The sequence below is a fragment of the Vipera ursinii genome, assembly GCF_947247035.1.
Source record: "Vipera ursinii genome assembly, chromosome: 9".
Lineage (NCBI taxonomy): Eukaryota > Metazoa > Chordata > Lepidosauria > Squamata > Viperidae > Vipera > Vipera ursinii.
In genome coordinates, this window is record NC_139523.1 from 2149192 (window position 1) to 2290957 (window position 141766).

At 49.4% G+C, this 141766-nt stretch overlaps 3 protein-coding genes across 15 annotated transcripts; 1 reads left to right on the top strand and 2 right to left on the bottom strand.

Moving 5' to 3' along the window:
- Nucleotides 1-763: 763 nt before the first annotated feature.
- Nucleotides 764-21649, bottom strand: S100PBP (S100P binding protein). 2 transcript variants are annotated; one of them, XM_083369291.1, is made up of 6 exons: nt 18443-18549; nt 17404-18263; nt 15618-15712; nt 5478-5587; nt 2459-2540; nt 764-1131 (listed from the first exon to the last, which is right to left on the bottom strand). In XM_083369291.1, exons 1-6 carry the CDS (start codon nt 18504-18506, stop codon nt 999-1001), a joined length of 1344 nt encoding a protein of 447 aa, XP_083225417.1. In that variant the 5' UTR covers nt 18507-18549; the 3' UTR covers nt 764-998. The 2 variants fall into 2 exon arrangements, with proteins under 2 accessions (XP_083225417.1, XP_083225416.1); XM_083369290.1 differs by lacking the exons at nt 15618-15712; nt 18443-18549 and adding an exon at nt 21625-21649 and having other exon boundaries at nt 18179-18263.
- A 28-nt stretch (nt 21650-21677) lies between these two features.
- YARS1 (tyrosyl-tRNA synthetase 1) lies at nt 21678-46149 on the top strand. Of its 6 annotated transcripts, none has more exons than XM_083369278.1 (15): nt 21691-21802; nt 22021-22122; nt 23289-23352; nt 23971-24117; nt 26691-26866; nt 33065-33194; nt 33684-33764; nt 34315-34407; nt 35560-35695; nt 36612-36697; nt 38899-39034; nt 41006-41103; nt 41211-41404; nt 41501-41642; nt 43535-46148. In XM_083369278.1, exons 4-15 carry the CDS (start codon nt 24079-24081, stop codon nt 43643-43645), a joined length of 1422 nt encoding a protein of 473 aa, XP_083225404.1. In that variant the 5' UTR covers nt 21691-21802; nt 22021-22122; nt 23289-23352; nt 23971-24078; the 3' UTR covers nt 43646-46148. The 6 variants fall into 6 exon arrangements, with proteins under 6 accessions (XP_083225402.1, XP_083225403.1, XP_083225404.1 ...); XM_083369281.1 differs by having other exon boundaries at nt 21692-21802; nt 23971-24112; XM_083369276.1 differs by lacking the exon at nt 23289-23352 and having other exon boundaries at nt 21678-21802.
- Nucleotides 46150-47174: 1025 nt separating this feature from the next.
- On the bottom strand, nt 47175-116981 carry NHSL3 (NHS like 3). 7 transcript variants are annotated; one of them, XM_083369264.1, is made up of 8 exons: nt 116161-116981; nt 68407-68568; nt 65090-65145; nt 59289-59406; nt 56762-56878; nt 51839-54856; nt 51308-51496; nt 47175-49675 (listed from the first exon to the last, which is right to left on the bottom strand). In XM_083369264.1, exons 1-8 carry the CDS (start codon nt 116378-116380, stop codon nt 49653-49655), a joined length of 3903 nt encoding a protein of 1300 aa, XP_083225390.1. In that variant the 5' UTR covers nt 116381-116981; the 3' UTR covers nt 47175-49652. The 7 variants fall into 7 exon arrangements, with proteins under 7 accessions (XP_083225390.1, XP_083225391.1, XP_083225392.1 ...); XM_083369265.1 differs by having other exon boundaries at nt 59289-59403; nt 116161-116979; XM_083369266.1 differs by lacking the exon at nt 116161-116981 and adding an exon at nt 100452-100637.
- Nucleotides 116982-141766: the final 24785 nt, after the last annotated feature.

The window sequence follows — 141766 nt, forward strand, 5'->3', positions numbered from 1 at the left end:
GCTGGACCTTTTGAAAGATGGAAGCAAGAAGATAAATGCTTACTCTTATGTCACAAGATGCTGCCATTTTTGCTGTTTCTTTCTAGAACCAGAGCATTTCGCAAAGAGTTGCTTTTTTGAAGCCTCTGTGCTTATTTTTTTCTCAACTATATTAAACTGAAGAACAGATAAGTGGGACTTCTGTTATTTCTATCCTTCACTAATGCTTCCTGTAAGAGCACAAGGGTTTAAGAAAGGGCGGGGTTTGACTTCAGTTGCACAGATGGCTGGAGGACAGAAAAACAAGAAATGCCTGTTTTCTTAGGCATTCACGCCCTAAATATATACTGGCTTTTAATTAATTACTTTAATTCAGGGCATTTTCGCATCACTTGCAATAGCTGCCTTTTGTTATTAGAGGGATGATGACCTAAGAAAAAGCTTCTACATTTTAAGCAGTCCACTAAAGCCTATGATGCCGGATGATCCCCTACATATGAGCATTTCAAGAAGGGGTGAATAATTTTCCAATTAATCCAATGCTACTTCCTTCATTTACTTGTAGCCTCAACCGTAGCAGTTGAATGTGTGAATGGACTCCATTAAAAAGTTCTGTATCTGAAGGAACATGAGATGTTTGATATCATCGTTCTTCATTGTCGAAGTGTAACAAAGTCAGAGCGCCTAGAATTTCCATCAAATTTTAAAAACGGAGAAGGTAAACAATTAATCTGGGCATAGTCAAGCAGTAAGCATAGAAGGGGAAAAAGGATAATAGGTCCCAGAATTTTAAAATAAACATTTATAACATATTCAAGGTGCAATATCAAACAGAATAGTAAAAATACAACATTTGTAAAATATTCAGCCGTGAAAAATGTTTAAGACAAAAAAATGAACAAGTATTTGTAATAAAAACAAATACATTAAACTGGCCTTCATGTTAGTAGTAACACACACAAATCGAACTGCTGGTACCTAAACGTGTAAAGAACAACTCTGAATAAAAAAAGGGTCCCCTAGCTCAGGGTCGGGCTGCGCTCAAAGCGATCAGGAACGCCATCAAAGCGGCCGAAGTTGCGCCTGCTGTGCTCCACCCACTGGCTGAGACTGAATCTCTGAGTTTTGCTGTGACTCCGTTTGCTGTAGTTCCTAGGGAGGGAGGGCATTTTACCAAAAAAAAAAAGGAAGAAAGAAAGAAAAAACGTCAGCAGCAACCCCAACCGTGAAGTCTCCTTCCTCTCCCTTTTCCTTGGGGCAGCTTTCCAGACACAAATCCCGGGAGCCCCGCCCCCACTTTTCAGCCTGGGACACCAGAAACAGAGCAAGCAAAGCACAGGCCGGACCCCTTTCCTAGCCTGCCTTCCCTTCACTTTTAGGCCTTCTCTTCCTTGACTTTATCCAGTCCCCTTTCAAAAACTGCAGCCTCCGTGCCCACAGCCATTGTCAAACCAACAGAGGAACATTCCTCAAGAAAATGGCATTATTTTTTATTAGAAAAGTGTCAGATTAACTTTTAACAAAATCAACACGGCCACGTTGATCAGAATTCAAAGCACTATCAGAAAACCAAAGCTAGGATTTGGGGGAAAGGGGAGCTTTTAATTCCTTTGCATTTTGAATCTTTCATGAGTGACGGAACTGGTGCTCGACTTATGACCGGTCACTTAGTGACTGTACAAAGTTACAACAGATCCTCCCCAAAAGGCATTTACAACCTGGGCACTTGGCAATAAGCCCATGTTTTAGGGCCGTCTGCATGTGGCTGCAATTTACAAAGTTTGGGCTGAAAATCAGTCTTTGCTTCTGATTTTCGGCAAAAACACCACAAAGCAAACAATGAATTCGCTTAATGATTGCCACATTTACTTAACAATCACCGCAAAAAGGTCGTAAAATCAGGTCAGTCGTGTGGGCAACCTGCTTTACAACTGTCATGCCTTACAACCGTAATGGGCAGGCAAGTCAGATTCCTTGCTTCCTTCCGTTTCTAAAGATGTTTAGCTAGCATGTCAAGGAAATGTTCCACTCCACCAGATTTTTTTCAGATAAAAAGACAATGCTTAGAGTGAAATAGATGCTTCAAGACATTATCTTTTTAAAATAATGACTTTTATAATGATCTTTTACATTATAAAAATACTCTTTTCTTTTCAGTTGTACAATTTTATCCCAAATTTCTCTTTTATTCAATTATTGTTCACCTCAGGGAAATAAATGCTCAAAAAATGCTCGAAATTTGTATCTTTAATTCATATGCATCCATAAATCTCACTGTTGTTCAACTACAGTGTGATCTTTATCACCCAAATATCAGTACATGTAAGTAAGGATATTTTGCCAGCCTGATAGATAGTAAATTCTAGTTCCTCAAAGTTGAAATAATTATACCTATTTTTACATGCTACAAGATCAGCAAAGCTGCTTCCCAGGAAAAACTTGCCACTGAGCTCTGCCTGTCCTCTCAGAGGTACCGTACCTTACGGTCAAGTCTGTTGGGTGGTCATAACCGGATTCCGACGCGACTGTATTAACCAGGGTGTGCAACTCATGGACTGGGTCTGAAATTCAGTAGAGCAGAAGATGAATCAAGACATGACAGTTAGGAGGGAGATTTTGCTACTAACACTTTGGAATCTATTTTTCGCTAACCAAAGAAAGGAAGAGACAACCCTTACTTTAAGTTGAATAATAGCATACACTAAAAGAAGAGTCAGCGGTTTGGGGGATTGCATTTGCTCAGGACCAAGAAAATTCAAAGTGCTGCTTGATTAAAAATATGATAAAGGAGAGATTCTTAAAATCATTTTTTTCCAGTTTGTCCTCCAACCTGCAGTCCAACTCTATTTAAGCTTAACCAGTCCAACATTTTCTAAGTTACCATTCTTCACCAACTAGTTAGACCAAAACAATTAGCCTAACAGGATACTTTACGAAAAGGTCAAATCCTCTAGTCGTAGACAGAAAAAGAATCTCAAATCAACATCTCAGACAACTGTAGAGCTATGTTGGCGCAGTGGTGGATGGAATGCAGCAGTGCAGGCTAACTCGCTGCTCACTGCCAGGAGTTCAGTCCCGACTGGCTCAAGGTTGACTCAGCCTTCCATCCTGCCGAGGTCGGTAAAATGAGGACTCAGATTGTTGGGGGAAATTGCTGACTCTGTAAACTGCTTAGAGAGGGCTATAAAGTGCTATGAAGTGGTACATACTGTAAGTCTAAGTGCTATTGTTAGCGCTATTGCTAATAGGCTGTAGCAGCTGTTTTTGAAAAACCTTTACTAATCAGTAGTAAGAGGGAAATGAGGAAGCAATCCATTTTTCTGTTCACTAGAATAAGTACTGACTATGTTGGCTGGGAACTACAGGACCTGTAGCTCAACACCAATATATCTGGACAACACAGCCTGTGTTGTCTTAATTCTCTGCTCAATTATTCATTCTGCTCTGTAAGAAAATGGAAGCCTAACCTGCAGGTCTTACAGCATTCCTTTCCTTTCAATCATATTTAAACTTAGCAATAAAATTGTTATTCAGAAAGAGGAGGGGGGGTGAGAAACAGAAAAAGGTGGATTTTATTGAGAACTTTAAAAAAATGCGCTGGAAATTTTACCTATCATTAAGAAGCTACCGTTAGCATCACCTGGGCAGGCTAATGGCTGGGATAGATCCCTATTTGTCATCAAGCTTTAGTCAGTTAAGTTGCTCCTGTTCCGGGCTGCCTTATAATGGATTTGCTAAATGCCACTGCTAGCCAGCGTTTATTTGTACTACATCACTTCATCAGGTTATGCTAAGCTTGCACACAGCGAAGCTGGGTTGCTATCTGACCCCCTCCTCTCCTGTTCCGCTTGATTGGGATGCTGGCTTATCTAAGTGAAACAGGAACAAAAACCCATGAGATGTTTGTTCTGCCAGGTTTTTAAGGATAGTTTGATACAACAGACTGAAGCAGAAACTAGCCAACTATGTTTTGTCCAAGTATATATATTAATCCAGCTGATGTAATAACACTTGATTCTCTCTTTCAAAATGAAACTAAGTGTTGAAAAGAGAACCTAACAGTATAAACAGATGTAAATAAATGTTCACTTGTGTGAAAGTTCTCAGTAGGAAAAATGGAAAGCTAAAGTGTAATTAAACAAAGTCCAAATCATGCAGAAAACAGCGACAAAAATATCACGAGGCTGATACCTCCCCCCCTTAAAGATACACCTGGCATTGTGGACAAGTCACTCTTGCTCGCCCAATGGAAGAGCACTCCTCCCACTCACCCTGATGGAAATGGCCCCTGTCCTGCTGGCCTTTGTCAGGTCTTGGAACGATTCTGTTTAATATGGAAGAGTCAGAGCACTATAATGCTTCCATGTCATAGTTGCTCATAGTAGTATCAATAGCGTTTAGACTTATATCCTGCTTCACAGTGCTTTACAGTCTAGTAAAGCCTAAACGGCGTTTTCTTTCACTTACACTAGTTTTCTCAATATATACATGGTAAATATTCCAGAAGTGATCCATCTGTTGGTACTACATGTGTGAAAAATTGCAAACTAGTATTAAAAATACTATATTATCTTCCTGAAAGGACCACAACCATGAACTCAGCTCCTTCTGTTAAAAACTCCAGGGGAAAACCAAATTGCAATCCCAAATAGCCTGACAAATGAGTCACACCCTTTATTCCGCCCCCGTCTTTAAGCCGCTATCCCAACCTGGCCTATATTGTAACAAAAATGTTGGTGCAGGACAGACCATATGTTCAACCAAAGAGGGGCAACAACTGGCCCCACAAAGCCCCCCTGCAGGCCCATAGCTAGAATTTTATGGTAGGGAGGCCAAACTTCCAATGCTTATTCAACCTTATGACCCTGGATAAACTCCGTGCCTGTTCCACAAATTTAGTACACCATTTTGAGATTGAAGTAATAATTATAAAATTATAAAAGTAAAACTATAAAAGTAAAATAAATGATTACACTAGGTTTGTAAACTATGGTGTACCATAATTGCAAACAATCATGTGGAAGTTTTGTGTGCTGTCAGCCTGAAGTAAGCTTTACCTATAGATTTTGTAATGAAGCTCCTCTTTGGATGACAAGGCAATCATGGCCAACTTTGTCCAACACGGTTAACCAATCAACTAAAGACTAAATGAGTGTGTTCTCATACAACATGCTGAAACTTGGTTAGAATAAAGCTTGGTGTATTGCATGAATCCAGCCTGTTGCTCAGTTTACATTTCAATGTATGTTGCAAGTTAATTCATTTATAAAGTTCTTTCTAGAACTCTATTAGACAAAAATTGCCACAAAAACCTCCATGTCCCCTGACCTGCATCTCTAGCCTGCATAAAATGGAAGCAAGGAAGGAAGTCTTTTCTGGAACAAATCCCATTCCTCCCAGCGGAAAGGGTAGCCGAGAACCCTGGAATGTCCCAGCCTCCACTTTGGCCTTAGTGATGTTCCTGCCACCCACAACTCCCCTTTTACCTTCACACTTACCGATGAGCGAGGGGACAGAGCTAGCGTGGCTAAGTACAGCATTGACGTATCTCGCTTTTCTTGACTCAAGATCTGCTTCTTGAATTAATATCCGTTTAGGCTTTACGAGACTAGAAGAGGAGGGGACAAAATAACAACTTGCAAATTGTACCACAAATGATCTTCTAGGAAAGATCGAATTACTAGCAAAGTTTTGAAAACTAAAGCAAGACATAATTGCACAAGGTTGTTCCTGCTACTTTCAGATAACCAAAAGTAAAAAGGGTTTACTTTCAAATTTTTAAAATACGTATTTATAAATGAATTGCCTCACAAGACACTGCATTAAACATCTTTCTAAATAAGACAATGGGGTGAATGTCTAATCCATTTTCAGTCAAGAATTCAATTTTAACATTTGTTCCCAGTGTAACTTGTCAACAAACTATAAAATGGGGAAAGGAAAAATACCAGTATATCACCTGCTCAATGAAAAAAGGAAAATGTCAATAGGTAATAAAGAAAAGCTGCAGCAATGCTTTGTTCAGGCTTCTCCAACAACAATTCTGTGTTCCACCATGAAATTGTGAAGCATCAGGATTAAAGCTTAGGCTTGGCAGAAACATGGCCAGGGAAATGTATCTTTACTTGAATTTAAAACTCCAGGATCATATGAACGGCATTCCCAGATATTGACTGAAATAGTTTTTTAAAAAATGCTGCCAAATTCCAAAAGGACACAGGATGTTGTACAAAAAAATGAAAATGAAGTAACAGTAATAAAAAATAAAAAATATTTGAAACGGTCTAAGTACACCATATTTTTTACAAAATAATAAGTCCCTTTCTCTGTTGACTGTTTTTAAGAATTCTGAAATTCAGTGGTGACACAGCCATCCAAGCTTCTACTGGAGCTTGTTCCATAGGATAAAGTGGCGCCATGATAAAGACATATGCTGACTGTAAACCACTTAGAGGGCTGTAAGTGCTCTTGCTATATCCGGCTTTCCCGTGAAACTTATATACCTACCAAATCTATGTGCATTAAAACAGAGGTCTCCAACCTGTGGGCCACGGCCCGGTAGTGGGCCGTGGACTGCTGGCCACTAGGCTATGGGATAGGCTGGCCAGTGTGCGGACGTGTGCGCGCCACCCCACTTGTGCTAGCACCACACAAAAACGGGCTGCCATACGAAAATGGGACACCCCCACACTGTGGGTTGCACAAACGGGACGCCGCACTGCATGAAAATGGGCCGCCACGCCTCAGGGCATGAAAATGGGATGCTGCCGCGCCCCAGTGCATGAAAATGGGCCAACACCGTGCCTCGGGGCGCAGAAACAGGGCACTGTGCACAAGAACGGGGCAGGGCTAGTATCACACAAGTGCTAACCCCGCCTCGTTTGCATCATGTGCATGCTTGTGGCCCTGCACATAAAATGCTTCCCCCTCTCTTTCCCTCCGGTCCGCCAACCAAGAAAAGGTTGGTGACCTCTGCATTAGATGGAAAGGCATAGATGGTGCAATAGATATTGGATGCCAAGCCAGTCAGATGTTGGTAACCATTACAGGTGGTCCTCAACTAATGGCCGGTCATGTTAAGTTATGATGGTTTTGAAAGGCTGCTCTGCACTCTGTGAAGCAATTCTAGATGCTGTAAAATACTGTGCAAGTCGTTTCCACCCCCACCCACCCCCCAATCACAAAATCAAGATCTCGATGCTTGGCAACCTGTTCGTAGTTAAGATCGGTTGCCAAGGACCCTGAGGTCATATGATCACAATCTTCTGTGCCAGCTTCCCCAAAAAGTCAATGGGGGGAACCAACAGGGAAGGTGGCAGGCTACTGCCGGCTGCCAAAAGATTTCCTTTCCACCTCATGCGTGGGAGGGGGGCGGGCAGGAATACGTGAAGCTGCCAAAACAAGGCTGGAATCTTTGGGATCAGAGCTTTCTCTCTCCAGCCCAGCCCAGGAGTTCCCTTCCGGGCATGGAGGGGAACCTCCTGCCTTTCTTTGGCAGGCACCTCGTTTCAGCTCCATCCACTTAACAACCAGTATGTTTACTTAAGAACCGTAACTGGGAGAACCAGGTTTGTAGTCATTGAGAAAAGTGGTCTCGTGGGTGTCTTCCTTAACAACTGCTTTGCTAAACAACTGTGATTCCAGTCCCAATTGTGGTTATAAGTTGAGGACTTCCTATATTTGTCTCGCCAAATGCTTTGTTAATTACTAGAAGTCAACATGGATTTTCAAGAACAAATCTTGTCAAACTATTCTTAATTCATCTTTTGAATGGATAATTGCCTTGTTTGTAGAATGCTGAATTTATCCTGACTTCAGCAAGATATAAATGATAAAAGTACATCATGAGATTCCAATTATTCAGTTAATTAAAAATAGATAACATGGCATGCCATTTCATTCACCATCATCATTTTAGCCATTCTCTATCCACTGCAGGACGAAGGCCTCTTCTGCATGTTTCCAACCAAGACAATCCTGAGCTTTCTTTTGCCAGTTGGGCCCCGCAATACTTGCTGACGTTGTCAATCCATCTTGTTTTAGGTCTCTTTTGCGGACACTTTTTATCAAGTGGGATCCATTCTATGTCTTCCTTGCCCCACCTGCCCTTCCTGGTTCTTCTTGCTATGTGAGCAGCCCATTTCCATTTCAATTCTTTTTCTCCCTTGGTGGCATCTTATACTTTCGTTTGTTTTCTAATCCATGTGTGTCTATCTTGTTTTGTGATGCCGAGCATTCCTCTTTCCATGGCTCTTTGCGCCACTCGTAGCTTTTGTATCAATTGTGAGGTTAGTGTCCATGTTTCACCGGCGTATGTTGGAGCAGGTAGCACACACTGATCGAAAACTTTTGTCTTCAGGCATAGGAGGAGGTTGGTCTTGAAAATTACGCTTAGCTAGCCAAATGCCTGCCAACCACATTTAATGCACCGTTCAATTTCCTTTACTGTATCACCTTCCGTTGAGATCCGTTGGCCAAGGTATATGTACTGGTCTACTATGTCTAATTCGTCTGCAAATATTTTTTTCTTTGGCAAATTTATTAAACATAACTTGGCTCTTTTTCAAGTTTATTTTTAAGCGAAATGGTTCTCCTGCTTTGTGTAGCTCTTGTATGTGTCTTTGTAGGTTTTCTGTGTCTTGTGAGAAGAGAACAACATCATCTGCAAATCTTAAGTGATCACCTGCAATAGGCACCATTGATTTTTATTCCATATTTTGTTCAGTCTAGTTTGTGAAATAGTTCTTCAAGGCAGGCTGAGAAAAGGATAGGTGATATTGTATCGCCTTATTGTACACCTCATTTCCTGGCAATGCTATAGATATAGCCGATTCAAGGATGTTTTTGACTATTTGTTCATTTAGGTACATAACGTTCATCTCTTCCAAATCTTGCAAAAGAACAAAGCAATTTGATAGATTAATCTCAAAATCACTCTTTTCCTCTAACAGCCTATCATGTTTGTTTTTCGTGACGTCTTTATCATTTTCATGCACTCTTTTCAACATCTATCTTCACTTTAGCTTGTACCATTCTGTGGTCACTTCCAACATTAAAGCGATTGATGATAGTACAATTGCAGAATATGGTTTTATTACTTGACATGACGTAGTCAATTTTGCTTATGTAGCCAGATGGACTCTTCCATGTGCATTTTCTGCTAGCTTTTTTTCTTGTAAAATGAGTTTATAAGGTTCCTGTCCTTCAGCAAAATCTAGTCTGTCGCCTCTATTACCTAGTCCACCATATGGGCCAGGCGCTTTTTCTCTATGTATTGTTCTTCCTATTCTTGCATTAAAGTCAACAATTAGTATTTTGTATCAGCATTTTAATCCTGAAAGTGGGGCACATCATTATTAAACTCTTTTGACTTCAACATCATTATAACGTATGGTTCATGTGCAAGCCTGGATGATTTGAAGCTCATATTGTTTGTTCAATTGAATGATGCATTGTCTGATATACTTTCAAATTTTACTACTGAGTCTTTCAGCTTTGGGTTAATGAGAAAACCAACTTCACCATGTCGTCCATCATTGGTATCTCTAGTGCCTTTTTGTGTTTCACATTATCCAATGATATCCCAATGGATATTGCTGAGTTCAATCAGCAGTTCTTCTAATCGAACATTTGTTTTCGTTGTTCAAATTTGACTGCTCCTATGTCTAAAGTCCAAAGGCAGCCTGATTTAATCCGGTGATTCTTAGCACCCTCTGCCTTCAGGCACGTCTTCCCTTCTGCCATGGATAGTGCCTCCGGGGAATGATGTTGTACTGGCATGTGGAAGAAATAAGGCCATAATCTACCACATTGGTCCAATGCATGACATTTGGATACATAGCTGGCTTAAAAAACTGCACTAGTCTCATTTTTGGAGCACCAAAATAAGTATTTCAACTCTTCTATCCTTTTTCATCAAATCTGCAGATGACAAAATTTGGTGAGACAATTAAAACTAAGCTGGAAATAAAATTTAAAACTATTTTGATGGTTGGAAAAATTGGCTGAAAGTAACATTATGACCAGGGAGAAGGACAAAGTCCTTCACTTAGGAAACAAAAATCATTATCTGTCCAATGGTGACAAAGGTGTAGAATCCACTTGGATGATACCAACATGGTCCTGGCCAGGTTCACATGGTTGTTTCTTGAGGCTTGAAACTGTCAAGACCACATAGCTAGCAAATTCAAGAAATTAAGAACCGTGCAGATTTCAGAAATGCTTATTTAATTCTAGTCAGGTAATTCACACAATTGTAAAAATTGTACATGCTCCTAAGCAGATTTATAGAAAGCCATTTAGGGCAGCATCTCTTTGAAACATCTCCTTCTGACAACTCCCACCTCGGAGATGTTATCTCTTTTCACAGCCAGTGAACTCCTGCTATGTGCAATTCCCAGAAACTTAAGCTGAGCTTGTTTTCTCAAAGACCTTCTGCTGAGTGGATTGTCTAAGTGGACCTTAGGTTGATCTTAGATGGCCTGGAAGAGCTGTTTTCACATTGAAATGGATGACCTGGATAATGATGCCATGTCTGAACCGATTGTTCCTGTGCCAACTTGAAAAGCTCCTATGGATAGTGGAGATAGGAAGATAGAGCTGCCTGGAATTGCTTTCCACCACTAATGTTAATGTTTCCATCATAAAGTATTAAAAGCCCAATGAATCACTGCTCTCTAATCTCGGTTTTCCTTTGGCACAATGAAAAAGAGAAGGAAAAAGTCACACCTTTTCTGGGTCTACACATCTCATCACGTCCTTGTACTGTAAATGCTTCAGTGTTTCTCTTCACCCTGAAATTCTCTTGGAGGTGGGAGACAACAGAATTATTATTACTATTATTATTGTTTTGCTGTAAGTTCTAACTCATTCTAATAAAATTCTGGTGCATATTCTCCCTGGGAATTCTTTCTAATCTCCATTTCAGGCAGGCCAGAATTTCTCCAGGTACATGTTCACCTGGGAGATGAGGGGATCCTGCTGAGCACGGTTCCCACTGAATCTCTGCTGGATGGGGACACCGACTGCCAGGACACTAAGCGCAGCAGACACTTTCTTGTCCATTTCCTATCCAAAAGCTGCCTAAGATCCTGCCCAGGGTGTGCCCAAATGGGGAAAACCCTTTATTCCAAAATAGGAGCCAAGCACTTGTGTTACAAAAATTCTGCTGAACCACAGTCAGCCATGTTTCATCAGAAATAGGACCTGAAACACTTTGATTGTCCTGGATTTCAGAGAAAACAATGTTCAGACAGGGCAAGGGTCTTTTCATTCCACAGTCACCAACGCCACATATCTCAGCAGCTTGCCTAGCAGTCTCTCCACCCCTGCCTTCCCTCACCTCAGTCACAGCCAATATCACAGCAAGGCCCAATTGCCAGCATCTTTCCCAGCACCTTCCCCCCCTCCCTGCTTTACTTTGCCATCACCATCCATCTCCTTAGCTCTTCTCCTGGTCTTCACATGCCCCATTCCAGATCGGTCCAAAATATCCGGAGCTGTGGGCAAGGACTTTTCTTATCTGATCACTTCTCTGAATAGCTTCTTCCCCAAGACCGACTTTCGCTTGGCATCCATCTGCAATGCCTGAAGCCTGGGCTGCATCATGCCACCAATGGGCTGCCCTTTGTTCACTGGGATTTGTGAGTGCTTCTCCATTCAGAATGGATTCTGAAAGTTAGGATTGCCACCACCGCATCAATGTTAGATGTTGTTGTTGTTAGCTGTGAAGTCGTGCCCGACCCATCACGACCCTATGGACAACATTCCTCCAAGCCTTCCTGTCCTCTACCATCTTCTGGAGTCCATTTAAGCTCACACCTACTGCTTCAGTGACTCCATCCAGCCACCTCATTCTCGTCCCCTTCTTCTATTGCCCTCAATCTTTCCCAGCATTAGGCTCTTCTCCAGTGAGTCCTTCCTTCTCATTATGTGGCTAAAGTATTTGAGTTTTAGCTTCAGGATCTGGCCTTCTAAAGAGCAGTCAGGGTTGATCTCCTCTAGGACTGACCGGTTTGATCGCCTTGCAGTCCAAGGGATTCGCAGGAGTCTTCTCCATCACCACAGTTCAAAGGCCTCAATTCTTTGACGCTCAGCCTTTTTTATGGTCCAACTTTCACTGCCATACATTGTAACTGGGAAGACCATAGCCTTGACTATACGCACTTTTGTTGACAGAGTGATGTCTCTGCTTTTTAGTGTGCTGTCTAGATTTGCCATGGCTTTCGTCCTGAGGAGCAAGCATCTTTTAATTTCTTGGCTACAGTCCCTATCTGCAGTGATCTTGGAGCCCAGGAAAATAAAATCTGTCACTACTTCCATTTCTTCCCCATTTGCCAGGAATTGTTAATTGTTAATGTTAAGTTTCAACCCAAGTTTTGCACTCTCCTTCTTCACCCGCAACAAGAGGCTCTTTAGTTCCTCTTCACTTTCTGCCATTAGAGTGGTATCATCTGCATATCTTGGGTTGTTGATATTTCTTCCGGCAATTTTAATTCCAACTTTTGATTCATCTAGCCCTGCCTTTCTCATGATGTGCTCTGCATATAAGTTAAAATAGGCAGGGTGACAGTATACAGCCTTGCCGGACTCCTTTCCCAATTTTGAACCAATCAGTGGTTCCATGTCCAGTTCTCACTGTTGCTTCTTGGCCCACATATAGGTTTTTCAAGAGACAAATAAGATGGTCTGGTACTCCCATCTCTTTAAGAACTTGCCACAGTTTGTTATGATCCACACAATCAAAGGCTTTAGTCAATGAAGCAGAAGTAGATGTTTTTCTGGAACTCTCTAGCTTTCTCCATGATCCAGCATATGTTAGCAATTTATTTATTTATTTATTTATTTATTTATTGATGGGATTTATATCCCGCCCTATCTACCGAAGGACTCAGGGCGGCTAACAACAAAACATATAATAAGTACAGAAATCAAGATAAAAATAAAATTGAAATCATCTGTGCAATAAATTAAAATTAAAGATTAAAAAATAAATTAAAAATTCTAAATATAATTAATTAAAATGCCTGTCAGTCCAGGTCAGCCTGGTGGAACAGGAGTGTTTTGAGGCCGCGGCGAAAGGATTGGAGGTTTTGGGCCATCCGAAGCTCAGGGGGGAGCTGATTCCATAGGGCTGGCGCTCCCACAGAGAAGGCCCTCCCCCTGGGGGTCGCCAGCCGACATTGCCTAGCTGACGGTACCCTGAGGAGGCCTTCTCTGTGTGAGCGTACTGGATGGGAATTTGTTCCCGGCATCAGATGGTCCTGCAAGTATCCCTAGTGATCTCCAGTTCCTCTGCCTCTTCGAAATCCTGCCTGTGCTTCTGGTAGTTCTCGATCCACATACTGCTGGAGTCTAGCTTGTAGGATTTTAAGCATAACTTTACTAGCATGAGAAATGAGTGCAATGGTGCGATAGTTTGAACATTCTATGGTACTGCCTTTCTTTGGAATTGGAATGTAAACTGATCTTTTCCAATCCTGTGGCCACTGTTGAGTTTTCCAAATTTGCTGGCAAATTGAGTGTAGCACTTTTACTGCATCGTCTTTTAAGATTTTGAATAGCTCAGCTGGAATACTGTCACCTCCACTAGCTTTGTTGTTGCTCAGTTTTTCTAAGGCCCACTTCACTTCACATTCTAGGATGTCTGGCTCGAGGTCAGTGACCACCTCACTGTGATTATCAGGGACGTTAAGCTCATTCTTGTATAGTTCTTCTGTGTAATTTTGCCACCTCTTCTTAATCTCTTCTGCCTCTGTTAGGTCCCTGCCATTTTGGTCCTTTATCATGCCCATTTTTGCATTAAACGTTCCCTTCATCTTTTCAATTTTCTTGAAAAGATCTCTGGTCCTCCCTATTCTATTGTTTTCTTCTATTTCTTTGCACTGTTCATTTAAGAAGGCATTCTTATCTCTTCTAGCTATTCTCTGTAATTCTGCATTCAATTGGGCGTATCTTTCTTTTTCTCCCTTGCTTTTCGCTTCCCTCCTTTCCTCAGCTATTTGCAAAGCTTCCTCAGACAACCATTTTGCTTTCTTGCATTTCTTTTTCTTTGGGATGGTTTTGGTTGCTACCTGCTGTACAATGTTGCAAACCTCTGTCCATAGTTCTTCAGGCACTCTGTCTATCAGATCTAATTCCTTAAATCTATTTGTCACCTCTACTGTATATTCAACAGGGATATGATTTAATTCATACCTGAGTGGCCTACTGCTTTTCCCTACTTTCTTCAGTTTAAGCCTAAACTTTGCAAGAAGCTCATGGTCTGAGCCACAGTCAGCTCCTGGTCTTGTTTTTACAGACTGTATAGAGCTTCTCCATCTTTGGCTGCAGAGCATATAGTCAATCTGATTTCTGTGTTGACCGTCTGGTGATGTCCATGTGTAGAGCCGTCTCTTGGGTTGTTGGAAAAGAGTGTTTGCTATGACCATCGTATTCTCTTGACAAAATTCTACCAGCCTGTGCCCTGCTTCATTTTGTACTCCAAGGCCAAACTTGCCTGTTATTCCGGTTATCTTTTGGCTTCCTACTTTAGCATTCCAATCCCCCATGATGATAAAGACATCATTTTTTGGTGTTAGTTCTATAAGGTGTTGTAGGGCTTCATAGAACCGCCCAATTTCATCCTCTTCAGCACCGGTGGTTGGGGCATAGACTTGGACTACTGTGATATTGAATGGTTTGCCTTGGATTCGAACTGAGATCATTCTGTCATTTTGAGCATTGTATCCCAGTATTGCTTTTCCTACTCTTTTATTGACTATGAAGGCTACTCCATTTCTTCTGAGGGATTCTTGCCCGCAGTAGTATACCTGATGGTCATCTGAATTAAATTCACCCATTCCTGTCCATTTTAGTTCGCTGATACCTAAGATGTCGATATTCAGTCTTGTCATCTCTTGTTTGACCACGTCCAGCTTTCCTTGATTCATGGATCTTACATTCCAGGTTCCTATGGAGAAAAAATCTTTACAGCATTGGACTTTCCTTTCACCACCAGACACATCCACAGCTGAGCGTCCTTTCGGCTTTGGCCCAGTCGCTTCATTCTTTCTGGCGCTACTAGTACTAGTCCTCTGCTCTTCCCCAGTAGCATATTGGACGCCTTCCGACCTGAGGGGCTCATCTTCCAGCGTCATATCGTTTTGCCTTTTGGTACTCTCCATAGGGTTTTCATGGCAAAGATACTGGAGTGGGTTGCCATTTCCTTGTCCAGTGGATCACGTTTTGTCAGAACTATGACCTTTCCGTCTTGGGTGGCCCTGCACGGCATAGCTCATAGCTTCATTGAATTACGCAAGCCCCTTCGCCACAACAAGGCAGTAATCCATGAAGGGGCAATGTTAGATACAGCTAGTTATTCAACCCCCGACCATATTGATAAGGAAATCCAGCATTTGGGTTCCGACATCCATAGTGAGCAATGTGCAGGGGGGAAAAAACCCTACTGTCCATTGAGATTCTTCAAATGTCTACTGAATTGTTATGGCCCAGATCAACATGTTTTATCTTTTTATTTTTTAAAAAAAGGTCAATATTGAACAGGTTCCGATATATACTGTGCAGATAGAAAATGACATTATGCAATTAATCTTCTCCTTGGACTGGAGCCCTTGAAGAATGGCTGTTGTGGTTTGTACCTTGATTTCACAGAGAAAATGGAATCTTCCACGCTGCTCAGGGGTTGACAAACTGAAAGATGTAGCCTCCTCTTTGGTTTTTTGCCACTTTCTGCCTGTGAGTAGGCAGAGATAGGGAGGAACAAAATCTGTTAGATGGACTTCTGAAAGAAGTTACTAACTCCTTATGAACAAACTAGGTTGTCCTCTTTCATCACTCTGATCATGTATGGCTTCACTTTGGAACAAACATAATGCCGGAGGGAGTAAAAGGGCTGGCACGTTTGCATCCTGTGTACCTAATGAGGGTCCCACCAAACCTATCCCGTTTCTCAACTGCCCATTGGGCATCATTAGACCAGTTTGTATCTTCTTTATATGTATCTTGAGACTGCCAAAAATATCAAAATACTTTCACATCCAACGTCCTCAGACTCTCCTGTCACCATCCCATTGGGAGCAAAAGCAGATATGGTGGGCTTGCCCCCATTGACACCTTGGGAGGCCAATGCTTCCAGATGAGTCCTCCAACTTCCATCCTGGAGCTGCTGATGACTATTGGCTGCTTTGGTGTTGTGCATTACCTTACCAACCGCTGGGACAAGTGACCTTCTCCTCCTCCTCCAATGTTGTACCACTTTGGCATCATGGAATGGAATTAAAATAAAATTAAATTAAAAAAAATAAATTTGCCCCACAACCAGCCTGAGCCAATTTGTCTCTCTTTTCCCTCATCATCACCATATCTCAATGCATGTATAAATATTCTTTCAGTCTGTTGAACAGTTGCCAGTTGATATTGCCCAATGCCTAGCTCGTCAAGGTCCAGGCAGGGGAGATTAGCATTGTATATTCTAGAAGACAATATGTAAGAGTAAAGAGAGGGGCTTCTCAGAGGACACAGGAAGACACACTAAGCCAGGTATGTTCGACCCCTGGCCCACGAGGCCCTGGACAGCTAGTAATATGCCTCCACAAGATTGTAAACTTTTGTCATCATTATGAGATTAATATACATTAACTATATATTTTATACACAGCTCAAGAGAATTACTCTTCACTCAATGCGGCTCAGGCAAGCCAAAAGGTGCAGATCCAGGTTCTAAGCCCTGCTTTCTAGCTAGAAGAGATGGAGCTACCTCCTTCTATTCACTTCCATTTCTGGTGACAGAGAACAGCCTGGTCTCTGATCTAAGCAGATATCTACAGCAGCATCAATGGCCAACAAGGCATGCTTTCATACCACCCACAATTTGTAAAAAATAACAATCAGCGCTATGAGTAGCTACTACTGCCTAGCATCTGACATATGAAAGTTATCTTGAATAGCTTAGATAGATATTGGTTTTGAGTACAAGCTTTTAGGCCTCTGCAGGATGAAGACTCAACTGTTAAACAATCTTGTGTCATATTTCAAACAGGAAAAATTCTTATATCCATGGAAAAGAAAAACTGGGATTTTGGGGAGTAGGAGAGGGGAGAGGAAAATAAGGAAAATGAAATTTAAAAAAAAACCAAAACATGTTAACTGCTTCCAAATCATCAACCTGGACATGGAATCTTTCTTCCATGGTTAAAATTTTAGTGCCCACTACCATCTAGTGGAAGGCAAAGGGATAGAAGACAGCCCCATCTTATGTCTCACACACAAGGCCCCCAAATGCATTTCCAGATTCTGAAGTGTAATCAACTCAATCCATAACTTGTACAAAGCAGGGAAAAACAAATTATGCCAAACTCTGTGGGATTTGAGAAAGCACGCCTAACAGCACATCACTGGAAGAAGGGGAAGGGGGAGGTATTCTAACCTATTTGGTTTTTTAACATCAGGAACTTCCACACAATCGTTTCTTTGGCCATTGACATGAGTGGGCACTGCATGCAAGTCAACAGTATCTAATTCTTTTTCAGGCAGTGGGTTGCTTGTGTTCTTGCCTCTGAGCTGCTTGTGACTTAAGGAAGTCTGTCTCTCTGAGGACTGTCCACCCACCGCACCAAATGATTCATGTTCAGCCACTAGTTGGCTTCCTAATGGCAAAACACTTGTCACTGTCTTTATTGCTTCATTATCTACTTTTCCAGACAGACCTCTCTCCAGATTCAAAGAAGCTATTAGGTCTGAACCAGCTTCTGGAATCCTAAGACCACTGTAATTTGCACCAAACTCTGCTTGATTTTGAGAGCTCTTATTCAAATATTTCTCCAAATCATTCGGGAAAACAGCCCCCTCACTTGAGCTGGCTGAAGAAGCGGTCTGAGGAAGAGGTTTTGTGCTTTCAACCTCATCCAGAGCCCTCAGAGGCTGTGCAGATGCAGGATAAGCTAAAAGGCTACCACTCTTCACATCCTCACAGCTATTTACTTCAACTGCTACAAAACATGGGGGGTTTTCCAGATCCTCTGCTATCAGCTCATCCTCAGCTTCACGAGAGAGTCCGGTGGGAGAATCTGGCATTTCCTCATCAGAACGAGCCAGGATGGTGTCATCCAAGTCATTATCCAAGCATCCACTGCTGCTCAGGAAAGAGCCTGGAGAAGCTGCTCTTCCACTGCTGAGGGAATGTGCCTGAGAGGATGAGCACCTGCAGGTCATACAGCATTGTCTCTTCATGTCTGCTGCGCCCCCTTCTTCACACTCCTCTTCTAAATGCCTCTTGCTCCCAGAACCTAAAGCATTAGAGAAAGCAACTTTAAGATACTACAGAAGCAGACAATGCGACTTGGCCCAATGCTGCTTTTCTGACCACTATATTTTAAGAATCCCACCTCCACTCTCCAGGTTAAAGACTAAGGAAGGATAACCTTGTAACTGAAGCCCTGTTTCAATCAAAGTGGTCTCCAATTACCTGCAACCTCATTTTTGAGAAAGTTCAAGCGTGGCTTTCCTCCTCCTCTTCTGAGATTGCACATACTTAGAAGGAGGCTTCATCATGCAAACTAAGTCAAGCCACCTGCTTGTTGCGTGACTAGAGTAACAAGCTAACATCCCTGAGCTGCAGACTTCCCAGAGTTCATTTTAATAGGTAGCCTGAACAAATTTGCTACAGGGACTGGAGATGATTTCCTTCGGGCTTCAATTGCAGGTCAGATTCTGCTAATGAAAGTCTATATATGAAAAATCTGGTTAAGAAAACTGTACAGTCATGTCCAGGCAGTCACTAGGAGTCGAGACTAATTCAAAGGTATAAATAAAGCTTAAAAATTAGAATTGTATATTTAAGTCTTTTTCAGAGGAAATATTTTTAAATGATTTATTGGTATTAGTAACAATGTAATGCCATATGGATATTTTAAAGGCTGTATTGGTACAGTATGCTAACCATGTCTAATCTTAGTTTTGCAAATAACCAAGTTACATGAACCCAGATATTATGGCTACATTATGGCTTAATGCAGTGTGAATCCAGGATTAAAGTAACCATGTTTAGTATGTTGATGTAAAGACAGTCATTATAAATGGTTACAAAGTTGGACTTAATCTTTATATTATCTGTGATATATTCAATTACAGGTAGTCCTCATGAACGCAACTGAGCCCAAAATGTCTGTTGTAAGCAACATTAGGTGAATTTTGCCCCATTTTACGATCTCTCTTGCCACAGTTGTTAAGTGAATCACTTCAGTTGTTAAATTAACATGCTTCTCTCCAGGGAAGTGCTTTTAATAATGGGGTATGAGTGTGCACAGTGCACGTACAAGATCTGGAAATTCAACAAGATTGGGCTGCTCTTCCCAAGAATGTTTATTTGAACAGTCAAACTCCCTTTTAAAAGCAGCAAGATATTTATATCAAATAACCATCCCCCAAATCCGAAGGGCACTAACCTTAGCAATGCACTTCCCACAGCAGTTTTGGAGGGCCAATACAAAAAAAAACCCTGTATGAGCCGAGACTGTGTCCCTGTGGACAAGGCGCCATTGAAACTATAGCTTATATCCTGCTATACTGCATCTTTTATTAGGACTCACAGATTCAATTTATAACACTTCACCTAATAAAATATCTGGGAACTACTGCTATTGGATCAGTACAAAGTAGTTTCTTTGAATGTGACCAAATTTTGCTATGTTGTATGTAAAATTGGGCAAACTTTAGTTGCCCACAGATAATCCACCACCAACTCCAATACATTATTCTGTCTGACTTTTATTTTTGTCTTTTAGTATTTTTAATGCTTTTGTTTGTGGTACTGGTCTGTGACCATAATAAAGATTGTTGTTGTAGCACAGTTGTTTAATGAATCTAGCTTCCCCATTGATTTTGCTTGTCAGAAGGTTGTAAAAGGTGATCACATGACCCTATGACACTGCAACCGTCGTAAGTCAGTTGCCCTACATCTGAATTTTGATCAGGTGACCATGGGGATACTGCAACAATAGTAAGTGTGAAAAATGTCATTAAGTCCCTTTTTACAGAGCTGTTGTAACTTCAGACGGCCACTAAATGAACTATTGTAAGTCAAGGACTAACCATAATGCGATCCATATAATAGGAAAAGTATTCTCAGCAACAAAGTCCTAATTTTCCCAGCCAAAGGGAAGATACAGCATTTCTATTTCACAGTGACTTATTTACACCAAAAATTTTCAAAACCAACATTCAGTAAAACAAACAAGTGCTTATGCCAGTTAAGTTATGCTTCTAACACTACACTTTCAGTGTCTATTTGGAAAGTCAGGATATTGTGAATTGTCATTGGGAAGTTAGCTAATGAAATGGCACCCACAGTGGACTAGTTAATGAAAACATCTCTGCATGCCAAAAAGCAGGTGACCCTGACCCCCCCCCCCTTTATAGCTTCCCAGGATGCTGCCTACACCTTGGACATTTGCTTCTAGTCTACTTTCAAAAATACTGCCGCCATCTTCTAGGAGCATCCAGGGGATATGCCAAAGATATTAGAAACTAGAAATTTTGAATGAATTCCTATTTAATCTTTAGAGACCAATACCAGGGCTTTTTTTCTCATAGAACGCTCAGAACGGAGTTCCGGCACCTTTTTTGGATGGAACCTTGTAGGGTAGGCAAGGCGGGTTGTATGACATGTGTGAGTTCCGGCACCTTTTTCTTTTACAAAAAAAGCATTGCCAATATCTGTATATTGCTTTCTGTCCATTCAGCAGTGGGCTATTTTACGTTTTACTGATCTTTTTAGTTAGTATGTTTATGACTTTCCTAATTATGGCAGAACAAATGCTAGACATAAACTTTTAAAAGTAAAGGCATCTATTAAAAAAACTAAGTGAGGTGAATTTATACTGAGAGTGAAGATAGTTCCACTTTAAGGAAAACTTGATCTCTTTGGTCACGGGAGATCCAGACCAATGGCCTCCACATCTCTTGAAGAACCTAAAGCTCTGGGGGGGGGGGGAAATCTGGAAAAATGCATTTTGTTTGATATTTAAAAGGCAGGCACAGTAATGTTCGAATAAACGGATTTATTCTGAGTTTGTTCATATAAATCCCTATTTAAATGTTTTTACCCACAGATGGGTAGACTACAGAACCGATTTAAAAGGGCAGCAAGAAGCCTCCTTGTTCCAGCCCTTGGCTCTTTTACGACTGGTGGACTTCAACTCCCAGAATTCCTGAGCCAGCATGGCTCAGCTTGGAAGCCTCTCCCTTTCCCCTCAGCGTGGATGGCTGAGGAATTCGGGGAGTTGAAGTCCACGAGTCCAGCCCGTTTCTCCTCCAGCCTCCTCCCTTCTCTGGGGTCGGTTGGGCCCCAAATCGGAAAAATCCCCCGCCCCCCCTTTCTCTTCCGGACTCCCGTCTCCTGAAGCGCCCCCCCCGCCGTCCGCGATGCCCTCCTCCGGCCGCAGCCCCATCCCAGGACCCCCCCCAGGCCGGGCCCTCCCCCTCCCGCAAGGGGGCCGCAGGAAAGTCGCCCCCACCGAGCTAAGCCCCCTCAGCGAGCCCCCACGAAGCCCCCCCGGCCGAGAGCCCGGCTACCCCGCCGCCCGCCCTTGGTGAGAGGCGCTCGAGGCCCGGCCGCGCCCCGCCGCCTCTGCCCCCCCCCGCACTCACCCGCCGCCATCTTCGCGGGAAAGGCGCCGGCCCCGCCTCCCGCCCGCCCCGCCCTCCGATCGGCCTTTCGGGGGTGGTGGAAGCGCGCGCAGGCCGGGGAGCGGAGCGCCGAGCGGCGGCTGACGCAACGCGCGGGGAGCGCCGGCCGGGAGGCAGCTCGGGCACCGGCGCGCCAGAGGTTGGCTTCCCTCCGCCCCCGCGGCCGGCCTCTGCCCTGCCCGAGGGAGCCCCGCTGGCCGGAGGGAGGGAGGGAGGGAGGGGGCCTGCGGGAGCCTCGGCGGGCCTGGCCTGCCTGCCGCCTTCCTGGTCTCCCCGCTCGGTCCTCAGGGCTGGGGCGGCGGAGGGGGGCTCCCCCCGTCCTTCCCGGCGGTAACGGGCTTTTCGTCGGGCTTGCAGACTCGGGAGGCGGCGGAGCGAGCCAGCAGCTGGCGGGGCGTCGCCATGGGGGAGGAGCTGAGCGCCCAGGAGAGGCTTCACCTGATCACCCGGAACTTGCAGGTGCTCGGCTGGGCGGGGGGGACGGGAAGAAATTAGCCCTTAAACTGGACAGGCCCTAAGTTCAAGTTATTACTCGAAGAACTGGTTGTAAGTCGCATTTTTCAGTGCTTGTAACCGCAATTGAGACCAGATTTTCTGCTGTTAAGCAGAACGGTTGATAAATGAGATCCAATTTTATGACTTTGGGGGCATGAGTGTTAAGCAACTCCCTGCAGTTGTTAAGTGACCCGTGCAGTCTTTAAATGAATCCGGCTTTCCCAGTTGACTTTGCTTGCTGGATGCCGGCTGGGAAGGTCAGAAACGGCCATCGCATGACCCCAGGGTACTGCAACATGCTGGGTGCCGAGCAACTAAATTTTGATCAGTTGTAAGTGTGAAGACTGATTGTAAGTCACATTTTTCAGTGCTGCTGTAACTTTGGTCACTAAATAAATGGTTGTAAGTCGAGGACTACTTGTACAAATCAGTATTTTAACAGTTGGAGTGGGGAGAGGGAAGCCTTTTTGTTGGTGACGATGTTGGGCATTTGGGCAGTTGAAAAGCCAGGTCGGGCAATCTTCAGTTCATCCCGAGTCACTACTCTGTGGTGGTCAGCTACTCCTCTGACAGCAGCTTCCCAGGCGTTCAGATCCCGTGGGGGACCTCCATCCTGTGCAAGGGCTCCATAACGGAGGCATCGAGGCATTCCTCAGCAAAGGTGGTGTAAAGAGCAGTTTGAAATTGATCAAGAAGCCATCTGTGTAAGGAAGGACATCCAGAGAAAACTTGGCTCTCTTTTAGAGCCTCTTGTCTCTCTCCGCCATGGAGAGCAATGGATGTGATGGTGGAGTGTTTGGTGAAGATGCCACAGCAGCGGAAGGTTCAGTGGGCTGACCAGAGCAGCTTTGGCTGGAGATCCGGGGGGGGGGGATGCTTGGCAAGTGGCATTTATTTATGACGAACAAAGTCAATGGGGAAGCTAGATTCACTTAACAATCGTATTACCAACTGAACAACTGCAGTGATTTACTTAATCACATTGGCAAGAAAGTTCATAAAATGGGGCATAACTGTCTAGCTTAGCAATGGACATTTTGGGCTCCGTTGTGCTCGTAAGTCAAAGGCTACTTGTAAAGGCACATGAGAGAGCTTAGGACTCCTTTCCTTTTTCCTTCCCCTTCCCGGAGTTTTGAGAAAGCTTGGAGCATTGGCAAGACTCAAGCTTTTGAATTACACGAGATTCATTTTCGGGTAAGTTATCAGAAAGGCTATATTATTCAGCCAGCGCTGTAAAGATTTTAAGAGAGACCCTCTCAGTCGTGCTAGAAATCTGCGTTGTGATAAAAAAAAGACGAGTGCAGAACAAAGCATGCCGCAGAAATGCCATGGGCAGTCTCCCCTGATTTTGCCGCTTGTCTGCCGCAGGACCAATTTAGATAATGGCGGTGATGAGGTCTCATTTCTTGCTCTCTGCAGGGACCAGGGAATGTGGTGGAATCTGGCTGAAGGGGGGAGGTGGAGTTGGAATCCCTGAAGGGGAGGAAACGATGGAGACCTGACCTCCTTCCTGAATCCTGAAGTGCTTATCAGCTTGTTCTCAAGAGAACGCAGTTAGTCTTGCACGTTTCTTGTAAATAGGCCAGTAGCAATAAAGAAAGTTCTCTGGTCAGCTCAAGGTATCTTTCTGATCCCTTGTGCAAGAGCCATGCTTGGATCCCTTGACTTTTCAGGCAACATTAGTTATTTCTTGTGCAAGTCTGGTCTTTTGTGGTTGCTGGCCTTGGGAACAGTTCTGCTGCAATCAAGGCATTTAATCTTGAATTTTGGCAAATTCCAGCAGATATACTAAACAATCCTATGTGTTTGCAGGAGGTTCTTGGAGAGGATAAATTGAAAGCCATCCTGAAAGAACGGGAGCTGAAGATTTACTGGGGGACAGCCACGACGGGCAAGCCTCACATCGCCTACTTCGTGCCCATGTCCAAGATTGCAGACTTCCTCAAGGCTGGCTGTGAGGTTGAGCCAACTCTGCCTTTGCTTTGGATCCTTAGGGGGGAGTCATACTGCTGTCTCCATATGGGTCTGGAGGGCCTGTGGAATATTGGAGACCTCTGGAGAGGGAGACAGGCAAAACTGGCTGGGGAATTCTGGGAGTTGAAGTCCACCCGCTTAAAAGCTGCCATGGTGGAGAAACACTGCCCTAGTGTGTCTCCTTGGACCTCCCCCCCCCATATGTGACTCTGGATCACTAGATAAACTACACCAAGCTGTATCTCTAGGGTGGGAAGGGAAGAAGGGGCAGAAAAATACTTTGTACCTTGATAAAGGAATGTCTCTTGACTTCTGTTGACCTACTGGGCCCAATCATCTTATTTCAATCAGTAATCAGAATAGAGCTGGCAGGGACCTTGGAGCTCTTTTAGTCCAGCCCCCTGCTCATGCAGGAGTTCCTATATCATTTCAAATGAGTGGCTGTCCAGTCTCTTCTTAAAAACCTCAAGCGATGAAGCACCCACGTCTGAAGGCAAGCTGTTCTACTGGTTAATTGTCCTCACTGTTAGGAAGTTTCTCCTTAATTCCAAGTTGCTTCTCTTCTTGATTGGTTTCCATCCATTGTTTCTTATCTTGCCTTCTGTGCTTTGGAAAATAAGTTGACCCCCTCCTCTTCTTTGTGGCAACCTCTCAAATACTGGAATACTGCTATCATGTCACCCCTAGTCCTTCTTTTCTCTAGACTGGACATTCTCAAATCCTGCAGCCATTCTTCATATGTTTTAGTCTCCAGACCTTTAATCATCTTCGTTGCTCTTTGCACTTTTTCCAAAGTCTCAACTTTTTTGTAATGTGACCAAAACTGGATGCAGTATTCCAGGTATGGCCTTACTAAGGTTTATAAAGCTGTACTAATACTTCACGTGATTTTGATTCTATGCCTCTTTTTATACAACCAAGGATTGTATTAGCTTTTTTGGCTGCTGCCACACACTGCTGGCTCAACTTTAAGTGATCATCTAGGACTCTATCCCTCTCACAGTTACTGTTTTTGAGCCAGGTTTCGTCTAATCTGTACTTGTACCTTTGGTTTTTCCTGCCCAGGTATAAAACCTTGCATTTCTCCACATTAAATATTTTGTTAGATAGGGCCCATTGTTCAAAGTTTGTCAAGATCTTTTTGGATCCTGAGCTTGTCTTCTGAGGCGTTGGCTATTCCTTCCAGTTTAGTATCATCTGCAAATTTGATGAGTTCCCCTTCTATTCCCTCATCTAAGTCATTGATGAAGATATTGAAGAGTCCTGGGCCTAAGACGGAGCCTTGTGGCACCCCACTGCTTACTTCTCTCCATGTGGATGTAGTGCCATTGAGGATTACTCATTGAGTACGGTTTGCCAGCCAGCTACTGATTCATCTGGTGGAGATGTTGTCTATTCCACCTTTTTCTAGCTTACCAAGATTGTGGTCTACTTTGTCAAATGCCTTACTGAAGTCTAAGTATACTATGTCCACAGCATTTCGCTGGTCTACTAATTTAGTCACCCTATCAAAGAATGAAATAAGGTTGGTTTGGCATTATCTATTTTTAACAAACCCATACTGACTTTTAGTTATAATGTTATTTGTTTCTAGATATTCACAGATCTGTTTTTGATTGTTTTTTCCAGTGTCTTCCCAGGTATTGATGTTAAACTAATTGATCTGTAGTTTCCTGGGTCTTTCCCCCCCCCCTTTTTTTTTGAAGATGGGAACCATATCAGCTCTTTTCCAATCCTCTGGTACTTCCCCAGTGCTCCAGGATTTTTTAAAGATATGTTACAATGGTTGTGAGATAACATCTGCCAGCTCCTTCAGAACTCTGGGATGTAATCTGTCGGGTCCCACTGACCGGATGGATTCCTTCAACCAGACTATTTAAACTGTGACCTGAAACACACAGCTCCATGGGACTCCTAAATTCTTTGGAATTAACTCCGAAATCACCTGTTCTTGGGATTTTTATTCATTAAGTAGAATTTGCTGCAGTTGGTAATGATAGGGATCATTGGGCAGCTGCATAGAATAAATGGAATTGTGCTTTTTTTTAGGTTTCAGAAAAGATCGAGCCTTTAAGCGCTCGTAGCCCAGTTGTGGTTGGTGGGAGTGGCACTCAGCAGGGGGAGGCTGGCAGACTCTGCAGGGCCTTCAGGGTAAACAGTGCTTGACTCTGAATCCCCTCAGTTTCCTCTCTGGGGACTTGGAGGAAAGAACAGGTTTGGCCTTCCCTCAAGGCAGGTAGTGGGGATCAGCTGAAAACCTATTTGTGGCTCCAGAACTGCCCAGAGTGGGGGGGATCTAAGTTTGCAGTCTTCGGCTACTTTGGGGGTGGTTTAAGAAGTGAACAGGATGCCTTGGAGTTACATGGCTCTCTTCAAATCCTCTCCTCCCCCAGTCAGGTTGCCTTTTTGTTCTGGTTTTGGCTTTAAGGGTAGGGGGGGATTTTATGACTTCCCAGACTCGCCCTCAGACCTGGGCAAGGGAAGAGAGATCACCGCCTCTTGCCTCACCCAAAGGACAGCAGCCCATATGACAAACCCCCCCCGCCCCTGTCTCTCAGGTGACCATCCTGTTCGCTGACCTGCATGCCTACCTAGACAACATGAAGGCTCCGTGGGAACTTCTGGAATTGCGTACCCAGTATTACGAGGGGGTCATTAAGGCGATGCTAGAGAGCATTGGGGTGCCTCTGGAGAAGCTCCGATTCGTCCGAGGGACCGACTTCCAGCTCAGCAAGTAAGTTGGGCAGGCCGAAGCTGCCCTCTTCCTGCCAGGGGAAGTCCTGGGAAAGATAGAATCTGATGCCAAAGGCAGATTTTTTTAAATTATTTTTTTTTTAATATATTTGTAGCCTCATGACTCCCAACGACTCTAGGCCCGTGGTGGCGAACTTATGGCACACACAGAGTGGCACGCAGAGCCCTCTCTGTGGCCATGCGCACCATCGTCCAGTCCTAGGCCTTCAGCTGGGTTTTATAAAACCTTTCCGCTTTAGGTCTCCACCACCATGTGCCAAAAAAAGGTTCAATCAATTTCATCTTGCGGGAAGGGGGAAAAAAAGATCTCACAAAGTTGGAATTGATTGATCGAACTTTTTAGTCCCAGCCAGTCTGCCTTTACCACCGCAGCCACGCCCACCCAATTGGCAACGCCCATGCAGTGGGCCACACCCACCCAATGGGCCATGCCCACCCGGCACCCTACAATACATAAGTTGGTTTTGGGTTGCAATTTGGGCACTCGGTCTCTAAAAGGTTTGCCATCACTGTTCTAGGCTGTTTATAAGAAAAATCAGTAAAAAATAAAAGGTGGATGAAAGAGGCCAAGCAATACAGATAGATGGCATGGATTGGGGAAAGGCTTTGCTCTCCCTCGCCAAGGGGCCTGGGGGATGGATGGGGGAAACTCATTCCAGAAGGCAGGGCAGCAGCTATATAAAGTTAATTAAATAATATTGGACCTGTTGAGTCTCCTGAATAGTCTTCAAGGGCAGCCCTATATACTTCACATTGCAGTAGTCAAACTGAGGTAACTAGGACATGAGTGACTGAAGGAATTACCGTATATACTTGAGTATAAGCCGAATTTTTCAGCCCACTTTTTGGGCTGAAAAATTCCACTTCGGCTTATACTCCAGTCAACAAAAAAAACTTACCGAGGACTTGTGCGCGGCCGAGGCTTTGGTGCTTCCGGGATCGCCCGCACCTCTCCCAAGCCACCGCCGTCCGAGACCTGCCGAAGTTTGGGGAGGTTTGGGGAGGTGCGCGCGCACCTCCCCAAACTCCGCGCCTTGCCTGCCTGCTTCTTTCCGCAGCGGAAAGAAGCAGGCAGGCAGGGCGCGGAGGAACGGAGACTTGCCGACGTTTGGGGAGGTTTGGGCGCCTCCCCAAACCTCGGCAGGTCTCCGTTCCTCCGCGCAGACCTGCCGACCTTTGGGGAGGTTTGGGCGCCTCCCCAAACGTCCCCAAACCTCGGCAGGTCTCCGTTCCTGTTTGGGGAGGTTTGGGCGCCTCCCCAAACCTCCCCAAACCTCGGCAGGTCTCCGTTCCTCCGCGCAGACCTGCCGACCTTTGGGGAGGTTTGGGCGCCTCCCCAAACGTCCCCAAAACTCGGCAGGTCTCCGTTCCTGTTTGGGGAGGTTTGGGCGCCTCCCCAAACCTCCCCAAACCTCGGCAGGTCTCCGTTCCTCCGCGCAGACCTGCCGACCTTTGGGGAGGTTTGGGCGCCTCCCCAAACGTCCCCAAACCTCGGCAGGTCTCCGTTCCTCCGCGCAGACCTGCCGACCTTTGGGGAGGTTTGGGCGCCTCCCCAAACGTCCCCAAACCTCGGCAGGTCTCCGTTCCTGTTTGGGGAGGTTTGGGCGCCTCCCCAAACCTCCCCAAACCTCGGCAGGTCTCCGTTCCTCCGCGCAGACCTGCCGACCTTTGGGGAGGTTTGGGCGCCTCCCCAAACGTCCCCAAACCTCGGCAGGTCTCCGTTCCTGTTTGGGGAGGTTTGGGCGCCTCCCCAAACCTCCCCAAACCTCGGCAGGTCTCCGTTCCTCCGCGCAGACCTGCCGACCTTTGGGGAGGTTTGGGCGCCTCCCCAAACCTCCCCAGGTCTCCGTTCCTGTTTGGGGAGGTTTGGGCGCCTCCCCAAACCTCCCCAAACCTCGGCAGGTCTCCGTTCCTGTTTGGGGAGGTTTGGGCGCCTCCCCAAACCTCCACAAACCTCGGCAGGTCTCCGTTCCTCCGCGCAGACCTGCCGACCTTTGGGGAGGTTTGGGCGCCTCCCCAAACCTCCCCAAACCTCGGCAGGTCTCCGTTCCTGTTTGGGGAGGTTTGGGCGCCTCCCCAAACCTCCCCAAACCTCCCCAAACCTCGGCAGGTCTCCGTTCCTCCGCGCAGACCTGCCGAGGTTTGGGGAGGTTTGGGGAGGCGCCCAAAGCTCCCCAAACAGGAACGGAGACCTGCCGAGGTTTGGGGACGTTTGGGGAGGCGCCCAAACCTCCCCAAACCTCGGCAGGTCTGCGCGGAGGAACGGAGACCTGCCGAGGTTTGGGGAGGTTTGGGGAGGCGCCCAAACCTCCCCAAACAGGAACGGAGACCTGCCGAGGTTTGTGGACGTTTGGGGAGGCGCCCAAACCTCCCCAAAGGTCGGCAGGTCTGCGCGGAGGAACGGAGACCTGCCGAGGTTTGGGGAGGTTTGGGGAGGCGCCCAAACCTCCCCAAACAGGAACGGAGACCTGCCGAGGTTTGGGGACGTTTGGGGAGGCGCCCAAACCTCCCCAAAGGTCGGCAGGTCTGCGCGGAGGAACGGAGACCTGCCGAGGTTTGGGGACGTTTGGGGAGGTGCCCAAACCTCCCCAAACAGGAACGGAGACCTGCCGAGGTTTGGGGACGTTTGGGGAGGCGCCCAAACCTCCCCAAAGGTCGGCAGGTCTGCGCGGAGGAACGGAGACCTGCCGAGGTTTGGGGACGTTTGGGGAGGCGCCCAAACCTCCCCAAACAGGAACGGAGACCTGCCGAGGTTTGGGGACGTTTGGGGAGGCGCCCAAACCTCCCCAAAGGTCGGCAGGTCTGCGCGGAGGAACGGAGACCTGCCGAGGTTTGGGGACGTTTGGGGAGGCGCCCAAACCTCCCCAAACAGGAACGGAGACCTGCCGAGGTTTGGGGACGTTTGGGGAGGCGCCCAAACCTCCCCAAAGGTCGGCAGGTCTGCGCGGAGGAACGGAGACCTGCCGAGGTTTGGGGAGGTTTGGGGAGGCGCCCAAACCTCCCCAAACAGGAACGGAGACCTGCCGAGGTTTGGGGACGTTTGGGGAGGCGCCCAAACCTCCCCAAAGGTCGGCAGGTCTGCGCGGAGGAACGGAGACCTGCCGAGGTTTGGGGAGATTTGGGGAGGCGCCCAAACCTCCCCAAACAGGAACGGAGACCTGCCGAGGTTTGGGGACGTTTGGGGAGGCGCCCAAACCTCCCCAAACAGGAACGGAGACCTGCCGAGGTTTCGGGACGTTTGGGGAGGCGCCCAAACCTCCCCAAAGGTCGGCAGGTCTGCGCGGAGGAACGGAGACCTGCCGAGGTTTGGGGACGTTTGGGGAGGCGCCCAAACCTCCCCAAACAGGAACGGAGACCTGCCGAGGTTTGGGGACGTTTGGGGAGGCGCCCAAACCTCCCCAAAGGTCGGCAGGTCTGCGCGGAGGAACGGAGACCTGCCGAGGTTTGGGGACGTTTGGGGAGGCGCCCAAACCTCCCCAAACAGGAACGGAGACCTGCCGAGGTTTGGGGACGTTTGGGGAGGCGCCCAAACCTCCCCAAAGGTCGGCAGGTCTGCGCGGAGGAACGGAGACCTGCCGAGGTTTGGGGAGGTTTGGGGAGGCGCCCAAAGCTCCCCAAACAGGAACGGAGACCTGCCGAGGTTTGGGGACGTTTGGGGAGGCGCCCAAACCTCCCCAAAGGTCGGCAGGTCTGCGCGGAGGAACGGAGACCTGCCGAGGTTTGGGGACGTTTGGGGAGGCGCCCAAACCTCCCCAAACGTCGGCAGGTCTGCGCGGAGGAACGGAGACCTGCCGAGGTTTGGGGAGGTTTGGGGAGGCGCCCAAACCTCCCCAAACAGGAACGGAGACCTGCCGAGGTTTGGGGAGGTTTGGGGAGGCGCCCAAACCTCCCCAAACAGGAACGGAGACCTGGGGAGGTTTGGGGAGGCGCCCAAACCTTCCCAAACGTCGGCAGGTCTGCGCGGAGGAACGGAGACCTGCCGAGGTTTGGGGAGGCGCCCAAACATCCCCAAAGGTCGGCAGGAGGAATGGAGACCTGCCGAGGTTTGGGGAGGTTTGGGGAGGCGCCCAAACCTCCCCAAAGGTCGGCAGGAGGAACGGAGACCTGCCGAGGTTTGGGGAGGTTTGGGGAGGCGCCCAAACCTCCCCAAAGGTCGGCAGGTCTGCGCGGAGGAACGGAGACCTGCAGAGGTTTGGGGAGGTTTGGGGAGGCGCCCAAACCTCCCCAAAGGTCGGCAGGAGGAACGGAGACCTGCCGAGGTTTGGGGAGGTTTGGGGAGGCGCCCAAACCTCCCCAAAGGTCGGCAGGTCTGCGCGGAGGAACGGAGACCTGCCGAGGTTTGGGGAGGCGCCCAAACCTCCCCAAAGGTCGGCAGGAGGAACGGAGACCTGCCGAGGTTTGGGGAGGCGCCCAAACCTCCCCAAAGGTCGGCAGGAGGAACGGAGACCTGCCGACGAGCCGCGGCCACACAGGGTATTCCTGTGTATTCAGGCTTGCAAAATGGCGGATCGAGCCTCTGCTGGCGGCAGAGGCTTGCAGAACGGCGGATCGGCTTATACTCGAGTCAATAACTTTTTCCAGTTTTTGGGGGTGAAATTGGGGGTCTCGGCTTATACTCGAGTCGGCTTATACTCAAGTATATACGGTATAGAGGGTTAAGAGATATAAAGGTGGGATATAAGTAAATATACATAATGGTTAATGGAAATCTTTCCTACTTCCAAGGAGGATTGCTGTTGCTCTAGATCAGGGGTCCCAACCTGTGAGCCATGGCCCACTACCGGGCCAAGGCCTGCTGGCCACCAGGCTGTGGGACAGGTTGGCCAGTGTGCACGCAGACACCTCCACTCGTGCTAGCTCCACCACCAATACGCAAAAGGGGCGCCGTGTGGTGAAAATGGCTCCATGTGGTGAAAACGGCGGCGCTAGCACCCGCACGGCAAAACCGGGGCGATGCTAGCATGTGTCATGCAGACACTAGCACCACCCCATTTGCATTGTGCGTGCTGGCGGCCCTGTTTGTGTGCACACGCGCACGTAAAATGCTTCCCTTTCCCTCCAGTCTGCCAACCGAGAAAGGTTGGGGATCTCTGTTCTAAATGACTAAAGTTCATTGCTAATTTAATTCACTTAGACAAGTATTTGAGTTTCCAATAATGTAAGTTCTCAACTGAAACAACAAAAATGTTTCAAATTTATGCCTAAACTTTTGTTAATGGTTTTGTTCATATTGTATAACCTGTTTGATCTTGGATTTTATAATTTTATATAAACCAACATTTGGCTAGTATGAATTATTTGCCTAGTAAAAATTAATCTTTGTAAAGTGTTGCTACATATTTCCATCCATGTGGACTTATATAAGAAATTCAATAACTTTCTAAAAGTATGTCATTCTTATCAGGATAAAATAACATAGCATATAATTTAGTTATATTTGTCAATATATGAAATTCATAATTGAGATATTGTCTATTTGGTTTCCTAAGAAAGCATTCCTTGAACTACAAACAGGTCAATTATGTGATGGCCTGTTTTTACATTGATGTTAAATGTCCTGATTTTTTTTCCGACATTCTGCTAATTCTTCAAGAGGAAGAGTGAACAAATAGGTGCACATGAGCATCCTTGTTGGTGCCTTTCCTTGTTTGAAGAATTACATTTAGATATCCTCGGCTTACAGCCATTCATTTAGCAACCACTTGAAGTTACAACAACATTGAAAAAGTGACTTGCAGCGGTCCTTGCACTTAGAGGCCATGGCAGCAGCATCCCCCGGGCCAGGCAATGAAGACTCAGCCACTGGGCAGCCGGCAGGTGTTTTGGGTGGGTGCAGCGTCCCAGGGCCACGCGGTCGCCATTTGCAACCTTCCCAGATGGCTTCCGACAAGCAAGTCAGTGGGGGAAGCCAGGTTCACTTAATGACCATTTGATTCACTTATCATCTGCAGTGATTCTTTAAACAGCCGTGGCCAAAAAGGTGGTAAAATTACTCGCTTAACAGCCACCTTGCTTAACAATGGAAGTTGAGGCCTCCCTTTCTGCCAATGAATGTAAGGATCAGCTGCCCATTTGATGAAGGCCTGTGTACCCTAAACTAACCTCCGCAGTCCCGTGATCGTTTGTATCTTTGGCAAAGGAAGGATGTTTTATCATGGCTTACGTTCCGTCTGCCTAGGGAATACACCCTGGATGTCTATCGACTGTCCTCTGTTGTCACCCAGCACGATGCCAAGAAAGCTGGCGCAGAAGTGGTGAAACAAGTGGAGCACCCCCTCCTCAGTGGTCTTCTCTACCCTGGGCTGCAGGTAGAGTAACATTCAAGGACCCACCACAGGTCCTGGAAGATAGAAAGGGACATCCATACGTTTAGCCAACTGTTTACCTTTAAAAAAACACAATCTGAGTTCGTAGTATGTGTGCAGGGCCCAGCACTTGTAGAGCAATAAGAGTAGCACAAACACCCTGGTTTTAAGTCTGTTGGAAGTGATTCAGCCTTGGACTTCCCCAGTCTCGGTGTTTGAGGAGCAACGCACCTTTCTGAGGTGTATGTGTGAATTCATTTCCAAGTTGAGCTTCATTTGCAAATGTTCTGTAGACTAACAGTAGGCTGCATAAAAACTAGAACGTCAATTGTGGTTGAACAAAGGAAATGGCCAGCCTACTTGTTTCTTCGTGACCAGCTTCTGGAGCTCGTTGCCTCTCAGCTGTGGCCCTTGCACATGATATTTCGTGAACACAAAATGGGGGGCACTCTCTCAAAGTTCCTAAGGAGTCCTTTTTTCTTGCTCTTGCAGGCACTGGATGAAGAGTACCTGAAAGTTGACGCACAGTTTGGAGGAGTAGATCAGAGAAAAATTTTCACCTTTGCAGAAAAGGTGAGAGCAGAGGCTGCCCCTTCTCCAATTCGCTAGCCAAAATCCTCTTGCCTTTGCTTATAACCTGGTGTCCCATGGCTAGTGCAAGACATTTTCCAGGAGTTCTTGCCTGCCAGCAAGGGGTGAGCACAATTTGATGGGATCTTCTCCCCGCCCGGAGAGGAACTGATCGTGGCCCACGAGGGGTCCCAGTCAGTCCAGAAGGGGCATTCTTTGGGCAGTTTCTCTCCAGGTGCGGTGAAAGCCCCGGCTGAAGGGGAGGGGGTCTCTACGGAGAGGAGAGGGACAATCCAGCTTCATCTGTTCAGGGGAAGAAACCTCTGAGGCCAGGCCCTTTTAGGTCTATGTCGTTCCAAAGGGAAGGCAGACAGTCTTGTAATATTGTTGTGATCAACAATAAAAGAGCTACTGGGGCCAATCCACAAGCAGTTCTGGTTGCTTGGCCTGTGACACCACTTCAGCCCCCTTCTTGGAGGAGTGGCCTGTGTCCCTTCATCCACCTCTCAGTGTGTCTGTGTGACGTTGGTGTGTGTTTCTTGCTCTGCTGTAGTACCTCCCGTCCCTGGGCTACACAAAACGCATCCATCTGATGAACCCCATGGTGCCTGGACTGACCGGCAGCAAGATGAGCTCCTCGGAAGAGGTGGGTCCCCAACAGCCCAGGCCTGCCGGGGAGGGAGCTGTCCTGGGCTGGCCCTTTGGGTGGTTTTCAGAGGCGCTCCGAGAACGGGTAATTAATTGAACTGAGTATGAAGGAAGGGGATTCATAAATCAGATAAAATTAGATGAGTATATTGAAGAAACAAAATGAGGGGGGCAAGTAGAATACTTGAAAAAATGAAGAAAGAGCCTTGGTGGAGCAGTGGGCTAATGCCTCCTTAAGTAACACCAGCTGCCTGCAATTAGTGCAGGTTCGAGTCCCACCAGGCTCCAGGTTGACTCAGCCTTCCATCCTTCCCAGGTAGGTAAAATGAGGACCCAGATTGTTGGGGGCAATAAGCTGACTTTGTAAAAATGCCGCTTGGGGGGTGTGTGAAAGCCCTAATAAGCAGGCATATACATAGAATGAAGGTTATTGCTAAGCACATTGTGCTTTAGATTGTAAGCCGCCCTGAGTCTTCGGGGAAGGGCGGGATATAAATGGGATAAAAAAAAGGAAGAAACCGATATCCCAAACTACGTTTCCTCAAAAGAGTGAGATGATTTTGCTAACCTCAAATGAACACCCTCGAAGCAAAATTAGCCTGTTGACATGAATGCATTTGATGAATCCTTATGTAGCGGTGGAGTCCACCTGGTTCAGTGGCTGCTTTTTAAATCCATTGTATCTGATGGTGCCCAAAATGTGGCAGGAACACTACCCTGCTCAGTGGCAGGAATAGGCCTGCAGGTATTTCAGACGGCTCTCGCCCAGGAGACTCCCCAGCCGTCACCCCACAAGCGGATCCTGCAGCACAGCCTTGCAGGGAGAGGCTGGGTACTCCAGCTGGTGAGCCCCACGCTCGGTGAAAATGCAACCAGAGAGAAAAGGTTGGGGAGTGATATTCAAGGATTCAGTCAATATCAAGGGGCAGACAATCTACTTGTGATATTAACTCTAATCCAGGGTTTCTCAACTGTAGCAACTTTAAAGTGAGTGGGCCCAGAATTCCCCAGGCAGCATGCATTCATGGGGACTGTGGCCAAGGTTGGGAAACAATGCTGTAATTGATTAATATAAAACTATATATTGAAATCCTGTTATACTTCCTCTTTATTTAAAACACTTCAAGTTGTGTCTCTCTCCCTTTTCTAGGAGTCTAAGATTGACCTTTTGGATCGAAAAGAGGATGTGAAAAAGAAGCTCAAGAAGGCTTTTTGCGAGCCGGGAAATGTGGAGAGCAACGGGGTCTTGTCCTTCGTCAAGCACGTGCTCTTCCCCCTCAGATCAGGTGAGGCTCAGCTGGGGCCTTGGCCAGGAGCACGGGGAGCACGGAGGCTGCTTTCCTCCTACCCAACTCTCAGTCTCTCTACCAGCCAGAAAAGAAGTCCTAAGCAGCGGGAAATCCCGAAGGATGCGCCTGGCAGCATTGCGGGATCCTGAAGCGGGGGGAGGGGAGGAGCATCTCTCTACAGCGGCAAAAGAAGGGATCTCTGAGGGGGAGGCACCATCTGCCACGTCGCTAATTCAGTCGAAATCTACCTCCTCGTAATTCTTTCTGCGGGAATTACAGAAGTGAAGGACCAGTAGGGGAGAATGTTTGCTGTTCGGGGCTAATCTGTGGGGTCCTTGGTGCTGTCTGAGCTTGGTGGTTTTCTTGCAGAATTCACGACTGAACTAGGTAACGTCACCAGTGCTGCTGATGTTACCTAGTTTGGGTAATGAAATGTCTGCAGGAAAACAAACTCGGGGAGCACCGAGGACTCCACAGAAAAGTGAGGCTTCTTGCTCCTCTACCTGATGGTGCTTCAGGAAGTGCTGTTACGTGCTAATTGTAGCTCCTCTGTCCAGGCCGAACAGGCTCTTCTCCCACATCAATATCGTTTTCCATTCCACTGTCTGTCTTGGTTCCTTTTGTAATTTATCTACCATCTTCAGCCTGGATTGGTCCCAGTCCTCCAGGTGAAGTTTGCCCCGGTTCCCGGGGCTCTGAAATGAACTTTGCATCCTTTGGATCTGGGTGAAGATTCTGTTTGGCCTGAAGTCAGGTGAGGCACAGTCAGGTGGACGTTAAGTGACATCGTTATAGGTCGTTGTGATGCCCAGCATCATCCTACCAAAAAGAATATTTGAGGATGCTGGTATTAAATGTGGGCTTATGTATGTGACTGACCTCTTCTTTAACAGACATCTTCACTTTCTTGTAGAGTTTGTGATCCTTAGAGATGAGAAGTGGGGAGGAAATAAAACTTACACGAGCTACGGGGATCTTGAGAAGGACTTTGCTGAGCAGGTAATAAGTGGGACGGCTCCAGGGTCAGAAAGGCTGGGGCTGCTTGCTTTGATTTTGCAAACTCTGGTTTCCTCCCCTGTATTCAGGCAGAAAATTTGTGGCAATTTCCTAGCTGTACTTTACTTTCAGATGTTTGGAGAAAAACTTTCTGTCATTCTGCATACTTAGTAGAGCTGGTCCCAGAGTCGCATCCTTTATATGTTAAAAATAGACACAAGTCAGATTAATGCAAAGGCAGATGTTTTCTTATAGCTTTCATCAGATTGATGTAGAACAACAAAGAGCCAGTTTGCATATAATAAATTGAAATGGTTTAGAATTCTACCTTATTGGAAACAAGCAGGTAAATTGTACATATTGCTCAATATCTCTCACTAAATATTTCAGGATGAATGGGATTTATTCAGCTGTAAACCACCCTGGTTTGTTCAAAATGGGAAGCAAATTGACTAGACAAAATTGCTAAGCACAGGGCAAGTCCCCTTCATTTTCCAGTTCCTATTATAAAACGTGGGAGAAAGATTGAAACTCTGGAATCTTGTTTTTGGACACACAAAAACAGTTCAGTGGAGGGGGTGTTCACTGATGAAGGATATCTGTTAAATTAGAGTTGGGGGTCTTGCAGATTTATGTACTTCGTGTGATAACATCACCACGTACTGTAAATGACATTATGCAAACAATTTGCAGCAAAAAAAATTGGACTGCTGCACACAAAGTCCATCGCATCCAGTTTTTAAAAGTTCTCTGTCAATATTACTAAGTTGTAACAGAGGTAATTCTTGCTTAATAACTGGTACTTAGCAACTGTTCAGAGTTTCAGCGGATCTCCCCAGAGCTCTTTGCAACCGAATTTCAAAGTTCAGATGCCCGCCCCAAAATCACATGATTGCATTTTAGGTTTTCGGTAACCAGCTTGCATTTATGACCATTTGTAGTGTCCCGTGGTCATAAGACTGTGGTTTTTGGTGGGTTTTGCCAGTTTTCAATGTTTCCTGCAAAAATGCCCATTGTGGAAAACAGGTTGGTTTAACCACAGCTGTGTTGCTTAACGATCACCACAAAAACAACTTGTAAAATTCCAGCTTCAATTATGGTCATACGTTAAGAACTATCTGTGAAACTATTAACTAACCATGAGGAGTCCTTAACCTTCCGCAGTGAGCTACTTGCTGAGTGCAAGGGAGTTGAGTATCCGAAAAACAGGCAAGGAGTGTTCCCAGCCTAGCTTATTCAGTCCCAGCAAGCCAGAATTCCAAAGGATTTTTACTGTTTTTGTTATTAACTCAGACAGATACTTTTCTGTGGAACAAATATTCTACTTTTTAAAAAGTTCTCTGTTACTATCCTTAAGCTGACAGCCCCGGCTCAAGACCTGAGCACCGTGTGATGGGGTGAGCTCCTGCCACCCTAGCAGTCCAAAAGCATGCAAGTGCAAGCAGAGCATTCCATGCGCCTGGTCATGCTGGCCACATGACCACGGAAGGGTCTTCCAACAATGATGGCTCCTTTAGCTAAGAAACAGATGAACAGCACCCCCTAAAGTCGGAAGTGACTGAACTGGGGAAACTTTATATCATTACCGCAACAGACTGAGACTGAACCCTGGCAAGACACAGTGGTGGGGAGTGCTTGGAGCCTCGGGCCGCCGCCCCCCCATCCCCCTCTCCCCTGTGGAGGCAACCCCCTCCCCCCTTCCTTCTGCAAGAGCCTGAAGAGCCAGCTCTGCTAGGTGGCCTGGGCTCCAAATTGGGGGGGGGGGAGTTCCACGCTGGAGGGGGCTGCTGGGTTGATGGCAGGCTCCTCTCTCCTCTCCCCCCCCCCGGCTCTCTCCTCTCCACCCGTCCATCTTGATATGTTCTCATTGTGTTCCTTTGTCACTGTTTATTTTAAAATTCTATTTTGCTTCTCTTTACATGCTTTTTATTTTTCTTCCTTTTTATTACTGTAAGCCACCTAAGGCAAGATAGGAGCAAATATATTTAACAAATAAATAAATTCTAGCCTTGGGGGGGGGCTTGAATGTGAAGATACCAGTTTCTCTTTTGTTCAGTTCGTCTTGTCAGATGAATTCTTACTTCGTTGTCTGCCGTGTTCAGAAGGGAGGCAGCCCTACTGAGGATACGCAGGGCAGCACACAGTTGCGCAGAGAGACGGTGTGTAAGAATGACTAATGGCTTCTGCTTTGATCTTGTGATCAGGTTGTCCATCCGGGAGACTTGAAAAATTCCATAGAGGTGGCCTTGAACAAACTCCTGGATCCCATCAGAGAGAAGTTCAGCAGCTCACAAATGAAGAAACTCGCTAGCTGTGCATATCCTGAGTCCTCCACAGCAAGTAAGGTCCCCAAGAATTGGGGCCGGGGGGCTCCATCTGGACTAGCCTGCCACATGTCTAGTGAGCGAGATGCAAGCTAAGGTTGGGGCTTAGAGCCCCCACCTCTCACATTTCTCTGTTTTTCTTTGCGTTCTCCACTTCTGCTTTGTGCCATTCCCCCTTTCCCCCCCCCCTCCCAGCCTGCATGGAACAGCTCATCTGCAGTGCAGAGTCCTTAGTGAGAAAAGGCATAGGAATCGGGCAGCAATAATAAGATGTATTCCATGGCTTCATTTGAAACCAGAACATCAAAAGCAAGAATAAAAGCATACCAACCATACCAAGGAAAAGCAACTGAGAATTATAGATAAAAATAATTTCCATTTATCCTTAATCTTAGGTCTTTTTATGTTCTTTATTGTGTTCATTTTTCAGACAAAGGTGTCTTTCCCTGATCCAAAGAAAGATGTGCTTACAGTTTTGCAGTAATAAGCCTAGTGGCAACAGGAATTGAGTCCATTTATATATTGTATCGGTGTTGGGGATAATGTACATTATAATGTACCAACAGGATTCGTTGTAGAAAATTGTTCAGTGGGTTTCCCCCTTTTTCCCCAAAGCTTTCGATCAAAAGAACATTTCTACCAAAGATTGTAAGATGTGCCAATTTTCTTGCAAGCCTTGTACCTCAAGCCAGCAGGGCTACACATTAAAATAGCATGCTCTAAAAGAGCAAAAATCATATTTTTAAACCTAGCTTTACTTTTTAGGCATTCTATAAACCCAAGCTTTGTAGGAGAGATTAGGAAGTTTGCTAGAACTGTGAAAAGTTGTCATTTAGAAAATTTCATTTCAATCATTATTTTGCACCAAATCTTTAAATTCTTGAATCAACTAGGAAGAGTTGAATTAGAATTTTTGAATGGTACTTGAGCACACAGCACCGCCCTGTGAAGTTCACCCAGAGTACTCAAATCTTAGCACAGCCTGAATTTAGTTCTCAAGGACGGAGAACCCTTCCCTAGAGTGATGCAGGTCTCCAAAGACAGTGTAGGTGAATCTCTGGGCTTTTTTGCTCCCATTCCCTGGAGGAAGATGCCTCCCAGTCTCAAGATCCATATTCTTCCTCTTTCAGTAGCTCAGCAGGAACCAGGATCTGATTCTTTGAAACAGGATTTCGGAACTGAAAGAAGAAAAAATGAATACAGCTTTTCCTCCTAAGGAGATTCAGCTTCTGAGGTTGCTTTGAATTCCATGTTTAATTCTGATCTTGAGCCTTTGAACTCTGGTGCTGGAGAAGACTCCTGCGAGTCCCTTGGACTGCAAGGCTATCAAACCGGTCGGTCCTAGAGGAGATCAACCCTGACTGCTGTTTAGAAGGCCAGATCCTGAAGCTAAAACTCAAATACTTTGGCCACCTAATGAGAAGGAAGGACTCCCTGGAGAAGAGCATAATGCTGGGAAAGATTGAGGGCGAGAGAAGAAGGGGACGACAGAGAATGAGGTGGCTGGATGGAGTCACTGAAGCAGTAGGCGTAAGCTTAAATGGACTCCAGAAGATGGTAGAGGACAGGAAGGCCTGGAGGAACGTTGTCCATGGGGTCGTGATGGGTCGGACACGACTTTGCATCTAACAACAACAATTTGTTCAGTATTTTTCCTCCTCCTCCCTTATCTTCTACACAGTACGGAAGCAGTGTGTGTGTGTGTGTGTGTGTGTGTGTGTGTGTGTGTGTGTGTGTGTGTGTGTAAAAGTTCGTGTTCCTTGTCTGTGCCATGCTCAATCTCCATTTTTCCTTTTCACTTTCTCCCTTCCTTTCTGGCTGATCACACATCAGGATGTTTGAAGTCCTGAGCAACTTATGCTTCCTCCAGCCCTCAATTTATGGAGGCCAGGCTGGTTTGGCTCAACACACCAAAGTCTGCTGTTGCTTCTTGAAATTCCAGCTCCCTTAAAAAAAAACCTTTATTTTCTCTGCTGTTTATTTGCAGAATCTGCCGTGAAAGGCTCCACAAAGAACTCTGACTCCGAGGAAGTCATCCCGTCCCGAGTGGATCTCCGGGTTGGCAGAGTGCTCAGTGTTGAGAAGGTGAGGTGCTTTTGGTGCCACCCTTTGTGGGTGCTGTTAAAAGTTAGGCCTGTCACACTGGAGGCTCTTTCTGCTGGTCCCTGATGTTCCCGTCCTGATGCCTACAGCATCCTGATGCCAATACGCTGTACGTGGAGAAGATTGACCTGGGGGAGGCCAAACCTCGTACGGTAGTCAGTGGTCTGGTGGAGTTTGTGCCCAAGGAAGAGCTCCAGGACAGGCTGGTGGTGCTGGTCTGCAATATGAAGCCCCAGAAGATGCGGGGAGTGGAGTCCCAGGCCATGCTGCTCTGCGCTTTCAGGTTGGCAAAGGAAGTGGGGCAGGGGCTCGGGCTGGACCCAACTTGCACATTGCGCTCATGTTCTCCCATGGACGCCTTCTTTCTCCATCGCCTCAGTTCTGGAGATCCCTGCCAAGTGGAGCCCTTGGACCCCCCAGCAGGCTCCTCTCCTGGAGAACGAGTCTTTGTGGAAGGCTTTGAGAATGGCCAACCGGATGATGAGCTGAAGCCCAAGAAGAAAGTATTTGAGAAGCTGCAGGTAAGTGGAGAAGCTCCGTCTCGGTGCAGGTTTGCACAGAAGTGGCATCCAACTTGGGGGAGTTGGCAACCCAAACAACTCCCCTTGCCCAGGTGTGCGTGGTCATCCTAAGGGTGGCCGGAGCAGCCTTCGCAGAAGGAGCGATTGGAAGAGCTCGGGCTGTTGCGGGAGGAGGCTGCCTGTGGCAAACCGGCGCTGACACACATCCCACGGAAGAGCAGTCTGCCAAACCCTTCAAATCATCTCAGCCTTTTATGGGGTCCGTTAATTCTTTGCTCTCTCCAGAGAGGAAGAAGGAAGTGTAAGAGATGGAGGCACTTAATGGCATTATTTCTAGTTCTGGAAAAAGAACAGTAAGCTTGGAAGTCTTGATCCATTTTTGATGGATGTTCAATGACACATACAAAATAATTAGGTTAATTATTGGACATAACAACAATAGTAACTGTGAGAGGGATCTAGGAGTCCTAGTGGACAATCACATATAAGCCAGTGGTGCTGCAGCTGCCAACAACGCAACACTAGGATGCATCAACAGAGGGATAGAATCAAGATCAAGGGCTTGTAAGACCACCGTTGGAATAATGCAGCCAGTTTTGGTCGTCACATATTGAGAAGAGCAGCAGAGATGATCAGGGGGCTGGAGGCTAAACTGTACAATAAACGGTTAAGGGAACTAGGTGTGTCTGGTCCAAGGAAGGAGATGGGGAGACGTGGTAACCGTCTTCCAGTTCTTGAGGACAGTCACAGAGCAGAGGGGCTCGGCTTGCTCTCCAAGGCATCTAAAGGCAGGACCAGAAGCAATGGGTGGAAGCTGGTCAGAGGGAGATGGAGCCTGGAACCCAGGAGAAATCTCCTGAGAACAGCTCGCCTCCTGGAGCTCTGGGCGCTCCATGGTCAGAGATGGGACTGTTCGTCTGTCTGGGATAGAAAAGGTGCCCTGCCTTGGGCAGGGGGTTGGACTGGAAGACCTCCAAGGTCTCTTCCAGTCCCACTGTTCTGTGATCCTGTATATGTGCACACCACGCTAGCCATCGTGTGCTTCGCTGATTCTTTACTTAGGGAAATTTGTAAAAGTGAAACTATTCGTTAGGAATCACAATAGCTGCATCCATCACACCAACTTAGAGAGCCTCTCTGGAGTCCTTCTAGCAACTGCCATCAACCCACAGGAAGGTGACCTTCAGGAAGTTAGGCTGCTCCACTGCCAAGGCAACAAGGGCAAAACCATTTAAACACATTTGGAAGAAGGTCAGACAGACCCTAAACAAAGTTACTTTGAGTGTCTTTCTCGCAGCTGCCTCAGTCTCTGGACTGCCGTCGCCCCTCCTTAAACGGCTCTTTCCTGCCTTCCCCAAGACCGCCTAGAATTCTTTGGCCCGTTTGCCCCCAGGTTGGCTAAGACAGGCCAACTCGCCCCCATCGATAGGCTTTGAGGTCCGAGGGAGACTTTGAACTTAACCCTCCCATCCTAACCAAATCCACAACAGTACACCACTCACGTTGCAAGTTGGCCCTTTTGTGAGGACAGGCTGGCCGGCCCTGTGGTGCTGTTGCCCGGTCCTCTTCAGGCTGCTCCCTCCCCAGCACAGCAGCTGGTGGCTACAAAAGCTGGGCAGAGGCAGCCAGCTGTGGTGTTGTGTGTTCCTCTGAAAATAAGCAGCTGAAAACGGGGGAAGAAAGAGGCAGGAGGGCCCAGCAGGCGGTGTAGCAGCAGTGGGAAGGAGTGGAGAGCAGCGAGGACTAGCCTGTGGGTGTGTTGCCTAGGGACCTGTGTTGTTGTGTTGGCTCTTTTATTTCGGAGCCCCTGGCAGCCTGGGCTTTTTGAGCAAATGTGCTTAGGGACCGTCTCTGACGTTGAGCCTGGCACCGCCTTTTTTTTTTCTCCCCAGGCTGACCTCCAGATTTCGGAGAACTTTGTGGCCCAGTGGAAGGGGAAGAACCTCATGACTGCTCTGGGGAACCTGACGTGCAAATCTCTGAAAGGGGGCAGCATCCGCTAGAGCCCCAGCCTGCCCCCCTCCTGCGCCCACCACCCCGTGTCCTGCCCATCTCTCCTCCTCTGCGCTTCCATCAGTGTCCTTCCTGCAGCTGCACTTGACCCAGGACATCATGAAGCGGCTGGTGAGGAAGGAACGCCGCTTCCAGCAGTGACGGGGCCCTGGGTTTCCTTCCCTCCCCACGTGACTGAGGTCTGTCTGTGTGTTGCGGGAGAAAGAGGCGGTTGCTTCCTTTCACTGGCTGGCGAAGGTGACAAAAGCTGCTTCTAGGAGAATGAGATTCCCCCCCCCCCTTCAGACTAATCTTCCCTCTGTGGGGCGTTGCTTCCTGCCAACTGCCACAGCAGCCATGCCTCCAGCTGATGGGGCGCTCTCGCCTCTTGTCCTGAGTTCGGATCCGGGCTGGAGGAGAAGAGCTCCCTCGGAGGAGCAGACCCGTCAGGCCTGTCGTGAAACATTGTCATGTTTGTCTCAAAATGCAACGCTCCCTTTTCAGATGAACTGATCGTGCATCGGCTTATTCTGTAAACCAGGTTGCCAAACCTGGTCACCCCTGCTATAAATGATGCATCGTATTCCAGAGATAAAAACTTGATTCGGTTTCTGGGCAAAAGACGTAAAAGGATTTTGTCTAGAATGCTTGCACAAACCATATTAAGGAAATAATTTTGTTAGGCCATGCAAGATAAACTCCAGAAATTAGCTGCAGGCGATTTACAGAAACAGGCAGACCAAAGGCCTGAACGTTTGGGACCCGGCACCTTACAAAGCACCAGGGGGATTTAAGGCATTTGAATATGCAGGAGGTCCCAACTTACGACCCTAGAAGAGCCTGCCCATTTGTAAACTCGGGTGGTTGTAAAGCAGGTTATCTCCCAGTTGCCTTTTTTGCAACAAAGTTGTTTCAAGGACAGGAAGGCCTGGAGGAAAGTCCATGGGGTCGCGATGGGTCAGACAACTACAACAATTGTGGGGCACAACAAACGGCTAGTTGCCAAGTATCTGAAATGCGGTCCCATGACCACGGGGGAGGCCTCTTGGAATTTGGGTTATAATTACCTTGGGGGAGGTGGTTTCTGCTGTAACTTTGAATGGCCACTAAGCAGCTGGTCATAAGCCAAGGACTACCTGTGGCTTGGTATGTGCTTCCCTTTTGTGGAAAGCAATGCAAAGCTCGGAAAGGCAATAAGGTGGGGAAGTTTGAAACCATGAGAGAAGGAAGCAAATCCCTCTGCTGGTCTGGCCTGTGCAATCATCCTGCCCCCCCCTCCTTCGCGCACACCAGTTTCATTCATTCCATAACCCACTTTATTGATCACTCTTATACCCACAAACAAGGTAAATGTTGTGTTCGTAGCATCTGTAAAACTGTGTTTGTCCCCCTCTGCCTACTGATCCTAACAGAAAGACCGTCGCTTCCGGAGGGAGGGGCACTCTCTGGCACACAGGCCCAGCAAGCTGCAGTCACTGCCCAGGCAGACCACCCCCCTACTTTAGCCCACCTCGGTCTTCCCGAATCCTCTCCAGAGCAGTGGGTAGATGCCCTTAGCCTAGAATGGCCTTTTAGCCATGCCCACATTGGCGTGCAACAGTCTGCTAATGCAGTGGCCAGTTTGGGCATTTGGGGACAGGGTTGCAAGCACATTTTACCTCGGTGTGCTAAAATATGTTCCTGGCAGACCAACTTTCTGCTGTCCACGTTCAGCCGCTGAAAACAGACTAGCGGGATACAGCTGTGGAAGCTGCATGTTAAAAAAGGGAAAAGGGCTTGAATCGTGATTTGAAAATCGTTCTCAGGACTGCTGTGCCAAAGCAGCAGCTACACTTAGAGCGGAGTTTCTCATCCCTCGAACCCTTAAACCGGGTGGACTTCAACTCCCAGCATCCCCCTGCCAGCATAACATAATTTAGGCTGCCAGGTCCTGTGAAGGGACGCTCAACAAGCGGAAGCCGCAGGTGTGTGCTGTGTTGGGGGGGATGCTCAATTGAAGGAGAAGGCGCTGGCTGAGGAGGATGGGGAGGAGGGTACCAGGAAATCCGGCCAGAGCCAGATTCTCACACCAGACTTGAGGCAATGATGCACAACCCTTTCCGGTTGTGAGGAATGCAGCGCTTTCTTGTTAAATCTCAAATTGGCATCAACCTTGAGTTTTTAAGTTTGTTTTCTAAGTAACTCCAGCGTGGCTGTGCTTCCTAACTCTCGGAGCCGGAATCACGTGGCTCTTTTTGTACAGGTAGTCCTCAGCTTACAACCACAACTGAGCCAAAATTTATGTTCCTAGTTCACCTTAGTTTACCACCTTTCTTGCCACCGTTGTTTAGCGAATCACTGCAATTGTTAACTTAGTAACCCGGAGGTTAAGGGAGTCCGGCTTCCCCATTGACTTCGCTTTTGTCAGAAGGGTGCAGAAGCTGATCACGTGACCTCGGGACGCTGCAACCGTCATAAATACGAGTCAGCTGCCGAGCGTCTGAATTTTGATCGTGTGACCCTGGGGGTGCTGCAAGTCGTGTGAAAAACGGTCACAAATTCCTTTTTTCAGCGCTGTTGTAACTTTGAACAGTTGCTAAATGAACTGTTGTAAGCCGAGGACTGCCTCTTACTGAGGCTGTTTGTTTTCATTGCTTTCCAAGCAGCCGCTCAATGCCGGTGTCTCGGCAGGGCCCAGAGGGAAGGCCTGGCGGAAGGTCCTCGGGCAGGGCTGGAACGCCAGGCCTCTCTGGAGCCCAGCTCTGCATCTCTTCGGGCATCAACTGAGGCCAGGCCAGCCCACAGGTGGGAACGCTTCCGTCTGCGGCCGGCAGGCCTCCTGCCCGTTTCCATCTGTACAACAGTTGAACTAATCGGCCCTCAAGAGGTTTTGCTACGATGGATGGTACTCTGAAGCCAATCTGTTGAAATGGCATGATTGTCCCACGCCCCTTGGAAGCCCCTGACCCGTAATTCCTTCAGAATAATTCTTGCTCTTCTGAAAAAAGATGTCAGCTGGGGCTTGCTTGGGGCCCCCAGATCAAGCCGGGGAAGGTTTGGGGCGAAAGAGCCCTTTGCAAACATCCATTAACCTTCAAAATCAAACCCTCCAGAACTTGGCAATTGTCTCCGTTCTGGAGGTTTTCAAGTAGCAAGATGGCTGTCTTGAGCCTGTGAAATTAAGGCAGCTATTCGGCCTCCCTTTTTAAAAGAACCAACGTTCCCACTGAGATTCTATACACTTTGGCAGCCCCATATGCCCCCCTCCTTCAAAGGAGCCGGAAGCAAGCTCACCAGGCCTGGAGGGGCTGCTTGAGCCCATTTCCCAACCACACAACTGAGGCCCTGCCCTTCTGCAGGTCTCGCGCATGCAGTGGATTTTTAAAAGGCAGAATTTGTACCATAATCCCCACCAATCTTGACCTCCTCTCCCACAGCCTTGCGGCCTGATGGTGCTGGCCTCTCGTGGGCCCTGGCACCCGCGCTTCCCTTCTCACCATCCGGGGCAGCCAACCTGCCCTCCGTCTCCCCCTCCTCATATCACAGGAAAGAAGAGTCCGCAAGCAAGCTTTTAATCAGTCCTTTTACAAATGCACATTCATCTTTTTTAAAACAATTGACCTTTTTTTTAAATACAAAAAAAGGAACCCTTCTCTTTCTCTACCATAGTGGAAATCAAATCAACAGACTCCAAAGTTTTCCAAGGTGTGGAGAGCAGCTGCCAGCCGTCCAAAGAAGAGAAAAGTAAAAGGGGGGGGGAGGGAAATTGGGAGGGGGAGGGACAACCAGGCAGAGCTTTTGGGTCTCCTTTGCAGTCGTGAGTGCCTCCCCTGCTGGCTCTCCAGAGCCACCCCCGTCAAGATGGTGCTGCAACCACCTTCTCTGCCTTCTCCCCCCGGCTGAGGCCCCTGCTCTTTGCACATGGGCTGGAGAACAGAGGCCCGGATGTGCACTAGTGGTGTCCAGCCGGACCTCTGGTGCAAACTTAAAACCCTGATCTCCTTGAGGATGGTAGCAAGCCTCCCACAGACCTGGGAAGAACATCTGCCACTGCAGGCACGTGTGGTTGTTTAGGAAGGCAGGAGGGCCCCAGTCCCAGCTCCCCCTTCGCCCTTCTGCAGAGGGTCCCCTCGGAGTCAGCGCCATTTGCTAACTTCTCCAACCAGGTCCACTATTGATGGAGATAATAGGTACTTAGCATCGTTAACTACGCCCAGCCCTTTCCTTGCACTTCTGGCAGGAGACCACAAAACCACCGTTGTCCGCAGCTGCCTCTGCCTGAGCGCTCCCATCTTCCCAGCCAGGCGGCTAGACGTGGGCGTTGCAAGGGCTCTGGGCACTGGAGGGCTCCCGAGATGCCGGGGGCTGCCCTCACCACATTCTGGGTACCACAAAGACCTCTGGGATGAGCCACTGCTGGCCACGCCAGGTGGGGGAGAGGAGACCCTAAGGGCCAGATCGGGACACCCCGAGTCACACCGCCGAGTGTTTCTGGGTCCAGACTTTCCCTTCAGCCAAGGATGGAATTCCCCCCCCCCCCCGCTTCTAGCAGGAGCTGCTTCTCTACACACCCAGCTCCAGCCGCCCCAAAGGAGGGCTATAAATCAGATCCGATTACCGTACTCTGCATCTGCCTGGGCCCATTGGCAAGGAATGGGCAAATTCACCACAAACAGGCGCCACTTGGACTTCTTGGTGGGAGGGGGAGAAGGAAAGTCTGGCCTGAAGCGGTTCCCCTACCCAATTTTCCAGTGGATCCTCTTTTTCTCATGACCGGACTGGAATGTCTTGGTGCAAAACTCAGTGGCTTTTTTGCTCTTTTGGCAGTGAACAGCTGCATTCTAGGCCAGGGCTCAGCAACCTGAAACAGGGAAAGAGCCACTCAGAACCGGTTCCCTCACAAAAGGTAAAACTGGGAGCCACAAAAAATGTGTGCGCATGTGCGTACATGCGCGCATGCGCAGAACAGGGTTTGACTGGATTGGAGCCAAGGCAAGATATGTACCTACCCTGCATATTTGAATTGATTGGTTGAACTTTTTTAGTCCCACTTTTTTTCTTTTTTCTTTTTGGACTGCACATGGCATGAAAGAGCCGCATGCGGCTCCGGAGCCGCGGGTTGCAGACCTGTGTTCTAGACAGTTGCCTGGGCTCGCTAAGCCCTGTCGATGTTGTGTCAGGCGCCTGCTAACTACTCGTGTCCATTGCAAGAAAGCTCAGAGATTCCCCCACTCCCATTGGGGGAGGGGGCTTCCCTAAGGTAGCGTTCACGGCACAGGTGAAGAGAGACTGGGAACAAAGGTGTCTTTTGGCAGTTGCACCATCTTCCAGGCTGCCATTTGTGCTTTTAGCAGGTGCAGGAATCAGCTTCTTTGCAACAGCCAGAATCTGCCCACAGGAGTCCAGAGCAAAACCACCAGCAGGGCCTCTCCTGGGACCCAAGACTGTCCAGGAAGACTGAGCAGGGATTTCCCGCAATGGCCGTCCTCACGTCCCGCTGAGAAAGTGCTTCCATGCCACATGGGTGTGCAAGCGCAGGCCGTTTTCTCCCCCCCCCACTCCCCAAATGCACACTGAATGGCAGCAGACAATGCAACCCATTAAAAAGGCATCTGGGGGGTGAACTGCAACAAGCTGCTCCAGTTTTGACCATCTTCCTGGCAGATGCTGAGTTCTCATCTTATGCTACCTTAAACTGTTTTCTCACACCAAATGGGGACGTGGGGGGTTCAGCATCACCAAACCAAGCAAGACCGACACGAGGTTTGAGGTTTGAGTCCGGGGAGAGACGGAAGAGTAGGAAGGGATGCGGCCCTTTGTCCCCAGGTGCAAAAGAGAGCCACGCTGCTGAGGACTTCCAAGCCAACCTCCTGGCTGCATAAATGTCGAGGCCCCGGCAGACGAAGGCTGCACGTTGGCGTTCTTTTCTCCAGCGCCACCACCGAAGCTCCTCTTCCGGCCCTAAGAGGTCCCTGAGAGTAATTTTATTTTTCAATCCCTGCATCTTGAACGGGCAAATGTCCCTTGCAGGGTCCTCCTTCACACCACCTCCTGTTTTCCATCTGCAAAGAGAGAGTCGCGTTACTTTCACTTCCCAAAAACGGCACGAGATTCTGCAGCCGAATTCAAGAGCCCTGGGCCGAGCCTGTGCCCTCCCAACTTTTGTCATGACTGACTGACATCGCTGCCCATCTCACGTAAGCCTGGCAGCTGGTGGGCACCAGGGTGGGGGCCGTGATGGCCCAGAGCAAATAGCAGCTGTGAGCAGATTCAAACTGGGTGGTGCCTGCAAGGCGCTTTAGGCTCATCTGCAAACCACTCAGAGCTAGGAAGGGACCCCATCAGACCCTCTGCAATGGGCAGGAAAATCAATCAAACCACCCAGGAAAGGTTGCCGTCTGGAGACCCCCACAGGCAGATGTCCCACTGGTCTTCAGATTTTATCACCAGAAGGGTTTTGCCCTGCTTAATGAGGGCAATTGAGACGGAAACTTCCATCTCTAAGCGCATCCTTGTGTGATTAGATTGCTTAGCGACGGCAGTTCAGGCAATCCCCGATTACTGTCACAACTTGAGACTTCCTCTTGGCAATTCCATTAACTTTGCTTGGGGAAGATTGTGAAAAGTGATTGCATCGCTGCAGGACACTACAACCATCAGAACTTTGAGGACCGGTCCTAAAGACTACTTGTTCAGTGCCATCGCAACTTTGAACCACCTCTGTTGAAACAAAGTCTAAGAGCTGCAACTTTAACTGTGGGACGATCACTTAAACACGAGCCAGCAGTGTGCAGCTGCCGCCAAGAAAAGCTAATAAAATCCTTGGTTGTATAAACAAAGGCATCGAATCAAAAGCACATGAAGCATTAGTAGTGCTTTATAAATCCTCAGTAAGGCCACCCCTGGAATACCGCATTCAGTTTTGGTCACCACATTACAAAAAAGAAATGTGCAGAGAAGAGCAACTAAGATGATTAAAGAAAGGTCCGGAGACTAAAACATAGTTGCAGGATTTGGGTTTGGCTAGTCTAGAGAAAAGGACCGGGGGATGGGGCATGATAGCAGCATTCCAGTATTTGAGGGGTTGCCACAAAGAAGAGGGGGTCAAATTATTTTCCAAACCACCTGAAGGCAGGATAAGAAACAATGGGTGGAAACTAATCAAGGAGAGAACCGACCTGGAGTTAAGGAGAAACTTCTTGCAGTGAGATAACGAAGCAGTGGAACAGAAGTTGCCTTCAGACGTTCTGGGCGCTCCATCACTGGAGGTTTTAAGAAGAGACTGGACAGACACCTGTCTGAAATGGTCGTGGGTCTCCTGCTTGAGCAGGGGGCTGGACTAAAAGAAGATCCCTTCCAGTTCTACACCGATTCTGATTTCTGTGGCCATGGGGAAAAACTCTTGAGCCCTTGAGTCCCATTCACAGACCTGGATGCCGACCTCAGTCTGTGTCTGCTCTGCTAAAAGCGGTTTGGTTACTGCACCAAGCCCCAAAGTGGCTTCTTTGGACTCCATGTGAATCCCGCAGGGATGCTACAATGGGTTTAGTATTCGACTTCCGTCCTTATGCCCGAGCAGGCGTACCGTGCTTGAACCAAGCCACAGTACAGCAGAGCATGTGGGACTTAGACATTCATGGGGAGGGACAATGGGTGGACTGCACTTATTATGGGCTGCAGAACCATCTGCTTACCCTCTTTCGACAGCCATTTTGGGTTGTTCTTGGTCTGGATGTACAGTCCCCTTGGCTTCCCGGTTGAGTGGCAAATGAGTCCAAGGAAGGTGACCTTCTCCTTGGTTTCTTCTCTGTACCCAGACCCCAACCTGACTCTGCAGACATCCTTGGTCAGGGGTCTGAATTGGGGGGAGGGGGTGCTGACTCCTGTGATGCGTAACAGACAAACCCACTTTTTTTTGGCAGATAAGAGGGTCTGCCACTGCCTTATTGCAGGATGTTTTCCCAACCAACCTACCCCCTTGGCAACTCCTGATGGTGTCCCCTCCAAATTGTGAGGAGGCTCCACCAGGCTTCCCAAGTCCTCTTTGGCAGCAGGTTTCAAGGGGTGCAGCAAAAATGCCCTATAAAAGCCAGCTTCAGAAACAGAAGTCCCACTACCGCAACCCCCCGGAAAAGGTCTTGGACTTCTTGCTCCACCGAACCCCCCGCAGCTCCCCTGCAACAGGAAGGGCACCCCATGGGACCGTGGGTCTGCGAGCCGCTCACCTTGTCCTGTGGGGCTCCTCCGCAACTGCTTGTCAGGCCCAGCTGGGGGGCTGCCATTGCCAGACTCCAAGGCGGAGCCCACCGTCTTAGTCCTCTCCTCGAGCGCTGGTTCCTCGGCTCCGGAGGGCTTTGGGCTTTGGGGGGAGAGCCTGCGCCCCGGCCCAAGGGAAGGCTTCTTGGCGATGGGAGGGGGGATCTTCTGGGGCTTGGCTGAGCCCTGCAGATGAAGCCCTGGGGCCGCTGTGGATCGCTGGCTGGAGACAGTCATCAATTCGGCCACTAGGTTTTTCTGCAGGCTGGCCTGGGCCTCCGACGAGGATGCGGTTTCCATGACCAGCTTTTTGGGGCTCTTGGCAAAGATGAAGCTGGCGGTGGAGGCAGGGGATTTGTGGAGTGGGGACACCGGACCGTTGCTAGCCGGGGTGCCTGGCAGCGCCGCCCGGCTCCCGGTCTTCCTCTCAGCCATTCCGAGACTCGTGGCTTCCCTGGAAGTTAAGGTGGAGGCCTTCAGGCGCACAGCCTCGTGCAGGGGGTTAAGCCCCTCTTTCGAAGCAGGTTGCCCACACCTCAAGGACAGGGACTTGCGGAGAGGCTTCTGGGGGGCTGAGGGGGCCACCTTCCCATTTGTGGCCATGTTTGCTCTGCTGGACTCCGTGGGGGTCACGGACACCCTGGCTGGGCTGATCCCAGGGCCGTGGGCCTCCACGTCAACGGAGCGCAGGCGGACCATCTGCAGCAGGGAGGGTGTAACGATGGGCAGGCTGGCATCCTCCTTGGGCACCGAGGGGGCCTTGTTGCGTGTAGCAGGCTCCTTCTTGAGGTCGGGCTGGGAGCTGGCGGGCGGCTTCTTAATCTGGGGGGGGATGCTGGAGGGCACCACAAGCCCTGAGGCGGCGGGGGGCCTGGAGCCCAGCTGAGAGCCGGACAGTTCTCCACTTGGAGAAACATTGGGAAGAGGACACGGCTCTGTGCTTGGGGGCGGCAAGGGGAGAATTCCTGGCTGCAGGAAGTTTGCGGGCAGCACCGTGGGGAAGGAGGGAGGCGTTCCTTCTTCCCGCCCTGCAGGGTTGGCTGTTTGGGGATCAGGAGGGGCCCCTTCCTCCAAAGAGGGGGCTTCCCCAGACTCCGTCTGCAAGGGGGGGGGAGGCAGCAGGAAGCAGGCCTCGTCTGGCGGAGGGAAGTCAGCCATGGACAGATCCTGCTCGTCCAGCAGGGGCGGGGGCGGAGGGAGCCATAGGGGGTCTGTGGAAGCCCCCAGCTCAGCCTCGGAGGGAACCAGCGCAGCTCCAGGGGCCTCAGGCCTCGGCTCGGCCTTCTTCACAGGGGGCGGAGGGGGGTGGTATGCTGGTGGAGGGGATGGTGGGGGTGAGCCCTCCTTGGTGAGAGGGCCGGGCTGCTTGGGGGCTTGGCTGCCAGGAGGCAAAGGGGCCACCGTCCCTTCCTTGCTCTTTGGCTCGCTGGGGGGTGGGGAGAAGGGAGCCGGGACTTTTGGATGGGGAGGGATCACAAAGCGGTCCACATAACGTGGGGCACCAGGAGAGGCCAGGAGGGAGCCGGTGGAGGGCGGGGCCGTCCCTTCAGGGGGCGCAGGGTCGGAGGCCAAGGAGGAGAGGGAGGTCAGGGAGGAGGAGGAGAGTGAGGGTCCCGGGGACTGTAGGGAGCAGACGCGCTCCGGCTTCTTTGGCTGCGGCCTCTTCTTTCCTGGGGACACGGCGTGGCAGAGGGGGCTTTTGGGGTGCAGTGTGGGGGTGCCGCTCTGGCTGGAGTAGCCGCTCGAGGGAGACATGGTGCGGCCGAAGCGATGGGGAGAACCGGGCTCCTGGGCCTCGCTCCCGTCAGTCTCCCGCAGCTGGCTGACCCTCCCTGGGCTCCGGGCAGAGAGATCTGGTGAGCAGGCCAGACTGCTGGACTGCAGGCTGCTGGTCCCACCCAAGCCGACGGGGGAGAAGACGTCGTCCTCGTTGGCCAGGCTGGGGCACTGGGCACCTTCCCGGTGGGGCCTCCGCTCCGGCTTGGGAGGCAGCCCCGTTCCTCGGGGCGCCCCTTCGGCTTCCAGCTGCTGGGCCTTCTGGTGCAAGGAGTAGGTCCTCCGGGGGGGCAAAGGGGCCACCTTCATCTTCCGGAGTGAGAGACTCCGGCTCGAGGAGCGGTCACTGCGCACGCTTGCATCGTCCGAGCCCTCGGCTACGCTGCTGGTGCTGTAAGTGGGCGAGGCTCGCCCGCTGCTCCCTGCTAGCTGCACCCCCAGCAAGCTGGGAGAAGCCGGGGCAGCTCTGGCTGGTCTGGAACTGGCAGGGCTGGCAGAAGCGAGCCAGTCAGGCGTGCCTGCAGGGGGGTCCCTACCACTTGGCCTGGCCTCATCCTTCTGGCCGCTGGGGCCCCCACGGGAGGAGATGGTGGATGCGTTGGAGACGATGGTCTCAGTGGACTGCGAGTGGCTCCAGTTGTCACTGGAGGAGGAGTGCTCACGGCTGCGGGGGGCGGCGGGGAAGTGACCTGTGGAGCGCACCGAGAGGGCCGGGCTGGCGGTGGCCAGGCTGCAGCGGCTGAGGGTGCGCACCCGGTTGCAGGACAGAGCAATGACATCCACCATGGGCGGCAAGATGGCGTTGGGAATAATCTTGGAGAGGTAGGTGCCCTGTGGCGAGATGGACATGACCGGGCTCAACAGCTCGGGAGAATTGGGCTGGGTGGTCATCCAGGGAACAGCCAGGGACTTGGGCCTGGCCACAGGAGACAGTTTGGCTGCCGTCTTGTGGCCCAGCACTGAGTCGTCATAGTAGAGGCGGCTGATGTGCTGTTGGAGGGCAGCCTCTGAGGAACGGGCCTCCAGGGCTTGCAGGGAGACGTGGGCCCCCTCCTTGGGAAGGGCGGTGGCAAGCGGCTTCCCATCGACAGTGGGGATCTGGATGGCAGGGCCGGGCAACTGGCTGCCATTCACCAGGGGCTGCGGTGTCGGGCCAGCTCTGACGGCAATGCTGCCGGGACGTTTCGTGGAGTCACGCCCGTTGCTCAGGCCTGTGGGCAGAAAGACAAATGGGCACCAACCGAAGACAGAACTGAAGAAGGAATGACTGGGCCAAGGCTGGACCTCCATCCCACAAATGCTCTGCTGGCCCCCTCGCTCAACATTGGAGGAACCCACGCCAGTTCCAATATCACAGCTGGTCTAGGCCTGGCATAGCAAGAGCAGCACTTCACAGCCCTCTCTAAGCGGTTTACAGAGTCAGCCTATTTGCCTCCAACAATCTGGGTCCTCATTTTACCAACCTCGGAAGGAAGGACGGCTGAGTCAACCTTGAGCCTGTCAGGATCGAACTGCTAGCAGTGGAATGCAGAATTAGCCTGCAATGCTGCATTCTAACCACTGCACCACCACAGCTCTATGCCGGTTGCATGAACCCAGCCATAAAAGTTGCAGCCTGTGCTTTTGGCTTTGGCTCAGTGTGACGTGCGAATCCGGCCCTGATTATGCACAACTAAGCCCAAAGGGGAACTCTGTGACACAATCTCCAAAACATCTCCAACCTTCCAGGAGTGCCCTGCCACGATGCGAGGATGAACATATCCTCAGGACCAACTAACTGTCTGGTCCACACAATACTCGAAATACAAGGGCTGTTGGGTAACATTATTCCCAAGGTAGTCAGACTGGCATAAAACAATGGCCTGGTTCATATCACATGCCTAGAAAGGGGCTGAGTTTCTATGACAAGCTGAACCACAATCCACTCGGCCCCAATTTACTTGTGACAAGCATTCTCTGTGCAAAGCCACTACCCACCCCAGTGTGGCTGTTCTGGCCACCATGCAATCTGCTGTGGGGTCACCCACTCCCTGACGGGCCCTTGGAAAAGATCCGGTCCAAACCATCAAAGGGGGCAGGGAAGGGTCAAACAGCAGGCATCTCACTGGAAAGCCAACGAGGACAAAGGCCCACAAAATGGGGTTGACGTTTAGGCTTGCCTTAAAGAAAAATCTGGAGCAAAAAAACTGCTACAGCACAACTTAGATGCAATTTTGCAGCAGAACAAGTCCAGAACTTTCCATTGCTTTCATTATGAAATTTATATTCTGCAATGAAGAGAACTTCTTCCAAATGAATGATGCTTAAAGCAACATCTATACTAAAGTGGTAACTCTAATGGCCAGTACGTAAAAGTTGCGCGCCTGAAAAGCCAGCAAAAATGGCAGCATCTGCCAAGACCCCCTGAGCAGCCGAGATTCAGGCCCTGGTAATGAAAGTCAGCTCAGCTTCAGGGAGATGCTGTCTGGCCCGAGGGGGCTTCCCAGAACCGATGTCCGAGGACGGCTGATCAAAGCTGTTTCTCCTCTGTGAAACTAACAGCGGTCCTCTTAGTGACCAGTCAAAATTAAGACAGGGCTTCAGGGTACTCACGACCCAATTCTGAAGTTCTGACAGCCAGCTGCAGCCTCCCCAAAGTCGCATGACCGTATTTTGTGCACTTGGCAACTGGCCTGCACTTATAGCCACTGACATCATCCAGTGGTCACTTACGTTTCGAGATGTTTTTGCCAAAAATGGCATTTACTTCTGGTTTTCGGCAAAATTGGCCCGTTGTGAACTATTGGTTTGCATAACAAGAGCCACTAAAAAGGTCAGTCCCATTGGCAACCTGCTTTATGACTGTCATGACAGGTCTGTAACAGGCAGGCTCCATTATGGCCCTAAATTGAGGACTACCTGTAATACCATCCCCCACCCCAGGTGCTCTGTTGCAATCCCAGCTCCCCTGGGACTCGGGGGGGGGGCAGGTCCCTTCCCCAGAGCCTCAGCTAGGCCAGCCGTTGGGGGCCCTGGATCCCTCTTCCACGGCCTCAGCTGAGCGAGCCTTGGGGTCTCCTCCTCCTCCAGGCTCTCTCCCCCTCCCCCTGCCCGGTCCAGCCTGGCCAGCAGCTCACCCAGCTCCTGCTGCACATGTTGGGGCAGCCCCAGGACTGTGGTCCTCCGCTCTCTCCGCCGCTTTTCTCCCTTCCCAGATGATTTCGGAAAGGAATCGTGTGGTCGGAAGGTGGAGCCTGGAAGCGGCCAGCAGCAAGGACAAATGGAGGGAAGAAGCAAAAGGAAAGGAAAACGGTCACCAAACGTCAGCAGCAAAGCCTCAGCGTTGATTGGCAGTCCCCCCCCCGAAGGGTATTTGTGCCAACATGTAAGATTAAACTAAATTGATGCATGCCACACTTACTTTCCTTAAAAGTGAAAGGCAAATGTTGCAAAATCCAAAGGGGCAAAGAATTCAGACTTTTTCCTCTTGTAAGTGATTTCACAGAATCATAGAAGAGACCTTGGAGGTCTTCTGATCCAAGCCCCTGTCGAAGGCAGGGGACCTTCTTAATTTATTAAATTTATTGGCCGCCCATTTTACCACAGGGAAATTCTGGCCAGCTTACAATGTCTTAGACTTATACCATCCTGTGCAGTCTCTTCTTGAAAAAACTCCAGTGATGGAGCACCCACAATTCCAGGAGGCAAGCTATTATATTGGTTAATTGTTCTCAATGTTAGGAAATTTCTCCTTAGTTCCAGGTTGCTTCTCGCTTTAAAGAGCTTCCACCCCTGGTTCTCGTCCTGCCTTCTGGCGCCTTGGAGAATAAACCCACACCCTCCTTCCTGTGGAGGCCCTCCAAGGATTGGAAGATGCTATCAGATCTCCCTTTAATCTCTCACACCGGAGGAGACCAAATGGTACCCTGCCTGCCTGCCTGAACCAGATGCCCCCCTTGAGCAGAAATGTCTCCACAACCATAGAACTAAAACCAGGACCAAATACATTAAACACTCTATAAAAAACATAGTTTTCGCTCTTTAGAGTCCTGAGGCCTGAAAAATCACTGTTGTTTATCAACTACAAAAACATGTCCCACCAACACATCCTTAAACCATTCAACCTACTTCCAGTAGGATCAAACATTTCAACCTGGTGAAATTTCGGATCAATGCTCTTAACCTGTCTAATAATCCAGAAGTCAAACTAAAACATTCCTGGATCAGAGGCTACCCATCCCGTTGAACTCCCCCCCCCCCAAAAGGGAGACCACCAACTAACTCTCTGGGTAGGCAGTTCCCTGGCTGAACATCTCTTCCAATCTTTATTCCAAACAGAGTCTGTCTTTCTGTACCCGGAGACCATTATCTCTGCTCTCCGGACAACAGAGAAACACAATTCGTGATCTTCTTCTGCAGATGGACTGGTTGTGAGAAAGGGCCTGGGAGATGGGAAGAAGGAAGGCTACCTGGGGAAGGGTCAGAAAAGAGAGAGAGAGCAGAGCCCACAGCTGTATAATGGGTAGACCAAGAGCTTAGAAGGACCCTCACTCAGGCTGTAAAGGAGATTAACCAATCAATCAGAATAGAGCTGGAAGGGACCTTGGAGGTCTTCTAGCCCAACCCCCTGTTCAAGCAGGAGAGACTACACCAGGGGTGTCAAACCACCGGCCCACGGGCTGGACGCATCATCCGGAAGCCACACCCACCCCATTGCCGGCAATGGCAAAAAGGCTCCGATACGTCACGTGACGACGCAATTTCGACATGTCTGCTCTACACCATTTCAGACAAGTGGCTGTGCAGTCTCTTCTTAAAAGCCTCCAGCAACGGAGCACCCACAGCCTCTGGAGGCAACTTCTGTTCCACTGGTTAGCTGTCCTCATCGTTAGGAAGTTTCTCCTTAGTTCCAGGTTGCTTCTCTCCCAGATTAGCTTCCATCTGTTGTTTCTTGTCTTGACTTCTGGTGCTTTGGAAAATAAGTTGACCCCCTCCTCCTCGTGGCAGCCTTTCAAATATTGGAAGACTGCTATCATGTCTCCCCCCACCCCCAGTCCTTCTTTTCTCTAGACTAGCCAAACCCAATTCCTGCAACTGTTCTTCATGTGTTTTAGTCTCCAGGCCTTTGCTCTTCTTTGGAAGATGGTGGGAGATTGGTACTTCCAGACTTGCAAGATTGATGTCAGCCTGCCCAGACAGACCAGGCAGGAAACATGACCAGATAAGCTCATTCTACTTTCCCGTAAAGCCACATTAACAGAACCTTGCAAGGCTAGAAGTGCAATTCTCCTGCCATCCGCTTTACAGCCCAGGAATCTCCTTTTCGGCCCCCTTTGGAGCATCTTTCTCGCCCACTGTGGAGCTGCAGGCAGGCTATGCCCTCTCTTAGCGGACCGTTCCTAGGCAGCCTCTCTTGGCCCCAACATTCCCCACATGGTGTCCTCTTTTCTCTCATGGGGTTAAAGGCCCCAGTTCCCTCCATCCCTCTTCCGAGGGCCACTTCTGCTTCCACAGGCTGTGATGGAGAGGCTGCTGCAACTGACCTTTCCACTGGCCCTTTCCGTCTTCCAGAGGGCAAGCTACCCTGGTTCAGCAGGTGACCCCCTTGGAGCCCAGAGCCCAGACCCCTCTTCCCTGCCCCAGGACGGTTGTGCTGGGTGGTACCTTTTCTCTGGATCATCTCAGAGCGGACAGACATGGCATCTTCGGAGGCATTTTCCGTGGCACACGAGGAGGCTTGGCTTTGGATGGAAATATCATCGCCCTCAGTGGACTGGGACTGCTTGTCAAAAGGGAGGACAAAAAAGTGAACAGTGGGTTGTTTTTTTTAAAAAAAGCTGTATTACATATACGAATATAAAGCAATTCAATTTTAAAATCAAATTGAAAATAAAGATGGTTTACAAACCGATCAAAAATTGAAAAAAACATTGATAGAAATTCCGTATTAAAATGTCTTCTATCAGTTTGGAAACGGAAATCCGTGTTTTTTGTTGTTGTTTTTTTAATCCCATTTATATCCCGCCCTTCTCCGAAGACTCAGGGCAGCTTACAATCTAAAGCACAAATCAATGTGCTTAGCAATAGCCTTCATTCTATGTATAAGCCTGCTTATTAGGGCTTTCAGGCCCCCCCAGCAGCATTATTACAAAGTCAGCTTATTGCCCCCAACAATCTGGCTCCTCATTTTACCTACCTCGGAAGGATGGAAGGCTGAGTCAACCTTGAGCCTGGTGGGACTCGAACCTGCACTAATTGCAGGCAGCTGGTGTTACTTAAGGAGGCATTAGCCCACTGCTCCACCAAGACCCGTTGTTGAGAATCCACAAGCATATCTTAAGGCAGTGTTTTCCAACCCTGACAACTTTAAATTGGGTAGACTTCAACTCCCAAAATCCCCCAGCCTGCATGAAGTCCCCCTTTTTAAAGTCCAATAGCATGCCAGGCAGCGGATTCTGGGAGTTGAAGTCTACCCCACTTAAAGATGCCAAGGTTGGGAAACACTGTCCCAAGGCTTATCCTCCACCAGGGAATCTTTCTGAGAGCCCCGGGGGCTGCCCAAAGGCACTCAATCGTACAGGGCAAGAATCTTGTAGCCGAAAAGCAGGACAAAATTTGCACCCCGGCTGGTTCTCTTCTTTCTTGCCTTCATGAAATAAAGAATTACACGAGGAAGCAAGTTCCAGCCCCAGGCAGAAGCATTTCATTTGCCCACCAGATGTCTATGGAGATTCTCAATCATCCAGCTGTCCCAAAGATGCTTTTGTCACGAGGCAACTGGACTTTCTTGTTTTTCTTTGAAAGAATGCAAATGACCAGCTGTCTACAAGGAGTATAAATCCTATTCCCCACCATCCAGTCAGAGCTGAAGAAGCTTCTTGGATAAGAAGCGAAAAGTCTTCAAAGAAAAACAAGAAAGTCCAGTTGCCTCGTGAAAAAGCATCTTTGGGATTTGCCCACTAGGTGGCGCTACCTGGCTGCCAGCACCTTATTGATCCTACAGGAAAAAGCCTGCAGGTGTTCTTACCTGCTGCTTTCAAGGGCACAAAGCTTTGAAATCCAAGGGCCATAAAAATGGTGCGAATTGTAATGAGACTGCCTTGGTTTTCCATACAGGCAATCCTTGACTTATGATTAGTCGCTTAGCAACTGTTCCAACTATGATGGACTAACCTGGGGCTATTTACAATCCGAATTCAAACTCTGAGAGTCAGGGCCCACTAGTCATGTGACTGAACTTCGGGTGCTCGGCAACCAGGACATATTTATAGACGTTTGCAACAACCTAGTCAGTGCTGGGATTCAAATATGTGAACAACCGGTTGTCTGTGTGGATGCCACTTATGGAAGTCCATTCTGGGACTGGGCAACAAAAAATTACCGTAGCTACCGGTTCTGCCAAAGTGGTGTGAACTGGCTGAATCCCACCGCTGCCTACAGTCCCATGACCAGGTTTCAACGGTAGTTTTACTCAAAATTGGTTTACTTCTGGTTTTCAGCAACAAAGTCATACGATGAGGTGAGTTTCAAGTGTGATTTTTATGACCTTTTTGTGCAGCAGTTGTTAAGTGAACACTGCAGTTGTTAAGCTGGCTGCAGAATTCGGGCAGAATCTCAAGCTGCAGCTCTGGGAATTCTGCTCAGTTACTCTTTGGCTGTCCTACCCCCAAGAGGGGCTGCAGGTACCCAGATTTTCCTTGATTTCCACAAGGCTGCATGTTTCCAATGAATCAAGATGTCTTTTTGAAATCTGGGGTGGCAGTGAAGGACTGCAGACTGGGAGGCTGGGTTCTTAGGCTTTAGGCACGAAAGCCAGCTGGCTGACCTTGGGCCAGTGCCTCTCTCTCAGCCCGACCCACCTCACAGGGTTGTTGTTCTGGGGAAAAGAGGGAGGAGCAAGGAGTAGGTTGTCTGTTCCCCACCTTGAGTTATATGTTAAAAGGGCAGGAAATAATCATCTTGCAGCTGGAGCTGCTTCAATGAATTAAGTAGCATCGCCTTACAGTTTCTGGTGAACAGGTTTTTTCCCAAACCATAAACCTGGACAGGGGTAACTAAGGGTAGCTTTGTGTGAGTCAGAAATGTCAACATGGCAGTCCTGACTGCACAATCCAAGCCCAGCCCTTTTATTCTATTAGTGTAAAGAAGAGGTGGGACTTTGGCCTTACAGTCACGCTGCCCTCTTGACTATTTTGCCCCCCCCCAGTGGACGCCAGGGCTGTGAGGGCAGCAGCCCTTCTGGCCTGCATCCACATACCTGGCTTGGGAGTTTTTGTTTTCACTTTTAAGGATTTTTATTGAAAATGCTTAAAAATAATAACAGTAAAAGACAATACAAACTAAACTCAGAAAGAGAAAGAAAAATAAAGAATAGAAAGTGCAAGAAAAAAGGAAAAAGGAAAAAAATAATAGAAATATGTGAAGAAATGATTTCTTATCCTTCATTACAAGTATAAAGCAAAGCCCCTATAAGTATCTCATCCAAATATCTCTTCTTCCCATAGTAGGCAACCTCAGCTCTTTTATGACTCATGGACTTCAACTCCCAGAATTCCTGAGTCAGCTATGCTATGCTGACTCAGGAATTCTGGGAGTTGAAGTCCATGAGTCATAAAAGAGCCGAGGTTGCCTACCCCTGCCACAGACCATCCCTTATCCGTACACAAATCCATAAAACGTTAACAGTTCAGTCCCGGTGTCAGTAAAAAGTCCATCAAGGGTTCCCAGAGCTTTATAGAAACATGTTTGTTTTAACCTTGGCCAGCCAAATCAGCTTTGAACTCCTTCTTTTGCTTCTTGGTCTTCTTTCATTCATTCAAACATTGTTGTTGATTTGATCGTTCTTCAGTTTTTCTTTCTCCCATTTCATAGGCTTCTTTGAGGCTTTAGCAAATATCTTTTGTAAATCCAGTAAGGGGTCATTATCCAGGTCATTTTCTTGCCTTAGGGGGCGTGATGAAAGTCAACAGTCCAGGTTTGAGACCCGAGTGCTGAACAACAGGGTGGGTGCCCATTGAGGACTATCTGTGAAACTATTAACTAACCATGAGGAATCCTTAACATTCCGCAGTGAGCTACTTGCTGAGTGCAAGGGAGTTGGGTATCCGAAAAACAGGCAAGGAGTGTTCCCAACCAAGCTTATTCAGTCCTAGCAAGCCAGAATTCCAAAAGATTTTTACTGCTGTTGTTATTGACTCAGACAGATACTTTTCTGTGGAACAAATATTCTACTTTTTAGAAAGTTCTCTATATTATTATCATTAAGCTGACAGCCCCGGCTCAAGACCTGAGCGCCGTGTGATGGGGTGAGCTCCCGTTTCTTGCCCCAGCTCCTGCCCACTAAGTTCAAAGGCATGCAAATGTGAGTAGATAAATAGGCACCACTTTGCAGGGAAGGTAACAGCATTCTGTGTGCCTTTAGCGTATAGCCATACTGGCCACAAGACCATGGAAAATGTCTTCGGACAATGCGGGCTCCCTTAGCCAAGAAACGGAGATGAGCACCAGACCCTAAAGTCGGACACGCCTGAACAAGGAAACTTTTTTCTTGCCTTATCGTTTGTATTTTAACTGTCACCCATGTCTTATAAAACACATGTCAAGCTATGAACCCTACTGTCTTTTAAGACCGCTGCGTGCTTCTGGCTTGACCGCAGAGTGGGGAGGGAGACGGGGAGAAATTTGGATCCACAGGTCACCTGAGAGAGCTGGAACTGTGGAAGGGTTGTTTTGGCCAACCAAAGTTTCTTCTCCTAACAATTACTGGGAGACGTCTTGGACAATGTGACCCGAACAGTCAGAGAGGAGAGGAGGAGATTCCATCTTTTAACTAACTGGCTTCCTGCCATTTCTTCAGAGCTAGCTTTCACTTTCATCCTGCGGGTTTGATGCTGCCAATAAAGTTTACATTAGAGAATGAAATGGCTCTGGTGTTTTTCTGAGTTGGGTTTTCCAGCCGGAGGTTGACACCTCATTTTTTAATTTATTTTTTTAATTTTTCAACAATATCTTTAACTTCTCGGCATCAGATCAGGTTTGTTTCAGCTCTTTATCGGTGGCTCTTCCAAAGTATTCTATTTCACTGTCATTTCTCCTTTGACATCATTTGAACAATGTCTATCACTGAAGCAGACTTCATTGCTTCCATTGTAGCTGCTGGTTTTTGTCCCTCTTCTTCAAAAAGCTCCTGGAGTTATTTCAAATGGCAGACTGTTTTCTGACATTCTGTCCCAGTACTGACCTTGTATGTTCAGAACCGTTAGTCCTCACCACTGTAGCATCCAATTTCTAAAATCATAAAAGTCTGAAATTTCTCTTTTACCCTAAAGTAGGGTAAATAACTTAGTTTACATGAAAGTGCTGTTTATTTATACAATTATCTCCTGGTGCTCAAAACCGTGGGAAACCACCCTCCTGTCGTCTCCTCACAAGGAACAGCTGCTTGGAGCACAAGTGGATGATCTCCCGGTCTTGTCCTTATCCAGAGAGGTTTCATGCTACTTATTTGCTCACAGCTTTAAGCACCATCATCACCGTCTCCCCTTATTCAGAGACATGTCAACATGCCATTCCTCATCCAGGAGGCCCCAGAACCTTGGAGGGTTTCTTTTCCTCCCCCCACCCCTTTTCCCCCCCTTGTTGCTGTAAATCTTAATATATTATTTTATTTTGATGCAATTATATTTGTAAAACATTAATTGAAGATTATTAGCTTCAGTTCAAGAATGTTTAGGGTAACCTAAGACTATGGAGGAGAAAGAAAGGAGAAAGAAGTATTACATCTATATTAGTTACAATTTGGGATGTTACTGAGAGTACAATTATTCATCCAGAATGTAATATTACTGTACATTAGGGCGGAAAATCGATGCTGATTGTATCAAGGTATTTGATACATAATCAAGGTTTTGGTCTTGGGCTAATTACATAGCATTAAGGTCTCCACTGTATTGTTACTTAGTGTTTTGTGCACAGGTTAATAAAAGAAAAAATAGACAAACAAAGCAAATTTAACACCTTCCAAAAAGAGGCGTCGGGAAGAGGATGGGAGCAACTGACTCCTGGCAAGAGGCTAAGCAGCCATGGGGAGCTCCGGAGGGACAAAGTACAGCTGGCTAAAGGCAAGGCAAACATTCCCAGAGATGCAGCAGGGAGGGGGAGACACTCCCCCAAAGGGTTTGGGTGGCTTCGGTGGGAGAGAGCCTGTCCTAAGCCCCGTGCCCTGCCACCTCCCTTGTCAGCCAGGCAAGGTTGACAGAAGGGGTCAGACAAGAACTCCCCAGCTGCCTTCCCAAGTGGCTGCGCTTGCAGGACACACTAGGCCCAAAGAAGAAGGGCGCCCTGGGGAGGCAGCTGTAGCCCAGCAAACCTGGGAGGGCCCAAGAGGGCACAGCAGCTGCGGCTGCACAGGGTGTGCATGGCATAGGGATATGGGGTGGGGGCCGGGAGGCAGGCAGGCGACTTACCTGGATACTGCTGGTCTCGCTGTGGTCCCAGATCTTCCTGGCCTTCTTCTGTTTCTCTGGAATACAACAGGACAGACACAGCCATCGATCAGCTAGAGAAGGCCCGGAGGCCCCCAGACCACGATCTGCAGAGTCTGATTGCAGAAATGGTAACACTAGAAGCTCCCTTGAGCTATAAGCCCCCAACCACTGGTGATCAGAAGCTGCACTGGGGGGCAGCATGAAGATGCCGGAGGTCGCTGGCTCTTTAAAGAGTCGGGCCCACCAGCCCTGGACTCCGGGGTGGCTCTGACACTGGCCCAGCCGCTCTGCGCAGCTGCAGAGGATTCTGCTTGCTTGGTCTCCGTTGAGGGCGGAACCAGCAGATAAATGTTTCACCTAAAGAGTGTGTGTGTGTGTGTGTGTGTGTGTGTGTGTGCGCGCACACACTCAACCTAAAAAAGTGTGTTGTAAAAAAGTGGATCATGCATTTCTTCCCATCAGTTCTCATTTAGCTGGATGGAAGACAATCTGTGTTTCGAGCATTATTGCAAAGGAGAAAAGAATTCCAGGTATCTCATGGGTGATGTTTAGACGGTAGGTATCTAAAGTAGTCCAGATACATCTCTTGGGGAGAGAATGCATCACCACGTCAACGGAATGGAATGGAACGGAACAGAATTTGGAAGGAACCTTAGAGGTCTTCTAATCCAACCCCCTGCTCAAGCAGGAGACCCTATACCATTTCAGACAAGTGGCTGACCGGTCTCTTCTTAAAAACCTCCAGTGATGAAGCACCCACAACCCTCTGGAGGGAAGCTGTTCCACTGGTTAATTGTCCTCACTGTCAGGAAGTTTCTCCTTAATTCCAGGTTGCTTCTCTCTTCGATCAGTTTCCAACCACTGTTTCTCCTCCTTCCCTCTGGTGCTTTGGAGAATAATTTGACTCCCTCCTCTTTGTGGCAGCCCCTCAAATACTGGAACACTGCTATCACATCACCCCTAGTCCTTGTTTTCTCTAGACTAGCCAAACCCAAGTCCTGCAGACGTTCTTCGTATGTTTTAGTCTCCAGCCCTTGGATCACCTTAGTTGTTCTTTTTTGCACCTTTTCCAAAGTCTTTGTCATGTGGTGACCAAAACTGGGTGCAGCATTCCAGGGGTGGCCTTACGGAGGCTTTATAAAGCACCCCCTGCCTCTCAAAGAGGCCAATGCTGCCTCACGGACCCTTCCTGGCCAACCACAGCCCCAGATGCCCTGGGCCTAGCAGACAGGCGGCTAAACTAAGAGCCCAGAGAATTTGTCCCCTTCCTCGGGAGTCACTGAGAGACTCACCCAGATCCCTGCACCAGAGCAAGCCCCTTTCAAATCTGTCAGATACACCAGGCTGGAATCCAACTCAGGGCCTATCTATAGGTAACTGTTCAAACGAGGGACTTAGGACCAGGGCTTACGGTTGCTGACACTGCAGTACACGATCGTAATTCACATACTTGGCAACCAGCTCACCATTATGATGGTCACACAATCATCATTTGTGACCTTCCCTGTCCGCTTCCAACAATCAAAATAATTGGAGAAGCCAACAAGTTGCCTTTGCCACTTTTTTGCCCACCTGTCTACACTCCATAATGCACCCCTGCCTGCCGCTCTAGGTTGCTGGCCTGCCTCTGGCCACGGTCCTTGCTTAATGACGATGACAAGGACTGCTGGGATTGCCATCTCTGAGCAATGAAGTCATGTGATATCCCACTTTACAATCAGTTGTTCTCCAAGAAAAAACTCTAGGCAGCTTAAGTCTCAAATTCTGCTCCCGCCAAAGCCCACCATTGTCTGGTTTCCCCCCCCCCCCCCCCCGCCCCCGGTGCCATCCCATCACCCTGTGATTCCACTTAGGGAAGGCAGAACCATTTCAGAGTTCAGGCAAGGATGTCCTCTTCGTGACGTCATCTCCTCCGTCATTACCTAAATTGCACAAAATTACATGGCCCAATTTAGCCCTCGGAGCGTCCGGCCCCCTCCCCCACCCACAAAAGGCCCCTGGCCTTTGGAAACAAGCAAAGAGCCCTTTTGCCCGGGTGCCTCAGCTGCAGCCTCGCCAACACCGAGCAGAAGCAGGAGACCTTCCGTCCGCGAGACCCCGACCCAACTCCCAGGCTCTGAAAGGCATACAGAGAAGCCCCTTCACAAATCATGCATAAAGGAACCCCTTCCCCACAACTGAGAGAACAAAACAGAGGGTGGCCCACAATGCATTTGGTTTGTTTTTGTTTTTCATTTCATGTGAATTTATATTCTAGGGGGCAAAGGGACCTGTGCCTTAATTTTATGTGAAACCTACATGCTGCACTTAACACTGAAAAAAGGTATTATTTTTTACTAGTCCCATGAATTTTATCCCAAGAGATCAGTGAAATTTTTGAACCGTGAAACCAAGAGTTGGCCACACATTTCTCACAATGGCATGTTCAGACTCTCATATTAAACAAAATTATCCTGGCACCGCTTAATTTTGGGGAATTCTGGGTTGGAAACTGACCAAAAGAGAGAAGCAACCTGGAATTAAGGAGAAAGTTCCTAACAGTGAGGACAACTAACCAAGTTGCCTCCAGAAATCGTGGGCGCTCCATCACTGGAGGTTATTAAGAAGAGGCTGGACAGTCACTTGTCTGAGATGGTATAGGTTCTCCTGCTTGAGCGGGGGGCTGGACTAGAAGACCTCCATGGTCCCTTCCAGCTCTATTCTACATGAGAATGCTGAAATTTGTTAGTTTTCAGAATCCCCTGCTTGAGCTCTGCAGTGAGATTTAAAGCCCTTTTTAATCTGCAATGGGGCAGCCAGGGGCTCACGAGACAAGCCTGAGAAGCCTCTGAAGAAAACTGCAATTCTAAACTTCCTTTGGGCTTACCAAGGGTTAAACAAAAAGATGGATTTTCAGAGGAATTTCCTGACTTGAGCCATGGAGACAGGCCCACCCGTTGGGGCAGCTTAATAGACTGATTCCTGCACCCGACTGACCCGTAAGGGCCATCTGAATCCACAAATTCTGTGTTCTTCATTCCACAAATCCAAATATGGATGCACAGACAACAGCTGAGTTTTCAGCCCAACGTTTCTCAGTCTCCTGCCAAGCAGGACCCATTGCACATCTTGAGGGCATCAGGCTGGGAGAGGCTGGCCAGTGCCACGTGCACAGCTGCTGGCTTTGAGATGTGATGCTAAGCAAGGAAAGCTGTCACATCAGTGTGGGGCGAGCCCTCCAAGACAGCAAGCAGCTCCAAAGCCGACCCCCACGAGGCCTCCCCAGCCCCTCCGGCCACCAACCCAGTCAGCGCTACCTAGACTCTGCAAGGACTTGAGTCCCGCCTGCGCCTGGATGTGCAGCTCCTCCAGATGTTGGGGGCGGCTGCTGGGGAAGAACACGTTGTCCGGCTGGTCTTCTACAGCCTTGTACTGGACGTTCAGCCGCTTCTGCTCTTTCTCCGCCTGGGCAGCAGCACCTGGAAACACAGAGGGGAAGAAGAGACCTCAGACTGAGCAGGCAAATGAGGACCCATTTCTCACACACACACACACACACACACACACACACACACACACACACACACACACACAGCAGCAGCAAATAGAAGGCAGAAAAGCTTCAGAGCCTTTCCTGATCTGGGCAGGCAGCAGCTCTGCACGGTGGCAGGAGGGAAGGTCCTTCCCACCAAGGGCTGCCCAATTTTTGGCACGTGAAGCCTACGAAAACCCCTCCTAGGCCGAGGAATGGCCCAATTCTCTTAGGAAGAGCCCTCTGCTTTCCCTCAGGGAGCATCACCAGGCAGTTGTTAAACCAGGACTCACAGCCACCGTTGACAAGGCAAGGGACACGTCCTGTTATTAACCGTGAGGCAATCATCTTCCTCACGTCGGTGTCTTCCAGATGTGGTAGACTGCACTACGTGCCATTATTATGATCCAACATCTCTGGAAATACAACTGGGCAGGTCTGGTCTGTACGGTAGTTCACAAAGGCTGTCCTAATCTTTATACTGTCACCAGTTCACAGAAATCAACGACTACCAGATTGTAATTATTGTGGATCCTACCAACTGTAAGAAGGGGGCTTACAGCAGGATTGAATTATGCAGCATAAGCTTTACAACGCCACCCAAAAGAATTTTTGTCAAATCGAGCAAGGCTTATGTTGCACAAGAATAGGCTCTTAATACAGCTGGACTTGTTTTTCATAGATTTATTGTGCTTCATTTCTGTCCATCTAGGACAGTGATGGCAAACCTTTTAGAGACCGAGTGCCCAAACCGCAACCCAAAACCCAGTTATTTATTGCAAAGTGCCAGGGCCGCATCAGCATTGTGGTGCCCTCAGAGGGGGGTGGGGTGGGGGGTGCCTGTGGTAGTCATGGCAGACTGGGTGGGCATGGCTAGGGTGGGCGTGGCCACCTCGATGTGGCTTATTGGGGGGGATGCCTGTGAGGGCCGGGCAGGGTTGGGGAGATCCAGGGGATCTCTGGTGGGTGGGGGTCAGGAGGCTCGTCCTGCGGGGTGAGACGGGGCAGGGCAAAGGTGCCATTGCCACAGGGTAAGGCGAGGCAGGGGCTGGGGCAGCTGCTGCCTGACACCATCGGTCCCCGCAAACAGAGGCCAGCAAGCACATGGGGGCCGACGGTGTCCGTGAGCAGCCACAGTCTGTCGGCTTCTCGACCGGTGCACTCTGGGGCTCCGCAGCCAATACCGGGCCAGCCCTCCAGCAGCAGACGGAGTAGGGGAGGGGGGAGGCACGTGATGCAGACCGCCGGATGTGCCTACTCCATCCCATCTGTTTTTGCTTGCAGTTGGAGAGCAGGTCGCTGCTGGTCATCTCCTCAGCCACCTCGCAGATCTTGCCCTTGGCCCACACATGGAGCCTGTTCCCCTCACACACCCGACACACCTTGACCCCGCCTCAGGCCGCTGCCACCAGCAGCTCGCACAGGTCCATTAGGCCATCGCCACCACCTGGTGCAGCAGCCCCACCCAGCACAAAGGTGAAGCGGCCGGCTAGCAAGCTCAAGAAGAGATGATAGAGCATGCCCACACCCAGCAAGCCAAAGGCCACCCTGAGCAGGGAAACCGGATCCCCATCGACACCATGCGCCCCCAGTCCCAGCTAGGACTGCATGCCTCCCCCTCACCTCTGCTGGGCCTGGGCGGCCATGATGCCGATGGGGATCTGGCTTTCCCCACTTGGGGTGGCCTTTTGCCTGCTGGCCCTGGGCGTGCTCGACCACCTCTACGTGGGGCTTCCTAGCCGAACGCTTTGCCTCCTTCATGCTGGGCAGGCTTGCGGCTCTGGGTGGCAGCCTAATGGACCTGCGCGAGCTGCTGGTGGGCGCAGTAGGTACCAAGGTGCGCGAGGGAATGCACTCCACGCGCAGGCCAAGGGCAAGACCCTCGAGGGAGCTGAGGAGATGGGACGGAGTAGGCGTGTCCGGCAGTCCACATCACGTGCTCCAACTCCATGTGCCGCCGGTGCCGCCGCAGTGCTGCTGCTGGAGGGCCAGCCGGTATTCACATCAGGCTACGCAGTCCCTGCTGCCGGATGCTGTTGGCCCCATGCGCTCATGGGTGGAGTGCATTCCCCTCACGCACCTCAGTACCTACCATGGCCACCAGCCACTCGCACAGGCAAAAGGCCACCCCAAGCAGGAAAAGCCAGAAATGGGGAGGGGAAGCACGCAATCCTAGCTGGGACTGGGAGGGAAAGGCGCCGATGGGGATTCGGGGTGGCCTTTGGCTTGCTGGGCATGCTCACCACCTCTACTTGAGCTTGCCAGCCAGCCACTTCGCCTTTGTGCTGGGCGGGGCTGCCGCTCCAGGTGGCAGCCTAATGGACCTGCGCTAGCTGCTGGCGGCGGTGGCACGCATGCCCACAGAGATGGCTCTAAGTGCCGCCTCTGACTCGCATGCCATAGGTTTGCCACCACTGATCTAGGAGTGTTTCTCAACCTTGGCAATGTTACAATGTGTGGACTTCGACTCCCAGAATTCTCCAGCTAACGTGCATGGACTCCAACCTGAGAATCCCTAGTACAAAGGCCCCCAACCTTTTGGGCATCAGGGACCGTTCCGTGGAGGGAACCCTAGTATATCTGGGAGCTGAAGTCCACATAGTGTATGCTGGCTGGGGAATTCTGGGAGTTGAAGTCCATGAAACTTTAAGTTGCAGTTGCTGAGGTTGGGAAGTGCTGTTCTAGCCTGAGACGCCAAGTGAGCAGAGGTCTCCCAAACAGCCGCCCCCCTTTAGGAGAACAAGCCCCAAACCAGGACCGTCCCCTGCCTCACTTCAAAGCCCCCCTTCTCGTTCCCTTCCACCCTTCAGCGACAAGCTTAGGCTGTTCCCATTCAAAGCCTACATTTTTAAACTCTGTGCAAGGAAGAGGTGAAAGTGCCCAGGGCAGAATCACATGACTGATACCACAACTATTGCAGCACCTGGCACACACCAACCTGGCAATCCAGCTTAAAGGGCAGCACTTTTTTATTGTGGATTTATCAATCACAGAACTCAGCCACTCCCAAAACAGAAAGGGGGGGAATAGTGTGGGGGCAGAAGGTGAGTCTGAGCAAAATCGGGTCCGTTTTACTTGCACGGCTTCACTTTCAAACAGAAAACACTGGCTCCAACGTCAATCATTGGCCGAGACTGCCACACCATCCAGGCAGGATTTCAATGGGGAGTTTTTCCTGGCAATGCTGAAGACTGAAATGGGCACTTGGTAGTTGAAGCCACACAGCACACTCGCTCTGGTTACTGAGATAATATATTCTCCAGACCTACACCATACATTAATCCTAACCTAATCAAACGAGTAAGCCTCACGCAACTTGCCAAGCTACGAAAGGCCGGTGTTAAAACTTAGCCTAAATCAGGGCGCTCGACCTTTAACTCGGCTGAGCAGCCCAAATTCTGAGCACCAGCATTGCTCTCCCACCGGTGCTTGAGCTGTGGACAGGCTCACTTCTAGCACAGCAAGGTGACCGTGTCCAAAGACACCCTCTCAATTTGGGCCCGGCACAAGCCATCGACTGCCCAGCCGCTCGGCTGTTTATTTAGGCCATTTCTTCCGGCGGGATCTAGAGATATAAATGCATCACTTTGTCCCAGGCCTAAATATTCAGAGGCCACTCTGGATGGGGCCCTAACATATAAGCAGCACTGTAGCAAGCTGAAGGTCAGTGGACGATGGAACATCCTCAGGAAATTAACTGCCTCTACCTGGGTTTCCAAACCAGGAGTCCTTATGGCGACAGCTCTAGCTCTTTGCTCCTCGGCAGGCAAATACCCCGCCCGGTCTGGTATAAATCAGCTGGGAAAGTACACGTTGCCCTGAATGAAGCTAGCAGAATTATTACCAGATGCCTTAAACCTTCCCCTCCAGATAAGATCTACCACCTAGCCGGCATTGCGCTGCCTGCTGTTTGCTGAGAAGCAGCAGCATACAGAAAGCCTCCAGTCATCAATATTTAGACAAGGCCCTCTCTACGGCCTACAGCCAGCTCAGCAGAGAATAAAATCCAGGAAAAGCTCCTTTAGGTCGACAGAAGACTTGGAAGACTTGGAAGCAGAGAGAGAGGACCTGTGGAAAGCTACAAAGTGCCAACAATGGATGGAACCAATGGAGGAGCCGGCAGCCGGGTCTGACCAAATCTGGGAAGTATGGAAAATCTGGGAAGTATGGAAATCACTGACTAGACTGCGCATGGGAACGACAGACCCAGAGACACCCTGAACAAATGGGGCCATCCGGTGGCTTGTGCTCTTTGCGACTGTGGTGACATGCAGACCACGACACATATGTATATCTGCCTTTTGTATCCTGATCTGTATACGCTTGAGGACCTCATGGCAGCACGGCAGGACGCAATTAATGTTGCTAGTTTCTGGGCAAGATCTGCTTAATTAGTACATATTTTAATCTTGTATTTTACATTTTAAATTTTATGTCATGCACTATGCCTTATTTTAATTGTGATGCTTCTGACACAAACAAGCAAACAATGCACCACTTAGTGAAGTCAAGACTATGGCTGATCTACTGACTCCAGATCTACTGAGGCACCTCTAAAAATAAAGCAGAGATCAACCGCTGACACTGTGCAAGGCAGAAAGCAGCAGCCCCCCCTCATTCCCCCCCCAGGGAAGATGGGTCTGGCTATATAAATTATTACATAATACATAAATCTGTATCTGATCGGTAGCGGGAGATGGTTGATGTACTTTGTTTATCAAGATCCGAATTAGCTTTTCCTTTCATGAAAGCACAGGCAAGCAGTGTTTTGATTGCGCATCCCCTCCCTGAAATTGTTTCCGTTTCTATACTATTTTCTATGCCTCTTTTCTTGCAAAAAATAAAATAAAAATCAAATTTGATACTACAATGCTAAAAGTATTTATGTATGCATATTTTTTGTGACTCGCTGGAGGGGAGCCAAAAACCAGACCTGCGCTACCCCAGCATCTGCACAAGACCAATCAGTCCAATTTACGTTGCGCAAATTGGGTTCCCCGCTCGAGGGTCCAAAATAAAGACTAGAAATCCAGCTCAGACGGAAAGAGACCCAAAGGAGAAGAGTCACTGTGTGAAACAATCCCTTTTCGCCCTGTGGTATCCAGGCGCTGTGCCATCACACGCCCAGCCCTCCCAAGGAATCGGCAGACCGTTTTTGCCACCCACCTAGCTCTTAATAGCTGTTTGGATGTTATTTAAAAAGACAACCTCCTTTTTAATCTGATCTTTGAGGAGCGCTTAGACAATTGATCACCTTGTCTGGGGTGAGATTTCACAAACCTCTCATCATCTTCCCTGGAGTTGATGACAAGGCTGGAGCTTAAAGCTGGGTGTTGGCTGTGCCATGGAAAAGTAGACGGGGTCCATCTTTGTAGCAGCTGTTGTTCAGTCTTGTGTCCGATTCCTCGCAACCCCTTGGACCAAGGCAGGCCATGCCCCCCCCGCCTCCCAGAACAACCAATCATGGCTTTGCAAAGAGGTCCTGAGGTCTGGCAATTCTGGGGGCAAAGGCAATGAAGGACACGGACAAACGTCAGGTCCCCGACCAGCATGACCTGCTCTGACCCCAAGCCCCGAAGGGGGTCTCTGAGCCAGGTCCTCCCGGCTGCTCAGCCGGAGGGGCCAAAGTTCAAATCTCAGGTCTTCTCCCTGGGTATGTCTGGGCCCCCAGGTGAGCGCTCAGCCTCTGGCAGGGCAGGGGTCCCCCGCCTGCAGCCATCTGACTAGCCCTCATTTGATGTTCTGGGGGAAGACTTATGATCGGTCCTCGCACTTATCCCCATGGTAACATGATCAAAGTTTGCCCATTGAGCAACCAGCACGTATTTATGATGGTTGCAGCATCCCAGGATCAGGTGATCAGCATTTGTGACCTTCCCAGGCAGCTTCTGACAAGCCAAGTCAATGGGGGAAGCCTGATTCACTTAGCAACCACATGATTCACTTAACAACTGCAGTGATTCACTTAACAGCCGTAGCAAAAGGGTCGTAACATTGGGTGCGACTGCCTTACTTGCTTAGCAATGGAAACGCTAGCCCCAGTCGCGGTTGTAACTTGAGGACTACCTATATAAGGTTGAGTGCTTCTGAACCAGAGCATGGAAAAGCGGCTCCACAGTCCTGTTCGTGCGAACACTTGCAAGGCTAGCAAGGGAGACAACAGAAGTGTCTTGAGGACGAGAGCATCAACTGTAAAGCCCATAAATTGTGCACTTCTTGGGCTGCGTCTGTTTGTGTGCCTTTTTCCTAAAAGAAAGTTAGATTTAGATGGCAGCTGCCACCAAGAACTGTTTGCAGCAGCCATAATGTGGATGAAAACGGGAGATCAGTACAATCCTGCCTGTCTGAACTCCAGGAGTGACAGGAAGGCCGTCTCTCCCCCCACCCCACTGAAGGTGCTGACTTGGCATTTACTTGCTCTCCTCTTCCCTCTCCACAATCTGGTTCTCCTTTTACGAAATCAATATTGATGGAGCCTCCCTTCCTGAGCATCCTTGCTCCTTGCTCCTTCTTCCTAGGATGAAACAGCCAGAAGCCAAGCAGAGCAAGCAAGCCTCCCCCACCCCCGCCCTCCTTCTGCCTCCGGAAGTCAAGGCAATTTGGGCATCAGAGGGACTCTCCTCCTTCACAGAAGACAAAACAACATTTTGGGTATAGAATTTAACTTTGCAATTATTCAGCCTCTTTCAACCTGGAACTCTTCAGATGGATTAGACCACAATTCACATCACCCACAGGCACTTGGTACAAACCGCAGTCATCTGAAAATGACAAAGGATGCATCACAGTGTGATGACGCAATGCCACCCTTGGTACTTAATATCCTACTTGGACACAAGTAGATACATGTGTTTTGCAAGGCTGCAATTCACGCCATGTCCTGCCTCCCTGCCCATCCCCAGTTGGGTGGCCCCCAATGACGGGAGTTGTGTTCTCCGGTTTGGCACTGCGGCTTCAGCCAAGGCATCAATCCTTGGAAGGCGGCAATCAGATAGCAAAAGGTGGCTGTGCTCTTTCTGACTGCAAGTTCTCAGGGGTTCCCACCTAGGGAATCGCATCCCAGGGCGTGGGCAGCACCCGGGCACCACCCCTTGGACCACTGCAACCATTCGTGGTTTTGGAGTTGGGTATCATCAGTATGCCGATGATACCCAACTTTTCTTTTCGACCCCAAACCACCCCAGTGATGCCCTCGCCGTGATGTCCCGTTGCCTGGAGGCGGTTCGGGTCTGGATGGGGAGGAACAGACTTCAACTCAACCCTGACAAGACTGAGTGGCTGTGCATTCCGGCATCCCGGGACATTCAAAATGTTCCATCTCTTTCTATGGGGGGTGAGCTTTTACCCCCCGTGGATAGGGCTCGCAACTTGGGAGTCCTCCTAGATTCACGGCTTACCCTGGAAGATCATATAGTGGCCGTGACTAGGGGGGCTTTCGCCCAGGTTCGCCTGGTGCGCCAGTTGCGGCCCTATCTGAACCGGGACGCCCTGTGTACGGTCACTCATGCGCTCGTGACCTCTCGCCTTGACTACTGTAATGCTCTCTACATGGGGCTTCCCTTGAAGACCACTCGGAGGCTCCAACTGGTACAGAATGCGGCCGCGAGAGTTGTCTTGGGAGTTTCCCGGTACTCCCATGTTACACCTTTGCTCCGCGAGCTGCATTGGTTACCAGTTGTCTTTCGGGTGAGGTTCAAGGTGTTGGTTACGATCTTTAAGTCCCTACATGGCATGGGTCCGGGATACCTCAGGGACCACCTGCTGCCGGCATCGATTCCCCTCCGCCCTGTGCGTTCCCACAGAGAGGGCCTCCTCAGGGTGCCGCCAGTCAGGGAATGCCGACTGGTGGCCCCCAGGGGGAGGGCCTTCTCTGTGGGTGCTCCGGCATTATGGAATCAACTGCCGGTGGAGCTCCGGATGGCACCAGACCTCCGTACTTTCCGTCGGGGCCTGAAGACCCACCTGTTTGAAATAGCTGGTCTGGCCTGATGGGGGATTATGGGTTTTTAATTGTTTTTTAAATTTGTATTACTGTTTTAATTGGGCATGGGTTTAATCTTTTTTTAATTTTTGTATTGTCTTTTTTATATATGCCCTGTGAACCGCCCTGAGTCCCTACCAAGGAGAAGGGCGGTATATAAATCAAATAAACTATAACTATAAACTATAACCAGTCTGCGTTGGCAACCTTTGGACCCAACTGGGTCTTCACCTAGTCCAGCACCCAGTGGAAAGTCTGCTAGGATCAGCCCCTCCCTGGTTAATTTTGAAGTCCACGCAGTAGGTTCCTCTCAGGCCCAACTCAGGGTTCCAGTTACCACAACACTGAAGTCCATCTGGCACTGCCTGGAGAAGTCCACTCTGTCCATCCTTCTGTTATTTTGAGAAGGGATCCTTGTGAAATTCATGGGGCCTGGATCTTAACGCAATGTGCTCCCCCGCCTGCCCAACCGTTAGGACCCCCTTCTCATATGATTTGTTATTGGTCTTATTTCATCAGGTTGGCGCGGCTTCTTTTATCTAGTGGGGGAGTACATTTTTGTTTTTTCATAGTCATGTATAATCTCAGAATTACATGACTGGGGCAGTTAACAAACATGTTAAATAAAACCTTTTTTTCTTCATACTTCTTTCAATACATAAATGCACAGAGCTATATTTAACTAATTATGGAATGAAAAACTACAATTAACTACGTCTTTAAGGATGGTGTGGCACTGACTACTGAAGCAACTTATTAAGGGAACTGAGCTGACTGTACCAGTTCTGCATGCTTGGATGTCTAAAATAGTATCTTATATCTTAAAAGTAAATCCGACACAGAATTTAACTGTATTTGCAAAACTTCTCCAGGTTACAGTTTCATATATGGATTTATATCACCTCCAAAATTTTGGTTACACTTTATGGACATTTTAATGTGTACATAAATATCGTCTATGTTCTACATTTTAATATTTCAAATTTATAAGATTTTAAAAATCAAGAGTAACTTCTAGTACTATTAATAGAATGCCTGGCAATTTATAATTATAGTTTACAATCTTATTTTTTTACTAAATATTGTTCCTGATATTTAAATTATGTTTAAAAGTTTTACAATGATTTTTTACTTCTTTAAAAAATGCACAATATATTTAGTTACAATCCATTAATGAAATTCTGAAAAACTAAAAAGAATTACAATTAACAATGCTACAACTTTGTGCACCGCAATGTGCAGTAACCCTCACAATTAAAACTAAAAATACTTTTTAGGGACTCAAAAGGTTGCTAACTTGTGAAATGAAAGCACCCAGCTGAGTCTCAAAGGCCCGTTTTCTTTTTCAAAAGGCAACTGGATTTTTTTTGTTTTTTTGCTTGAAGACGCATAGCTTCTCATCATCCAAGAAGCTTCATCGGTTCGATTCTCATCCAAAGCTGAGTATGGCTGACCTTGAAAAGCTCAAGCCACCAAAAATCCCCAGACTTGCAAAGTCATAAAGATCTCAAAGGGCGGCAATGAGAAACCACCGTCGCCGTCATTAAAACTACGATCGTCCGACAAACTATGTTTATGTATCCACAAAATCGTTGGGAATCCAGATTAACTGAAAAGCGCTTTTACATCTATCAATCCTCCGTCTCCAATCACAGCAACTTAAAGGTGCCGGACTTCATCTCCCAGAGTTCCCCCAGTAGCAAAGGTGGCAAGGGAACCCCGGGAGCTGAAGTCCACGCATCTTTCAGTCAGGAAGGCGGACCAAGCCTGCCCGGGCAGCTTCTCCCGGTCCCGCCGAGGGACTCCCGAAGGGGCCAAAGGCGCCCAGGCGTCTGACCGCAGCCAGAGGCCGGCGCCCACCTCGAGGGCAGCCTCTCCCCGAAGCTGCAGGGCGCCCACTCGACGCCTGGCCCGGCCTCGGAGGGGCCCGAGAGCGCAGGAGCAACGCTGGGCGGCCGGGCCTTCGCCGAGCAAGGAGGGAGCGGGCGGGGGGCGAAGCGGGCTCTGCCCCCACCCCGAGGGCGGAAAACGCCCGGCCCATCCCGGCCTCCGGCAAGCCGGGGGAAGCCAAGCCGGGGCTGGAAGAGCCTGGCGGGGGGGGGAAGGGAGCCCCCGCCCCAAGGCCGCCCGCTCCGGCCCCGCCCGCCGCCAGAAGGGCGACCATGGGCGAGCGGGCGAGGGCCGGGGCGGGGGCGCTGGAGGAAGGGGGGACGCGGGAACCCCCCCGGCCGCCCCCGCGTGTCTGCGTCTCCTTCGGGGAGGGGGCGGAGAAGAGCCCAGGGCCCCGAGCAGCCCCCTCCCGCGCCCCGTCGCGCCCCAGCCTCTCCCGCGCAGCGCCCCCCCCGGAGGCGCCCGCTTCCCTGGCCGGGCTGCTGCGCCGAAGCGGAGGCGGAGGCGGCCGGCTCACCCTTCTTCTTGAAGAGCGCCAGCAGCGAAGGCAGGTTCCTCCCGAGCAAGACCACCATCCCGCCGCCCCGGCCCGCTCCGGCCGGCGGGAGCGCAAAGCGGCTGCTCCGGCTCGCCTCCTTCGCCTGCTCCCCGCCGCCGCCGCCCTCCCCGGCGGGAGGAGGGGCCAGCCTCACGGGGGGGGGGGTCGCCGTCCTCCAGGTCAGCGCCGGGACAACGGGGGAGGGGCTCCGCACACAGCCCGCCCGGCGCCCACGGAGCTCCGCCGCGAGCCTCCGCTCGGCCCGGCCGGCGGTCGCTAATCTCGGCTCGGCTCGTCTTTCCTTTTGGATTAATTGGCGCGGAGAGCCAGGAAATGGGTTACCGGAGGAATCTAGTCGAGCGTGTTGGGGAACATTGCGAACAAAGTCCGTATTAAAATTAAGAGCCGCTTGATTAGTATAAAGGCCAATATCGTCGGATGAGCTGCTTCCCACCAGCCGGTATGTGACCTGCCAATTCAAAGGTGCCAAAAACGGAGCGGCTTCTCCGGTCTTGGACCACCGGGCAGCCGGCATTAGGCGGCCAAGTTCGCACAACATGCTGAACCTACTAAGAAACCAGAACTACTGTATTCCTATGACAGCTTGTCCCGATACAGATAGTCCTCGACTTACAACCGTGTGTTGCACTGAAGAAAGTGACTTACAACCAGTCCTCGCATTTATGACCATTGCAACATCCCCGTGGTTATGTCATCAAAATTTGGATGCTTGGCAACTGACATGTATTTATTTGTTTATATCCCAACTTTAATACTTCTGGGAAACATCTGTTTTAATTTGTACATATTTTAATTTTGTATTTTATATTTTAAATGTTATGCCAGATAGTATGCCTCATTTTAATCGTGATGCTTCTGAGACGAAGAAACAAAAAAATCTTTACACATATGTCATTTGTGACTTTCCTAGCTGGCTTCTGACAAGCAAGGTTAATGGAGGGGGCAGAGCCAGACTGACTTAAGGACCAATTATCCACTTGATAATTGTGATTGTGATTCACTTAAGAACCATGGCAAAAAAGATCACGCACTCACAACTGCCTTGCTTAGAAACAAAAATTCTGGTCCCAATTCTGGTCGTAAGTTGAGGATTTAAAGTGATGGGCTGGTTCCCACAACATACTCATCCTAGGTTTGCCTAGCTTAGTTCTACAAATTCGGCCAGAAAGATGGGAGTAAGACGCAGGTCTAACTCTGCCAGCTCTTAAGAAAGCAGCTTTACGGAGCCGCCCCGTCTTTCTTCCAGCGGCCAAAAGGGACCCGGGGGGGGGGCAGGAGGGGGCCGCTGGGCCTGGGGGCTCCCCAACAGAAAGGGAGGACGAGCATGCGGGGAGCAGAGCATCCCCCTCTAGCCCCTGCAAGCAAGGGGCTCAGGGCAGGGAGAGGATGTGCACTCAGGGCCAGCAGGGCAAAGGGTGTCGGGTTCTCGGACTCCCCAGACCCAGAGCCCAGGCCGCCCAGCACAGGGAGACGCTCTGGCTGGCCCAAAGGGCCCCGAGCAAGGGAGCAGGCATGGCGGACCCAGGGGGAGATTGATCTCTGAGGAAGATGGCTTCCCCAAATGGATCATTGATCTGCACGTGGGATTTTACTGAAGATCGACAGGACCTTTGGGGTATTATTTAATCTTGGGGGGAAGGGGGAGGCATGGTGGGTGGGCAGCACCAGCGTGTAGCTCTGGCGGGGCGGTTCTGTGGCTGGATTGGACGAGTCGTCTTTTCTCCTACTGATTTGAGTCAAATTTGGATGCAAAACGGGGACGGTGGGAATGGATGCGGCTCGGAGGAGCTGCCTCTGGACAGCAGGTCTGCAACACCAATGGCTGGGAGGGGGCCCAGAGGACACGGGCTGCTGCTACTGCCGCCCCTTAATGCTGGTCTGGCAGAATGCAGCAGCAGAATATTTTGTTGGTTTGTATCTTTCATTCAGGGTTACCGGACCACATAGCTAGGACTCCCTCATCCCCAGCACAAGAACCCTGTGAGGTAGGCTGGGCTGAGGAAGGACTGGCCCAAGGAAGCAGCTTCTGTGCTACGCAGCTAGAACTGGCTCTCCCCCACCACCACGGTTCCTGCCCCACCCTCTCCTCCGGCCCCCCACAGTCCACATACCCACAGCAGAGCCTGGATAAGATGGACCTTTCCTCCCAAGCAGGGCCCCCCCCACCCCCCAGGAGGACCAGTCTTGGGACAAGGCCCAAAGAGGGCTTGGAGGGCAGAAGGAGGGGGGGCTTAAAGCACACAGCTGAAGCTGTCGTCTTGGTGTCCCTTTGAGAGCTGAATGCAATGAAATTTCTTTTTAAGGTATGCCGATTAGTGTACATTCAAAGCGGCAATAAACTTATTATTCATTCATTTTCATTTGTTCACTCATTCTTTGACTCCCCCTGCAAACGCACTTTAAGATGTGTGGACCAACTCCCAGAATTCCCCCGCCAGTCACGCTGGCGTCTTAGTGTTGCCTGGTGAAAAACATTAGTGGCTTCCTGCACAGCCAAAGAGCTCACACGCTGGACATCTTATCTTCTGCACATGTGCAGAGTATGTCTTTCTGCAAATGGGTCTCATCCACCAGCAATTAAGAACTGGAATGCTCAATGGCTATGGAGATTCTCAACCATCCAAGTCACGGTTGTCCCAAAAGTGTTTTTTCCCAACGGCAACTGGACTTTCTTGGTGTCTTTCCTTGAGAGCATTTCACTTCTCATCCAAGAAGCTTGTTCAGTTCTGACTAAGTGGCAGGGAATGGAATGATCCAGGTGATTCCAAGGATACAGATTAGGCCCCCAAATGGCCTCAACGACTCCCAGAGGGCTAATGACCGACCCTCATAGTGTTAACAGATATAAATCTTCCCATTCCCCATCGGTCAGTTAGACCTGAAGAACCTTATTGGATGAGAAGCAGAACACCAAGAAAGTCCAGTTGCCTTTTGGGGGAAAAGCAGCTTTGCTCAGGCCCTGCGAGATGCATGGCAACAAAACCTTCCATTTACAAAACCTTTTCTGAGTGTTTGCTTCAAAGCTGCCTCCCTCCATCCCCTCCTCCTGATTTCAACTCTGCCTGGCTTCCACCTTCCAATTCAAGGTGCTGCTACCACCTTTGAAGGCTGCAGAGCACATGGCCAGGAGGTCTGCAGACCACCTTTCCCTAAGGACATCTACCTGTCCTACAGGTCAGATCGGGTGGACACCCTCCACATCCCTCCCCCATAAATATTGCTCTCTGATGGGAGTCGGCTTTTTCCCTGGCAGCCCTCGACCCATGGAGGACTCTGCTTCCTGTAGTTTGGCAGGCCGTAGCCCTCCTAGCCTTCCATAAAGCTTTTGATTTTTTCCACTAAATGCTGGGATAACAAACTATGTGACTCGGTTCAAGGTTTTTGTTGTTTTTAATCTGCTTAATTTTATAGTTTTATTAAGTTTTTTATGTTGTTTTTACATTTTGATTGGGGAGCAGCCCAGAGTTGGTTGCAAAGATGGGTGGTTGTGTTTTAAATCAATAAATAAACTCCATGAATTTGCCAGCCAACGAAATCCACACACCTTAAAGCCACCCAGGTTGAGAAACGCTGGGCTGATGCATCCTTCCCAGCCGGCTGATATGTTCAACTACAATCTCCATCATCACCCTGCCGTTCTTGAGCTCTGCTTCTGAGAAGCCGGAGAATGGCGATCCAAGACACCCGCAGGTACAACAGTGGGGAGGGATGCTCTTTCAAAGCCTCCAGAGTTGTGGCAACAACAGGCACCAACATCCGCCACATGCTTCTCCCAGGAAGTGTGGCTGCCGTGTCGCCTCCACAAGTCTCATCTCAAGGAAAAGCCTGTCGGGCCGAGCCCCTGCCACTGCCCAAACTCTCCCACCCGCCTCTAATTGCAGAGCGTCACAAAACTCCTCCTGGCTTGGACCCACAGCAGGATCTGAGCTACCAAGAAAAACAAAAGGTGCCTACAGCAAACCCTGGACAAATGGCCTCGGGTGAGGGCACGCCAGGTCCACCGCGAGACAAGGAGTGTTTGGGTCAGGGAGGGAGAGGAAAACCCAGGCTGGACTGAACCTCAGTTTCAGAGACCCTCTCTCTCCCCCCCTCTCTCTCTCCCGCTGTTCTTGTGTTTAATATTTTACTGGTACCCTGCCCAGAGTCCCTCTGTGAGGGAGATAGGCAGGTTCAAAATGTGAGAAATGGCTGCTGGGAAAGTGGGGCATGAAACAAATTATCAACTCTACCCCAAAGTCTCTGGTTTGCCATTGTACGTTTCACGGGGCCCAGGCCGGGCTTGCGAAGACTCCCTCTTCAGCCACTGCCCTCAGGTTTGGCTCCCATTAAGCAGGGGAGGTCTCCCCTCTAGTAAAGCCCCCCCACTGCCTTCTCAGCAAACCCCGGAAAGAGCGGGGGTCCCACTCAGGATCGCCCTTCTACACATCACTGAGGCTCAGAAGGCAGAACTGCTGGGGGGGTGAGGTTTGAAGGTGGGGAGGGGCACATGGAGCTTACAATGAGCTCTTCCACTGGCTGCTTTAAGGTTATTTAAAGAGAGTGGGAACAATAAGTCGGTGGAACAGCTTCCCTTCCCTGAGTCCTTAGGGAGAAGGGCGGCATATAAATTTAATAAATCCTAATCCCTCCAGAAGTTGTGGGTGCTCCATCACGGGAGGTTTTCAAGAAGAGACTGGACAGCCATTTGTCTGAAAGGTGTAGGGGGTTGGACTAGAAGACCTCCAAGGTCCCTTCGATTGTGTTATTCTCTGTTCTATGATGTGAGAGAAAGTGGTTTGGACAGGAACAAGGTTAGTCACAGAGGAACATAAACTTTTCCCTTCGTTCATTTCCTCGGAGGACTGGAGGAAAAAGCAGCATTTCTCCCTAAACAGTAATATTTTCAGTTGTAGCAAGAGAGAGTGTCTGGAAACAAGGCCTTGAGTCCTGTTACTTCCTTACTTCCTCCTTCACCACTCCAAAAACAGAACATGGAGCAACGAAAGGAGGGCTGCACATGGTCCCCTTATTTATTCAATTTAGGTGCAGAATATAGCAAGAAAAATCCTGAGCCAGAAGACACTGGAATTAAAATTCCTGGGAGGAACACTAACAACTCGTCAGACGCAATCAGCCAGTCACTTATGAATAATGAAAACCAGAGATAACTTTATCGTCTGCCACCCAGGTTAGAAGAATCTCCCCAGCATTTGCCTTCCCCTGGAACCGGCCAAGGAGGCATCATGGATCTGGGTCAAGCAGGTCAACCTCACACTGCTTGTGGCTGTGCAAGACCTCCAAACCGACTCCTCCTTTCAGCCTAGCTGGCAGTTTCCCAAGACAACTTCAAACAACACTATGTGGGTAGTTGAAAGCTCAATATTTTAAAAAATGTAGGTTATGTCTGCAAACAGAGCTAACCCAGAATAAACAGGTGGGGAGGAAGCTGGAATGGCAACTGATTTATCTTCCGAGGCTCAAAAAAATAGTAATCACAGGGATGGAAATCGTCACCGTGAAATACAGCTATTTCTGCAGCTTGGGAAGAAAAATACCACAAATCCAGACAAACTATTAAAGTGCAGAAATATCAGGCTGGCAATATTGGTACGTATTATTAAAGCTATAATTTTCCCACTTGTAACGTCCCGTATGGCCTTCAGAAAACCTGAGTGAAGAATTGATGACTTTGACCTGCGGCTCTCGACAAAACATGGCCAACAATTTCTTGAACCCCAAGAAGAAATAATCCAAGAGATTACTGGTGAAAATACTGGTGAAGAACATCCAGTGGGCTCAGGAGAAACTGTAATGACGAAGCTAAAGTTTAAACATTTTGGACTGGCCGTTTGGCAAAATGGTTTGGGATCCACAGATTGCCGGGTAGTGAGAAAGCAAAATGCCAGCGTGCTCATTTCAAGGGGAGAAAGGCCAGTGGTCCTCAAAGCAAAGACTCCCAGGAGGAGCCCCCTACCATAATGTTTCTCAACCTCAGGTGTGTGGACCAACTCCCAGAACCCCCAGCCTGCACAGTTGAATTCTGGGAGTTGAAGTTCAACACATCTTAAAGTTGGTGAGGTTGAGAAGCTCCGCCTAGGACAGGGGTAGGGAACCTTGGCTTTTATGACTTGTGGACTTCAACTCCCAGAATTCCTGAGTCAGCATGGCTGGTTCAGGAATTCTGGGTATTGAAGTCCATATGTCAAAAAAGAGCCAGGGTTCCCTATCCCTGGCCGAGGAGCTCATCCCAGAAGGCTCCCTGCCCGCTGAATAAATCCCCAAGCCATCTGGGTTCCAGGCCAGTGCCAGAAGCACTGCCTGGTGGGGATGGGAAGCGTGCAGGGCAGTGATGTCTGCCACAGCCATGAGGCAAACAACTGCGCTTCCTCCTCCCCCTTCTCCTAGCGCCACAAAAGCTGCTCTCTTACTCATCTCCTCTACTGCAACCCTCCAAGAAATGCACCAGGACACAGTTAAAATGGAAGTAGGGAGTCAGCATCTTTAGGCCTAGGAGCAGCCAGTCAACTGTGGACAATGATTAACCAGCAGCCTTCGCACATGGCATTAGGCTGGAGTCTCACCCTGGTGCGGCTGAGCTAAAATGCCGGGACATCTGGCACAGGCCGCGGGGAGCGGCTGTACCTTCAAAACTGCAGAGGGGGGCATTTCAGCATCACAATGGAGGGCGAGGCTTGCAAAACCAATTTTTAGGTAAAACAGCTGAGCTGGAATATACTGGGCGATTTGATCCTACTTCTCATGGATCAGAGAGAGAGAGAGGAATATTTATTATCACAATGCATGTGTGAGCAAGCCTAGGCAAAAATGCCGCATGTCGGACCTACTTTTATTGCTGTTGTTTATGGTTATTATCTACAGGTAATTTTGCCTCCATCTTTTGGCCTCTTCTTTTAGCATTTCCATTTTCTTGCTCCTCAACCAGTGTGCTGTGTCTGGGTGTGAGGGAGACATAAACTTTCTCAGAATTAATTAGTGCATCTAATGAAATGTTCTAATGGTGTATGTATGTATGTGTGTGTGTGTGTGTGTGTGTGTGTGTGTGTGTGTGTGTGTATAGACACACACACACACACACATATATATATATACACACACACATATATATATACACATATACATATATATATATACACACACACACATATATATATACACATATACATATATATATATATACATACATACACACATATATATACATATATATATATATATATATATATACATATACACATACACACACACATACATACATGTATGTACGTATGTATGTATGTAAAGGTTCCCCGCAAACGCGTGCTAGTCGTTTCCAACTCTAGGGGCCGGTGCTCATCTCCGTTTCAAAGCCAAAGAGCCAGCGCTTGTCCGAGGATGTCTCCGTGGTCATGTGGCCGGCATGACTAGACGCCAAAGGCGCACGGAACGCTGTTACCTTCCCACCGGAGTGGTCCCTATTTTTCTACTTGCATTTTTACGTCCTTTCGAACTGCTAGGTTGGCAGAAGATGGGACGAGTAACAGGCGCTCACTCTGCTACGCGGCACTCGGGATTCGACCCGCCAAACTGCCCTCTGTGTGTGTGTGTGTGTGTGTGTGTGTGTGTGTGTGTGTGTGTGTTTCAGCTTGTTTTCAATGAACCACAGTTGTCAGCTTTGCTGCCACAGACTCTTTGAAAGCTGGTTTCTCCATATCTAACAATATTTTGCACAGAGGATGATGGCCTGGGTGCAGGGAGCTACCGATCACTGAGTGGTGGGCTGGTGGCTCTCAGAAAGGCATTGTGCACATGAGAACAATTGCATGAATGAATAAGAGCAGCTAAGGAAATTCTCAGTTAATTCAAAGCAAAAGAATTTGAGGTCAAGGAGTAGATTCAAGAGCCACTTTGGATCAGCTCTGCTTTTCTGTGAAGTCAACATGACTGTACCACCCAATTCAATTTTCTCTTTTCTCTCACTTGCCATGTTTGAATCACACTGGTTTTGGATGTTACTTACAAGTAGTCCTTGACTTATGACTACTTGAGTCCACAATTTTAGTCTTAGGTTGCAATGGTTGTAAAGCAGGTCATGTGCCCAATTTTACGACCTTGTTAAGTTAATGTTGTGATTGTAAAGCTAAACCCATTGTTCACCATAGGGCGTTTTTTGCCAGGAACCAGAACTGAGTGGCAGATTCCAGAAAAAAACATTGTAAATTGCGATAATGTGACCACAGGACACCGCAGATAGCCATAAACATGAGCCTGATGCCAAACACCCAAAATGTGGTCATGTGACTGCAGAGGCGGCCTGGAGATCAGAATTTCGAATTCAGATCATCAGACCCTTTTTCTGGGTCCACTGTAACTTTGAACGGTCGCTAAGTGACCGGTCTTAAGTCGAAACTGTAATAGCGCTTCAGTCCAGTCCACCTTGGCCGCCATTTCCTAGACTGGAACTTTTTTCCCATTTCTTGTCCATCTGCTTCTGCTCCACGTCCCCCAAATCTTTGGCTCACAGTGAGATGCAGAGCAGCCTCTTGGACTCGGAGGAACATCCCCTCAGTCCCCAGAGCCCAGCCCAGCTGCCACCCTCTGCTGGAGCAACCTCCAGTCTGAATCGGGATCCGCTGGGTATTGCCTGAAGACCCTTCCCAACAGGAGGAATTTGGTGGAGACGTGCAAGAACCTTGACCTAGGCCAGGGGTAGGCAACCTCGGCTCTTTTATGACTCATGGACTTCGGCTCCCAGAATTCCTGAGTCAGCATAGCTGACTCAGGAATTCTGGGAGTCGAAGTCCATGAGTCATAAAAGAGCCGAGGTTGCCTACCCCTGACCTAGGCAAAAGAGCCGGCAACATTCTTGAAGGGAAAAGTGATAAGGACATTCAGAAGCAGCTCAAACAAACACCTCCCTGATTCCCTGGGGTAGAAGGGGGAGGGAAGATGTAGGATGGTGGTCCCCAACCTTTCCAGCTCCACAGACCAGCAGGGGCAGCGGGGAGTGGGGGAGGCGATGGTTTTGTGCAGGCAACCTAATCCAGCGCATGCACAAATGGAGCTTCACATACTCGCCCATTGCTTGCATGGCCGGTTCCCAGTGGCCGTAGATCAGCAGTGGTCCAGGACTGGGGGTTGGGGACCCTGATGTAGGAGACGACCAGGTGGAACCTGAGGGAGGGGTCAAGCGCCTCATCAGTTTGACGTCCCTTTGCATGTACAAGAGATCCAGGTCCAGCTGTCTCAAATTCCGTTGAGTCTTATCTGCCACCAATTTGCCTTGAGCGTTAGTTCGGATTCTTGTTTCAAGATAGCATGGAATAAACCGGTGCTCATTTTGGACCTAACTCTGCCTTCTGATTTCTTGCGCCTGACAGAAGGAGAAGCAGAGACTTGCTAGATTCGCTTACTGGAGCCAATCTCAATCCCTTCTGCTCTTCTGTGGAGTTGGTTGCCTGGCCTGCTCCACCCAGTGGGGCTGCCAGAGACACCTTCACCCGTTTCCAGATGCCGATGCTGACATCGGCTGAGGAGGCCTCCCGCATGACTCAGAGCGGGAGGAGGAAGAGCCCGTGGCCGCCTCTCCAAAGCCGGGCAAAATCCGAGGGGTAGCAAGGAAGCCCATCGGCCCCTGCTTAATCGAGGGCCAACTGAGCAGAGTCCAAGGGCCCCCACCACACCCCATATGCCCCCTTCCCAGGACTGAAGGGTGCTTTCTGAGATCAGCCAGGCCCTGCTTCGACTGCCAATGGCTGCAGCTCAGGAGAGCGTCTGACGGCCCAGATCTGTTCTACATTTTCAAAGGGCTGCAAACTGAAGCGGAGGTCCTTGCTGCTGCTGCTCCTCCTCCTCCTCCTCTGCTCAGTCCTGAGCAGGATGGGACAGGTTGTGCTTGTACATGATCAGCCAACTATGCAGGCCTGCACACGAGAAGGCATTTTGCAGGGCTTCCCTTCAGAGGCCTGGAGGCTGAGACTCTGCCAGAAACTCCATCCCAGCCCCTCTGGGGCCAGCGCGCTTTCGGTGCTTCTTCAGGCAAATGAAGAGGCTGGTTTTGCAGGAAGTTCCTCGCAGCACAAACGTGCAGGTGCCCCTTCGTGGACGTGACTGGGAGGCCCGTCTGGAATTTGGCAAAGCTGTTCAAGCGTGCAGTCACAAAATGGCTGCTCCTGGAGAACAGGCTGGGCAAGGGAGCCCCTCAGCTTCCTCCTCTCCTCTTTCTTTGGGTGGCGGACTGGCCCGCTTCCAGAGAAATCACTGAGTGGTAGCCCCCCCTTTTCTGAAACACTGGGGGGGGGGTGTCAGAAAAATGCCTGTCTTAAATCTCTCGTGCATTTTTGCTGAATGGATCAGAATAAAGAGCCTGGCTGTCCACAATCCATTTTCTGGCCAGTTCCGGACAAAAGTGGAAGGCTTCTAGATCTATGTGACCATCAGTTGATTTCCTGCATCAGGCGGTGATCAAAAGCCCAGTAATCACTTTTACTGATGCAAAATCCAGAAAGTTAACTTGTCACATGGGCTGTTCTAGGCTGTGAAAGAAGCAAGGTGAGTCTAACAAAAGAGATCATCAAAAACTCTCCTGGCTAAATATTTACCAGTAAGGACAAATCGTGCCTGTGCCCATTTCCGTTCTTCAACCGATTACCAGTTTGTGAAAAGTCTCTTCTCCTTGCTTCCTAACCCTAATCATACTCTTGTAATACTCCAAAAAAAAGCCCTTTGGAATCCAGTATCCTACACACACACACACACACACTTTTTTACTTCAGAAAACATTTCCCTCTCACAGGTTGGACATGCTCAGAGGCACCCTTTTCTTTGCTCCTGCTCTCTCACAAACCAAAGACTTGCCAGTTGCCTAGGTTACATTTAAAACTGAGCAGCTCCCGCCGGTATCTGCAGCAGGCAGGAGGTTTGCATCTTCACAGAGGGCTGGAAATTGTGGTCTGCGAGTTCCCAGAGCACAAACTGGCCCTCGGGAATCTCAACCGTGGCGCTGGCGGCATTGAAAAGTCAGAGATGTGCATAGTCACGGCAGTCAGAACGGAAAGGAGCTCTGCAGGGCACACGAAGAGGTGTGCCAGTTTCCACGGCAATGCCCGCCAGATAAAGCACAGCCCAGGGTGGTGCCCAAGAACAGGAGGAAGCGTCTGGCTGCAAAGGCCCGAGTGCCACGTGGAGGCAGGATCAGGTTCTCCTGGCCCGAAGGCAAATAAAGGAGCCCCACCTTCTGCACACGCACACACGATCCCTTCTCCCAGCCTAGGCCGCACTGCTGTGCCTGCCCAGGTGGCCCTTCCCTCATCGCTGGCCCAGGCCCTGGAGCCCCCTTCCCCCCCCCGTCACCAGCACAAGGCTGAGGCCTCCCGGGCCTGTTCAGCCTTGCCCAGCTCTGCAGCCAGCAGTCCTACTGCGGGATTAGGGCGGGAGGGACGGTGGGCATCTCCCTTGCTTGGGAAGGAAAAGGCAGGTGGGTGCCTGTGCCAGGAAGCCGAGCGTCCCTCAGAAGGGGAGATCTGGGCCCTGGCGCTGGCTGCCAGATAAAGGGGAGCCGTCCCCGGCGTTGGGATGGGCAAGAGAGAAGCCAAGGTTCCCAGCACCCAAAGTCGTTTGGCAGTGAGATGGGTGGCATATACTATAAATAAATATAAATAAATAAAACCCATCAAGCCTCATTGACAAGAGAGCAAAGTTCTTTAGCATCCTCCTCACCTTCACTTTATCCTCCCAATCAGCTTGCGGGGAAGGCTGGGAGAAAAGATCGCTGGAGGGGCTGAGCAGGGCTGGGCGTCCGTACAGCAGCCTCCATGTGCAAGTGTGCCAGCTGGCAATTGGGGGCAACACAGCCACAACACTTCTGGAGGGCACCAGCTTGGGGAATGCCACAAAGAAGAGGGGGCCAGGTTGTTCACCAAAGCACCAGAAGGCAAGAGAAAAAACAATGGCTGGAAACTGACCAAAGAGAGAAGCAACCTGGAATTAAGGAGAAAATTCCTGACAGTGAGAAAAATCAACCAGTGGAACAGCTTGCCTCCAGAAATCATGGGTGCTCCATCACTGGAGGTTTTTAAAAAGAGACCGAGATGGTACAGGTCCTCCTACTTGAGCAGGCGGCTGGACTAGAAGACCTCCAAGGTCCCTTCCAGCTCTATTCTATTCTAATGCTGCCAATCCTCCTGCCCCACACTTGGAGAGATGCGAGAGAGGAGAGAGGGACGTGGCACAGCAGGGCCCAGCATGGCGCCCAGGCTTCCCCCTTGGGCAACTGTCCTCTTTTGCTCTCATCTTCAAGCCGAGATCCCCATTTTCCTGGTTTCTGAAGCCCCGAATGCCAGGGCTGTCCCCCCCCCTTTCCTCCCTCTGTAGGCAGAAAGTGGCTGGGCATCCCCCAAGGCAACAGAGCCCCCACCCCAGCCCCCGGCCCATTTACAGGGTGCCAGAAAAATGCTGAAGCAGCACAACGCAGATTCCTTTGTTTTGTGGCCTCCAGTCGGTTGCCATGGGGCTGGGCAGGGGCTGTTTCCCCCCCTCCTCCCTGAGGTTCACCCCTGCGGTTCAGGGCACCTGATCGGATGCTCTTTTGTCAGGGGATGCTGACAGGCCTCAAAGGGTCCCGGTTGGGCTCTTCTCCGACAGGTGCAACATGCTGGCCCAGGAGTCACCTGCTTGCACCCGGAGCACTAACTAACGCACTTGGGCCCAGATGTCTTCCAAGGCTGCAGAAAGAGGGGCGAGCAAATCAGGCGTCACTTACCCTTAATCTAGATCGAATCTCATTAATCTGATTATCGCCCAGTCATGCGTTGAATGATTTCCCCCTTCAGTCACACTGAACTTTAGAGAGGAGCTTGGGAGGGATGCCTCCAACCCTGGACTTACAGTCTTAGGGGAATCAGCCACCTTGGTTTATAAACCATGGATCATGGCTTAGCAGAAGGGAGCCCAACTTTTTTCGCTACTGGGCACAACTGGACTTGTGAGAACAAGTTGTGGGCATCAGCACTGCCTCTGTAAGAAGGGGCATAATGTGCCCATGCGCGAAATGGCTGCTGTAGAAGCCCAGGACCTTCCCACATGGGGTACCCAGCCAGAACAGCAGCAACCTACTTGGGCCCAGAGGAGAATCCACTGGATAAACCAAATCCCCCAAAGCCAGCAAGAGACCCCTGGTCGGTCCCTCTTCCTCAGAGTAATCCCAAGAGCAGCATTTCTCTCCATGGGTGCTGGACTGCAGCTGTCCAAGAGCCAGCCAAACCGACTGGGGAGATCGGAGCTCAAATTCAACGCATCTGGAGGATTTGCCAGGAGGGGAAGTTGAGGCAAACATCGAGGCAGAGCAGACGTGAATTGGAAAAAAGCTGCCTGCCCAGAGACCCTCCAGGTACCATCCTGGCTCTCCCCTCGGCAGCCTCTCAGCACGGGTGCCAGGACACCATGCCAGCCCCAATGTTGTGTGTGACATCACTGCGGCACAGCTGCTGGTCTCTTGCAAAGCTGCGCATTCTGGTTCAAAAATTTTACTTGGGCTGTGAGTACACAAGATGCTCACCCAAATCAGTTAACCTGATTTCTTTGAGGCTCGGGGCCATGTGTGAAACCAGGAAAAAAGGAAGGAGAACCCAACCAAAGGATCTGATTTCTCAACAAACTTGAACACTGGGCCAATCTAAGAAAATGAAATTCAGCATAGATAAAATTGTACAGATTGTACACTTAGGCAATAGAAACCAAATGTAGAGGTACAGGTGAAACCTGGCTTAATAACAGTAACTGTGGGGGGGATCTTGGAGTCCTAGTGGACAATCACTTAAATATGAGCCAGTTGTGTGCAGCAGCTGCCAAAAAAAACCAATGCAATCCTAGGTTACATTAATAGAGGGATAGAATCAGGATCATTTGATGTGTGAATTCCAATTTATACTGCTTTGGTAAGATCACATTTGGAATACTATGTCCAGTTTTGGTCACCACTATGAAAAAAGATGCTTGAACAGGGGCGTCAAACTGCCGGCCCGCTGGCCAGATGTGTCATGCCAAAACTGCGCAATAGGGGAAAAGTCGGGATATGCGACATGTCACGTAACGTGGCAAGTTTGACACCCCTGCTCTAGAAAGAGTACAGAAACAAACAACAAAGTTGATCATGGGACCAGAGGCTAAAAAACTAATTCCCAAAAGGAATTGGATATAGTCTAACAAAGAGAAAGACTAGAGATGACATGATAGCAGCGTTCCAGTATTTGAGGGGCTGCCCCAAAGAAGAGGGAGTCAAGCTATTTTCCAGAGCACCTGAAGGCACGACAAGAAGCAACAGATGGAAACTAATCAAGGAGAGAAGCAACCCAGAACTAAGGAGAAATTTCCTGACAGTGAGATCAATTAATCAATAGACAACTCCCTCCAGAAGTTGTAGGTGCTCCATCATGAAGGTTTTCATGAAGAGACTGGACAGCCATTTTTCCAGAGTGGTATAGGGTCTCTTGCTTGGACTGCAGGGTTGGACTAGAAGACCTCCAAGCTCTTCCAAGACCTCCAATTCTATTATTCTCTTATTATTGGTCCATCTACCGCCAAGGATTATTCCCGTTTCCTCTTTCCAGACCAAACGGGAAAACCTATGTTCAGTCACAGTAAAGCCTTTCCCTGTATCAACTTTCCCAGCCGAAAAGAGAAATGGAAAGGGGGGGGGGTCCACTTCATCTGTCTTAAAAGGCATTTCCTCTTCCCTGCCCATCCCTTTAATCTTGTGTGCTATGTCTTTTGTCTCTTTATTTTTTAGTTGGCTGTATGTAAATCAGTATTTGGCTAAAGAGGGGGATAAATATGACTTAAATAAACAAAATACACAGAACTTTGCAGCATAAATGAAGAGACAAGTCGAAGCTTACAAAACTGAACCGCCTATCTCAATTCACCAAGAGAAGCTTTAGGTTAGTTGTGGCGTGTTTTTAAATAGTTTTTTAAATGGCCCCTGAAGTCTCTGAGCCCAAGAAGGATGCATCTGCATTAGCATAGCAGCCCCAACTACATATTTATGTTGAACGAATGGACTTCCTTCCAGGTCAAGGGGTGCAACTTCCAGGGAGATAAATCTCCCCCTGCCCCCAATCAGTGTCTGAAAAAGAATTAGTCTCGTTTAAAAGCCCGGACTATAAAGCAAGCACAAAACTTCTGCATTTCTGCCGTTTGGAAAAACACAACTGTAGGTAAAAAAAACCTTCCCCAACCAAGTGCCCCCCAGATGTGTGGATCTTCAGTTCCCATTGGCTGGGAGTGCTGGCTAGGCATTGTGGGAATGAGGTCCAAAACACCTGGAAAACATCAGGCTGAGGGGGATAGAATAGGAGCCATTCCCCACATCACACCCCTGGCCTTTCGAACATGTCAGCCCTCCCTACCGTTCCCATCCCATTTATGCCAAGAGGGGAGTCCCAGAAGCTAAGCCGGCATGGGCTTCCGTGGGGGGCAGGGGAGTCCATGGGGATGGTCGGCATAGTCAAGATGGCAGCCAGGAGGGGTGATCAAAGCTCTGTCTCTTTTTTGTGGGGCTTTCGTTGAACCAAGGCGGCCACCACCTTGGCTGTCTGTCAATCCCCTGCAGACGCTGCTGGTGGGGAGAAGGGGGCACTGAGGTCGCTACCATCACGATATCCTTGGGCAAGGACCCCCTTGTTGCTGCAGGCCAGCAAGATCAGCAGCCAAGGACTTTGGAGACCAAAGTGCCAAAGCTTCCCTGGGCATCTCCTGCCTGCCTATGAATCGGTCAGTCAGTTGGCTCACCCTCTGCCCCCACCCCCGCCCCCACCCAGCCCCCAGTCAGGTACAGACTCCTAGGGAACCTTTGCTTTTAAGCTGGGTGTCACTGCAAATACCCCAACAGGAGCCCAGCGGAAGGAAGGAAGGAGGGAGGGAGGGAGGGAGGGAGGGAGGGAGGGAGGGAGGAAACTTGGCTAAATGGAAAAAAGCAGAAAAGAGCCTTTGTGGCTCGCTCAGCTTTTCCATTAAGGAGAGGAGAGCTTCACTTGACAGCCAGCTTATCTAGTGGTTACAGGGACCGGGCTAGAAACCAGGAGATTGCGAGTTCCAGTCCCACCTTAAGCGCGAGGCCGCCTGGATGACCTTGGGCCAACCACTCTCAGCCCTAGGAAGGCACAAGATGGCTGGCTGCGGAATTCTGGGAGTTGAAGCCCACATATCTCAGAACTGTCAAAGTTGAGGAAGGCTGCCTAGGAGAATCAAATCTGAAAAATCTCAACAAGAAAACTGTAGAGATTTATCCAGGCAGTCTAGGAGAATCGGATGTGGAAGAAGAAGGGGGGGAAAAACCATCACCAAGAACAGCTTTAAGGTGAGATGAAGATGAAGAGGGGATGAATGTCCCCCATTCGGTTTGTTCGTTTTGTTAGTTGCAGGGGAGCCTTGTCCGTTCCAGAATTAAATCGGGTTGGTTAAGTTGGCAGGACCATGCGCTGCCTTGGATTCTGCCCCCAAGAGGGCTACTTGCACCGGTCCTCAAAGGTTTTGCCTTTGGAGAAAATGGTGCCACCAGATGCCGCCTGTTTTTTGCATGCCGACCCCTGAAGTCTTGTTTGACTTAAGGGTGAGTGCCAGCTGGGTAACAGCTTTGATCTGATGTGATGTGGGTGGGGAAGCTACATACTGTAAAGGGCAGGCAGATTTAGTGTTTGGATGGGGCACCACCCAGAAATCCAAGAGATGTAGGCTAGACTAATATGGGGGAGAAGGCAACACAAAGCATTTCTGTGTTGCTACCAATAAAACTTTCCAGAGATTGGGTCCTCCAGCAGCAGAGGCTGCTGCACATTCAGGAGCTAGGAGGACAAACAATTTATGTCACAAAGCTTAATAATTCTCAGCTTTGACAACTTTTAAGATGTGTGGACTTCAACTCCCAGAATTCCCCAGCCAGCATGGTTAGCTGAGGAATTCTGGCAGTTGACATGTATATATATATATATATATATTAAAGTGGCTGAGTTGCAGAAACACTGCTCTTTATCAATGGATCGATTTGAAGACCTTTCTCTCCCACCGGAATATGCCAGAACTATGAAATAAAGAAAAATAAACTCCGCCTGTTTCCAGCCAAGATTCTGGAGCCATGCATGAGATCAGGTGCTAACTAAATGGGGGGAGGGAGAGGGGGAGGGAATAAAATCAAAGCAGCAGCTGCAACTCTGCAATTAAAACTCCATCTAAAGAAAAGGGAAGAACTTTGCACAGTTGCAGATGCCATCCTGACTTTTGGGACTTCCTATGTGTCCCCACCCCCAAACACTTCTAAAGCAGGAGTTTGTATTCCTGTTTTTTGGCAAGGCATTTCACTGGAGTTGTGGCATCAAATGTAAATATGAATTTGATTTCAGTAATGTTACCTAAATATGTAGAATAAGTTATGACAACCAGTGTGATGTCATGCTTAAAGGTGCTGAATTTCAAGCTGGGAGATCCTCAGTTCTAATCCTGTCCTAGAAGTCATCTGGGGGGACTTGGGGCTCCTTCACAGCTGGCTGGAAAGTGCAGGCATGTCTAGAAATCTTGCCCAGAAAACAGCAGGCACTTGTTTGAGGGCCCAGCAGAAGCCACAATTGACTTGAAAACTCAAAGAGAAAAAGAATGGGAGGGGTCTGTCCTCCAGGCACCTTAAAGCAGAGGTCCCCAACCCCTGGTCTGTGGACTGGTACCGGGCTGCGGCATGCCAGCAACCGGTCCACACACACAAGCAAAGCCCCATCCACGGGATGCAGGCAGCACACAAAACCAGGCCCCCTCCGGTCCGTGGAAAAGCCTCTCGCCTTGTAACCGGTCCCTGGTGCCCAAAAGGTTGGGGACCTTAAAGCATCTAAAATGTGAAGTGGGGGGGGAGAATGTGGCTCCTCTTTCCCTTGGGCTTCACTTTCAGGATCCTTGACACAGCAGCGTTTCCCAACCTCTGGCAACTTTGAGACCTGTGGATTTCAACTCCCAGAATTCCCTAGCCAGCATGGCAACCACTGAGTTCGAGATTCCCTTTTCATGGCATTTATGCGTGAGAGCGTTTTCACCAGCCTGTTGCCCTGGGCATCTGGAGGAGGAAAAAGTTGGAAACTGCAACACAGTCACCTATTTCAGGACTAAGCAACAAGTTAATCCCGTAAGGCCTTTCCCACACCTTTCCTACTTCCTTTCCATTCTCAATCAATCAGAATAGAGGTGGAAGGGACCTTGGAGGTCTTCTAGTCCAGCCCCCTGCTCAAGCAGGAGAACCCATACCGTCCAGCCTCTTCTTAAAAACCTCCAGTGATGGAGCGCCCACGATTTCTGGGGGCAAGCTGTTCCACTGGTTAATTGTCCTCACTGTCAGGAAGGGTTTTTTTAGGAAGTTTCTCTCTCCCTGGCACCTCCTGGCTTGCCACATTCATTAAGCTCCGCCGCTTCCTCCGTGACCTGGGAGGGGGGCTTTGGAATCTGGCCCCACCTCCATAGTCATTTCATCTGCTACTTTAGCAACCAGCTCCGCCCCAACCACATTCAAAACCACGTTTTTGAGGGCAAACTCCTGCAGCTTGAATTCCTATGTGGCTGTGGCTACATTCACACAGCTTCCATCCATTGTCTGCATTTGCACAATGCACTCGACTTTAAGCTAACCAACCAGGCTGAGGTTGGACAGAATACTAGCCCACAAAACCCAACCCAAAGCAACCAAGATTTAAGAGCTAGTAGGTTGAGCAAATAGAGAGCTGGGTTTGTACCTGACTTTTAGGAGTGGTGTGTAACACACTGCCATTACATCACAAGGTAGTTTGTGTGATTTGTAAACTTGAGCACAGTGTCTGAACCTTTATTACTTACTATTATTACATATTATCAGGGCTTTTTTTCTCATAAAACGCTCAGAACGGAGTTCCGGCACCTTTTTTGGATGGAACCTTGTAGGGTAGGCAAGGCGGGTTGTATGACATGTGTGAGTTCCGGCACCTTTTTCTTTTACAAAAAAAGCACTGCATATTATTACTAGCTGCCAACTGTAGTTTCTCAATTTGTTAAGTGAAGTGTATCATTGCCTAATTTAGGAACCCAATCATTAAGTGAACCTTTTATCAGAATGAAAAAAAATTAGGGAAAGATGTACCCTCAAAGTTTTAGTAAACCATGTTCCTTTCAAAAATCAGAATAAAAAAAACTCATCAGAAAATAAATCATATTAGCCAGAAATCCAGGACTTAATCTGGTTCATGTTTAGCTGCAGATTGATTGTCACAGCAAAGGACAATAATGACTACAGACAAAACGGGGAAATTAGCAGACTAATTCTTGTCCAGACACAGAGGCTGTGCAACATTTAACTTTGTTGTTTCTCTTTTCCTGTAGGGCTTATTTTAGCAGCTGGGCAGATGAAGAGCTTGGCAAGCAGTAAATCTGCAAAGCTGGCTAGGAAATCAAGTTATCCAGGTTAATGCAGGAGCACTGGCTGTCCTGTGGGAAAGGCTCCGAAGCCCACCCTGCTTAAGTGCTCAAACTGGCACAACCTGTTGGGGGTCTCTTTTGCCTGAGCTCACCTCAATCTTTATGCCTTGTAGAAATGTGGGTGACGCTGAATTTGCACTTGCACCAAAGCTCTCTGGAACAGGAGGCTGCTGCTGAGCTATTTCACTGAAAGCAGGCAAACCCAATGTTACATCAGTAAAACACCCAACATCTGGATCAAATGGGGTGTTGGTATCATCCTAAGGTCTGAATAAAAATCAAACTTCCTTATTAAATAAAGACAAGCTGGGGGTATTAATAGGCCTTAACCCAAACTAAATGAAGTGTGTTTGTTTTGTGGGGAAAGTTCGTGTGTGAGGGTTTCTCTTAATCAGCAGCAGCAGCAGCAGAAGCAGCCAATTATAACACAGCAAAATAACACCCTCACCTCTCCGGAGCACGCGGTCCGACCACGGGACCGTAAGTAGACCAAAACCTAGAGCCTCCTCCACCTCTGGTGCTCCATTAGGCCAACCCACCAGGCTGGGAGGGGGAAACACCCACAGCTTCATGTTCCAAAGTCTCAGCATTTCTCACACTCAGAAAGCTTAGTGCTAATTAGGAGGACCTCTACAACTGTGAAACATGTAGTTAGCCAGTTGGGAGACGGGGTTGCCTTCCCTTTTATTCATCGTGATTACCACCCATAAAATATAATCAACACGGATTAAATGAAATAACAACAATTAAAGCTATTTTTGTCATCAACATACTCCATTATGGCAGGGCAGAGCACATGAGCACCTGAAGTCTGCAGTCTAAAGTACAGAGCAGGGCAGAGGCCCCAAAATCACAAAGCATCGGGAGGATACAATTAGGCCACAGCAGCAGATGCTGGCTGCGTTTCCTTCTGGCTTCAGGTAACCTGCAAATCCAGCTGCTGGAGGGAATGCATCATGCACACTGTGATGTCACATGCATAATGCAAAAGGTGCAAATCACAGGATTTGCTGGTCAGCTGGTGGGCAATAAAATCAAAATTATTAACCAGTGAATCAGTCGCATAACATGGTGCATCCAACATCCTGCTCCTCCTACTGTGATGCTTCATAAACCATAGTCTATGATGAAGTCCATATAAACACGATCAAACTGTGGCATCTTTTCTCAACTAGAGCAGCGTATCTCAACCGTGGCAACTTGAAGATGGAGGGCTTCAGCTCCCAGAATTCCCCAGCCAACCATGCCATCTGGGGAATTCTGGAAGTTGAGTCCATACATCTTCAAGTTGCCAAGATTGAAAAACACTGAACTAGAGTAGACAAACACACACACACAAACACACACGCAGGCATAAACCGTGCTGAGTGATCCCAGCAGCCCCGTGTGGGGAAGTCAAAATTCACTTCCAAGACTATTACTTGACCCCGCTTGCCGTTTACGCAAAAGGGCGAAGGGGGGAGGAGGGAAAGCTGCCGCCGCAAGGAGGACTAAGACAGCGGCCGCCTCCCCGCCCGGCCTCCCCGGGTCTTCAGGTGTCGCCCGAACTTTCTGGGGGTTGCAACTCAAATTTGCCCCCGGGCCGAGGGGAGCCCGTCCGCTCCAGGGGAGGCAGAGAGCCCGCGCAGAGGGCAGCTCCGGCCGGGGATCCCGAGGGGCAGAAGCCGCCCGCCGCCCAACTGAGCCGGGGATCCCGCGGGGCTCAAGCGGGCCCGCAACGCAGCCTCTGTCTGCGCTCCGCCGCCGTCCGGCAAGAGGGCCTCTGAGCGCCTGCCGAGCGCCGCGCCGCCGCCTCTCCCGGGCTCCGCGCTTCCCGGGAGGCGCGCCGAGGTCACCCCGCTGCCGCGGGCGGACCGGGAGCCGAGGGGCTGCCGACGCGGGAAGGCGGGAGGAGCCGCCCCGAGTGCCCGGCGCCCCTCCCGGCGAGTCCCGCCCCGCCCGGCCCTACCTGTCCTGGCGCGGTGGGCGCGGGCGAAGGTCCAGAAGGCCCAGGGCCGGGCGCCGGGAGCGCGGCGCTTGCGGGACGCGTTGCCCATGGCCGCCCCCGCCCCGACCCCGCCGGCTGCGGGCGGGCGGGCGGGCGGGGCAGGAGCGGGGCGCTACATGAGGGCGCGGGAGCCCCGAGCGCCTCCCGAGGGGCTGCCGCGGAACCAATGGAGGGCCCGGGGAGGAGCCCGCTCCGTGGTCAGGTGGCTTCTCCGGGGCCGCTGCGCGGGGGAGCGCCCTGCCTTGGCACCGCCGGACTGAGCCTCGGGTCAGCCGGGTCGGGGGGGGGAGTAGGAGGCGCTTGCTAGCAGCCCCCCCCCCCGTTTCCCTGAACCCCTGGCCCTTGGCTCAGCTGGCTGAGTCTCCTGGGATTCAGAGTCCACGTACACATCAACTAGGTTTGCGAACGTTTGGACCAGGCTTCGTGGTCACCCGAAATAGGTTCATTCGTTAGATACACAATATGTTACACGAACACAGTAATGCAGTAACACGGCTCCGGATATTCGCCACCCTCACAAATAGTACCGCTGTTTCATTAACCTGGCCTTCGAGACTAGCATGTTATGTGAGCCTAGAGCCAAAAACATCCTGTTTTCCCCACCCTGGTTTACATTCAGAAACTGTATTATACTTGTGCAATCAAACAGTGTATCATTATTGCACCCTGGCAGTGGAGGGATCCAAGCGCCAGGCGTCCTAAGGACTGCAATAGGGTTAAGACCGCCAAGGTCGCTCCAACTCTGTCACTCTGTTCTGCTCTCTTCTTAGGGACCTGCACTGAGAGCGGAGGCTGCTTCTCCCAGCTGGAGGGCTGCTTTCCCGACGTTTCGCTACCAGGCTGGGTAACATCTTCAGCGCAGTTGAGGGGAGGTCTGTGTCCGTGCTCTTCTGTTTAGAAGGGCTTCAGGTGTGGTCAGTAGGTCTTGACCTACAAGACCTACTGACCACGCAAAGCCCATATAAGCAGAACAGCGACACGGACCTCCCCTCAACTCCACTGAAGATGCTACCCAGCCTGGTAGCGAAACATTGGGAAAACAGCCCTGAAGCTCTGGGAAGAAGCCTCAGGGTGTCAACCTCTGAAGGCCACTCCGGTCCATCGTTCTGGCCTCCTGGAGGGTCTCGCCCGTTTTCTATGGATGCAACCATTTCATGAACTGAACCTGAATCAGCTGTGGAAATCCTTACAAATAGTCCTTGACCTGCGTTCATTTAATGACAGTTCAAAGTTACGGGGGCACTGAGGAAGGGGGCTTAGGAGCATTTTTCACACTTAAGACCAGGGGTCTTCAAACTTGGCCCTTTTATGATTCATGGACTTCAACTCCCAGAATTCCTCAGCCAGCTTGCCTAGCTGAGGAATTCTGGGAGTTGAAGTCCATGAGTCATATAAGGGTTGAGTTTGAAGACCCTTGCTTAAGACCCTTGCAGCATCCCCATGGTCACAGGATCAGAAGTGAGACGCTTGGCAGCTGTCTTGTATTTATGACGGTTCAAGTGTCCCGGGGTCATGTGACCACATTTTGTGGCCTGACAAGCAAAGTCAACGGGGAAGCCAGAACTATTTAACAACCGGGTTACTAACGTGACAACTGCAGTGATTTACTTAACAAGTGTGGCAAGAAATGGGGCAAAACTCACTTAACAACTGTCTTCCTTAGCCCTGGAATTAACTTAACAACTGTCTTCCTTAGCCCTGGAATTATGTGGTCATAAGTCAAGGTCTACCTGTCATCGCTATTAAATGTAGATTACAAAATTTTCACCTCAGTAATAGCAGAAAGACTAAAGAAATTTCTGACCAAATTTATACATACAGACCAAAATGGCTTTCTACCTAAAAGACAGATAAAAAAATAACTTAAGAATGATCCTAGATGCTTTAGAGTACTATGAAATTCATCCAGGGAACAAGGGGGCTTTAATACTTCTTGATGCACAGAAAGTGTTCGACAACGTAAACTGACAATTTATGTTCCAGCAAGTAGAGGAAATGGATTTGGGAGAAAACTTTATAAATGTCATCAAAACAATTCATTATGAACAAACAGCCAAAGTAATTGTAAATGGAAATTTTACATAAAACTTTGACATTAAAAAAGGCACAAGACAGGGATGTCCACTATCTCCACTATTATTTATATTAACACTGGAATTTTTGAACAGAAACACCAGGCAAGATATAGAAATTAAAGGACTGGAGATAAAAGATAAAAAATACAAACTACAAGCATTTGCAGATGATTTGGCTTTTATATTGGAAGAACTATTTGAAACAAGCGCTAAGCTTATGGAGAAAACAGAAGAATTTGGAGAAGCGACAGGGTTGAAAACAGAGAAAAGACCAAAGTGTTAACTAAAAACTTAACAGAAAAACAAAAAAACCAACTAGCAAAAAAAAAACACCTTCAAATAGTCAAAAAATGTTAAATACTTGGGAATTTATTTAACAGCAAGATGTGCAGCAATAAAAGACAACTATGCAAAATTGTTAAAACAAATACAATTGGATCTGGAAAAGTGGAAAAATTTACAACTTTCAATGCTGGGGAGAATAGCAACAGTGAAAATGAATATCTTACCAAAAATACTAAAGATAAAAGAGAAAGAAGACTCAATGTACTTTAGAACATGGGATAATTTTTTTCAATGGCAGGAAAAACAAGTTAGAGAGAAAGGAACGTGATATGTATAGCACTGAACACATATTAGTAAGAAGAATATCGAGCAATTAACTAACATATTATGATAAGATATAAATTATTATTCATTGGTTTTTTTTTCAAATACATGAACCTAACCCTAACTCTATTCCTATAAAAAATTATATATAGAGATAGATAGAGAGATAGAGATAGATTAGATATAGATAGATATAAAGATATAGAGATATAGGTATAAAAAGAAATTCACTCCATCACAACTGTGACCCTTTATCTCTATGGTGCTCCAGCCTCTCCCAACTCCGGGCTTTCCAGCAGGGCATCCGTAGAGCCTTCTTGAGCAATACATACCAAACAAGGGGCAGGGACATGGTCACGCAGGGGCCACCTTGACTTTCTTGATACATGTGGACACACACACACCCCGATTCTAACATCTAACATCTGTTCCCTTCTTTTCTACCTCTGAATCATTTCTTTTCGTAAATTAGATGGCTCAAAGATTAGAGTAGAATAGAGCTGGAAAGAGACCTTGAAGGTCTTCTAGTACAGCCCCTGATTAAGCAGGAGAACCTATACCATCTCATACAAGTGACTGTCCAGCCTCTTCTTAAAAACCTCCAGTGATGGAGCACCCACGATTTCTGGAGGCAGGTTGTTCCACTTGTTAATTGTCCTCACTCTTAGGAAGTTTCTTCTTAATTCCAGGTTTCTTCTCTCTTTGGTCAGTTTCCAACCATTGTTTCTCGTCCTTTCCTCTGGTGCTTTGGAGAATAGTTTGACCCCCTCTTCTTTGTGGCAGCCCCTCAAATAGTGGAATACTGTTATCATGTCTCCTCTATTTCTTCTTTTCTTTAGACTACTAGCCAAACCCAGGTCCTGCAGCCATTCTTCATATGTTTTAGTCTCCAGGCCTTTGATCATTTTAGTTGCCCTTCTCTGAACTTTTTCCAAAATCTCAACATCTTTTTTGTGATATGGCTGCAGTATTCCAGGTATGGTCTTACTAGGGTTTTATAAAGCAGTACTAATACTTTGTGGGATCTTGATTCTATGCCTCTATTTATACAACCCAGGGTTGCATTAACTCTTTTGGGTGCTGAAAATCGTGCATTAGGCTTAGTAGCGACTTAATGAACCTATTTTTTTTCTCATTTTAGCTTTTTCAAAAACTCAAAAACCACACAACTGATTTTGGCCATGTCATCCAGAGGCCACAAAAAAGCTGGTCAGGAAAGCTGCCTGCCCATCTATTAAAAGCTGGAGAGAGAGAGAGATTAATTTTAGTAGCCCTTCCCTATCTAGAAAAGTTGCAGGAATTCCCACTCACTTTAGATGCAGCCAAGAAAACGATGGTTTACCAGCCAGCACTAACCTCCGTGGAGGTCCAACTAAGCAAAGAGAAACTCTGATTCCTTGGCTGACCTTTTGCAAAGCTTTCTCCTTGAAATTACTTTGCTGTACAGGAAGTCCTTGACTTACAATCATGCGAAGGTGGAACAGCACTGGAAAAAGTGACTTACAACCGGTTCTTTCACTTACAGTGTTGCACATGGTCAAAATACGTGTGCCTGGCATGTGTTTATGGTCACTGCAGTGTCCCGGGGCTGTGGGACTGCTCTTTACAAACTTCCCAGATGGCTTCTAACAAGCAAAATCAATGGAAGGTGGCTTCGCTTAACAACTTCCTGATTCACTTGACAACTGCAGTGATTCGCTTAACAACCATAGCAAAAGTCAGAAAATCAGGTGCGACTCATTCAGCGACCGCCTGGCTCAACCGTAGAAATTCTTCATCCCAACTGTGGTCATAAGTTGAGAACTAGAATGTCCATCACAGACACAAAGTGCAATCCCCTCTCGCCCTTTGCCTCCCAATGGGCTTCCCTCGCTGCCTGGTACCTCACAACCTCCTAAAATACACAACGAGATACCAGCAAAGGAGCAGCACGTTTTCAAAGGTTTTTACTTGTAAGGGAATTCTCCCAAAGATTTTTGGTCTACGAAGTCTTGTTTGAAGCCTGACCTGGGGTGAGGTTTGCATTGCTTCCCTGACCCGCTTCATACGGGGACCCACGTGAAGACAGGCGCATCTTCCAGGTGACCCACCAAGCCCCGCAGCCCGTTTGGATCAACCCTGTTAGATCCCAGCAGCAAAAACATTCATCCTGGGGGGGGGGTCGAGAAGGGCAAAGTTTCCCCCCCCCCCGAGATTCACCAGTGGCTCTGCCCGGCATTCTGGAGGGGAAGGAAAAGATTGGAAGCCTCGGGCTGCCCCACAGGTGGGTCCAGACTCAGAAAGCTGAGAGCGGCAAGGGGAAGGAAGAGAAGCGGATTAAGGGGCAGACTTGAGTCGAGTCACGGGTCAGGGCAAGCGTGCCGGGGGAGGAGGCGTCTTCGGGAGCAGCCGCCTGGGTTTGCAAAGGAGCATTCCAGCCTCTGGGAGCAAGGCCTTCCTCTGAAGGGAACAAAGGCCTACCTGCCACTAAAAGAAAAACAGGAGGCCGAGATCTGAAATCATTAACAGAAACGAGCCAGGAGGCTCCCGGCTCTTTCCTGCTGAAACCTGATTTCGCCCACCCCCCACCCCCCCTCCTCCTCCTCTTGCGACCGAGGGCGATGGAAAAAGAGGCCCGCTTGTCCTGTGTCCCCTCCACGGGACCTACCCTGGGGCGAGGTTGTCTAAGACGACACTCTCGCAAGTTGCCCCTGAATTCCTCAGGTGCAAAAGCAGCCTACAGAAACTCCGGCACCGGTTTGACGAGTTTCCTCCGCTGCGCTAGGTGTTTGCTCAGCCCTTGGCCTTCCTCCCTCTCCAAGGCCAGACTGTCCTGAGGAGGAAGCCTCCCAGCGCTCCTAAACCTGCCTCCAAAGCCCTCCTGGCCTGTAGAAAATCAGGTGTTGCTGTTACACAAGGACCTGATTCAGGCAGAAAAAACACCCATCTCTGTCTTTTCCAGCACAAGCCAGGTGCAAAGTTCTGATGAGTCTCCAGCTCACAAATGCCATTCTCAGCTCCCATAATCCTGCAAACTATCCACAATATTTCCCAACAACGAGTCCCTGGAAACCAGTTCTGCAATCCAGCTCAAGGTGCCTACAATACGCTTCATCCATTTAATGGAGGCAACACACACACACACACACACACAGAGAGAGAGAGAGAGAGAGAGAGAGAGAAACTGTAATTTTTTTTCCTTCTTGGGATGTACCAGCATTCTCCAACCTGATCCTTCCACATGTGCTGGACTACAAACCCATGGCTCTCAGCCAGCCACTGGGGCTGGGGACTACAGGTATTGTCATCAGCCATAAGCTAATTAGAAGGTGTCCACGAGGACAACCACATTTTCCCTTGCAGGACTGGACAGGAGCACGCCAGGCGCTTTCCTTAGCACGGACGGCCTTCCTTCTCACCCGGAGAAGAGGGCCTCTCCCGTCTGCTGTGGGGCAAAGCCAGAGGTCAAAAGTTGCAGCATGGGGGGGGGGGGATTGACTGCTTTATGCAACTTGTAACATCAGAAAGCTTGGCTTTTGCAAGCCAGGATGCATTATGTCTCCGAAGCCAAAAAACTGCTTGTGCATTTTGAGTAATGGCAGACTGAGGGCAATGGTTTAAAAAAGAGCAAATATATAGAGGAAGAGATAACTATTGTCTCGTCCTTGTTTGAACCATGACTGTGATCTGCTAAACCCCAGAAGCCCCCCCCCCAAAACATCAGATGCCTTCCTCGCCCACCCCAGAATGGCCACAGGAAAGGCATCCATGGCGGGGAGAGGAAAGGATGACATCAGCATACAAATTAGTTGAAACACAATGTCATGATCTGATGATGCAATAGTCACTGGTCTCCATCATAGTTAACGCTGCCTATGTAACGGAGGCTGCCCCCACACTCAGTTTGCAATGCAACAGGCTCCTGTAAGACTTGCATTGTCCACCTGGAGTTGTGTTAGGGAACGGCAGGGGATGATGGGCATCTGCTGCTGCTTTGGCCCCAGGGCCAGGAGGCCTGGGCAGGGAAGGTAAAAAAGTCAAGATGGTGGCCATAATCCTGCCATGCAAGCCTTGCTCTTTTTTAGTTGTTTTGCACATCTCTTACTATAAATCTTTTTATTCATTTTGCTTTATTTATTAAATTTATATGCAATCCATCTCACTGTTGAGTGACTCTGGGCAGCTGACAACATTGTAAAATAGCAATATGAAACCATTAGAACATCAAAACGTTAACCATTAAAATGTTAAAGCCTTGGTGTGTGCAATGTAAGGCACGTTTGAGGCTTCGGAGTTCTGCATCACTGAAGGCATGAGGCCTTTCCCGGGCCCGGCTGTCCCGCAAACAGTCTGCAGCATCCCACCATCACCTGGCCGCCATTCATAGCCTTCCCAGCCGGCTTCTGACAAGAGGGAGGGGGAGCCAGATCTACTTAATGCTCACATGATTCGCTGCAGTTAGTCTAAAAACCGTGGCAAAAATGTGAAAGTGGGCGTAACTCAACCCCCTTCCTTAGCATTGGAAACTCTGATGCCAATTCTGGTCATAAGATGGGCACCACCTGAACTTTATTCCCCACCCCCCAGGAGCCTTCTTTGAATGTTACAGTCATTGAAAGCACACGGATTAAAAGCCACACAATCGATTACACTTTTAAATGAACCACGCCTTTAGAATTAGCCACTTGACTCATCTCACATACCGAAGCGAGGGAGACCCCAGGAAGCCGTCAGACTGAGGGCTAGACCGGAAGTTGAAAAGAACTCAGGGTCGCAGGGCATGAAAACTGATCAGGTCCTTCCCTCCACTACAAATAATCAATGTAGGTGGCAATTGTGGAAATATCCAAAGCAGAAACAGGGCAAGGAGCCTGTGTCAAAGCTATCACGATGTTGTGTTGTTGCACAAATGATGCAATTTATGTAACTTGTATTGGTCACATAAGTCTTCCCTGCCAATCACCTTTGTCTTTTATAAGCCAGAGTGATGTCAAAAAAGTGCCATGTGACTGATGCAAACCACGTATTTTGTATCATTTGTGCAATAATTTCATGATGTCATTGCAGTTTCTACCAAAGGCAGGGATGTCAGTCTTACCTGACAAAAGGTCCCAGGTAGGTACCCAGAATTTTCTTCTGGGTAGCTAAATTAAGATTGGACAGTGAAATATCTTTTCTTCCTGGGATATAAAATAGGCTATTATTTTTTTTCCTTTCCTGAAACTGTCAGAGCCCCTCCCTGCCTATTCAAGGTTGATCCCAACATTGCAACTCTTCAGTCTGTGTGCCAAGAGCTACCTGGCTGAGTTCCTCTCCTCTTTGTTTATGAGACAACATAAAGTATGCCATTGCAGTCTCTTCCTTCTCAAGCAAACGTGTCCGGTTAACCCTTTAAAACTAGGCAGAATTGGTACTTTGGATCTTTTACTGAAAAGAATAACTGGATTTTTCAGATGGTGGGTCTTAACTGCATACATCTGGAGGACCACAGAGTTGCATCTGTGAGATGGCAGCTCTACACAATTGATACATAAATATATGAATGACGACCCCCATGTCTCTGCTCAACTGGGAGACCCACGGCTACCTAAGTCCCCTCTCCCAGTCTGTCCCACCCTATAGGGCAGGAAGGAAGAAGCAGTGTGCTATACATCTGGAGGCACCATGGGGAGAGAGGGTAACAAAAGTCAGAAAGCGGCACTCGTCTGTACCTACTGGGTACAGACGGGTGCTTACAGTGCACAGTCAAAGTCAAGATGGCAGCCACAACGGTGTGAGTGAAGTGTGGCCCGTTTCATCTTCTCCCCACTGTCTTGACCACACCCTACAGAGAAGAGAAACATCCTGCTAATCTCAAGTCTCCTTGGGTGATGCCCAGCCACGTCTGGCTTTCCAAAGTGGACAGTCTCAGGTACCAGCATGGCATGTTGGGTGTGTGATGGAAGGAGCAGCCCCTGGACGAGCTCGGGGTTCGCCGTTCCCAGCCGCCCAGCAGGACAATTTGACCAGCGACAGGAAAGCCACCAAGAGGGATAAATAGCTCTTCTGATCGCCAGCAGCAGTCACCTAGCAGGACAACTAATAGGTACTCCGTCTCATATGCAGGAAAAAGTTCCAGATAATCTGCTTTCTGGCATCTTCTGCACCTGATTCCTCCCTTCCCTCCGGATGACCTGCCCCAGAGTTGGGGATCCAACTCCCATTCCAGCTCAGCTGAGTCCAGGGAGGACCCCTGAAAGGCTGGGGGGCTCCAGGGCCTCCTACTTCCCTCCTCATCCCCTCCCAAAGAGAGGCGGGATACCCTTTCAGACTGAAAGGCTTGCTAGAGTTACTTTACGAAATTACAAATGGATTTGAAAGAAGCTGAGAATTTCAAGAGAAAAGGAAAAGGTATTAGAAGATTATTGATAGGCCTTAAGTGGAAGGAAGAATATAAAATTGATTTATCTGATTATAGTTAACTAATGAGTTTTGTTTCTGGTGAGGTTTAGTGGTTATCAGATTGGATATTTTTCATTTTGGAAATGTCTAATGGTGTACTGTAATGGATTACTTTTCAATATCTAAATAGCAGAATTATTATTTCTGTTAATACGTAATAGTTTTTAATTCTTTTTTGCATTGTTTAATAGGAGAGGGTTGAAGGGAACTTAGAATAAGAGGGACTGTACACTTACATTATTAGATATTTTTGTTAATTCCTTTTTTCCTTAAGGGTCGGTGTATACCTTTAAATATGTTTTTGTTTTCTTATGTATTTCCCATTATGTTTCCTTAATTTATCTTATCTGTTTAATATAATCTGAATAAAAGTATCCAGCGAGAAACCTTGCCACCTTTCAGATCTGGCTAAATCAGGAGCCAAAAGGTAGAGGGGTTGGGAGTCAGGCCCAAGCAGACCCTTCAGCATGAGTGAAACAAGGCACTTGTGGTTTAAAAAAACCATGATTTGACTGTGGTGTTGACATGCTAGTAGCAGAACAAGCCAGCAGAGGCATTTGGGGGAAGGAGGGAGGGAGGGAGGGAGGGAGGGAGGGAGGGAGGGTTGGTGAAAATCAACTGGCAAAGCGATCCAAGGGATGCAAAGTTGCAAAGCAGCGGGGAAGGAACCGGAAGGCCGAAGTGCAAATCTCTGCAAATCCTCTTGGCTTAAGACTTGAGAGGCTGGTTCAGTTCTAACTCCAGCCAGGAAAAGGGCGCCCTGGCCGCTTCACACCCCACCCCTCAAGAGGCTGCTGTGAAGATAAAGCAAAGGAAGATTCCAACTAAGCCACCTGCAGGTCCAGGGAAAGGCAAGACATACAAAACAGTTGCACACAGAACTCCTGGATTTGTTTTGGGACGTAAACATGACCGGGGTGTGTGTGTGTTGGGGTGTTCCTCGCAATGGAATCATCTTTGCCTCCTCCCCCCCACTTGCCGCCCTCACAGGGGCACCATTCTCGGCTGGCAGTGCCTGTAGGGCAGGGTCCTTGGTCCCTGCCTGTCACCAAACAAGCCACTCTCTGCCCAAAGTGCAGAATCACCGGGGAAGGGCACAAGCCACTTTCCCTTTCATAGCACTTTCTCTCCATTGTCAGCAATGCTGTAAAGCAATTCTAGAGGTCAGTCCCTTGCCCTCTTGGGTGTGTGTGTGTGTGTGTGTGTGTGCACGCACACACACACACACACACACACACACACACTCCAGTAAAGGCGAGCCCTCCCATCCAGGCCCCGCTGGGCCCCTCAAGGCTGCTGCAGCTGTCGAATGTGCCTGAGCCCCGGTGCCGAAAGAGTTGAACAGGGTGGGGCCCGTCTGCACTCGGCATTTTGGAAGCAGTGAATAAGATGTGCTGGGAGACGGCGGTGATTTCATCCAGCAGAACTCTGTTGGAGTCATAATGATCTGGCAAGCAAAGAACTTCATGTCTCCTTGGTAATCCAGAGAGAAACTCACATGTGCAGCTCCTTGCACTCACGTGCTTCAAGGGGACTCGGCCGTGAAGGGTGTCCCCAAGGGAAGGAAGCTTGCTTGTCAGAAACTACCCCGCTACGGCTTCTTCCACAGTGCCCCCGTTCTCACAGCCCGACGCTGTTCTCTGCGCTCTTTCCCACAAGGCCCAACAGCCCCAGCGCTCCTGTTTCCCTTCAAAGCCCTCCAGTAAACAGCCCTTTGAAGGCCTTCTTGCTGTCACCAGGGCTGGGGGAAATTCCACAGGGGGGAAGCGTTAATTATTTCTGTTAGGTATAATTGCAGGAAATTATGAGAAAGAATGTGTCTATTTAACGTTACATGTATTAACAGCAGCGAGAATTATATTTGCTCAACATTGTAAAGATGAAGAACTACCAGCGGAGGAAGAGATAATCAGGAAAATTTTGGACTGTGCAGAAATGGACAGACTTGCATTGAAAATGAAGGAGAAAAAAGATTCACAATACTTTAGAACATGGGGTACATTTTATCAATGGTTAGAAAAATGAGGTAGCAAGAAGGGAGTTTAACATGTAAGTCAAATATTGGAACCTAGACAACATGTTGCTGACAAAATATTAAGGATTTGTGATATATACACATATACATATACATATACATATACATACACACACACACACACACACACACACACACACACACACACACACACACACACACACATATATATATATATATATATATATATATATATATATATATATATATATATATATCCTTCTTGCTGTGAAGAAGCATTCCCTCCCTCCGCCCAACCCACTCACAGGGTGGTTGGTGTGGGGAACGCAAGAGGACAAAGGGCTGTTGATTATGTTCGCCACCTTGAGTTATTTATAAAAAAAATAATAAAAAGAGGATACAATAAATAAATAAAATGAATCTTACTTGTACATCACGCTTCCTTCCAAAACGAGGCCAAAGTAAATATGTTTTAAAAAACAGTTGAGCTGCAGGACTAACCAGTGTTCAGGGGCTTCTGCAGGAGGACATACGTAAAAAGGGGGCAGGGTGCTGACCATAAGTTCACGTCCACCATTTTGACTTTTTTGACACGTGGACGCACCCCACGGAGATGAACCACAGATCTCAAGACGGGCAGGTTTCCTTCCCCCCCTTGCCAGCCTCCGGGGGTCCCCTTGCTGGGGGGAGGGGCACAGAGAGAGAGGAGGAGAGAATCCGGCCTAGAGTCCACCTGCGGCCCAGTCGGCCCCTTTCCCCGCTGGCACCTGCGCAAGAGACCCGATGGCGGAGCAGCCCCAGCGGCCCGCGAGGAAAGAGGCCCGTCCTCGCTAGGGGTTACCAACGGAGGTAAGCGGGTCGTCACCCGTGCCAGTTGCAGCTCCCGCTCTTTATCCTGCCCAATTCCGACTAACGTGGAACTTCAAAAACCCAAAGGCTTACAACGGCTTACAATGGTTCACTTAGTGACCATTCAAAGTTACAACAGCACTGAGAAAAGTGACTGTTTTTCACACTTACGGCTGTTGTTGGGATTTCCATAGTCACCTGGCAACTGACTCCTATTTACAGTTTGACCTTTGCAGCGCCTGGGATCACGTGACCTCCTTTGCTTCTGACAAGCAAAGCCAAATTCACTTAATAACTGTGTGACTGACTAAATAACTGCAGTGATTCACTTAACAACTGGGGCAACAAAGTTCAAAAAATGGGGCAAAACTCACTTAACAAATGTTTCACTTGGCAACATAAATTCTGGGCTCAGTTGGGGTCGTAAGTCAGGGTCTACCTATAATGTGCCATTTTAAAAACTAAAAAAATCCTGCTTAAAGAAAGCTACTGCCAAAATATACTCATTTAGTGACCGTACGAAGTTACATCAGGAGTGCAAATGTGACTTAGGACCGTTTTTCACACTTACACACTTAGTTGCAGCGTCCCTATGGCCCCGCGACCTAAATTTGGATGATGGTCACTTATGATGGTCGCTGTGCCCCAGGGATCACGTGATCCTCTTTTGCGACCTTCGGAGAAGCAAAGTGGGGAAGCCAGATTCACTTAACAACCATATTACTAACTTAGCAACTTCAGTGACTCACTTAACAATTGTGCCAAGTAAGGTTGTAAAATGGAGCAAAATTCACTTAACAAACATCTCACTTAGCAACAGAAATTTTGGGCTTGATCGTGGTCGTAAGTCGAGGACTGCCTGTAACTGGTTTCTTTCCCAACCAGAAACGTCACGCGCGGGATCCGGAGCAAACCTCTGGCCAGCAGGCGGCTTTTCCCAAGGAGCAAGAAAGAAGGCTGCAGTTCTGCCTCGGTCACCAGGCCCACAATTCAGGCCCGCTTCCTCCCTCTGGGCCTTCTCTGAACAAAAGGGCTAAAATGCCTGGAAAGGGCAGGTGAGCCGGGAGAACATCAAGGCGGCAAGGGACCTCGGCCAACAGACTTCCTTGGCCTTTCGGAAAGCCCTTCGGCTGTATAGACAGGTACGTTTTTCTACAGAACACACAAAGTTCTGCCAACAAGTTTTACCTCACAGCATGCTTTTCCTTCCAAAATACATAAAGTTTCCAAAACAGATGTCCGACTCCTGCAAGAATAATCCCAGGCTTGTGCTGAGACCCACAACTTTCTAGGAAATTGCACTATGGCAAATCAGGCTCAACTCCACATCCGTACAAGGAAAACAGCACCAATTCTGGTCACAAAGTTATGGAAGGGTGTGCAAATATTTCCAGATTGGAAAGCCACACACCAACGGCTGATGATTTTTTTTGAAAAAGAAGATTAAACTGTACCTGAAGTTAAAAGAGGTCATCAGCCTTTACTATCATTTTCCAGGGAATCTACCAAAAACTGCCCAATGTCCTCGCACATATGACCTTCATAGCTTCCCTGCAATCATGTGATCGGGATTTAGGTGCTTGGCAACCAACATGTATTGCCAGCAGTTGCCGCGTCCCGGAGTTATGTGATCACCAACTGCAACTTTCTCAGCCAATTCCAACAAACAAAGACAACGGGAGAAGCCAGATTCACTTAATGACTCAGCAAAAAGAGTTGTAAAATCAAGCATAGTCACCAACATCAATCTTCTCCACCAGCTGCCTTCTAAATATAATGGACTACAACTCCCATCATATTCACAACCCTTGTGAGAGATCCAACCTCTCGGAAGAGCACCAGTATGAGCTAGGATTATCTAACTCAGTGTTTCCCCATCTTGGCAGCTTTAAGATGTGTGAACTTCAACTCCCAGAATCCTCCAACCAGCATGGCTGACTGGGGAATTCTGAGAGTTGTAGTCCACGCATCTTAAAGTTGCCAAAGTTGAGAAATATGGTTCTAACTGGACAGGACTCCTAATACTCTCTGTCTTGTGGATGGCCCTGGGATTCCCCACACGACTTCCCTGGGATCGGGCAGCCGGGCTGAGGTCTGCACGCAGAGCTGCACTCAGCCCCCCCCCCCCGTTGGCTCATCTGATGCCAGGGGGAGGGGAAAATGCCTCCCACGGGCCTCACTCGCAACGCCTGGCAGATTTTGCTTTCACGGGTCCGCCATTGCTTGGACTTCTGGTGGCCCCTGACTCTCCTGGTGGGGGAGGCACGCTTCAACCTACAGTAAGATGGCCGAGACGGAGGGAGAGAAGAACTGCTGCCTTCCTAGATGGACTCGGTTTCTCCAAGTACTGTAGTACCCATGTGCCCGGGATGCTTTTCCCCCCAGCATCAACGCTGTCCCATTAACTCAGTTGGAAAGAGCACAGAAGACAGAACCTTGGAAGGGACCTTGGAGGTCTTCTAGTCCAACCTCCTGCTCAAGGCGGGAGACCTTATACCATAACGGTCAGATGATCTGGATTTTTAAAAGGCAACAACCACATTAGTTTATCTCTGCAGAAGTATAAAAAGTCTCTTGACATCTTAAACATTGAACAACTATATTATGGCATCTGCTTGCATGGATGAATATGTGCTTTGTCAGTTCACAAAATATATGCCGAAACAAATGGATTCCAGATCTGTTGCTATTTCCCTGGAGTATCTAGCTAACCTATAAAAAATGACATTATTCTCATATCATCACTTGCTCCTCCTCCGAGAATCTTCAGGCCAAGGAAACTTTTTGGCCAGTCCTGGGCTGGATCCACAAGGGCCAGCCGCCTGCCTGGCACATTGCCCACAGTCAAAGCGTAACGCTCCATTCCATCTGTGTGACACACACCCACTCACGGCCCTTTGGCGTGACTCGGCCTTGAACCGAGTGAACCAGGCAGCAGGAAGTGGTAAACTCTCCCAAGAGGGCAGCTTCAGTGGAAGGCCCTCCAGGTGGACCACAGCACGTGGTTGGCCGGTCCAGGACTTTCCCAACTCTGCTCAGGCCCGACTGCACAGACGGCCACGCCAGTCACACCCGGCACCTTCCTCCCTGCCCCTCAGTCCAAAGTCCTAAGGGAGAGCAACAACCTTCCCTCCTTCAGCATTTGTGCTTCCCCAGCAAGGTGACTGGGTCAGGGTTGGGCCCGGTGGCATCACATCTTGCAAAGCCCCCTCCCTGGTTTGGGGCATCTGGAGCCGCACTAGGGTTCCCCCGGACCCCGGGGGAGAAGGCTCGGCCTTGGCAGGAAGGGGGTTTGCAAGGGGGAACGAGAGGCCCAGATCTGGCACCGCCGGCAGGAACCGCCCCGCTGCAGCCCAGCCCAGAGCCAGACCGCCTCTCCGGGTTGCAGCCGGATGCTTCAGTGCCCGCCGGAGCCCTTTGCCCACCTGGGGAAGCCGGGGCGGTTTCTGATGCTCAATGTCCCCAAAGAAACGGCTCTCCGGCAGGGCTCCGCCTGCTCCGAGGGCCACCGGCCGAGGGAAGCCAGCCGGACGGGCAGGTGGCCTGAAGGTTGAGCCGGCTTCTGCTCCGGGAGGGGCAGGGAAGGAGCAACAGGCTCGCGCTGCAACTTTGGCCGAGGAGAGCCCGCTCGGCGCGCCGGAGGGGCGAGTCTGGCGGAAGCCCCAAAGAGCCCCGGCTCAGCGCCCCCCGCCCGCCCCGCCGCCGCCGCCGCCGGCCTCACCTTTGCCCTCGCGCCGCTCCTCTCGCTTCTTGCCCTCCGCAGGGGGCGCTCCGGGCTGGTCGCCCGCCGCCGCCTTCTTCCGCCGGCCCCGCAGCCAGCTGAAGGCCCGGCGCAGGCTGGACGAGCCGGACTTGGGCTTCTTCTTCTTGGGCGGCGCGGCGGCGGGGCAGCCCGGGCCCTTCTCCGCGGGGGCCGCCGCAGGTGCGCCCTTGGCCGACATCTCGGGGCGGGGGAGGCGAAGGGGCGAGCTCGGGGGTCGCGCGGCCCCGCCTCTCCCTCGGCCCGGCTCAGTGGCCGGGGGCGGCCGGCGCCGGGAGCCCCATCGGAAGCCCCGCCCGCTCGGGCGCCTCGCCTCTGGAGCGCGCGGGGCCCCGGCCGCCGGCGGGCCGCTCAAGTTTCCTCCGAGCAGAGCGGGCGGGTCCCGGCGGGCCGCCGCGAGTCCTTCTCCCTCGGTGGGCGACGCCCGATCGGCGAGGCGCGAAGGAGAGGCGCTGCTGCTGCTGCCGCCGCCGCCGCCGCCGGGGAAAGTTTCGGCCGGACCGGAGGGCGTGTGGGGAGGGCGGGCGGGGCCTGCGGAGCGCGCCGGGGTGTGGAAAGCTCCCCCTCCGACACTCCGCCTCCGCCGCGCTTCGCTTCCCTCCGAAGATCCCCCTGCAGCCGCCGCCGCTCCCGCTTGCCATCCGCAGCCCTCTCTTCGGCTCGAGAGGGGCTCCCCCTGCCGAGGTGAGAGAGCCGCGCGGCGGGGCCGGGCCGGTTCCCGCTGGAGAGGAGGGAGCCCGTGCCGGCTTCGGCCCTGGAGCGGCGGAGGGCGCGGGCAGAGTTCGGCGGGGCGTCTGCCCTTGGGTCGCCGGCGCCTCCCGGCTGTCGGAGCGGGGTCCGCGGGTCGAGCGTGGCGGCTTAAGGCGCGGGGCTTCCCCCTCCCCGGGCCCTCCGCCCGCCCCCGACCCTCCCGAGGGCGAAGCCGGCGGCGGATCGGTCGGCCCTGCTTCCCGGAGGGCCGGCGTCTGATCCGACGGCCGGGGTGGCAGAAGTCCCCCTTGCTGGGGACGCGTCAGCTGCAGCCCGGCCCCTTGGCGAGGGCGGCCAGCGACTCTGACAGCGCCCGGGTCGAGGAGCAGGTGCCGGTTGGAGCCTCTGCCCGGTGCCCTTCGGGTGGGCCCTCGGACCGTCTCCGGCACCGCCGGCGCAGCCGTTCTTTCCTTCTCCCGCCCCAGCGCCGCTGCTCCCCTGGTGGGGCCGCTTTGGGCTCCGGCGGGGCTTCGGCCGGCCTTTCCCGCCTTTCTCCGCCTGCCCCACCCCCGCCCCACAGGCGAATGAGGGGGTCCTGCTGGACGGAGCCCCTCCGGGGAGATGCCTGCGGCGCAGCGCAAGGGGCCAGCCCGGCCGTTTGTGGGGGGGCGGGTGTGCTTTTTGCGGGGCAGATGCGTAACTTCCCTCAGTCGCACTCAGGCCTGACAGGAGAGGCCGCTCGGAGCAGCAGGCGATGGAGGAGGGAGGCAGGAGGGCCGGGAGTCCAGCTAGCCGTGACTCAGCTTCCCTTGCAGGCTGCTTCATGCCGAGGCTGCCCTCCTGCCTTGGAGCAGAATCCTGGCGAGAAGAAAGAGCAGGCCGGCCTGGCCTCCCGAGAGGCTGCTTCTCTGCGGTGGGCTGGCTACCTACCTGGTCCTGCCTGACCAAAAAGGGGGGTGGGGTGGAAAGAGGAAAGTAGCAGCAACACCAGGCCCACGAGGGAGTGCAGGTACTCCTTGACTTACAACCACAATTGGGACTGCAACATCCGTTGCTAAGCAAGGTTAAGTGAACATATAACATAGAATAACAGAGTTGGAAGGGACCTTGGAGGCCTTCTAGTCCAACCCCCTGCTCAAGCAGGAGACCCAAGACCATTCCGGACAAGGGGGGGGTCCAATCTCTTCTTAAAAGGCTCCAGTGAAGGAGCAGCCACAACTTCCAGAGGCAGGCCGTTCCACTGATTAATTGTTCTGACTGTGGAAAGTTTCTCCTTTCTTCTAGATTGTTTCTCTCCATCGTTGCTTCTTCTCCTGCCTTCTGGTGCTTTGAGAATAGGTTGACCCCCCCTCTTCTCTGTGGCAGCCCCCCAAGTGCTAGGAGACTGCTATCCTGTCACCCCTGGTCCTTTTCTTCATTAGACTAAACTTACTTAGCTCCCGCTGCCATTCCTTGGGTGCTTTAGCCCCCGGGCCCCTGAGTCATACCTGAACTTGCCATCTTTGCCACAGTTGTTAAGCAAGTTGCTGCAGTGGTCATTAAGCGAACCTGGCTCCCCCCCCACACACACACATTGCCTTTACTTGTTGGAAGCCGGCTGGGAAGGTCGCAAATGGTGATCAAATGATCCTGGAAATGCAATTGTGGAAGTACTCAAATTTTGATCACTGTGATGACTGTAAGTGCGAGGACTGGTTTTAAGTCACTTTTTTCAGTGACACTGTTATTGTCAATAAAGGAACAGTTGTAAACTGAGGACTACCTGTAATGGCAAGGCCAGCTCTGATGCTAACTGGGGAGGCGCAACAGTTCCAGGACTCTTCTTAAGAGAATCATGAATGGGGTAAAAAAGTTTTTTTTAAAAAGCAGCTGCTTTCCATTTAAGCTGGCATCCTGTGAATATAGGATCCCCTGCCACTAATATTAAGAAAGGGGCCTACTGGGTAGCATCTCCTCTTCTCCAGAAGCCCTTTATTCCTCGCAGTGTGAACTTTGCTAAAGAATCATAAATCCATTTCATATACCTGAAGGACAAGTCACAGTGGAAGAATGGCTGCTCTTAAAATCCAATCCATAATTCTCACAATTCTTGTAGAAATATTTCCTGAACTGGAAGCTTTGGGTGTGCAGTGGGTTATGGCATTGTGTACAGAAAGGGCCCCCTCCTCCCCTCCATGGAAGTATCCAAGCAGAAAGGACCAACCAGGCCATTCATTTTGCAGGGCCCATAACTGCCCTCTTGCTTGTCCCCCCAGCCACTCCCTGATCTCAGATCTCCAAAGATAAAGACAGGTTTGCGGTTTCTGCAAGCGTGAAACACAGAACAGAGAATAACAGAGTTGGAAGGGGCCTTGGAGGTCTTCTGTTCCAACCCCTTGCTCAAGGAGGAGATTCTGTACCATCCCAGTGAAATGGTTGTCCACTCTATTCTTGAAAGCCTCCCAAGATGGACCAAATGTCCATGAAGGTTCTTAGTCATCCAGGTAAGAGTAGTTTGGAAGTTGAGTCATGGCAACTGGATTTCTTCTTTGGTTTGAAATGTTTCAGTCAGACTGAAGAAGCTCCCTGGATAAGCAGCGAAATATTTCAAACCAAAAAGAAAAGAAATCCAGTGCTATGCCTCAACTTCTAGACTCCACTGATGGAGCACCCACAACTTCTGGAGGGAAGCCCTTCCACTGATTAATTGTTCTCCCTGTCAGGAAATTTCTCCTTAATTCCAGGTTGCTTCTCTCCTTGATTAGTTTCCACCTGTTGCTTCTTATCCTGCCTTCAGGCGCTTTGGAGAATAATTTGACCCCCTCTTCTTTGTGGCAGACCCTCAAATACTGGAAGACTGCTATCACTCTAGTCCTTCTTTTAACTAGACTAGTCATACCCAATTCCTTCAACCGTACTTTATATGTTTTAGCTTCTGGCACCCTAATCATCTTTGTTGCTCTTTTCTGCACTCTTTCCAGAGTCTCAGCATTTTTTATAACATGGTGACCAAAACTCTATGCAAAATTCCAAGTGTGGTCTTACCAAGGCAGTATAAAGCCATACTAACACTTCACGTGATCTTGATTGTACCCCACTATTGATGCAGCCCAGTACCGTGTTGGCCTTTTGGGCAGCTGCAGCCACTGCTGGCTCATACTTAAGGGATTGTCCACTAAGTTTCTAACTTCCTAATGTTCTCAGCAGAACACAGCATTTCCAGCTTGCGCTTTGAGCCAACCCTTGTTGGTTTTTAAACCCCCTGGATGTTTCCTTGTACTTTGAGGAATCGTGTCAGAGTCAGTCTGGAGTTGGGCAAAGTGTAGTTAGTTATTTAGTTAGTTAGTTAGTTAGTTAGTTAGTTAGTTTCCTGCCTTTATCATGTTTACAAATAACTCAGGACAGTGAACATTTCCAATACACTTTCCTCTTCCTATTTTCCTGACAAAGACAACCCTGTGAGGTAGGTTGGGTTGAGAGAGAGTGAACTTTTTTACTCTTCCTGCAGATCACCTTCCATGTAGGCAAAAGGTCCCAGTGAAGGCGAGCACCTGCCTAAAATCCTGGGGACCCCCGGCAGTCGGCCTAGCCAGACTGACAGGCAGCAGTGCAACTCTGCTTTTCAAAGTGTCAGTGGGCAACCTTTAATATAGTTGGACTTCCAAGATACTGGTATGGTAGCGATCAGCCTCCATGGGTAATTTTGGGCCTAGTTTGGGTCTGGGAGCCTTGTATTTGTTTCCAGCTTGCTTCATAAAAGTAGGAAGAAGAGAAAGGAGAACAGCTGCACCCCCACCAACTTGTTGCTAAATTTCCATACCATGGTCTTGATATCATGGAGCACTGGAGCAATGCTTCTCAAAGTGAGCAAATTTAATATGAGTGGACTTGGACTCCCAGAATTCCCCAGCCAGTAATTCAGCTGGGGAGTTCTGGGAGTTGAAATCCCCTAAGGTTGGTAAGGTTGCAAAACAGCGCTGGAGGGAAGGTCACACCCATTTGCATTTCTTCAGCTTCATTTTTAGAGAGTTTGCTGGGCTCCCTGTGTTTGAGACCTGTGCTACCTTTGCTCTGGAAAGGTTGCACTCAAGCCTTCTTCCAGCTCCTACAGCAGCAAGTGTTGAATGTTCGTTGCTGGCTGCTTAGAGGAACCAGGTGGGGAAATGCCATCCTCCCATCTCTGTTAATTTTTACCCCAGCAGTATGTCAAAGTGCCCACTGCATTCAGTTCTTGTCTGAGCATGTAAGGGCTGGAAGTGCCCAGACAGGGCTGCAAAATTGCCTTCCAAAGTGAGTCATACTGGGTGGCTCCAAGAAATCACATTTAGTTTCTGGAAGCCAGGTTAGCTCCAAATAACCGAAAGCAATTAGGCTGACCCAGGCAACTGGCAGTGGGGAAAATCTCTTGAATTTGCAGTCTTGACCCAGGATGTAAATTCCAGGAACTCAGCAGGTTACTTCAAGTAAGTCTTCTACTTTATTCCATTTCTTGGGGGTTCTGTTTGTTGGCCCTGTGTTTCCACCAAAAGCAAGAATCAAAATAACTAACAACTAATAAATGGTTTTATGTATAAAAACAAAACTATTTTAAAAGCACAATTTAAAAATAACTAACAGAGCAAGCCTATTCTTCATACTCTATAATTAAACATTATGAAAAGATATTCGAGGCTACACCTATAAGGTGAATTGGGAGGTGTTTTCTCAAACCAAGGAAAATGGAGATCAAATTCAAAGATCATTCTTTGTACAATGGGCCCGATCCAACAAAACGCAGTTCACTGGTGAGAAAAGTAAGGTCCGGCACTTAGGCAAGACAGCCAAAGGCACGTGCATAGAAGAGGCCATACTTGGCTGAACAGTAGTAACTGCAAGAGGGATCTAGCCGTCCTAGTGATAACCGCTTAAGTATGAGCTAGCCGTGTGCAGCAGCCGCCAAAAAAGCCAATGCAGTTCTCGGCCACATCAACAGAGATCACATGATGTATTAGTACTGCTATATACTGCACTGGTAAGACCACACTTTGAATACTGGGTCCAGTTTTGGTCACCACGATGCAGAAAAATACGTTGAGACCCTGGAAAGTGTGCAGAGAAGAGCAACAAAGAGGCCTACGATGAGTGATTGAGAAAGGAGAGCGCACTGTGAAGCAGTATATAAATCTAAGTGCTGTTGCTATTTAGCCGTAAATCGTCGCATGGAAACCACCACAGTGCCTTGGTTCACACATTGCAGCACACAATACAAAAACCGTACAGATAGTTCTTGACTTATGAACATTCATTTAGCAACCGTTCAAAGTTAGAACGGCATTGCAGAAAGTGGCTTTTGACTGGCCCTCAGAGGGTCACTGCAGCATCCCAAGGTTGCATGGTCACCCTTGGCGATCTTCCCAGCCGGCTTTGAACAAGCAAAGTCTGTGGGAAAACCGGCAGGGAAGGTCACAAACTATGATTGTGTGATGTCTCGCTTAGCAACCAGACTCACTCCCCCAATGCCTGTGGCAAAAAAAGTTGTGAAGTGGGTCATGTTGTAAGTCAAGGGCTTCTGTATTACAGCTTTGTACATTATGCAAACCCATCCACTGTTCTTCCCTTCCACTGTTAGTTTCTGAAACTTTTTCCTTCTCTGAAGTAGTTTGCGGGAAAGGGACCACGGACTCTTACCGGGTGTCTAAACAGATCTCTGGCCAGAGGGCTCCGACGCTGCCCTCAGAGCCAAAGCCTGCCTCTGCCCCGGGACCACAGCCTCAGCTTGTCCCACCCCCCATCCTGGCTCCTGAATCGGGGCAGCACCAGCGTGTTCTCAGTCCCCAGGCACGGGGCCCAGAGGTGGAGGAGGCATCGATGTGCTGCAGACGAAGTGCAACAGGAGACTTAAGTCCTCCTCCAGAGGCCCACAAACACCTCTCGGAAATGGCCAGAGTCAGGATTCTGTGGAGACGGGCCAGGCTGCCCTGGTCCCTGGTGCAGGTTTTCTGCTTCTCTCGGATGCTTTTGCATCTGAAAACTGCAATGGAAGCGAAGCATTGAAGGGCAAGGAGGTCCATGCGCTCGTTGTCAGCCTGAGCAAGAACCGTTGGGGAGCAGGCAGCTGCCAGGGCCCCCGCCGAGCATGGGAGGAGAACATCTGTGAGGGACCCTCCTGAGAAAGCCGCCTGACCTGAACCCAGAACGAGCTGTGTGCGCCTTCCACAGCCATCGATGGCTTTGGAAATGTGTGTAAAGAAATCCATTGGGAAACAGCCAGGAGAGCTTTCGCATATTTAACAGGTAAAAAAAATGGAGGATGAGGAACCTGAATCGGGACCAGACCAAACATTTCTTACTTGCAAGATGGCAGTTGCAACTTCTACACACGACAAAAATCGTGGCTTCTTCTACTACATCGATCCATTTGGACAAGCTTTCTTTTTCGTTTTTTTTGTTTTGTTCCTGAATCTCATATCATTCCCTCCTTACTCAAAAAAATACAGATTTATGCACAGGATTGCGCTTTGGGTGCTCAGCAACTGGTCCACATTTATGGCCATTTGAAGCACCGTTTATGATGTTTTTGCCAAAAACTGGCCGCTTACTTCCGGTTTCCAGAAAAAAGCCCCACTGAGCCATGGCTTCGCTTACCTACCAAGGCATTCACTTAACGACTGCTGTATTCTGCCTAATGTCCACTGCAAAAAAAGCTCCCAAGACTGAGTGCAGTCACCTGGTGACCCACTTAATAACTGTCATGACTGATGACTGAAATTGCGGGTTCACTTTTGGTCGAGTAATTCCTGTAATAGATTGTATTGCTTGCTGCAAACTCCCAGAGAGTCTTTTGCCTCTGCCTGTGGAGAGCCCCTGCTAGAATCGTTGCATTTCAAAGTAAATGTGCCCAGGACTAAAAAGGCTGCAGCTTTTTACTGGTGTATAAAAGTCCTGCTGAAATCAGAAAAAAGCTGCAGATTTTCAAAGGCTAAATAGGTGGGATAAGAGACTCCTGAGACTGGGAAATTTCAAACCAAGCCCAGGTGACACTTTCTGACATCCAAGTTCCAGCACTAAGGGCCTCTGGGTCATTCTCCACTCAAAAGGGTCTTTACCACTTTTTACATGCCTCAGTTCAAGCCGAGTGATAAAATGAGCTGCATGTTTCTCCTTCTGTATGACAGCACAAGGTCCAGCGAATAAACACGCACAAAGCTTGCTGGTGATTGTGTTACTTTCTGCTGTCTATAAATAACTTTTTTTGCACATGCACAAGATATCCCGTTTCCTCCTAGCACAGGCCCCACAAGGATGTCACAACTGATGGCCAGGAACCGAAATGGCTGATAAGCAGGAGTTGCACATAAGACGGAGGGAGCCTCCTTAGAGCTGGTCCTTCAAACTGGGCGAAGGTGCGGATCCCCAGCCGGGCTCTGGGCAGCCCCATCCAGAGAAGGGCAGAGCCCCTTGTTGCCAGGGGGACGGTCTTCCCTATCCCAACCTTCCCAAGGCTAAAAGCTCAAGGCTTCTTGCTCCTCTCTTCACCTGCTGCACAGCCCCCCCCCCCCGGCAGCTTCTTCACGGCTAAATCTGAATAGGTCCAGCTGCCAACTCAGACACGGGGGGGGGGGGGGAGTTAAATGTGGGTGATAAACATTCCAGCTAATTTTCTCCTCTGATGTGTCTCCTTTTCATACTTGTGTAACAGAACAAGTGAAATATCTGATCATCAAGGTTTCCACCGAGGGGTATGGCTCTATCTGCATGGCTCGAGCCACACCCAGAAGAAGGAGCAGGTGTACACACACCCAAAGGAGGAATGGGACACCTTTGGTCTCCCATAGGTTGTGAAATTGTGAAGTCATACTTGGAAGGCCACAAGGGACGCTCTCCGTGATGGGCTGTTCCTCTTGCATTGATAGGTTAGGTGGACATGTAGCCAAGAGAAGGGAGGGATGCTCTTAATGGGACTACTTTAAATAGGAACAGCAGGAAGTACACACAATAACCACAGAACACTGCAACGTTTGCAAAATTACTTTTCTTAATCCCAGGAGCCAAAATACTGCCAAAACAAGCACCATCCATCAACTGAGTAGCAAAGGGATTTCCAAAACAGGGCAAGTGCTCTAAAGAGAGATGCTGTACTAGATACAGAAAGTAGCAGTTTTATAGACAGTTCAAAATGAGAAAGCTGTACTGAAGCGGAAGTGAGACTCGTCCAAAGGAGTCTTAATGGATAGACAAATTTTAGAATAGAATAGAGCTGGAAGGGGCCTTGGAGGTCTTCTAGTCCAGCCCCCTGTTCAAGCAGGAGAACCTATACCATCTCAGACAAATGGCTGTCCAGCCTCTTCTTACAAACCTCCAGTGATGGAGCACCCACGATTTCTGGTGGCAAGCTGTTCCACTGGTTAATTGTCCTCGCTGTCAGGAAGTTTGTCCTTAATTCCAGGTTGCTTCTCTCTTTGGTCAGTTTCCAGCCATTGTTTCTCCTCCTGCCCTCTGGTGCTTTGGAGAATAATGTGACCCCCTCGTCTTTGTGGCAGCCCCTCAAATAGTGGAATACTGTTATCATGTCTCCTCTATTTCTTCTTTTCTTTAGACTAGCCAAACCCAAGTCCTGCAGCCGTTCTTCATATGTTTAGTCTCCAGGCCTTGGATCATCTTAGTTGCTCTTCTCTGACTTTTTTCCAAAGTCTTAACATCTTTTTTGTAGTACGGTGACCAAAACTGGATGCAGTATTCCAGGTGTGGTCTTACTAGGGTTTTATACAGCATTTGTTTCCTTTTAAAAACAACTTTTAAAAAATATGACTTAGCATGATGTGGGAATTAAGGCAACAGTTCTGAAATTGCTTAAGGGATACTTTCTTAACAGAGTATTGGATTGGTGTCATAAAGATAACCATGATGGTAATAAGGTTTATAGCACACATGTTGGACTTTGTCTTCAATGAGGTTCAAAGTGTAATTTTTTTTCCCGAACAGTGATAAGTGTGGGATACAGGTAGGTCCTTGAGTTACAATAGCAATTGGGAGAGGAAATCCAGTCACAAGCCATCATGGTCGTAAGTCAAGGCATCCAGGTGACCAGAAATGATTTTGCTACATTTTTTGTGTTAATTCTTAAGCAAACACGAATCCATTCCTTGAAATGGGTGCTTTTGCCGGAAACAATGCTGGAATCCAGCAAAAAACATCATGGAATCACGTAACCATGGAACACCGCAACCGGTTGCCAAGTACCTGGCGTGCAATCATGTGACCATGGGAGGGGCAACACAGCCATTTACAAGGGGATGCTTCGTGGACTGTACATGACCCATTCTGTGGCTGTTATCAATGGGAATGGTCGTAAGTCAAGGACTACCTGTAACCAATATCTCACTTTTAAGAGTAAGATGACAGGTTGAGATTTACATCTCAAAATGTGAAGAGTCCTTCGCAAAAACTTACGTCAGGATTAATGTGTTCACCCTGACAGCCTTACAAAATTCTTTTGACATTTTTGCAGAACAGACTAGCGTGGTGATCACTTCCCAAAAGTGCTCATAACGGTTTGTCCTGCTGCAGTTCTTTTGCAAAAGAAATTGTTTTTCTTTTCTTAGGCTCTGTTTAAATCCACCAGCCTCTGCTTGTAATGCCAGCCGCTTTCGCCTTTCCCTTCTCTGCTCATCAGCTTTGCCTTCATCCTCTTTCCCCAACCCCCCTGAAGATTGTTGATTATCCTAGTAAGTCATACACTCCAAAGGCACTGCCTGTTGATCCGTTTTGCTATTTTAATTTAACCAGCCCAAAATACTTGCTAAGATTCCTGTTAGGCTCTTTAAACAAAATAAGCTTTACGTATTTTTGCCTGTTGGATAAAATATTTCCTAGCATTGTATATAACCAAAATCATTTTTGGCCAAAGATGAACATAACTGGTATCCAATTCACACGCAAGTGAAGTTTCTGATTGTAGCATGAATCAGATAGGCGTCTGTCCTCGGCAGTCTCTCGAGACCACTATTAAGCGTCTTCAAGGCTGCTCCCGGCTAGCTCAATCTAGCCCTCTGCAGAAACATTTGCAAACTCTGGATCCCTTTCTCAGTTGAGCAAAGCCAAGCCTCTCTCCCTGCAAAAAGATGCTGGTCTGCCTCCCCTCCGCCCTTCTGCGGCCCCTCCTTCCCACACAATCCCAGGCTGTGGCCACTGAAAGGTGCCCCTTTTCAATGCTTCTGGGATGAACTGGGCAGCTGCGATCTCTGCTGAGCCTTTGTTTCTGTGGGACCCAGAGCCACACAGGGAGTCCATTGTCAGCCAAAATCTCTTCTGAGGCCCTCCAGAACGTGGGGAGGAGTGGGAGGATAGCTGGCATGGATCCCCAGCCTCAGCTTTTCATCTTTCTCCACCAAGGCAGAGCAGAATCTCTGCAGCCGTCTTCCCTGTCTTTGCTGCCTGTCTTACCAGCACTCTTCCATTCTTGCTTGGTTCAACTTTGTTTCCCCCCCCCATAAAACACCAACTCTGGGAGATGGGGAGCAGGCCCCACTTACTAGGCTCCCAGCAAAGAAAACCTCTGGGGAGCTGACAAGAAGAGTCTCATCTCGGCGGGCACAAGGCAGGATGTCTGGCGTAATTTGCAACAGCTGCTGGAAGCACAACCTAGGATTACATCTGGGAGGGGATCCACATGAGAAGGCAGGAGGACTAGTTGGCTTGGAAGAAGCTGAGAAGGGGGGCTGTCCGTCCAAGAAACCCCGTGGAGGTGAGCCTGGTCAGCATCCGCTGGAAAACACCTGCGCAATGCAGCCTGCCAGGAGACGAGGGCAAAGGCTTTATGGGCCAGGCCGAGGAATCTGCATGGATGTCCGCCTCTGGGACCTTGAGGGCCTTCTTCAGCTACCCCTTTTCTGAAGGCTGTGGTCATAGGGGCTGGGTTGGTCCCTCCTGCGGCACTTTGCTGCAGGCAGGCTGAACTTGCCTCTCCTGGGGGGATGCCAGGAGGTTTGCGGACCAAGGAGGCTGCCCTGATCAGCTGGCGTGGCAGGGGCAGGAATATGAAGAGCAGGGAGGGAGGAGGTTCCCCTCGTTCAGATTCCCCAGCTTTCTGAATGCCGAGACCCTCTGCCTTTCAACGTCAACAGAAGGGCTTCAAGCCTCGGTTTGACCACTTTGGTTGGTGTACCTGCTCTTACTCCCTCTGCGCAACCCCACCCAAGCGAAGAGGCTCTTGCTCAAAGCTCAGCCTGGTTGGAACACCCTTTGTCTGCCCTGGTGCCTCAGACAGACTCTGGATCTCAGCTAGTTTGCAAATGGCTCCAACTCCAAATAACCCAAGATCACGGACAACTGAGGAAGCCAAAACACCAACCTGAATTGGGGGTGGGGGGGCAGCAGAAGGGTCAGGGTGCAATCCCCCCTCTTCCTACAGACCTGGTAACTGCTGGAAATCCCAGACTGGTGAGCGATTTTGAGAGCTGCAGTCCAACACATTGTCAGGACGCTATACTGGGGAAGACTGGAATGCGCCTTCTCCAGGAAGTGGAAGGTGCTGGAGATAAATGAAAATCAGTTTTGCAGAATACCAGTAGACCTCAATTTACAACCGGTCACTTAGCATTGGTCAAAGTTTGAACTTCTGACAGTTAGGCCACCCTTACAGTCCTATGTGCCAAACTTCAGGCGTTCAGTAGCACAACCATTTGGGGCCACCTGCAATACCCTCTAGCCCATATGACCACCTCGTACGACGGCTTTGCCCAAAACTGGCACCACTTCCAGATTTCAGCAAAATCGCCCCATAGAGAACTATTGGTTTGCTTACCGACTGTGGTGTTGCTGCAAAAACAAGTTGTAAAATTGGGTCAATCCTGTGGCTGACCCATTTTATGACCATTATGACAAAGCTCATTGAACTCCATGGGTCTTCCTTCGAATAGGCCCAGGGCAACCCCATTGGGCAGACTAAAAGTCTGAAAATGCTTTCACGTGTGTCCATTCAAAGGAAGACCCATGGAGTTCAATGAGCTTTGCCATAGGTCCATAGACAAACTCCAGCCAGCTCCTCTCCAAATCTGTCAGAATGTAACTTCCATCACCCCCACAAAACTAATCCGAATTTTTGTGGGTCTCACACGCACAGGCCTGGATGTCCCTGCAAAGGGTGATGATCTAGGAGGTGCAGCTCTGGGAAAGGGCAGCCGGCCACCGCCAGGCGTTAGGAAGCGGAGTCGAGAGGCTGCTTCTTGCCTAGCAATGGGCCCCAAAGGCACGCAGGCTGGGCGGGCAGCGCCCACCCTCCAGTAGGAAGGAAGGCCGCCTGGAGGAGACGCGCTCGGACCGGCCGTCCCTCCCCCTTCCCAGAAGACGGCCCGGGGCTGCCCCCTCGCCTCCCCCCTGGCCAGCCCCGCTCGGCTTCCGGAGGGCTCCTGGGGGAGCCGGGGCAGCTCTGCCGCCTTCAGGGGCGCCGGAGAAGAAAGGCGGCCGGGCGTCCCGGTTGCTCTGGCCACGCTGCGGGGGGGAGGCAGCCCCGCCCCTGCCGGGAATGCCAGGGCCGGGGGGGGGCTGCGAGCAGAGCCAGAGATCCGCGCCGGGTGCTGGGCGGGTCCAGGGCGAGGGGAGGGGGGTCTCCGGGGCGGGGCTTGGGTGGAGTCCAGCAGCCCCCCCGCTCCCGGCCCAGCCAGAGCGAGGGCCCTCCCGCGCCCCCCCCGACGCCGGCCCGGCCTGTGCCGACGACAAAGGAGGGGCGCCCCCTCCGGGATCCCGCTCCGGCCCTCCTGCGGGGAGAAGCGGGGGCTCCGGGCAGCCGGCGGGGGGAGGCCCACCCGGGGAGGCGGAGGCGCGGCGGGCCCGCGGGCGCCAGCTCGGGCTGGAAGGGCAGGGCGAGGGCGCGCGTGTGCAGAGGAGCCCAGGGTGGAAGGGAAGCCGCGGCGCCCCGCGCTCCCCCGGCCTCGCCCTCCCGCCGGCCGCCCGCGGCTTTCGCCGGCTCCCCTTCTGGGCGGGGGAGTCTTTCCGGCAGCCGCCCTCCGCTGCTCGCTTGCTTTCGCCAGGCTCGCCGCCAGGAAGCTCCGCGGCGGCGCTTTGGGCGCCCGCCTTGCCTTGAATAGGCCGAGGATTGTTCGGGAAACCTGCGGAACCGGTCGGCGGCGGAGGCGGTGCCTGGCGTGGGCGGCTCGGCCGCTTTTGCCTTCGGAAACTCTTGCTCGCTCGGCTGCCTGCCGGTTGAGAGCGACGGGGATCGAGGTCTCGCGCGTCTGGAGAGCACCGGGTTGCCGAGCATCGTTCTTATAGGCTGCTGGGGATTTCTCAAAGCACATTCAAAACTCGGGCCAGCCGTGTCGCTTTGGACACGGTTCACAAGGGGGGCTGTTTCTTGCTGCCTTCCCCAATTTGGGCATCTTTCCGGGTGTCGTCTACCAATTCCCACAATATTTTTATTTATTTATTTAGATTTTTAGTACCTCCTTTATTATTTTCTATAAATAACTCAAGGTTTCGCACACAAGCAATATGCCTTCCTTCCTGTTTCCCCCACAACCACCCCCCCCATGGGCTGAGAGAGGAGGACTGGCCGAAGGGTCGCCCAGCCAGCTCCCGTGCCTAAGGCAGGACAACTGTTCCTTCATCAGCAGGCAGACTGGCGCTCTATTCTATATGCTCTCTCCGTTCATCCATTTCAATGCTCCCTGAGAATTCCGGAAGTCCACGCCTAAGATGGGCAGCCAGGTTGAAGACCCTTGCATAGGGCATCTCCAGGGTATGGCCAAAAAAGTTTAAGATGGTGGCTGCAACAGTGTGACTGAGACTCCAAATATGCAACGCTTGAGCTTCCATGACGCTGTTGTGGCTACCATCTTAATTTTTTTGACCCTCTTGCTCTCCTATCAGATTCTTGGGATTAAAAACAAATGCTAAACTCCAAAACAGACCTCAAACAACAGTCTCCTCATCTGGAAGAAGTGCCCCAAGGAACACATTGTGTTAATCTAAGTAAGCAGTGGTTTTCAACCTCTGCAGCTTTAAGATACATGGATTTCAACTCCCAGAATTCCCCAGCCAGCACATCTTAGGGTTGCTCAGGTTGAGAAACAGTGGCCTAAATCGCAACGTTCAAATTCAAAATAATCATCCCATCTCATAAACACCAACATTAAATCACCAACATTAAATCAGAGCTTGCCTGACTTTTTTTACAGCTTAAGACAGGCGCTTGTTGAAGGGTGGCACAAATTCCCCTTGACTTTGTGAGTATTAGGGAGTTGGGCAGGCTCCATTTCCCCTGAGAAAGCCCTATTGAGCGAGAGGAGTCTGCCCCACAAAGGGGCAGCCTATCAGGGAAGCCCAATGTGCCTGGTCTGGCGTTCTGGCGCTGGGCAGGGTCCTTCTCCAGCACCTACCAGCCAAGATGCCAGGGATGGCACCTTTTCCAAGCCAAGTCCTGCCACCTTCATGTTGTTTCTGGGGAGTCTCTGTCCTCTTCCAAGCAGGCCAGCCAGGCGTCCTCAGGCACACTGACGAGGCAACTGGAGCCTCGATGCAAGGGTGTCAAGAGGTATGCCCGCAGTCAGTGCCCCAGAGCATCCTCCGTCTGCCTTTTTGCAGTTAAAAGCCAACCAATGGGTATTCTCTACCTTGCAAGAACTCATCTTCCTCCAGTTAGCTCCACCTTAGCGTCGGTGAGGTTCTTGGAAAACAAAGCTGGGGCAGAGTTTCAGTGGAGGACCTTGGTTGGAAACAGGCCACTTGTCCAGGGAAAAAGGGAGGGAGTGCTGAGGAGGCAGGTTCTCATTCACCTGCTATCCCTGGGAGGGGGGGCTGTTTGGGGGAAGGGGGGGCATCTCTTTAGGCAACTGTGGGACTCTGCCTGGAGCCTTGTCCAAGCTGCCCGGGGTCAAATCTGGGATCCTGGGTGCTGCCACCACTGGTAGCTCCTCAGTGTCCCACCTGTTGCCTGGCAATAATGCTCACCTTTCTGAGTGCTGATTGCCAGCCCAGCCAAGAGCTCCCCCCCCCCCGACCAGCACCATGTGATTAGCCTTGCAGCCAGCCAAGGCTCACCTCTTGCAAAACTGTCCCGCCAGCAACAACTTCTGGTTGGGTTACAAGACAGGGAATCTTGCTGTAGCAGAACAAAATCCTCAGCATCCTTGGGAAGGCAAATGGGGAGGGGGCTCTTCAGACAGCTTGGCATTAGGCACACACATATACAAACAGATGCAACATCTGGGCACTACTCTAAGAACGAAGGAAAGGCAGAGGTCAGATGGTTCTGGGTGCCTCTGTGGCTTGCATATATGATACCAAAGAAGACAGCAGCCCCCCCCCCCCGGCCCTGGAATGGGGCTCCCAGCATGACTAAGGCAGCAGGGGCCAGGTGGGAAGAGCTGGCTGGGGAATTCTGGGAACTCCTCTAAAAGGAGCTGAGGCTGAGAAAGAGTGTGAGATTGATAGCTGCTGGGCTCTCTTCCTCCCCCCCCCCACACACACAATCATCTGATCTTGGCAGAGATTCTGCAGCTACAGAACTTCTGGGAGCTGCTCTGGCTTGTGCATTTTTAAGGACGAGCAGGAAACATCCTTACGTGACCTTGATTTCACCAGCATCTGGTATCTTCCCATCTTGACAGTGATTGGGAGGGGCAGAGAGTGTGGGAGCAGAGGGCTTTATTGCAATTGGGGAACGGGCCACCGCTGTCTTCAAGCGGTTCTCTGTTCCCACCCTCGATGCTCTTCTTGCTCCCCGGGAGGTACTGTCCAGGCTGCGTACAGCTGGCCTCAAACTCAAGAGGGAGAAATGCAGCATAGGTGTCCCCTCCACAGAATTCTTGGGATTCAGGGTAGATGCCAGGGGAATCTACCCCACAGAATCCAAGGTGAGGGCCATCAAACTAGCACCCACACCCAAGAACAAGGCAGAGCTACAGGCATTCCTGGGCCTGTTGAACTTCTACCACACATTCCTTCCACACAAGGCAGCCATTGCAGAGCCGCTCCACAGGCTACTGGACAAGCAGGCAGCATAGGTCTGGACGGCCACATACAACCAAAGCTTCAGGGCCTTAAAAGCACTACTGTCTGATAAGTCCACAGTAACCCATTTCATTGAGTCCAAGCCCATATGCATCGCTTGCGATGCATCCCCATACGGTGTGGGCGCAGTACTCAGTCACCTCGAGCCCAATGGGGCGCAAATTCCCATAGCCTACTATTCCAGGACGCTGTCTGGAGCAGAAACTACGCCCAAATCGACAGGGAAGCCCTGGCAATCGTGGCAGGAATCAAAAAATTCCACGATTATCTGTATGGCAGGGAGTTCACTGTCTACACGGACCACAAACCACTCCTGGGCCTGTTCACAACGGACAGGCAGACACCACAAATTCTGTCCCCCAGAATGCTCCGGTGGTCCATCTTCCTTGCAGCCTACAATTGCAAGCTGGTACACAAGCCAGGGAAGGAGATGGGCCACGCAGACGGTCTAAGTAGGCTACCCATAGACACCCCTGATCCAGACCCGGCACCAGCAACACAGATCCTAGCCCTGCAGGAGCTACCAGAATGCCCGCTCCACGCCAAGGACATTGCCAGCAACACAGCCACCGACAACATCATGAGCAGGGTACACGCATGGGTTTGCACAGGGTGGCAGGACAAGTCCCCGGGGCCTGAGTTCCAGGGCTACTTCACCAGGCGCAACAAGCTCTCCACTCACAAGGGGTGCCTCCTATGGGGTAGCAGGGTCATCATTCCCACCGCAGTCCAGGGCAAGGTATTGGACTCCTTATATGAGGGACACCCGGGGGTGGTTAGAATGAAGGCACTGGCCAGAAGCTACCTCTGGTGGCCAGGGCTGGACAGGGACATTGAAGAACGGGTCAAGGCCTGTTACACATGCCAGAGATCCAGGCCAGAAATGCCACACGCACCAGTACACAGGTGGGAGGCCACACACACACACTGGTCCCGCATCCACATTGACTATGCAGGGCCATTTCAGGGCCAACTGTTCTTAGTAGTAGTGGACAGCCACTCCAAGTAGCTGGAGGTAGTCCCTGTCCCCAACATGACCTCGGGGAGGACAATCCAGGTGCTCAGAGCTCTCTTTGCCACACATGGCCTCCCCGTTGTAATTGTGTCTGATAACGGGCCTCAGTTTACCGCTAATGATTTCCAGGCGTTCTTGAAGGCGAACTGGATTAGGCACGCCACCTCCGCGCCCTTCCATCCATCGACCAACGGGCAAGCTGAACGGATGGTAAGGACGACCAAAGACGCACTCTGGCCCATCATTAGCGGGGACTGGCATCACAGACTGGCAAAATTCCTACTCGCCCAACACACCACACCATGCGTTGCTACCGGGAAGAGCCCAGCAGAACTTCGATGGGGATAGCATCTCATCACCAAGCTGGACCGTTTACACCCGGACCGAGTAGCAGCTGAGACGGATAGGCCACCACCACCATCATCATCATCATCACCATCATCACCAGCACACAGGGTTCTCAACGTGGGGGACCTGGTCTGGGCAAGGAACTACGGGGCAGGGCATCCATGGGTTCCGGGGACAGTGGTTGAGAAAACTGGACCCCTCTCTTACATCGTGGGGGTGGAGGGGGACAGACACATAAGGCGACACATCGACCAGCTCAGAGGAAGGGTCCCACACACGGCCAACAGGAAAGCCACACCCCAGGAAAGGTCAGCCCAACCGGAAACAACACAGAACAGGAACCAGAGGAGGAGGGCCTCCTGAACCCAGCTCTGCTCAACCCAGCACAAAGGCCTCAAGAACCGGCTGTCCAAGCCCAGGGCCAAGCCATGCCCAGACGGTCCACCCGGCCCCACAGGACACCTGCCTACTTGGTGGACTATGTGTGCAAGTGACCACCACACAGTTGCTTTGTATTTGACACACAGTGTATATAGTTAGATAGTTAGTTGCAATTGTTCATTGTTGTTATGTGGTTCTTCTCTAAGGGGGGAGGGGTGTTATGTATGCAGGCACCTGCATAGCAACAGCCACCAGGGGGCGTTGGCCTGAACGGTTTTGGCGGGAAACCCAGTTTTGGCGGGAAACCTAGGGCCAACCCCATTGGCTGTCCGCTTACCTGGCTGGGTATTTAAGGAGACCAGGTAACCCTCACTTCCCAGTACGCTACCCCCCTTCCAATAAAGAGCTGAACACGTACTCTGGCTGGCGTCTCTTCCTTGCGTCGGACCCACTACACAATACAGCCCATCCCGGCCTGGGCCCTGCTCCTCTTCATCCCTCTGGACGCCACCGGGGGACAGCAATAGCTGGCCGGGAGAGGCACCCGGAGGCTTCAGCTGGTGCAAAATGCGGCCGTGCGGGTGCTTATGGGAGGATCTCGATACTCCCATGTTACACCACTCCTGCGCGAGCTGCATTGGCTTCCGGTTGCCCTCTGGGTGCGATTCAAGGTGCTGGTAATTACCTTTAAAGCCCTACATGGCTTAGGCCCGGGGTACTTGCGAGACCACCTGCTGCCAATGTCAACCTCCCATCGCCCAGTTCGCTCCCACAGAGTCAGCCTCCTCAGGGTTCCGTCGGCCAGGCAATGCCGGCTGGCAACCCCCAGGGGGAGAGCCTTCTCTGTGGGTGCGCCAACCCTCTGGAATGAACTGCCTCCAGAGCTGCGGATGGCCCCTGACCTTCGGTCTTTCCGCCGTGACCTGAAGACATGGATATTCCAACAAGCGGGCCTGGACTGACTATGGTTTTAAATTTGGCTTTTATTGGGTTAAATTGTCATTTATTTATTACATCCATTGTTTAATTCTTTTTAAAATTTTGTACTTTGTTTTTTAATTTGTTATTGTTGTGAGCCGCCCTGAGTCCTTGGGGAGAAGGGCGGCATATAAATTTAATAAATCTCAATCTCAATCTTAATCTGAAACATAGAATTTTAGCAGGGGAAGGAAATTGGGGATATAGCTGCCAAAGCTGTGCAACCGAAGCAGTCATGTAATTTCAGCTGTGCATATAAAACAGAGCCAAATCAAGTCATAGCTGCCATTTTGACTTACTGGCCACCCTCCCAAATATGCCGCTCCACCAGATGCTCAGGTGCTTCCTGGCTGGAGAGGACCAAATTTTTAAGCTTAATTTTTAATATTTTATGTTTGTAATGGTTTATTTGTACATCAGCAAATGTGTTCTCATGGATAGATGAGAGAGAGAGAATCTGCAGCAGTCAAGAGTTGGCTTGGAAGATTCCTATTCCCAGATTTCGTTCAAGACCTCCAGGTTCAGGGGAGAAAGGGAGAAGGGGAGGCAGAGGGGTCTCTGGAACCCCCTCTCTTCCAAAGGCTTTGCAGCTCCCTCAGCTTCTAATCAGCCATGGAAAGCCCTATTCACACACACACACACACACACACACACACATGGCTGACAGGATGTGTGATACTTACACCCCACGAATCCCTCTCAAATTGTTCTGCCCAAATCAGGGACAAATGGCCAAACCAGCCATTTTTGGCAGGGAATCAAGGCCAATAGGTGAATAACACCTCCAAAGGCTCACTCCACAGATAATATTCTAACCTTGGGTTCCATGACATAAAACCCAGAGAGGATGGCTGGCTGGAGAATTCTGGCAGTTGAAGTCCACACATCTTGCTGAGGTTGAGAAACACTGGGGCAAAAAGTGCTTCCCCTGCCTATCTCTAGTGGAAAAGTCACTTTTCGGTCTCGCACACATTGTGCCCTGGCTGAGCCGATGTCCAGGAGGTCAGGAAGGGCCGGAGCAGACAAGAAGGGAAGGCAGAGGGGACGAGGGAGGAAAGGAGGGAAGGGAGGTTGGGGACCCTGAGAAATCCAAAGTATGGGGCTAGGAGGGCTACAATTCTTGCTTCTATATTTACTCTGCCTCTACCATAGAATTTTTATAGCTGAAAGAACTGGAGTTAAATTTAAAGAGATCCAAAAGTGGCACATAGGCACAATCGAATGGACTGCCCTGCGGCCAAAGGAGAGCCCTGAAAGAGATCAAGTGTGCTCATGGCGCCCTCTGGTGCCCAAAGGTGACCCTGCTCTTCCAGGGTGTGAAGGCCTCTCTCCTGGCCAGCTATTGCTGTCTCCCCACCACCAACCCCCCCCCCCCGTGGCGTCCAGAGGGACGAAGAGGAGCAGGGCCCAGGCCGGGATGGGCTGCCCAGTGGGAAGAGGCAACAGGGAACCTTTGCCAAGATACGAAGAAGTGGGCACAGCTGGCAAGGCTTTCCTTCTTTGGGAATGATTGATTAGGGGCTAGAGACTCAAACACATGAAGAATGATTGCAGGAATTCTTTGTCTGGTCTAGAGAAAAGAAGGATTAGGGGCGACATGATAGCAGTGTTCTAGTATTTGGGGGGCTGCCACAAAGAAGAGGGAGTCAAGTTTTTCTCCAAAGCACCAGAGGGCAGGCCGAGAAACAATGGATGGAAACTAACTAAGGAGAGAAGCAAGCTAGAACTAAGGAGGAATTTCCTGACAGTGAGGACAATTAATCAGTGGAAGGGCTTGACTTCAGAAGTTGGTGGTGCTCCATCACTGGAGGTTTTTAAGGACAAGCATTTGTCCAGAATAGTACAGGGTCTCCTGCTTGAGCGGGGGATGGACTAGAAGACCTCCAAGGTCCCTTCCAACTCTTTTATTATTCTGTTATTATCCTCTTATTCAATTGATGACTCACAGCTTCTCTGCTGGAAAGAAATTCAAATCCTTGCTAAAGGAACTGTTTCCTCTCTTCCGTTAAGGAGAAGGAAGAAATCCTGACTCAGTAGCTTCCAGACAATTTAGATTAAAACTCCTTGGACTGGGTTGGATGCAAACCTGGATCAGAAGCCCAAAACCTTGTGGGGAGGGTGTCCAAGGGCCTGCCAGAGTGTGGAAGCAGCAGGAATGTGGATTCTGGTCTCAGAAGGCTGAACACAGCTGTGAATGTCCTTCTGTACTTCTGAGGCAATAGTGACTCTTCGTTATTTCAAAGTCAACTGGTCAAACTTTCTGGCCTCAGTGAAGATGAGCGGTCAGAAGAGTCCACGAATGTCCACAATTAGTCTGTGCAGGTGGCCTAGCAAAACCCACAGGACTTGTCTCTCCACCTCCAACAATGCCCACTTCTGGAGTGTGGTTGACTTAGGTGCAGAAACGGCCACTGCTGAGTTTAATTCTCTTAAGTCTGGATCAAGATTTCCTAATTTTGGCTACTTGAAGATGCAGAGACTTCAACTTCCAGAATTCCCCTCCCAGCATGACTGCATAGTGACTGGAGAATTGTGGGAGTTGAAGTCCACCTGCCTTAAAGTGGCCAAGGTTGAGAAACAGTGACCTGGACATAGCAGGTACTGCTGTTGGGCTTACAGGTCTTTGGGAAGTGTTACAAGATCTGCTCTCAACCCTCTGTTGTTCCCTTTATCGATGAACCAATAGGAAGACCTCTCTCTCCCACCAGCACATGTGCCAGAACTATGAAACAAAGAAGAAACTGTGCCAGAATTCTCCAACCAGCACAGGTGGGCTTCAGGACCCTGAATACTGGGAATTATCAGGGTTAAAGTTCATGCTGGAAAATTCTGGGAGTTGCAAGTCCACCCATCTTAAAGTTGCCAAGGTTGAGAAACCTGGCTGTAGATGAAGCAGAACTTTGTGTCCACTTGTGCAATAACTTGAGGGCTTCCTTGCATAGATCACAACAAATGAAAATGTCACGTTCCCCAACAATAGTTATTTATTTAGTATATCATGCATGGACCAGCCCCAACATTGCTTAAAACAGAAGACATTACTGCTGAGATGGTCAAATGGAGAAACCGTGGATTCTGTACTACATAAACCAGAATGCTTGCATACTAATTTTTTTGGCAAACTCTTCCAATCTGATGTCCTGGCTACAACAATTAGAAAAATCCAGCTAGAAATCCAACAAGGCATCTGGCATGAGTTACGTACAACAGCAAAAAATTTTGGGATGGGGAGAGCTTGAAATGAGGCCACCACTGGAGGTGAAGAAGTGGTTCCATCGGAGCTTCTTAACTCTGGAAAGGCTCATGAGCACCATGGCAAGCACTGTGAGCTGCACGTGGCGAACAATTTCCTTGAGATTGACAACTATGCAGGAACCTCTAAGAAGAACCACTGCTCAGAAAATCTGCAAAGACCTTGAAGAATGACAACATACAATTGCTCACAATGCAACAAAAGTCAAATAAAAGATTGTGGCAGGTTTTCTTAGTGTCAGAGCAAGCACAGTCTTATTGCTCTGAGGTAATCCAGGAGTAAACACAGTAAACAATGGTTTGTATTAAATGTGGTTTATATTACACTATATCTACAAATATACTCTAGAAACAAAATACATACACGTGGTTATTCAGCAAACTCCAACACACAGCAATTACAGCAGGAAATGGACAAGAGAGAGAGAGACTCCAGCAAGGCCTTCCCTTTTATACTCAAGCTCTTAAAGAGATACAGACTCCTGCTGAGTCATTCCTAACATTGCATCATTCATCTCACATTATTCAAGCTGGTTAGCTTCTAAATCATTACCTTGACACTTAGCCTTCACTCTGACATTAGCTGTTACAGAACAAGTGCCTTTAATAAATCTGTTTTGTAATAATAACAGACAGCTGTGGCAACTGTCTCATTTTTCTAGGACATATTCATATTGGTGATACCACAAGAGCTGGTTTGAAAAAAATGCTGCTAAAAAACTAAAATATGTCAAATGAAAGAACAAAGGAATGGACTTAAAAGTTTCAGCTTTTTTCCTATTATTTTCTGGTTCAATACAGCTATACTGAACCTAATTCTTACTAATAGAAAAGAAGTGATAGAGGAAATTGAAATTGCCGAAACCTTGGGGAAAGTGACCACGTCATACTGGAATTTAATATAATCCAAACACTAGCAATAGTAAACAATCCAATCAGTGTCTTAAACTTCAAAAGAGCTGATTTTAACAAACGCAGAGAGAACCTAGGAAAGATTCCATGGATGAAAATCCTAAAGGGGAAAACAACTCAAAAAGCATGGGAAACTCTGAAAAATGCTATCATAACAGCCAGTTCAGCACAATACCACTGGAAAAGAAAAACAACAAAGTCAAGAAGAAACCAGCATGGCTGCACAAAGATCTCTCAGTCAAACTGAAAGACAAGAAGGACAAGTACAAAAAATGGAAAGAGGGACACATAACTAAGGCTGATTATCAGCAGACAGCCAGAATATGCAAAGACGAAGTCAGAAAAGCAAAGGCTCGGAATGAACAAAACGTGCAACAGAAATCAAGAATAATAAAAAAGTTTCTTCCAACATATTAATAGCAACAAATAAGCCAAGGAAACTGATAAAGTGACCAAATTAGTAGACCAGCAAAACGCTGTGGACATAGTATACTTAGATTTTAGTAAGGCATTCGACAAAGTAGACCACAATGTACTGCTTGGTAAGCTAGAAAAAGGTAGGATAGACAACATCGCCAGCAGATGAATCTGTAGCTGGCTGACAAACTGCACTCAACAAGCAGTCCTCAATGGTACTACATCCACATGGAGAGAAGTAAGCAGTGGGGTGCCACAAGGCTCCGTCTTAGGCCCAGGACTCTTCAATATCTTCATCAATGACTTAGATGAGGGAATAGAAGGGGAACTCATCAAATTTGCAGATGACACTAAACTGGCAGGAATAGTCAATGCCCCAGAAAAAAAGCTCAGGATTCAAAAAGATCTTGACGAACTTAAACAATGGGCCCTATACAACAAAATGAGTTTTAATGTGGACAAAAGCAAAGTTTTACATCTAGGCAGGAAAAATCAAAGGTACAAATACAGATGGTGTGAGACCTGGCCCAAAAACAGCAACTGTGAGAGGGACCTTGGAGTCCTAGTGGACGATCACTTGACCATGAGCCAGCAGTGTGCAGCAGCAGCCAAAACAGCTAATACAATCCTGGCTTGTATAAACAGAGGCATAGAATCACGTGAAGATCACGTGAAGTGTTAGTACCGCTTTATAAAACTCTAGTAAGACCACACCTGGAATACTGCAACCAATTTTGGCCACCATACTACAAAAAAGATGTTGAGACCTTGGAAAAAATTCAGAGAAGAGCAACTAAGATGATCCAAGGCCTGGAGACTAAAACATATGAAGAACGGCTGCAGGACTTGGGTTTGGCTAGTCCAGGGGTAGGCAACCTTGGCTCTTTTATGACTCATGGACTTCAACTCCCAGAATTCCTGAACCAGCATGACTGGCTCAGGAATTCTGGGAGTTGAAGTCCATGAGTCATAAAAAAGCCAAGGTTGCCTACCCCTGGGCTAGTCTAAAGAAAGAAAGAAATAAGGGATACATCATAGCAATATTCCAGTATTTGAGAGTCTGCCACAAAGAAGAGGGGATCAAATTATTCTCCAAAGCACCAGAGGGAAGGACGAGAAACAATGGTTGGATCAAAGAGAGAAGCAACCTGGAATTAAGAAGAAACTTCCTAAGAGTGAGGACAATTAACAAGTGGAACAACCTGCCTCCAGAAGTTGTGGTTGCTCCATCACTGGAGGTTTTTAAGAAGAGGCTGGACAGTCACTTGTCTGAGATGGTATAGATTCTCCTGCTTGAGTAGGGGTCTGGACTAGAAGACCTCCAAGGTCCCTTCCAGCTCTATTCTATTCTATTCTATTCTATTCTATTCTATTCTATTCTATTCTATTCTATTCTATTCTATTCTATTCTATTCTATTCTTCAGTATTCTATTCTATTCTATTCTATTCTATTCTATTCTATTCTATTCTATTCTATTCTATTCTATTCTATTCTATTCCTTCACTGAATTTGGTGATCAGGGATGTTGCATCAGATTCCTGTGGAGCTGAATTTTTAAATGTATTTTATATCTATTTTTCTGAACATTGATACATACTGTAGATGG

Excerpts from the sequence above, each read along its gene's own strand:
- S100PBP (XM_083369291.1), bottom strand. The coding sequence starts at position 18,506 with ATGTGCAATCTCAGAAGAGGAGGAGGAAAGCCACGCTTGAACTTTCTC. Across the intron at positions 5,588-15,617 it reads ATTTTCTCTGTGAAATCAAG|TCTCGTAAAGCCTAAACGGA; the intron begins GTACAAACCACA and ends CTCCTCTTCTAG. Across the intron at positions 1,132-2,458 it reads CCAACAGACTTGACCGTAAG|GAACTACAGCAAACGGAGTC; the intron begins GTACGGTACCTC and ends CTCCCTCCCTAG.
- YARS1 (XM_083369276.1), top strand. The coding sequence starts at position 22,066 with ATGGGGGAGGAGCTGAGCGCCCAGGAGAGGCTTCACCTGATCACCCGG. Across the intron at positions 26,867-33,064 it reads ACCGACTTCCAGCTCAGCAA|GGAATACACCCTGGATGTCT; the intron begins GTAAGTTGGGCA and ends CCGTCTGCCTAG. Across the intron at positions 41,643-43,534 it reads AAGTATTTGAGAAGCTGCAG|GCTGACCTCCAGATTTCGGA; the intron begins GTAAGTGGAGAA and ends TTTTCTCCCCAG.
- NHSL3 (XM_083369264.1), bottom strand. The coding sequence starts at position 116,380 with ATGTCGGCCAAGGGCGCACCTGCGGCGGCCCCCGCGGAGAAGGGCCCG. Across the intron at positions 54,857-56,761 it reads ACATGTGCAGCAGGAGCTGG|GCCTGAGCAACGGGCGTGAC; the intron begins GTGAGCTGCTGG and ends TTCTGCCCACAG. Across the intron at positions 49,676-51,307 it reads AAAATGGCTGTCGAAAGAGG|ATGGAAAACAGGAGGTGGTG; the intron begins GTAAGCAGATGG and ends CTCTCTTTGCAG.